At 41.4% G+C, this 143,039-nt stretch overlaps 3 protein-coding genes and 2 long non-coding RNA genes across 6 annotated transcripts; 3 read left to right on the top strand and 2 right to left on the bottom strand.

Moving 5' to 3' along the window:
* Positions 1 to 11,864: 11,864 nt before the first annotated feature.
* LOC148215431 (uncharacterized) lies at positions 11,865 to 31,755 on the bottom strand. Of its 2 annotated transcripts, none has more exons than XR_015796597.1 (3): positions 30,647 to 31,755; positions 17,014 to 17,157; positions 11,865 to 12,438 (listed from the first exon to the last, which is right to left on the bottom strand). It is a non-coding gene; the product is annotated as an uncharacterized LOC148215431 (long non-coding RNA). The 2 variants fall into 2 exon arrangements; XR_015796598.1 differs by having other exon boundaries at positions 17,035 to 17,157.
* Positions 17,715 to 25,299, top strand: LOC148215432 (uncharacterized). The gene is made up of 3 exons (XM_088143323.1): positions 17,715 to 20,240; positions 21,110 to 21,150; positions 24,759 to 25,299. The coding sequence occupies exons 1-3, from the start codon at positions 18,222 to 18,224 to the stop codon at positions 24,877 to 24,879; spliced, it is 2,181 nt and encodes a 726-aa protein (XP_087999449.1). The 5' UTR covers positions 17,715 to 18,221; the 3' UTR covers positions 24,880 to 25,299.
* Positions 31,756 to 40,856: 9,101 nt separating the features above from the next.
* Positions 40,857 to 55,963, top strand: LOC112540285 (uncharacterized). The gene is made up of 3 exons (XR_003084344.2): positions 40,857 to 44,701; positions 53,772 to 54,042; positions 55,830 to 55,963. It is a non-coding gene; the product is annotated as an uncharacterized LOC112540285 (long non-coding RNA).
* A 162-nt stretch (positions 55,964 to 56,125) lies between these two features.
* On the bottom strand, positions 56,126 to 83,797 carry RND2 (Rho family GTPase 2). Its single transcript, XM_007425028.3, has 5 exons — positions 83,385 to 83,797; positions 82,191 to 82,278; positions 60,903 to 61,012; positions 58,816 to 58,950; positions 56,126 to 57,074 (listed from the first exon to the last, which is right to left on the bottom strand). Exons 1-5 carry the CDS (start codon positions 83,484 to 83,486, stop codon positions 56,826 to 56,828), a joined length of 684 nt encoding a protein of 227 aa, XP_007425090.1. The 5' UTR covers positions 83,487 to 83,797; the 3' UTR covers positions 56,126 to 56,825.
* A 19,267-nt stretch (positions 83,798 to 103,064) lies between these two features.
* Positions 103,065 to 128,376, top strand: VAT1 (vesicle amine transport 1). The gene is made up of 6 exons (XM_088143322.1): positions 103,065 to 103,742; positions 115,058 to 115,265; positions 117,232 to 117,402; positions 118,944 to 119,033; positions 121,315 to 121,556; positions 122,283 to 128,376. The coding sequence occupies exons 1-6, from the start codon at positions 103,293 to 103,295 to the stop codon at positions 122,385 to 122,387; spliced, it is 1,266 nt and encodes a 421-aa protein (XP_087999448.1). The 5' UTR covers positions 103,065 to 103,292; the 3' UTR covers positions 122,388 to 128,376.
* Positions 128,377 to 143,039: the final 14,663 nt, after the last annotated feature.

Raw genomic sequence — 143,039 nt, 5'->3', positions numbered from 1 at the left:
TTGGGAGCTCAGGAAGAACTTCTCCCATTTCCTGCATCCAGAACTTTACTTTGCTTCTGGACATTGTTTTCATTTGGTTTGTGACTGTTGTGGTATGTAAGAGAAAAAAAAAGTTTAGATCTAAAGACTCCTTGGCAGTATTAATATATTATGTAAGGATAAATACTGAAGTAACAATCATTAACTTCTACTTAAATAATCAAATTCTTATAAATATATAAGAAATATAATGGTAACCTTAATATGAAGAAACCAATAAAATCCCTTAAGAATATCATGTACGTATAACTAAAGTCTGGGAAGATTGACTGATTCCTTAGTTTTACTGATCATTTCTAAAGGACCCAATGAAATCAGTAAAGCTTTGGTTCCTGTAATAAAAGATTGCTGGCTGCTGTAATGGAAATAGGAAAAGTGAATTAATTACAATATACAGATATGGTCTAAGTGACTTTATAGAGTTGAATGCATTGTGTATTTTGATTGTCATGTATAACATGCAAAATACAAAGTATTTTTAATTTTTTAATTTAAAAAAAAGTGTTGATGATTCATGTAAAAAATATAGGGCGGCTAATTTCACTCTGGACTTGATATTTTACAGAAACATCAGGATGATTTCAAATCATTCACACATGATTCTCCAACAAAATGTAGAGAGTCACCAATTCTCTACAGAAAACCACCGTTTTGAACTGAGGTGAGAAAGCCATAGCAAAAGAGCAGAAGTGAGCCCTGGGTCCCGGATGGGTATCAGACATCATGAATCTCTCCACACAGAATATTCATGGCCAAATTATCTATAATTCAGGAGATCCATGGTTGCATCTCCCACTACTACTCTGCTGTTCATTGACCTCAGCTCTGTTCTTTATTTCAACCCAGACAAACTCAGTCTCCTCCATCTTTCTGTTCACATCAGAAGAGAAGTGATGAAAATTGTACTCTTCTGCTAAAGCTTTGACAAAAAAGCTGGGAATAGCAATGATTGAGTTTGTATTTTAAATGAAGCCTCAGATGATGATTGCCAATTTTATTTTTCCAGTTATGATCTCATACTACCTCACAAACAAGGTACTGCATAAATCACTGAGAAAGCAACTTGTTGGGCTACAGTAACCACTTGGCATTTGGGAGCTCAGGGAGAACTTTTCCCATGTATAACACTGAAAATACAAAGTATTTTAATTTTTTTTTAATTTTAAAACATTTTTGATGATTGAGGTAAAAAATTGAGGCAACTAATTTCACTCTGATTTTGATATTTTACAGAAACGTTGACATGATTTGCAATCTTAGAGACATGATTTTCCGACTTGAGGAAGAGAATAAGCAACTCCGTGAGGAAAATCAGTATTTTCAGGATGGACTGAGGAGGTGAGAAATTTTTACAGTTTGGCATTTGGGAACTCAGGGAAAACTTTTCCCATACGCTACATCCAGAACTTTACTTTGCTTCTGGACATTGTTTTTAGTTGGATTGTGCGAGTTGTGGTATGCAAAGAGAAAAAAAGTGTTTAGATCTAAAGACTCCTTGGCAGTATTAATATATTATATAATCATTCACTTCTATTTAAATAATCAAACTCTACTGAAGATACTAATAAAATCCCTTAAGAATATCATGTATGTATAACTAAAGTCTGGGAAGATTGACTGAGAGCATTTCTAAAGGACCCAATGAAATCAGTAAAGCTTTGGTTCCTGTAATAAAAGATTGCTGGCTGCTGTAATGGAAATAGGAAAAGTGAATTAATTACAATGTACAGATATGGTCTTAGTGACTTTATAGAGCTGAATGCACTTTGTATTTTGATTGTCATGTATAACACTCAAAATACAAATTATTTTTAATTTTTTTTAATTTAAAATTTTTTTTGATGATTCAAGTAAAAAATTGAGGCAGCTAATTTCACTCTGGACTTGATATTTTACAGAAATGTCAAGATGATTTACAAACTTAGAGACATGATTTTCCAACTTGAGGAGGAGAATAAGAAACTCTGTGAGGAAAATCAATATCTTCAGGAAGGACTGAGGAGGTGAGAAATTTTTAGATAGCAATTCCGACTTTCTCTTTCAGAATTTTATATTACATTCTCAAAGAGTTTAGCACCCTCCCCTAGACACACATTTTACAATGTTCTGGTTTGTGAAAGTGCAAGAGAGGCACGGTGAGGGTTGGGGAGGGTACGTGGGGGTGCACGAATGATCTGTGTGCCATGAGCACAGAGGGGCTGGGGGAAAGTGCATGGGTAGGGAAACTCCCCACTAACTTTCTGGAAAAGTGGCAGGGAAGGTTGCAAATGGTGATCACGTGATCGCAGGGCGTTTGGCAACCTTTCAGAAGTGTGTTTGGCAACTGTTCAGAAGTGTGAACGGGTTGCCAAGTGCCCTGATAGTGATCACATGGCTGGGAGGGTGCTGGGAGGGCTGGAACACCGAGGATTGGTCGTAATCACCATTCCTTCAGCACCGCTGTAACTTCGAACTGTTGCTGAACAGTCATATGTCAAGTACTACCTGTAATTCAATGTATATTACTACAACAGTATAACTGTAAATATACATCAACATTGGTGGGTCTAAGGATTCTAATCATAGAATGTTCTTTGGAGGTACAGTAGATAACTCAGTGGAAATGATCCAGAGGCATCTGCTGTGAAATGGGCTAATTCTATGAAGGCGATCAATGAAAAAAAAAAAGCAAATCTGCCAATGTCAAATGGTTTTGTGCACATCTATAGGGCAAACTTATTTGGAATATTAGGTGCTGCTCTGGATACTGCCTCTCAAAACTTATATTCTGATTTTCCTAAAAAATTTTTAATGCTATTCTGCATTCTCACCTATTAATTTATTTTCTAACCTCCAATACTCATAACACTAGGACAAGAACATTGGCAATGGAAGAGAAAAAGGCAACAAATCATCAACAAGAGGTATGAGAAAACACTTTGTTCACGGGCCACATAAAATGCTGTTGTCTTAGGATGTCAGGTGACTGTCTTCTCTGACCCTACAGAGAAGCATGCAATATTTGGTGCAAAGACAATTCATCCATCAACACTCACAGTGGTGATAATATGTTGATGAAAAGAGCTGTTGCAATGGTTAGTGTTGGAACCAGTAGTTACCTAACGTCAGTATTGCCTAAAGTTTTTTTCTGAACCAGAAACAAGCAGAATATTTGTAGAGACAGGTTCCATACCCCAGATGTTTGATGGACCCCACTGGGTTGCAGAAGGAGCTTGGGGTTGTTCCTGAAAATCTGGTGCATGGTCTGACCAAAGTCGCCGCTTGGAATGAGAGGGCAGCTGGACCTCTGGATTGGATCTCACCTATGCAGCTTCTCTTCTCCCACAGATCCCAGGGCTCCTTTTGTTACAGAGGGGCTGAGGGAGATGAAATGGGAGAATATGTGCCTAGAGTGTCACTGGAAGACAATGAGGGATGAATCTGACCAAGCACAAGCTAGAGCTGCTATTAAGACCTACCTTGTATTTGCAAAACACCAGTATTTCTCTGCTCTTGTTGTGCCCTCAGATAGCTACCCAGCAGCCCTGTTTAGAGTGGCCTGGTCCCTTCTAAGGAAGGTAAAGCTGGGGGTGGGAGTGTCCTTTGTAGGACCACTGTGAGGAATATGCTATGCAGCTACCAGATAAAGTCACTAGGATTTGCTCCAAGTTGGGCTCTGGCTTTGACGCAGGTCCCATGGAGATTACTGAGGTTCAGTCCTGCTTGGTTATCTGGGGTGAGTTTGATCTGGTTGGCCCCAATGAAGAGGACAGGGTTCTTGGAACTGTTAGCTCAGCCACTTATGTGTTAGATCCCTCCTGGTTAGTTAGCCAAGGCTTCCTGGGAGACAACATGTGGTTGGGTCTTAGTGGTAGTTAATTCATTCTTGAGAGAAGGGTTGGTCCTGCAGCACTTAAGGAGGCAGTGGTTTACCTCTTCCTCAAGAAGCCATCACTGGATCCAACTATATTGGACAATTTTTGTCCTATTTCCAACCTCCCCTTTTTAGGGAATGTTGTTGAGACAAGGTAAGGCAAGACAAGAGACTTTATTACAGTTGTAGACCAGCTCAAAAACAGAAAGAAAATGAAGTGTGGGCAGCAAATTAAACCATAATAAAAAAAAAAAAACTGGTGAGCTCAAGTTGTGACATATTTTACAAAGAGTAAAACAAAACTAGTCACATTAAGAGAAATAAGATTACATTGATTGGATAACAGCAGCTGTAATAAAATGGATCCAGGTGGCTTGGAAATCTGACTAGATGTTGTATTGCTTGCAACTAGGCATCTTAGTAATAAGAGCAACATGAAAGAACATGGGTCAGTACTTCAGGAGCTCCTTCACCACAGGGGCCAAATATTTGTTCATATGGAATGCCCTGTAGTTTCCTCTTGAGCCATTGGGAAGGCATTAAATCTTGTCAGAGTAAGGGCTCTTCTGAATTTGGGAATAATTATTTGGCTGAGATATCTAGCTGAGCTGAAAAAAGATGAATCACTGTCTAAGAACACATCTTTGGGTATGACAGCCAGGTCTGACTGGGCTTCCAAATCCTTGGCCTGCTGATTAAGGGCTGCCTCTGTACATTCATACCCCATCTTCAGGCTTGCATTAAGTGAGAAACCATAGCCCTTCAGTTTCTCACGCAATGTCTCACACCAAGTTGGAACAAAGACATCACTTAAAATTAGAGGTGTTAAGCCCACAGGAAAAAGATCATTGTTGAGAAGGTGGTTGAGCAGTAGCTTCAGAGAACTCTGGAGGAAGTGAATTATCTGGACCTCTTCCAACTGGGTTTTAGTCCTGGGCACAGAACTGAAACAGCATTCATCGTGATGGTGGATGATCTCTGGAGGGAGCAGGATGTGTGGGGGTGGTACATCCATCCTAGTTCTCCATGATCTGTCAGTGGTTTTCAATACCATTGATTATGGCATCTTTCTAGACTTGCTTTGGGTCTTGGGAGTGTGAGGTACAGTGATGCACTGGTTCTTCTTCCTCCGGGGTTGGTTCCAGTCAGTGTAGATAGGGGAGAGAGATCTAGCCCATGGATCCTTTTTTGTGGGGTCCCTCACGGCTTGGTGCTCTCCCCACTCCAATTTATCATCTATCTGAAGCCGCTGGGGAAGATAAAAATCAGCGCAGGGTGAAGTATTGTCAGTATGCTGATGATATATTGGCATGCTGATCTGATCTGATCTGATCTGAACTGATATGATATGATATATGTCAGTATGCTGATGATTGGTCGGCCTGGGACTGGTTTATGTCTCTGTCCCAGGCCGACCAAGGGATGCTGTAGAGATTCTGTCTCAGTGTGCAATTTGGGGTCCTCCTGGGCTCACAGCTCAGATGTTCACAGTTTGAGGAACATGTGACAGCTGTGACCAAGGGAGCCTTTGCACAACTTTGTCTAGTGCATCAATTGTGTGTTTCTTGGAATGGGAGGCACTGCTTAGTCACTCATGCTTGGTCACCACCCAAATGGATGACTGCAATATGTTCTATATGGGGCTGTCCTTGAAGAACATCCAGAAGCTGCAACAAGTCCAATGGCACAGGCAGTTACGGGTACACCTCAATATGCCCATATTACACCTCTGTTACGTAAGCTGCACTGGCTTCCCGTGTGCTTCCAGGTGCAATTAAAGGCACTGCTGGTCACCTATAAAGCTCTTCATGACATGCGCTGGATTATTTTCAGGACTGTCTCTTTCTTATTGTTTCTACCTGTCCCACTGGATCTGACAGGAGAGGCATGCTTCGGGTCCCTTCAGTTAAAGGGTGTCACCTAGTGGGACCCAGAAGAAGAGCCTTTTCTGTCACAGTGCCTGCCCTGTGGAACACCATACTCCATGAGCTTAGATTGGCTCCAATTCTGTTGGCTTCTGAAAAGTTTTGAAGACCTGGATGTGTTCCGGGGCATGGTTAGTGAGAGCCTGTGAGATGTTATTTCATTGTTCTGTGTTTGTCCTCAGTTGCCATTATAGGTTTTTATAGATGTATTGTGATTTATTTTTGTATTATGTTTTAGTTGATATTAGCTACCCAGAGTTTCTATGGCAAGTTGGGCAGACATATAAATTGGATGAATGAATCAATGAATTTGCAGCCCTAGCTTACATCATTGTAAATATTGACTTAACATATATAGTAGGCCAGAATTACTAACGGAGATTTTACATGATTGTAGCATGAGCACTGTTCATCTTTTCTGGACTTTCCACTTAAAATAAGAGGGTGGAGTAATCCTTCGTTCTTTAGGACATTCCAATATAATCAAGCCCTGATTAACTAGCATAAATGAAGAAGGGAGAAAAAAATGAATCTATTTTCTTGAAATGCTTTAAAACACGCACACAGATATACACTGTGTGCACAATTATTAGGCAAGTGAGTATTTTGACCATATCATTTTTATGCATATTTTCCACCTCCAAGCTGTATAAACCTAAATGCTTATTGGATATAAGCATATCAGGTGATGTGTATTTGTGTAATGAGGGAGGGTGTGGTCTAAGGAGATTAACACCCTATATCAAGGTGTGCATAATTATTAGGCAGCTGCTTTTCCTCAAGCAAAATGGGCCAAAAGAGAGATTTAACTGACTCTGAAATGTCAAAAATTGTAAAAAGTCTTTCAGAGGGATGCAGCACTCTTGAAATTGCTAAGATATTAGGGGGTGACCAGAGAACCATCAAACGTTTTGTTGCAAATAGTCAACAGGGTCACAAGAAACGTGATGAGAAAAAAAGACACAAATTAACTGCCAAAGATTTGAGAAGAATCAAATATGAAGCTACCAGGAACCCATTATCCTCCAGTGCTGTCATATTCCAGAACTGTAACCTACCTGGAGTGCCCAAAGTACAAGGTGTTCAGTGCTCAGAGACACGGCCAAGGTAAGGAAGGCTGAAACTCGACCACCACTGAACAAGACACATAAGTTGAAATGGCAAGACTGGGCCAAGAAATATCTGAAGACAGATTTTTCAAAGGTTTTATGGACTGATGAGATGAGAGTGACTCTTGACGGACCAGATGGATGGGCCCATGGCTGGATCAGTAATGGGCACAGAGCTCCACTTCGACTCAGATGCCAGCAAGGTGGAGGTGGGGTACTGGTATGGGCTGGTATTATTACAGATGAGCTAGCTGGATCTTTTTGGGTTGAATATGGACTTAAAATCAACTTCCAAACCTACTGCCAGTTTTTAGAAGACACTTTCTTCAAGCAGTGGTACAGGAAAAAGTCTGCATCCTTCAAGAAGACCATGTTGTTTATGCAGGACAATGCTCCATCGCATGCATCGAAGTACTCCACTGCGTGACTAGCCAGTAAAGTCCTCAAAGATGAAGGAATAATAACATGGCCCCCTTCCTCACCTGACCTAAACCCTATCGAGAACTTATGGGCCCTTCTCAAACGGGAGATTTACGGTGAAGGAAAACAGTGCACCTCTCTGAACAGTGTCTGGGAGGCTGTGGTTGCTGCTGCACAAAAAGTTGATCATCAACAGATCAAGAAAGTGACAGACTCCATGAATGGAAGGCTTATGACTGTTATTGCAAAGAAGGGTGGCTATATTGGTCACTGATTTTTTGTTTGAAATGTCAGAAATGTTTATTTGTAAATTTTGAGTTGTTTATTAGTCTCACTTTAACAGATGAAAATAAATGAATGAGATGGGGGAATTTTCGTTTTTCATTTAGTTGCATAATAATTCTGCACGCTAATAGTTGCCCAATAATTGTGCACACATAGATATGTTCCTAAGAAAGCCAAAACCTCACTTTTACTTTCTTAAATATTCAGGTTTGAGGTTTATTAACATTTGGGATTGACCGAGAGCACTGTAGTTGTTCAATAATGAAATTCATCCTCAAAAATATAACTTGCCTAATAATTGTGCACGCAGTGTACACACAGAGGAGGAATATAATAAGAATAGCTGAAGGACATCCACATTTTTGCTGTTTGGGGATATAGTAGGACTTTCTATCTGTTCCATTCCTACTTACCCCACACTGTACCCCCTTTAATCCTTTTTACTTCAGGAACTTCCAGTATTTAAAGAGAACACTGTGAAAACCAGAGTGGCCGTCCAATGTTAGATTTTCCCTTTCAACATTGAGTTCTTCATCCAATCTTAGAGAGAAAAACAATATATTCTCGGATCTTTGGGGAATGCTCCAGGGGCCACATGACTGGTACCTCAATAATTGCAAACTGAGAATGCTGAAAGAAAAGCATCCATGTTCTGTTTTAAAAAAAAAAGTGATTTTTTAATAATATTATTTTTTAAAATTTCCATCTATTCTAACTACATAATGTTTTCACATTAAGAGAAATTTAAACCCCACGATTTAAAGGAAGCTTGGGCCAGTGATCTTGGTAACCCATACAAGAAACAAATTGGCAGGAATTATGGAAATTGGGTGGATTCAGCTCAGCTTCAGTGCAAGAAGTGCAGTGGAAAATTATACATTGCTAGCCTTTGATTCCAGCTAGTCTGGCACATGAATATCAGGATTATTCTTCCAAATGTTGGAGTGGTTGTCAAAACAAGGGTCTTTCTTTCATTTGTGGTGGTCATGTAATAAAGCTATATCCTTTGGGGAAGATAAGTATCATTACTAAACAAAGTATTAAATGCTCCCCAGACTGCATTTATTTATAGGACTAGATCTCAAGCTTAAAAATAAGGGGCTTATTGTCTACTTAACTTTAGCAGGTAAAATAATAATTACTCAACACTGGATAATAAAACAGTTGAGAACTGGATTAATAAGGCCTCTTCAATTGCTATATCAGAAATAAAATTACAGAATTAAAATATGGAACATCAGAGGCAGGAGACACAATTCTATCAACTTTGGATGGATTTTATAGTTAATAGCAAAAGATTATAATATGGTAATATTTTAGATAGATGGTAAATTTGTATGTGTATAATACCTGTCTCTTTACTTACTTTTTAGTATATCTTTTTTCTCTATGCATTGTGGATGTATGTTATTTAGGTACTTGATATTGATTATTAATCATACTTCAATTTTTAAAAAATATATATCAAGAGAAATTTAGTAATTAGTCCAGTGAAAGATTCTTTGTGATTTTCAGATAAAAACTATAAAAATGGGGGAAAAATCCCTATTATCGTACCATGATATTGGGGTAGGAAAAATACTATTGTGGAGAAATTCAAAATGGAGCATAACTGAAAAAAGTCAAGGATTAGAAAAAAGGATTAAATTAGAAAACAGAAAGCCAAATTCAAAGGGAGAAATAAAATATAATACATATGTCTGAATGGAAGAAACAAATGACAAAATTAGAAACTACATAAACAAGAAGAAAATAAAATAATATCTCCTCTGCAATTGAGAATAGCCAATGTTTAAATCCAAAATATGAGACAGAAGAAAATGGACCTGAGAATGCCAAAAGAAAACAGCACCCTTGTTGTCTCTTCTCTGTTGGGCTTTTCCCTGAAAAATTAGAGTTTGCAGTTTGATTATTCATTGGCTATTATTTCTTCAATCCAAATCAAACACTTTGTAACTAATTGTGTCTGCAATCTCATTTCCAATTGAAACAACTGAAGAGCAGGGTAGCATTATCAAAAGAAGACTCCAGATTTGTAGCTATAGATTTCATACTTGAAGATCACTTAGAGTATGATTATGAGAAAAATACAGAGAAACTGAAAATAAACACTTTGTTCAAAATTGCTAATTGTTATTACTGCATATGCAATCTATGCATACTATTTTATACAGTAGATATATTCACTTTCTATTATGTATATAAGATCCATGGACACACATCTACACAATACAAACTATATTTCATAATTTTATCTGTAGTTTCCATTTTAATTAAAAGGTACTGGAACAAATAGCAATTATCAGTAAAAATACGAGTTCATGCTAGTTCGAGGTTGGTTTCTTCTTTGCCGCATTAGCTAGGTTCCTTAGCCACACAACATATCTCAAGAGGATTGAAGTAAAATTTAGATGGTTCACATTTTTGTGTGAACCACCATGTTTTGCATTTTCTAAACAAATCCATTAACTAAAATGTTATCAACCTTAATATTTTGCACTTTTCTGAATTTTTTTCTGTTCAAACTTTTAATAGAAAACGTATTTATAAACTTTATAATTGCCTCACTACAGCTTTTCCCCAGGATCTTCTTACACCATGGCTCCAAAATATATGGTTAATAATCCAGTTTGGAGTTGGGGTGATATGTGGATTCACATTCCAGTTTAACCATGGATTTATTGTATGGCCTTAAACAAGCTATTTTCACTTTCAATAACAATTTCTTATTGGTAATATGATGGAAATAATGCAACCTATTTCATGGGATCATGATAGATAGATGATAGATATGTTAAAATGTGGTATAACTGATAAATGAATGCATTATTAGTTGAGAAAATATTTCAAATGTATAAAGAATGTAGGCTGCAATCCTGCATCCCGTTATTAATGCATAATTTCCTTTGAAATCAGTTGGGCTCTAGATCCTGGTTGATTTATTCATTTCCAGAAACCGAATCTAAAAGAAGGAAAATTATGATCTAATACTGATATGCAGATAACATTTGGAGTAAGACTTACAATAAACCTCAGTGCATTTTAATATTGCAAATGAACTTACTAAGATAAGAGTAAGATTTTCTCCCCTCCACTTCTGTACTTGTAGGAGAAAAAGACTTTAATGATTACAGTGATTATTTAAGGAGTGACTAACTTTATTGACATGAATGAAATGCCACAAAATAGTGAGTATGCTGTGGAATACTCCAGCCCATCAGGCTGTAAAAAGTAGGAGATGAAAAACACAAATTATGCCAACAGAGACTGCAGCTATACAGTTTGTATTAAGTGCCAGCGTCAGTACAGACAGAGCAATATAAAAATAAATCTTCTTTTATTCAACGGTGTTTACTTCCAGGCAAGTGTGCATAGTTTCGGTAGCATGGGTATCAGGTGGCATCTAAGATTTGAGGATGCAGAAACAATGGTTAACATCGCACCCCCCCCCCGATAAAACTGTTGTTAGAAAAATTAAGTGTCTTTATTTGTTGGCAGTTTGTCTTTTTAAAACAGTGTAGTTTGTCAAAGTTACAAGAAGTTATAACAAGAACTACAAAGTTAGAAGAAGAACTGTCTGCAACAAGGAGAGCTTTGAAAGAGGAAAGGAAGCATTCTGAGGTATATCACATTTAGTTGTACTCAGTATACAAGACATTAACAATGAAAATAAATATGACTACTTTTGGTTAGATTATCTTTATTTCCTTGCCAATCAAATCAGAGTCCATTCTTAAGGTGCTAAAATGGAAAGTATATATTTTTTAAATGTGTGATCCCCTTCCCCCCTTATTTTTGTTGGGGGTGGGGGTGAGGAAACCCTGGAAATCAGTCCCTCTATATCAGAGCTATGCAGCTTTTTGTGTTCAGGGTGGGATGTGGCTTTTAAGTGGCCTGCTGGGCAAACTGAGTGAGGCACTGAATTAAAATGGCAATTACAACTACATTATATGATTTACTTCCTAGGCATTTAATTATTCACACCTAAAATTTGCAGGAGTTTTGAGGGCTGTATTCAAGCTTTGAGCTCTATAATTGCATCCTGCCCCCACTCTGTGAAATACAAGTGTTCTTGAAAGGGGGTAACTTTTATTTCATGATCACGCTCCACAAAAGCAGAAAGAAAGAAAGAAAGAAAGAAAGAAAGAAAGAAAGAAAGAAAGAAAGAAAGAAAGAAAGAAAGAAAGAAAGAAAGGAAGGGAAGGGAAGGGAAGGGAAGGGAAGGAAGGAAGGGAAGGGAAGGAAAGGAAAGGAATGGAAAGGAAAGGAAAGGAAAGGAAAGGAAAGGAAAGGAAAGGAAAGGAAAGGAAAGGAAAGGAAAGGAAAGGAAAGGAAAGGAAAGGAAAGGAAAGGAAAGGAAAGATTTTTTTGTGAATCCTAGGCCGTGCTCAATATTTTACATGGGGTGGTATAGTCATAAATAAATAGCATATACTATAAGTTATATTCACTGTCTCAGTCCCAAGGGCAGTCATACACCAAAAGGCATCTTCTTCTGAACGTCATTCCAAAATGGATGTGGATCACGTTCTTGCAATTCCCTTTTTCCTGAATGAACTGGTCATGGATGGCAATATTCAGGTCTTCCACCCTTGCTTCAGGGTTCATTGCCAAAATTTGAACTTTTCTGACCTTCCCTTTTCCTATCCCCGGTTAACGATAAGGTTTATGAGCAGGCAATGGGAAGGAGAAGGTGGCATGTGCTGTATTGAGCAAAAGGCATTCCTCTACCTGAAGACATTCTCAGTTTGAAGGGTTGCTTAATTGAAGGGCTGCTTAATTCAATCCCAGCTGAAAGATAAAGAACCTTAAAAAAGAGAACAGGGAGTACAGACGTGGGTTATACACTTCTCCACAGCTGTGAAATTATTGCATTTTTACTGAGATGATGATAATAACATCTAACTATGCATACATACAAATTACTACCTGTAGATGTTATCCAGACTGTGTCCTTTTTTGGTCAAGAGTTTCCTTTTTTGGCAAAGCATACTGGCTATTTAGGGGAGGGTTTGAGTCTGATCACCACAGACTGCAGCAGTAATACTTTTGCTTGAAGGAGTTAACAACTCAATCTATACAGAATCCAGAGTTCTAATAGTTTCCAAGTAATTTCAATAGGATCTGCCTCCCTACCCCTAACATATGCTGTTACATTCATGCGGCCAATTATTCTTTGATAACCTGATTCAAGTCCCAGTTTGAGTTCCTAATGCGGGCTATAGATTATATAATGTTACTTATACAGTTAATGTCCACATTATCATTTTCACATGTGAATGAATCAGGCTGAGGGATCAGTTCTCTCACACAACAAATTCCCTTGCGAAAAAGCCATTTATATTTAAATCACGAGAGATTATAGCCTGAAAAATATTTCATTTCATAATAACAAGAGGTGAAGAACCCCAGTGTGAGTAGTGGGAGTGGGCAGGCTGATATATAAATGTATTTCTCACTTGTAATGTATTTTGGCTTTTCCAGACTCTTCAGATAAAATTAACCTGCTTGGAAGAGGAGCTCAAAAATGATAAGTTACAGGTTTCTTTGTAAGTTTTGGCATAGTTGAAAATACCTTTATATGGTGCACTTTCATACTGGAAAGATGTACTTTCAGTTGCCCAGAGTTCTCGCTTTTTTGTGTCGCATTGCTTACATCCATCAAGTACCAAAGTTTACCTTATGGCAGTCATTTATAGCATGATAACTAGATGAAATCCAACCCAAACGGAATTATTTCATGTCCCTGGAGTTTTAAGGGAAGACTTAATTTCTCAAATAATTCATACTGAAATCAATTAGATTAAAAAGAAATTTCCTTCATGTTAATACTGTGTTTCTTCACTGTTTATATCTGAGTAATGTAGAGGATACTTGAAGTTACATAATCTATTACAAGTGATTAAAACTGTACATTACAAAATAATATATAATTATGGTAAATAATTGTATATTAAAATGTAGGACATAAATATTCTAAATGTAATAATATTATACACACCACACAAACGTTTTTAGATACCCTCTCCAGAAAGATTTCTGAAAAGTATTTGGTAATAATTTGCTGTTTATAATCTTGATTATGTGCCATCAAGTTAGTGTTGATTCTTAGTGATCACATGGATAGATTTTCTCCATGACACTCTCTCCCCAACCTGGTCCTTCAAGTCTTATATCCATGTGGTTTTCCTGGTAAAAATACAGGAGTGGTTTACCGTTCCCTTCTCCCATGCAGTATGAATTGATGCATCTTCATTATCACTAAAGTGATCATCCATTTCCAGCATATTCCTATATCATTGCTGCCCAATATAAGTGCCTGCTTTCTTTAGTTGAGCAGCTGGGATGACCTTCAAAACCTTGGGTACCCTGTTGGGAATACGTATTCTTGGCATACATTCTCGATGTCTTTTGCTCATTCTCCCAAGAACACCACCATCACCCCCCAGCCATGATAAGGCAGCACAGCAGGACTGGGGGGGCGGGGGAGGGATTATTATCTAGCCAGGCCCATTTTTGCCATTCTTAAAGGAACATTATATATTTGTTCTTACAAGAAGGCAGAAATGTATTCTGAGTCCCATTAAAGTTTTGGGACTTTGTTTTAGTTTAAATTCTGACAATTTGTTCTATGCACATTTGAGTTGGATTTTCCTCTTATGGTGTATTTTATTTTGCCTTTCCTTAATGGACATATTTTAACGTAAAGTTCTTCCATATTTTATGATAAACAATGGCTTTACTAAGGCTATGTGTATCACTCAGGACTGATTTTGATTTGGCGATTCAAAAAGGGCGTGATTCAACTTGAGTTTGTAGTCTGAGATTTGAGGGCAACCCAACTTGCTTTTGAGCTATTTTGAGATTCAGGAGTCGCTTCAGAACGAGATTCATCCATAGGTTATAATGGGAAATTTCAAAATGCTTGAAGCTGCTTCATTTTTGGTTGAACAGGATGACAATAACAGGGGTGGTAAATCCTTTAGAGTACCTTATACCTCATTTAGAGCAGTGATACAACACAACAGTCTCTAAACTGTCTAGCAATGAACCGATAGAGAAGCTAGCTGGACCAATGCAGCAAGTGTCCTATGCCAATTTACAAAGGCAAGCATTCAGAATTAGTTTCTAAAAATGAGCTCTGAGTTTTTCACTTGCATTAAAGACTCTATTACCCTTGTGGAGTGGTATAGCTTTGCTGCCTCTGATCACTTGGTTAGCAAGCTTTGTCCCTCCTAGAAAAGGCCTCCTTTCACCAGCAGGTCTCAGTTGTGTCATGGATGTAGCTGGAGGAATATTCTCTACGTTCATTAGCTAGCTGGCAGAGGCAGAAGAAGCAGAATGGCACAATGAGATATAGCACCACCGAGACTGGCAAGCCACAGAGGAAGAGGCTGGCACACCACATGTGGCATTGGTAGCTTTGAACACTCCCTCCCACCCACTCCCATTTGTATTTTTAAAGCAGGGACATTTGGGGCCAGTGCCTTAAGTATTAGCCTGGTGCCCATTCACTTCTTGTCAAGAGACTTAAAGCTGTCCCAGTCATGCTGAATTTAAAAATAAGGGTAGTACTGGACAGGAACAAAATATCAGTGTAATGTTCCCTTAGCACAAGCCTTGTCAATCCCAAAGAGCTCTGACATGGAAAGGTTTAATAAAGCATTAAAATGATTGACTTCCCATGTCAATTTCAGAGAACCCACTACACATCCAACTCCCCTCAGCATCTTGGAACCGCAGAAGCGACTTTGTAGATTGACTGAAACAACCCCAGGAGCAGTAAAAAAGCCATCACACCTGCCAAGCATTTACTTATAAATCATCTGATTGAGTCTGCTGCTTCAAAACAAATCCCTGGTTTATTCCGTGAAGATGTTATAATGAGATGATCAAAGCTTCATCAAGCTGAAGCACTCCTTCAAATCTTTGTATAATCCTATTAAGTAACTATACTTTGAACAGAATATTCATAATTTCAACATTTACAATGGTACTGGCCATTGTATTTGAAAAAACCCCATCAGCAATGGAGTTTGAGATAGTTTGGTATTTCTAACAATGCAACCTGGTACTTGAGTACTAATAACACCACTGCATTCAGTGTGATTGTCACAGTAGAGAATTTACTCCAGTGCCGAAGTGCTGAATTTTTTCAGCAGAGATAAGGAGGAACAAAAGAGCAAAAGGCATAGTATGGAGGCAATTGTTCCACAACTGAAAACAACTGGAGGAGCATCTATGCTGGCTGCAGACTGGGGTAACTGTGAATCAAGCTACTCCTGGAATAATGAAATGGTCTTGGATATAGCATAGGGAGAGAGTGCTTTTAATATTGAAGACCACTTTGGTTACCAACTGAAATTAATCTGAGGACAGATGCACCCATTTCCTGATCTATATTTAAATTCAGATCTTTACTTCTGTCATCAACCAGCGTAAAATAACATTAGAGCTATAAACATATATGATTCCAGTATGAGCAATCTATCCTATAAGCTATGGAAAAATAACTAAAAATTAGAATGACAGAAACAAAACTAGGAAATCCCTATATCACTAAAATCCTTGTATAAATATTACTAATAAAAAGACTAAGTAAACTTTAGTTTGATATACAGTAATGCAATATAAAATAGTGGGATATAAATGTTAATACATAAAACACAATAGCAATAAAAACTAAAAAGCTAAATAACTAGAGATAATCAACAATAATACGTATTGATTTGCACAAGTTCATTCTTATCCTTCCCTCATTTCTCTCCATCCCAATGATCTTGAGCAATTTGCCCCACGTCACCAGTGGCATCCATAGCAGTGACAAGGAGAAATTAGTCAATTTGAATAGATTCACTGGAAGTATAAGGAAATAAATGAAGCTTCTCCGTCACTCCCAATAATCTTGCTACAGATCACCGGTGGGGAAAGCAAGCAGGATTCCCAGTGGACCTGCAGGCTGCAAAAAAATGTAGGAGAACTCTGCATGTGGTCCGGAGATTGCCAACCCCGATACAGACTCCAAGTTGGCTCCGGTTTCCTTCCCCATGGCTATTCTCCCTTTAGGGACCTTCACCTTAGGACCACTGGCCAGAACACTACAGTAACTTCCTACTTGCAAAGCACTTCATTGGTGAAGTAGGAGCCTTTGCAGCAGCAGCAGCAGCAGCAGCAGCAGCAGCAGCAGCAGCAGCAGCAGCAGCAGCTTCACTCTACTGCAGAGGCAGACAAGGGGGCACCTCTGCTAATCCTGACTTCTCTTAGAAATCTAGACCTGTAGATCAAGATGGCATAAATTATTTCCTTCTGGGTTTCTTTGCACTATATCTAGAGCTGGGTTGCTGTTGCTTCACCTTAGACATTCTGATTGACCTGATGCTACCTGATCGTCCCAGTTCCACACCTCTGCAGCTGACAGAGCAATGGGCAATTCACTTTCTTCTGTTCTAGTTCTTGTTCTCTTCTGTCCTCTTTTGAAACATTTCCCATCCTGGCTGGGTTAAGTAGAGCTCCAACTGAATTGGGCCTGGAAAACAATAAGCAACCAGGGCAGATTTTTTAATATGGGTGTAGTACATGAAGACAATCATGCACAATAAGTAAAAAAGAATAGAGAAGAACTTGTATCATTATTGGTTTCCTTTTGGTAGCTTAGACTCTATTGTTGTGTTTATAAGACCATTCTTACTGTATCATTGAAAAAGGTTTTTTAAAAATTTTATGTGTGAGATTCATCTTAAATTTCCTTTGCATTGTAGAAAATCAGGATATAAATGATATAAACAAATAAATAAAATGAAACTTGACATCCAGAGTTTATCACCACCTAATAGAAAAATTAACTGTTTGTCTTCTTTCATATTCCTGCACACTAGTCACAAGTTGATTACTGCAGTAGGTTAAACATCAGTTCTCATAACCCAGAGCTTTAACACTCAACACTTCTGGAGGTCACATTCGAACAGACAGTTACTACTAAATGTTATTGTACTATAATTATCCAGAACTCTGTAAAAATGTTCCAAAAGAACAAAAAGAATCTTGGTTTCTATAATGATATTGTTACTTTTGTTGTTCCTAGACACAAACATGTATTACTAAATATAAATCACATCTTATAAATATTTAGATAAATTACAATGGATTTTTAAGAACAATGGAACTTATTATTATTATTAGCTGAATGTTACATATAACATTCTTCAATAATTGACCAAATATTGAAAATAATATTCTCCCTCTCCCCACAGAAAAGGAAAGAAATTAATGTATTATGGCTCACTACAGTTGCAATCCTGCATATACAAATCTAGGAGTAAGTCTCATGGAAGTGAATGGGACTTTTCAATAGATATGTATAGGATAGGTCTTTTGAACAACCCCCAACCACACTCCCCAAAAAAGTTTATATGCTTTTGGAATGAGAGTTTCTTGACATCAAAGCAGTTCTCATTATAGTTAACTACACATCCATACACATCCATACATCCATACCTCATTATATATAACTATATAAGAATATTTTGTTCAACTTATTCTTCCAGATTCATATCTAACCTTCTGATTTTTATACTGATATATAGGTCATGGATGCATGGAATATGTAAAGAGCGCTTAGGATCACATGTGAATACAGAGGGCAAAAGAAGCTTTGTGTATGTATGGCAAACAAGTACAGATGTTAAAAAGTCAGAAGATAAGGCAGAAAGTCTTGAAAAGATGAAAACTCAATTGCTGGCAAATGACCTAAAGAAGGGATGGCTTAAAGCTTCTATAGACAAGCTCAAAACCAATAATTCCAAAGAATCCAGACAAAATATACTGGGATGGCTTCAGGAATCTCTGAAAAGATTGAAAGAGGATTCTTCTAAAGCATCAAAACACACCCTGGCACAATGGCTTAAAGGATCTGTGATAAATCTTCAAAAGGAAGGTCCTGAAGCATCCAGGCAAGATGTGAATGAGTGGCTGGATGTATCCATAAATCACCTCCGAGAGGAAGGGCCAGAAACATCCCATCTAAATGTGCAGGAATGGCTTGAAGCATCTATTAAAAGCATTCAGGATCTACAGAAGTCTGAGGCAGAGTTGCGAGATAGCTTAAGAATTGGATGGCTTGAAGAATCAATAGATAACCTCAAGAAGCAATGTTCTGAAGGACCTGTGGAGAATACATTACAGTGGCTTCAGGGATCCCTAGAAAGCCTCTTATCTTCTGAAGCACCCAGACCAGTTCTGGAAAAATGGCTTAAAGATACCTTTCAAAACCTTGAGGAGGAAAGTCCTGAAGCATCCAAACCAGATGCAAAAAAATGGCTCGAAATATCTATTAATAACCTTGTAAAGGAAGAACCTGAAGCACCCCATTTAAGTACCCAGAGATGGCTTGAAGCATCTATTAAAGGCATCCAGGATTTCAAAGAACAATACTCTAAAGCATCAAAAGCAAACATGGAAAAGACCAGGGAGACAGTGATTATTGTAGAACCTGCTTCCTCTGAAAGTTGCTTAAGACCTGAATGGCTTCAAGCATCTGTAGCAAATCTCCAAAAGCATGGTTCTAAAGCATCCAGAATGAATGTGCAACAATGGCTACAAGCATCTCTGAAAAGTTTCAGACAAGAATCCCCTGAAGAACCCAGAAAGAACCTGGAGGACTGGCTTAAAGAATCCATAAAACATCTTCAGAAGGAATGTCCTGAAGCATCCAGGCAAGATGTGAATGAGTGGCTGGATGTATCCATAAATCACCTCCGAGAGGAAGGGCCAGAAACATCCCATCTAAATGTGCAGGAATGGCTTGAAGCATCTATTAAAAGCATTCAGTATCTACAGAAGTCTGAGGCAGAGTTGCGAGATAGCTTAAGAATTGGATGGCTTGAAGAATCAATAGATAACCTCAAGAAGCAATGTTCTGAAGGACCTGTGGAGAATACATTACAGTGGCTTCAAGGATCCCTAGAAAGCCTCTTATCTTCTGAAGCACCCAGACCAATTCTGGAAAAATGGCTTAAAGATACCTTTCAAAACCTTGAGGAGAAAAGTCCTGAAGCATCCAAACCAGATGCAAAAAAATGGCTCGAAATATCTATTAATAACCTTGTAAAGGAAGAAGCTGAAGCACCCCATCTAGATACTCAGAGATGGCTTGAAGCATCTATTAGAGGCATCCAGGATTTCAAAGAACAATACTCTAAAGCATCAAAAGCAAACATGGAAAAGACCAGGGAAAGAGTGATTATTGTAGAACCTGCTTCCTCTGAAAGTTGCTTAAGACCTGAATGGCTTCAAGCATCTGTAGCAAATCTCCAAAAGCGTGGTTCTAAAGCATCCAGAATGAATGTGCAACAATGGCTACAAGCATCTCTGAAAAGTTTCAGACAAGAATCCCCTGAAGAACCCAGAAAGAACCTGGAGGACTGGCTTAAAGAATCCATAAAACATCTTCAGAAGGAATGTCCTGAAGCATCCAGGCAAGATGTGAATGAGTGGCTGGATGTATCCATAAATCACCTCCGAGAAGAAGGGCCAGAAACATCCCATCTAAATGTGCAGGAATGGCTTGAAGCATCTATGAAAGGTCTGCAGGAGGAAACACTAAAAGAGAAGGTGAAACAATTGTCTAAAGCATCTGTGAAAATATAGAGCAGCCTTTCTCAAACAGGGTTCTATAAGAGGTCGCTAGGGTTTTTATGAGATCGTGAAAAATACATATTTTTTTAACTTTGGGCACCATGCAATGCTAGCTGTAGATATAATAATTTTATGCAGGGGTTCCCTGAGATTTGAAGATTATTTCAAGGGTTCTTCCAGGTAAAAGGGTTGAGAAAGACTGATTTAGAGAGAGAAAGAAAGGTGGAGAGAAATTCAACAACTAGTGGTTGATCATAAGATAAAAACAGTTTGAATGTAGAGACTCAAGAATACAAAAGCCGTATCTGAGGAATTAGAAGTAAAAAATGATCTTAAGATTGTCGCAGGGCCTATTGCAAATATGTGAAATCAAGGATTTCTTTTTTTAAGTCTTGCATTTCAGAGAATAGTACTGTGTACTGTGTACTGTTAATAGTACTAATCTACATATTACTTTTCCTTGGGAAGATTCAGAAGAGTTGCAAAAAAGTATCTGACATTATAGAAGGACAGCTGTGTTAGTCAGGAGGAGTCTGGAGTCTGGTCTTTTCTGACTAACAAATTTAATAAAATTTGCCTTTTAATAACATTTGCTAGTCAGAAAAGGGGCTACCAGATTCCTTCTAAAAGAAGTATCAGAATTTATCTGAAAGAGATGGAGTTGGGTGGGAGGCAACCATATGACTTAGAGGCTGTTTGGTAATCAAAACCTGAATCCTCAAATTATTTGCTATTATCATGTAATTTATACAATGACTCCACAATCAAGATAGTTATTAATGAAAATGTGCCTGAAAATCTATATTCACTTGTTGTTTTCTTTATTTTCCCCTCATTGCTTTCAGATTTTAGTGAATATTCTACACAATATCATTTTGTGCTGCAGGTACGTCTTACTGGTATAAATAGAGGCTGTATGTGTCGATTTATTCCATTTGTCTGACTTGAATATACTCAGGGTTGACTTAAAATCCTCTGAGAAAAAGTTTCCTAATGTTTCACCACAAAGTTTATGTTAAAATGAGGCAACTGTTCTTGAAAATAAACAAATTAAAGTCCAAAGGTCCCAATAGATAGTGTGATTGGTTGCTGGTAACATTGCTAAAGTAGGCAGGACTAAAATTTCAGAGATATGCATGATTGTTTTCTGAGTGTGAGTAGGTATTTCTGTATTGTATTTTAGGAAGGGATAAGCCTATGGGTTTCTAAGTTATTTTCTGCTAAATAACGAGAAGTTGTGCCTCCAATTCTCAGTTACTTGCTGTGGTCAATTTCTGGACGGGCTACAAAAAAGACTTTAGGACTTACACACTGCCCACCTCTGCCTTAAACCCTAGTTTTTTTAATACTGTAAGCCATTGGTCAATTGCCTATACATGTTTCCCCATCAGCTTCATACTTCACACTTCTTCCACTTTTCTTTCCCCGATGTAACTGGCATCCAAAGCCACCTCTCTGAACTTTTGTTCTTTCTGTATTATCTGATTCCCAGAATACTATTCCCTTTTTCCAGTGAGTTTAGTTCAGTCAAGGCTGGCAAGTGATTTCTACATACTGCCGAATTCTAACAGACTTGCCAATTTAAATCACAGCCAAGCAATGTTTCTCCTAAGATTCTTGTGTAATCTTTTTGGGACAGGGGAACGTGTGTGGTCCAAAGCAGGAGAATCAAGAATGATGAAAGAGGACCACCAAGATAATGAATTGTTTTGACTGTACATTCCTGTTCCCTGAGTTTTTGGAGGACTTTTGTGTAGAGATTTGGGGCCTGTGTAAATAATTTATCCTACAGAAGGGCTCTCCTGCTCCCATAGTCAGACTGGCAGAATTAATTGTCTCTTAACCCTAATTGAAACCATATAAATAAATTATACAACTAGGCATAAAAAAATAAGCACAGAACACCTATGTCCCCACTTGCAGTAGCAATAATCTCCCCAGTCAGTTTCCTAGCAGTAGTTTTGAAGGATGGAAAGGAAACCCTCCAAGAATACACATTTATGGTGTAGACATCACACACACATACAGACACAGACACAGACCTCTCTCTCTCTTAGAAGACATACATCATCTTAACTTTCCAAAACAATCAGAACAGAAACAGGCTGTTAGAATGCAAACTTAATGAGGTTTGTCTCCCAGCTGGGAATAAACACACAAGGTTGCTTGAAGGAGAGAGAGAGACTTTATTTTCCAGGGCCAGATGGAATCCCCTGGAAATCCCCAGGCTTCCCAGGAATCCCCTTTTAGAAGGAAGATCCTTAAAAGGTGCCAAGGGAAACCTGCCCTCTAGGATTTCTTAGAAAATTAGCCAGGATTCCAGGAGAGAGCACTCACCATGAAACTGACTAGGGAGCAATTTCTAAGGACCTTAGAGTCAGGCACCTTACTGAGCTGGGGTTTCCTGTAGGCTGGTGTGGGTCTTCCGGGCTGTGTGGCCATGTTCTGGAAGTTTTGTTTCCTAACATTTCGCCAGCATCTGTGACCGGCATCTTCAGAGTGCAGGAGCACAGACAGGAGCAGTTCTCTCTGTGCCCAGGATGATGTGACCCTTTTGTGGGTATTTATAGAGATCTGAAGGGCGGGGGATTGGGGGGATTCGGGGGGTGGGGAGTTGGGTTAACGAGTGGCTGCTTGGTGTCAGAATATGTGTGTATCTTCCTGGGGGTTAGGCAGGGTTTTTTCTTCTACTGAGTTGTTAATGAGTGGCTGCTGGGGGTTAGCATGTTCATTGTGTGAACTGTTCACACGTCCTGGTGGTTGAGCTGAGTTCATTGACCTTTTGCAGACTGTATTTTTCAGGATTGGTAGCCAGGTTTTGTTGATTTTTAGACTCTCCTCTTTTTTATTGAAGCTATGCTGGTGTTTGTGAATCTCAATGGCTTCCCGGTATAGCCTGGTATAGTGGCTGTTGGTGTTGTCCAGTATCTCTGTGAGTCAGGAAACAAAACTTCCAGAACACGGCCACACAGCCCGGAAGACCCACACCAGCCTTCGTATGCCGGCCGTGAAAGCCTTCGACAATACATTGGGGTTTCCTGTGTTTGCCTTATCTGATATTGTCTAATTGGAATGTAGATCTCTTAGGGAAGAAATCTCTTATGATTCCATTTTTGGGATTTAAGGAATGTTGGCTCTTCCTGCCAGGTCTTTAGGTATTTAATTTGGGACTAGGGTGGAGGATTCAATTCTTTCTGTTACGCCTTAATCTTTTTCGGTGAGCCTATTCTTTCTATAATTTAGTCATATGCCTTGATTGCTGTCAAGATAAACAATGGTAGGGTGAGACAAATGGGAGGCTTTGACTTCCTGCTGACATGGGGGGAAGAATTTGATTTCCTTCTCACAAGGCCAACCTTAAAAACCTATAAAATACAAAACAGCACTAGGTTCCTCCTCTCTATTCCTGGACTATTCTTGAAAAACAAGAAAATAGGAGAAAAGGAACACTTCAGATGGTGATGAAGATCTCTATAACTCTCCTGTTTAGACCTAAACCTTCCTCTCCTCTCCTCTCCTCTCCTCTCCTCTCCTCTCCTCTCCTCTCCTCCCCTTCTTTTGTTTTGTAAGAGGAGAGTAAAATGGAAATCTAGATTACCTACAGCCTTTGACAATCTGGCATTCTTAAACTGTATTTGAACTGACAGAATGGCCAAACTAGCTAGGAATTCTACAAGCTTTAGTCCCAAAACAACTGGAGATTATCAAATGTATTTATTTATTTGTCACATATATGACTCTGGGCAGCTAACACAGTTAAAATAACAACAACAACAACAACCCCCTCCCACACAAATACAGTAAATAATCAAAACAATAACTAAAACAGTTAAAACAATCTGCAGGAGAGTGCAATCCATATCTCACAAACAGTACAACCATTTTGTAGGTTCCATACCTCCAACAGATCCCCAAGCACAATGGCAAAGCCATGTCTTCAGGGCCTTCCAAAAGGCCAGAAGGGTCAGGGACAAATTGAGGAAAGCCACCCAATTGTCTCCGTAGGAACATGACCCAGTGTTCCCACTCTAAATATATGGAAATGGCCTGATCCCTTAAAAAGTCTGGATTGGAAATGAAAGTGTTCCCCGCTAACACTTTCCTGAGAGTGGTGCTCCTCTATGCTTGATGCAAAATTTGTGCTAACTGCCCTTTTGTAAGGTGGTCTGATTATTGCTCTTGAGACCACTTTAGACCTAATAGCAGCCTAATGCTTAACACCCCACCACAGCGGGCCTAAAAATATATCCAGAATGAGCCCTTTCCCTATGCTGCCCTGTATGATGGGAGGAATTTGGGAAGCACTTGGTCAGGCTATATCTGATGCTCTCCAGATATGTTGGGCTACAATTCTAAGTATTCCTAACCAACATGGCTTTGCTGAGTACAAATGATATAGTTTAGAAAGCTGAGAAGGCTGGCCTAATGAAAGGTTAGTGGGCATAGTGAATTAGCAAAGCTTTTCCTAATGAGCTGTTCTCTTCCTTTTTTCAGAAAACACCCATGGCAATTTTTGATGATTCTCCTGGTCATCCTTCCCACAGGATTCCTTTTTCTTATGTATAGACGGTTCAGAAAGTACTGCACAGCTCACAGTGCCCTTAGACCTGTGTAACTTTACCTACCAGGGTAGAAAAGCTCTAGTTGTGGAGTCCTTGGGGTTCTCTGAGCTTGGTTGTTTTCTTGCAAATGTTTCATTACCTAGCTGGGTAACATCTTCAGTGCTAAAATGGAATGGAGTTTGCTCTCTGTTTATATACTGTGGCATGCCCTGCCAGTGTTGGTGGGGGTGTGGGTTTTGTTTTGTTCTATTATTTCCTCTGGTAGTTCCTTGATTAAGGTATTGTTTACTGCTTGTATGTCTGGTGGTAATCTTGGTGTTAATCTCTGTTTATCTGGGTGATGCTTGCTGGTGAGATGTTCTGGTCTTTTGTTTTGTTGTCTCTTTTGAATAGTGTGTAGATGTTGTTTATCTCTATGTGCCTGTTGATGGCTGCCTTGTTGAGTCTGTCCATGTGTTCTGAGATTGAGGAGTTTTCATCATGTCTTCTGACTGCTAGTTGGTGTTCATGGATGCGCTCTGCAAGCCTTCTGCCCATCTGTCCTACATAGTGGTTGTTACAGTCCTTACACTGTATGTTGTAGAACCATAGTTTCAACTGGGAAACTGTCAGGATCTTAGAGCAAGCTAAATCCAAAAATGTAAGGGAATTCCTGGAAGCTTAGCATTCAGACAAATTAGCCATCAATAGACTCAAGAGATAAATCACATCTGAGTAGTGTGTAAGAGACACAACAAAAGCTAAGGAAACAAAAGACCAGAACAGTCCTCTCCAGCAGCCTACACCCAGATAAGCAGGGATTAACATCAGACAAACAATCAAGCAGAAAATAATACCCCAATCAAGGTACTTCCAAGGAGAAAACCATACTACCAACACTGCCAGGGCAAGCTACTGTATATAAATAGGGAGCATTCCCCCCCCACACATACATTAGCAGTGATGATGTTACCTAGTCAGGTACTGAAACATCTGCAAGGAAACCAATCAAGCTCAGAGAGCACCAAGGACTCCACAGTTCAAACCTGAGCTACATATATTCTCTTCGGTTGGAACTGATTCTGGAAATAGAGAAATTAAAAAAAATAGTATTTTCCACAATGTTTCCTAGGTGGCAAGTTGGTGGTGTTTTTATTTTTTTTCAACAACTGTAATAATTAGATATTGTATTGTAATAATTAGATAAAATTTTCCCAGTACTGCTTTGGTGTAGAAACTTTCTGCCGCTTCTAGTGTTACTAGCATCAAATCAAGCTCAGCAAATAAATAATCTGGACACATATCAGCAAGTATTTTCTGTTGTGGTTTTCCAGAACTTCTTGCACCATTTTGGAATGAGTGATATACTGCTTTCCAATGGTGATTATCTGGAAGCAGCCTTAGGTTTGTAGGAATGGGAAGGAAGGAAGGAAGGAAGGAAGGAAGGAAGGAAGGAAGGAAGGAAGGAAGGAAGGAAGGAAGGAAGGAAGGAAGGAAGGAAGGATTCAAAACAGAATCAAGGAAGAGCCAAACAACAGCATGATTTATCCCAAAATGCCAAGTATGAATAGATGAATGGCTATGTAGGTCCAAGACTGGATATGAGACACATTTTGTGAGGGAGAAGTAATCATCTGTAATAGCCTAGAGAGCACAACTCACTAGGAACAAAGAGATGGTGGTTAACCAGGAATTATGCCAATGAGAACTGGCTGACTGAGTATAGAAAGGTAACAGTTAAAGCTACATAGTAGTCAATGTTAGCCTATCAAGAAATCTAAAGTCAAGTGAGATGTTAGAAAAGCTGCCACCAAGCATCTGGTTGAAGGCTGTGGATTTACCATTAGTTTAGAAATTAGATCAGTAAACAATGACAAAATTAGATTTTTAGATGCACATCTGTTTCTATGTCTTATCAAGAGGAAACACTTTTTTCATAAAGAATACATACCAGTATGACACTGTTCAATGTGAATTTATCCTATATAGGCATAATCCAAATGAGATATAATTCTGTAACTAAGAGATTGGGCTATGGATCAGAAAATCCATAAATGGCCTCCCTATGAACTCAACAGATATCTTAACAAGCCATGATCTCTTAGCTCAGCACATTTACAAAAGGAACAACACAGGTTTATGATATGGCTATGGTAAGGATATCAGAATAAAGTTTATGAAAAGCACTGCAAATACTGTATAATCATGGGTGGAGAATCTGTAGGCCTCCAATATTGTTGGAGTACAAATTTCCAGCTATTTGGCATGCTCTCTGGGGCTGGATCCAGGAACATCTGCTTGCCTGCCCTTGATATACATGATGTGTATTCATATTATTGTTGCAGAAGCCTTGTTCAATATCAGCTAAGTTTGGGCAGGATTGTACTACAATATTTTTAACAATTTTAAACAGATCTTCACTGTTGATTCTTTTGTTTTGAATAAATTGAATTGCATGTATAAAATTATATACATATAGATATGCAACTGGCACCGAAAAGCCAAGGTCGAAATCTGGAACCTTTAAAGGTTAAAAGGAATAAACAAAAGTCAACAACTCTCCCCCTTACTGCAGCATTACTATCATAACACCACCATTTGCAGGAAATCAAATTAGAATTTCTCCTATTTAAAAGCTATGGCTAGCTTTAAGTAAGCTATGTGTTGGTGAAGATGCCATTCCTTGGCAACCAGGCTTTTTATTACTTTTTACACAGAGGGTCCTTAACAGAAGGAGCTCGGGCACAGGAGCCACTTTGCTGTAAGTCATTAATGTCTAGTTTGCTTAAATATACAAGCCGGATTCATCCATTTGCACAGTGATGTCATCATACAGATGCAGATTACATAATTCACATAATTTGAGTGATGATGTCATGATGCATCATACTCAGATATAACTCATATACTTGTCGAGAGGGCTTCTTTTTTCAGGGAGAGTTTAGGTGCTCATACGCTAGAATAGTAGCAGTGATAGATTTTCAAAAACTTCAGCTAAGGAGAAACAGGTCCCTACAATATCGTGAAACATAAAGTGGCATTTGTTCCAAACAAGTGTAACGCAGTCCATGCAATAAATCATTCAAGGCACTCTGTATTTTGCCACTCCAAAACTAAAATAAAACTAAAATAAAATCCTGCCCAGTGGAATGAAATATATCTAATTTTATTTTTCAAAATGGTTTTCTTTCGTCACAGATATGTTCTTGTGATTGGGGATAATAGTCCTTAACAAAATGGAAAATAATAATAGTTTATAAAGAATATTGTGCCCTGCAATTTTTCATAAAAGCTTCTGAAATTTCCTTTTGAGAGAAAGGCCTATTGTGTTCTGAAGACTCCTCCAGCTAGGAATCTAAAACCAGCGAGCAGACAAGGAATTACTAGTTTGTTTTAAGAGATGGAACAGCTTCTGAGCAGTGCTCCCACCCTCTTAACCTCCCTCAATTTCCTTCCAGTGTCTGCATCTTTTCCATCTCTTTGCTTTTTCCATTTTTCATTTCTTTCTCCCATATCTCTTTTTCTTTCCATTCCCTTGGTCCTTTTCCTTTGCCAACCTTGTCCTCTTTGCATTCTCACTCTTCTCTATATTGCAACTTCAGCTCAACCCGGGATCTGGCTCTTTTCATTTCCTGCCCTCAAACCTTAGTCTTGAGCTTTTTCCCTCTCCAGGAGATCGTTCTTCTCTTCCTTTCCTGGCCCCCTACCCCACCCAAAGTAGATTTCAGTCTTTCCCAATCCAGTGTAGCCTTTGATATACGACATAAGGACTGGTGTAGCTCTCAAGACATGTTCTGCACTCCTCCTTTAGAGCCCAAAATGGCTTCAGATCAAGCATGAAGAGAGGGAGAGAGATGTGTGTGCGCACACACGCACAATCAGGTGCACACTCTCAATCCTTACTGTCCAGAGCTAGCTCAAATCAGTGTTCTCCCTGAGGTGAAAGACTAATGCTGCCTCCTTTCCACGTAAAGAAGCCAAATAAACTGACACCTGAATGGAGCTTCAGTAGAGGCCATCAGAGCCACACAGATTTGTCTTCCAACCCCTCATTGCTTCTTCTATCATTTGTCACAGGAAACAGTTTTTCTATTCTCTTTAATAAGCTGGGTCTGCTTTCTTTGCTGCTCCTGTTCTCAGTGTCTCTGCCAATTAAAGCAGGCAATGCCATGGGAGAGGGTTTACTTGGTACGACGATCATTTAACTATTATTTTGTGGGAATGGTTTTGAGTTTTGGTTTTTTGTTTTGGCAATTCATGCAGTCTAGGCTTTTCCATTTTACAATCCCTATTTTTTTATATAGTAAATATAACTACTGAAAACAAAACTGAACAGAGATTGAATTCAGTTTTGTTTTCAGTAGTTATATTTATGCTGTTTTGATGCTCTGCCTTATTTTTTATGTGTATTTATTGTAAACCCGGGGGAGAAAAAACTCTCTTTACACTAAGGGTAGGCATAGTTTCAGTCACAATAATTTTCTTGAAGCCATTCCCAATCTCTTCCTCAGATGTCAGCCTGTTCTTCAAATATAAAATTGCAGTGGAATGTATGTAGTAAAGAAATTAAGTGGCTATCTTGACTGGGCACTGGCAACTCTTCTTGTAGGGACAATAGGTAGTCATCCTGTAGCCAAACTCCTATTCCCAGAACTTGTGACTGAGGATGTGCTACTATAATAACTGAAGTACAAGAATGTTAATGCTTGTAAGGTATGCATGCTCAGCTCCCCAGCATGATCCTCCGTAAGAGCGGAGGGAACTATTCTGCCACTGGATCATTAAGATTAGCTGATATCATCCATTCCTCTGAATGGTGTAAACCAGAGAGGACAAGGATGAGCCTACAGCTACTTGACTTACAAATGAAAAGCAGATTTGGTACACCTGATAACATAACTTCAAAAGTAGCAGTTCAGTGATATCTATGATGTTCACACAGCTTAATCACTGGAGTACTCTGGGAATCAACAGAAACCTGAGTTATAGAGCAATACTGCCACCAGATGACAAAAGTGTAAACAAAAGGTCAACACTCAGAATACTGTACTACTGAACTGGATATGTCCATTACTGGTAATAAAGCAATATCCTGGAGCTTTCTATGATAATCTCAGATTTTTTTAAAAAATGTGTCTAACTCCATGTTCCCATTATTACTTCTTTTATGTATGGCAGCCAAGAAAAACCTGCTTAGAAAATTTAAAGTATGAGTCATTTTGAATTTTCTACAAGGAAAAATATTATTGCAAATATTCTTTTGAATACATTGTTGCTTTTCATGATATTTTAATGGGCATTCATTAAAGCTATTAAACTGCTTTAAAAAAATGGAAAATCCTTATCAATTATTTGGCTCCTCAGGACACACTATTTCTATACCAAGTAACTACATAGACTGTGAAAACACCAGAATTTTAGACTAAAATGTAGCTGATTAGTCTCTGCTTTAGTGTATTAAAACTCCACTAAGTTCAACTAGGCTCCTAAATATACATGTTGCAATCCTAGCATAACATGCAGGTTTTATATTCAGTCCATAATGAAAATGGATGTAGTATCCTCAAGGAAAATACCTATTTATTTAGCATTATCTTACCTAATTGTATTGAATTTTATATTGATGTTTGTCTTGTCTATTGAATACATTTGAGCATTACTAAGCTAATTAAAACTGAATTTTTGCAAAGTAAAAGGATAAATTGATATTAAATAAACACTATGACATAAAAATCCATTTAATTTTTGAACAATTTGCTTGACTGACAGAATGCTTAGTGAAAAAGCAACACTCAAATACCTATGAAGACTCGTATTTATATCAGGTGCAATTATCATTACCTTATAATTACTAGAGTTAACCCATCCTGTTAATTCATCAATCATTTTATCAAGGTGCTGCTGATCCTGCTCAAGATCAGTAGAAATGCTGGGATCATTCAAATATTCCAGAAATTCCTGGCCAACTTGCAACCCACATCCTTTTGTTGTACTTGGCCACATAAATAATCCATCTTGCCACGCTCCATTGTTTATTAGACCCAAACTTTACCCAACCTGATAGAACTTTAATCTGTGTCTCTGATGTACGGTGAAAGGGGACCACAAACTTCCCAATAAACTGTAATGAGGGGGATTCAGCAAAGTTCTCTGCCCATCAGAAGGGAGGGGGAGAATTTCTTGCCTTCCTTCCGTCGGAAAAGATAAATTCCAGAGGGTAAAACACCACTCTTTGAGGAAGCATAACATTAAGTCACCATGAGCCCAAACGTACATATTCCGAGTAAAGTATCCGGGGACTGCTGTTGCAGTGCAAGCTCGGGGGGGGGGGGAGAGAAAGTACCCTACAGCTACCGAAGGTTTAGTCGGAGGAATTTAAGAGAGGGTTGGAGAGGTCCTCTCGGCTCCCGCTTTTCCAGAATCCCTCTCCCAAACTCCCCGAGGCACGGGGGGCGAGGCAGGGACGGCGAGGCACTTCAGCAGATGCAAGGCTAGGAGCGCTCCCTCAGGGCCGGGCAAAAAAAGGCCGCACATACCGCCGGCACTTCTCCGACTTTGGGTGCCGCCGGCCACCCCACCGCAGTGAGCAACGGCAGCCACTCCTCCTGACCGGGGCAAGCAGAAAGCGGCTGGAGCCGCTGGATCGGGGCTGCGGCGAAGGCGGAACTTCCATGCTGTCCATGCCGACCCCGGGCGCGGCAAGAAGGCTGAATCTGAGAAGGGCTCGAACGGAATCAACGAGCTGGCTGCCGGTCCTCCTCCTCCTCCTCAAGGCACCGGCGGCTGCCCTCCTGCGGAAGCTGCATCCACTTCGAGCCACCGCCGCCAGAAGTTCATTCACCCTACGGAGACCCCGCCTTTTCCTTCTCTTTTCGGCACGCTCAACCCACTAGCGTCGCTTCTTTTGAGCAACTCGCCCTTTGAAGAACCCCCAGCGCTACTCCTGCACACGCGCGAAACTGAGGCCCGCCCCTTTTCCAAATCCACCCTTTCGTTCTCACGCTCACTCTAGGTCTATGCCTGAGCATCTGCGCGCGCGCGCACATTGAAAGTCCATCCCTGCGACGCCCCGCCTGCCGGGCTTCCCTTCAACGAGGTGGGTGCGCATGCGTCCTCGCTCTCTTGCTCTTTTTATTTCAGAAGCTGGCGCTCGACTAATGGCATCGCAACCCTTAGGGAAGATGCGATCTATTTAGTAGTCTATCATTGTGCTGGTATTTGTCTTTGTAAAGATAATGTAAGAACAGCAGAACAACTATTTAAAAGGACAGAGCTACGAAATAACTGATTTCAGCCTTTGTTACAAGATGTTTAAATGAATTCCTGCTCTCAGGAATAAATAGTTTCCTTCCTGGGAAGGCAGTGCACCGAGGCGCCCGCTGACGAGGTTGCTCCGTGTTCCCGTTGGTGCTCAGAGTTTGTAGCAGTGATTGCAGTTTGTGGGGGAAATCCTGAGAGAGAGAAAGGGTTTAAGGGGTCTGTGTACAGTACTGTTTTAACCAAGTTTACGTCATCATTTTTTCTCACTTCGGAAATGTACAGTGCGGGGATATGCGGAAGGATTCAGAACTCATGCACTGTACAATAATACTGTACTTCACAAGTTCCACTTTCAGTGGGATTTACTTGCAAACAAATTTATCACTTTTTGTGTCCATACTCTGAAAAGACTCCTGGCAGTTTATAACATCAAAATCAAAATATTCATAAGGAAAAAAATGTGTATAACTCATAAATACTAACGAAGCCATCAGCCCACCTCTATGGCCCCAGCCCAAGCAATAGTCCCTTCAGGCTGCAAACTCATTAACTGCTTTCATGAACATAGGCAGAGAAGGTGCTGTTCAAATCTCCAGGGACAGTGGCAGATGTCAGGGAAATCTTCATCTATACTCCAAGAGTGGACTGGATAAATGTATTTTGTTAGACTTATATCCCATCTTTATTCAAGAGCTCAAGGTGGCATATATATAATTCCCTTCTCCCATTTTTCCCCAGATAACCTTGTAAGGTAGGTTTGGGTGAAAGAGTGATTACCCAGTGAGCTTCTATGGCTGAGGGTGGACCAGAACCTGGGCCTTCCCCATGCTAGTCCAAAACTTGTTCTTCCACTTTTTTTGTGTGTGTGCCTTTGAGTCAGTTTTGACTCCTGGTGACTGCCTAGACAAGTCCCTACAGTTTTCTTGGCAAGGTTTTTTTGGAAGTAGTTTGCCGTTGCTTCCTTCTTAGGGTGAGAGAGAGTGACTGGTCTGAGGGCACCCAGCTGATTTTAGGCCTAAGGCAGGACTAGAACTTACGGTCTCCTGTTTTCTAGCCCAGTGCCTTAACCACTACACCAAACTGGCTCTCTTTCTTGCACTTTAATTCTATAGAATTAAAAATAACATTCTAGCCTTAATCTGTCAGAGACATTAAATTATAACATTTATGTTAAGCCTTTTATTAAGTGTATGTCTTTAATGTGAAAAAGACATTGCTGTGAGATTTTTGTAAAATAAACTAGCAGACAATATATAACCTGATTACCTAAATAAAGAATCTCAACATCCTTCCTACCAGCCTGTAAGACTAGCTAATAATGTTCATACCAGGAGGTGGGAATGGATCAAGAACATGACAGCTTAAAATGAAGTACTATGTATGCTTAGTCAGAACTAGCTCTGTTGAGATCAGGGTGACATTCTAACTCTAGGTGTACAGGATTACAGCTCTAGTGATAAATTATTTGAGATATGAAGCATTTGTTATGAAAGTAAGATTTTAATCTTGTCCTTGGCACAAGGTGAAAAAAAAGGGGGGTGGATATAACATTGAAAAAGCTTTACCACAGCTCCTAGATACTGAGGTAAGGTCTCGTATCCCATTAGAAAATCAAGTTCTATACTATGAAAATAAAGTTTTGTTTCAGAATATTTAAAAAATGTGTCCCTATGCTATTGGTAATGGGGCATGGAATGTAAAGGTTGGAAGGTACCTTAGAGATAATCTAATCCAATAGAAGAGAATATATGTAGCTCAGGGTTGAACTGTGGGGTCCTTGGGGTCCTCTGAGCTTGGTTGTTTTCTTGCAGACGTTTCGTTATACCTGACTAGGTAACATCTTCAGTGCTAGAAGGGAACGGGGTTTGCTCTCTGTTTATATACAGTAGCTTGCCCTGTCATTTTCTGAATTGATTTGAAATTCTGAATTGATTTGTTCTATGAACTTGTTGAATTTGTTGCCCTAGATAAAAGTTCTGGGATTACAGGAAATTATTGAACCATGAACTGATTGTGTGGGTTGCATCTGCACCCTACACTAGGCTAAAGTGTAAGTGGTTGGTTACTTTGTAGTTCAATATAATGTGCAAACAGGATGGCAGTTTAGCCTCACTTCGATGGGGAATTTGTGAAACCTGAGCGGCTTCATCATTATACATGTGAACTGAGAGCAAGCTCTGTAGCCTCTGGGTCTACAATCCAGACTCTTTTCTGAGCAAGATCATTGCAACATTCTCTGGACCAGACCCAGATTCAGAAGTTTGGCTCTGACTCCAAATTTAGCATATCACTGCTATGCCCATTGAAGTGGACTTGTGCAAAACTATGCGGGCTGCTGCATTTTGAACCAACTAAAGCTTCCAGATACACTTCAAGAGGAGCCCTATGCAGAGTGTGTTACAATAGTCCAAACAGGAGGTGACTAGTGTGTGGATGACTGTGAGAAAGACACAATGGTCCAGAAATGGGCACAACTGGAACACAACACACAGTTGTGCAAAGGCCCTCCTGGCCACAACTGCCACCTGCTCCTCAAGCAAGAATCGTGAGCCCAGAAGAACCCCCAGATTACCCACCAGGTCCAACTTGGGCAGTGCAACCCCATCCACAACCAAAGATGGTAATTCTCCAAAAACCAAGGAGCTCTGCACCCAAAGCCACTCCACTGTGCCAGGGTTTAGTTTCAGCCTGCTGCTCCCCATTCAGATCTCAACAGCCTCCAGGCACCAAAAAAGGGCAGTTGCGGCATTGTTTAACTCACCATGAGCAGAGATGCACAACTAAGTATCATCAGCATACGGATGATATCTCACCCCATGGTGACAGATGATCTCACCCAGTGGCTTCATGTAGATGTTAGAGGAGCGGAGAAAGCACTGGCCCTTGTGGAACCCCACAAAGCAGGGGCTGCAGGTTGGACCTCTCGCTCCTGATCGACTGAAAACAGCCTCAGAGGAAGGAAATGAATCAGGACAACACAGTACCCCCCACTCCCAACCCTTGGAGCCATTCCAGAAGGCTACCATGGTCGATGGTATCGAAGGCCGTGGAGAGGTCAAGTAGAGCAAGGATGGACGTACTACTCCCATCCCACTCCTGCCAGAGATCATCAAAAGGTGTGACCTATGCCGTTTCCATCCCATATCCAGGCCTGAATCCCGACAGAAAGGGGTCCAGATAATCCGTTTCATCCAGATCCTCTGGAGCTGGAGCGCAACCACCTCAACAACCTTCCCCAAAAAGGAAAGGTTAGAGACAGGACAAAAATTGTCCATCAAGGTGGGATGTAGCAATGGCTTCTTAAAAAGGGGTGAACCACAGCCTCCTTAAAGGGCTGGGGCACCACCCCCTCATCCAAAGATGCATTAGCCACCACCAGTAATCCCCCCGTGCATCATCTCCCAAGAGGTTTTTACCAGCCAAGCGGGACATGGATCTAAAACACAGGTGGCCGAGCTCACATTCCCTGAGCTCACATTCCCCAGGATCCTGTCCACTTCCTCAGGAGCAACAGGGTCAAACTGTTCCCAGATAACTTGGCAAGAACCTACCCCAGGCATCTCCACTGGACCAATATGCATGCTGACATCCAACTGGGAATGAATCTGAGTGACTTTATCTGCCAGAAAATCAGTAAATTCCTCAGCGTGCTCCTGCAAGTACATCTCCAAGTCCTCCCTACCCAGAAGGAATGGGGATGCCTTAAAGAGGGCCGCCAGGCGATTTTCTACAGATGCAATTAATGTGGAGAAGTATTTCTGCTCTGCCGCACGAATCACCACAAGGTAGGCTTTAATAGCAGCTCTTATCCATGTTTGAGCAAGTCCATTCTTTGCCTTCTGCCAGCAATGCTCTAGATGTCTCTTGATCCGTTTCATCCTTCTCAGTTCCTCCATATACCACATGGCATGACAAGGTCCACAGATCAGGAGAGGTCGTTTGGGCGCAAACCTATCTAAAGCCTCAGTTGCCCCCCTATTCCAGGCGGCAACCAGGGTCTTAGCAGGACTATGCAGCAGATCCTCAGTTATAACCCCCAGCTCCCTCTGAAACCTGACAGGGTCCATCAGTCACCGGGGGTGGATTGATCTAATAGGTCCTGCTTCCCTGCAAACGGGTGCAGCCTTAGAGAAGCTCATAGCCACTAGGTTGTGATCTACCCATAACAAGGGGACCAAAGATAAGCCTACCAGTTCCAGATCACAAAGGCACTGCTCCGACAAGAAGACCAAATCACATGTGTGATCACTATTTCTAGTCAGGCCCTGGATGACTTGGGACAGGCCCACAGAAGTCATGGTTTCCATGAACTCACGAGCTACCTTCAACCCCACTCCCAGGAAGGGCAGATTGAAGTCCCCCAGAAGCATAAGCCTGGGAAACTTCACTGCCACCCCCGCAGTGAGGTCTAGTAGCTCAGGCAGGGAGGCTGGTATGGTAGCAGCAATCCCAACTGATCCCTAGAGCCCAGTCTTAAAAAAAGTGTCTCACAACTGGGTACTTGCAGAGTGATGCCCCTGCTAACTGCCAGAGACTCTCCTATAACAACAGCCATACCTCGCCTGCCCTGAGTCTAGGCTGGTGCCACACTCGGTACCTGGCTAGGCATATTTCAGAGAGAGGAACCCCTCCCTCTGGCCCCAGCCAAGTCTCGGTGACACATGCCAGATCAGCCTTCTTTGTGATGATCAAGTCATTAATAAGGGGGGCCTTATTATAGACTGATCTGGCATTTGAAAGCAGCAGCCTAAAACCCAAGCCTCTGTTGATCTGCTGACCAGGTAAATGGGTTGAGCTCAGGGGGCCAGAACGCGAAACCAGTATAAGACACTGAGGTCACGTTCCCCACGAGCAGCCTGCCCTGTCTCCCACCATATTTCCCCATCTCCAACAACACCGAAATACAGTGCCCCATCCAATTCAACCCACCAATCTCTCCATCCCCCATCATCGACCTCTCCTCTCACTCTAAGGGAACCCCCCTCCAATCAACAAACACCAGGGATAGAGGTAAAACCCAACAGGTGCTATAGCAGCAGCTCTCAGCACCTTCAAGTCACCGCCCCACACACATATTTCCATCTAACAAGCACCCCCCTACCCGGTTGCGCTCACCCACCCATCAGAGAGCCATTTTACCAGCTCTTCTCCCTGGCTCTCACCCTGGGGAGAGGGTCTAAACACACTTTCCTCACTCTTCCACCACCCCCAGATCCCCATAAAACCTCTTCACAAAACAAGATCACATTATTTAAAACAAAGCAGTCTGGAGTAGCTTCATGTATGAATGACAAAATGATGTAGTCATGCAGTATCTTCAGCAGCTGAGAAAGCAAAATGTATCTCACAAATGCTGTTGCAACTACCAGCCAACCACCATGTGGCACAAATTCACACAGATGCTGCCTCCGCTGCCTCCGCCACCTCCAAAAGTCTGGGGTTCCCAATGTCCAAAAATCAGATGGAAAGTCCAGCCGGAAACCTACCATCCTCCACACCAATAGGTCCAGCTGCCACCCTTGGTGAAGGCCAGGAGAGCTCTTCTTCCCCACCACCTCCATTGTCTCTATCGCCATCTTAATAAAGCTGCGGCTTCACTCCAGCTCCTGGACTCAACTGCTCTCAACAGCTAATCCCCCGGTATGTGCTAATTTAATCCCTGGGGGTTTGGGAGGTCGGGCACAGATCCAACTCTCCACTCGCCCTCATGACCCTCCACTCAGCTACCACAACACTTTCTACCTCTCTGCCTCTTTATCTCTGTCTCTCCGTCACTCAAACTGTCTGCTTTAATTTGAACTTTAGCTCCACAGCTCTTCTCAACTCTCTCAACCCTCAGCTCACACAACTTCACAAAACCCTTCGCAAAACCTTTCAAAACCTCCAAAAAAGCTTCACCACCAACCACCTCTCAAAATCACACCAGAGCTCCTCAAGACACATCACACACTGCTGCCGCCATTTTCATCACATTATGAAGTTGGTGTTAGTCTCCAACCTGAATCTACTTCTTTGTAATTTAAACCTATTTTTTATCCTGCCTGCTGGAACAACCCTGAACAATTCTGTCCTATCTTCTATACGATGGTCCTTTAGATATTTGAAAACAGCTATTATGTCTCCACACGGTCTTCTCCTGACTAAATGTACCCAGCGCTTCCAACTGTTCCTATGCTTTTTCTTTCAGGCCCTTTATTATCTTGTTTGCACTCCTCTGGACATTTTACCAAATAGCTTTCCTTAAATGTAGTGCCTTGAACTGGATGCAATATTTTAAGTGTGATCTGACCAACACAAAATAGAGAGGAATGATGACTTTTCTTGATTTTGATATGATACTTGTTTATGCAGCCTAGGATTTGCTTTTTTTTTTTTTTTGTAAAGTACATCACATTCAGCCTGTAATCCAGGGTTTCTCAACCTCAGCAACTTTAAGATGTTTGGATTTCGGCTCCCAGAATTCCCCGAAGCCCATACATCTTAAAGTTGCCGAGGTTGAGAAACCCTGCTGTAATCCATGAAAACATCCAGATCCCTTTTGCACATACCGCTGCCTAGTATGGTCCCCTCTATCCTATACTCATGTCTTAACCAATAGTTAAGATTTTGCATTTGTCCCTACTGACATTCACCTTGCTGGCTTTGGCCCAATATTCCAGCTTGTTGGGATTCTTCTGAATTTTGATATTGTCCTCTAAGGTGATTGTTACCTCCCCATTTGTGTACCATCTGAAAATTTGATAAGCATATATTTTAACCCCTAATCCAATCTAAGTCATTTATAAAAATGTCGAATAGCCCAAAGCCTAGAACGGAGACTTCTGGTATGGGCCCTTGACACCCTCTTCCAATTAGATTCAGAGCCATTGACATAATCTCATTGGATACAACTGTTCAACCAGCATGATATTTATCTAATGGTAGCATAGCTCAGTCTATATTTTACCTTTTGGGAATCTCATGTGAGAGTTCATCAAATACTTTGCTAAAATCAAGGTATGCTGTGTGCGTCACATTCCTGGCAACCACTAAACTGGTCCCTCTGTCAAAAAAGAAGATCAAATTGGATTGGCATGATTTATTATTGATAAACCACATGCTGGCCCTTGCCAAGCAATGCATTTTTTTCTAAATGTTCACATCCAACTGTTGCGGAATTTTGCCTGGTATTGACATCAAGTTAATTGGTGTTCCCTGTGTCTTCTTTTTTCCCTTTTCTGACAGAAGAAACAACAAGTATCCTTCCCCAGTCTTCTGGCCCATTTTTGTGAACTTGTAAAGATCACAGAAAGGGGCTCTGAAATGACATATGCAAGCTCCTTCAAGGCTTTCGGGTATAATTGTTCTGGTCCTGGAGAATTAAACGTCTTCATGATAACCAGGTGCCCCCTAATAATCTTTTTTCTTACCTTAAATTGGCATTCCCTCCTTCTGTCAATTGTTCCATTTAGTTCTATTGGAACATGTGGGGAGAAGACAGTAGCAAAATAGGAGCTGAGGAACTCTGATCTCTCCCTGTTGCCTAAAATTATCTTACTATCTTCTCCTAGCAGTGGGCTTACCTCTTACTACTGAAAAAAACAGGGTTTTTTTCATTGCTTTTAGTTTCCTTTGCAGGCCTAAGTTTCTTTCATCTTTAGGTTAATTCTCTTTCCACAGATTTTAGCTACTTGCTGTTACACTTCCTGGTGATTACACCCATCTTCCATTTTCTGTACAAATTCCTTATAACTATTAGCTGAGTCAAAACCTTCGCAAGCATCCAAAATGATTTCTTAACCTATCCATTATTATTTTTTGACTGTAATTGCATGTGATTATACTTCCAGTATTTATTTTTGAGAATTTCTCAACCTTCCTGCACTCCCTTTGACTGGAGGGTTTCCATCTTTTGAATAATTCAATTTCATAGCTTTATTGACATCTTCATATTATTTAGCCTTGTTCTGCTACCTTGTTGTCCCAGATAAATGTTTGTTCTTATGGCCTGCTTTGCATGTTTGAAAGTGTGAAAGTTCTTCAGGTTCAGTTTACAAAGAACTCTTCATCATGCAGAATCCTGCAAAACCTGAACACATATTCCTAAGCCTTCATAAATTAGCCTATTACATAACACCAACAATTGTGTTTACTTTTTCTTCGGACAAATAGCAATCAGAACTACGTGAACCACCTTTTGAAATGGCAGTGGGGTCAAAGCTACCCTTGGATATGGTATTACAGGTAGTCCTCACTTAGCAACCGCAGTTAGGACTGGCAACTCAATTGCGGTCACTAAGCGAAAAATCACATGACCACGACTTAAGGTTTTACTTCCGCCTTCTATATTGACTCTGCTTGTCACAAGCCAGTTGTGAAGCAGGCGAATGACAATATGTGACTGTGGGACACTGCAACAGTCATAAATGCAAGTATTGATCATGTGCTTTCAAGAGATTCATAAGAAAGCCAGTGTAGCTTCATCTTTGTTGTCATTTTTATTGGCAAGCAAAAATTGTAAACAGAGATTAAAGACACAGTTTATGATGGCCAGGTGAATCACTAGAGCAGGAACAGCCAACATAATCTACAGTTAAGACAATTCCTGTAATTCTTTGCTATCGGCTATGCTGACAAGGGCTCACGAGAGTTGATTTTAAAAAAACCCTAAAACCTGGGAGCACCAAGTTGCCTATTCCTGCATCTGAGATTTTGGCTCTTAAAATGAGATTCCTTTTTTAAAAATATTTTTTTTATTAAAAGTTTTACAAAGCACGTAAAAACTAACACAAACTAATGAAGAGTAGAAACAGTACAGAAGAAAGGAAAGAAGAAAGAGAGAAAGCAAAAGTGCAGAAAAAATTTAAAAAATGAAAACAGAAAGCAGCTTCTGATTTCCTTTGCAGCAAATATAAGTACAATTGCAAAGTTATCTCTTACTCTATGATTACAGAAAAAGCTCATTTTTTATATTATCCTTTTTTTTTTTCTAATCATCAAAATCATGTGCATTTTTCCTGTTTCATGCAAAAAAGTCTATAAGAGGTTTCCAGTCAACCATAAATGTAGATATTGCTTTTTCTCTTATCAAAGAGATTAACTTAGCCATCTCTGCAAGTTCCATCATCTTTACCAACTTAAACTGAGTTTCGAAGGTAAGAATCCGGGTTGCATATTTAATATGGAAAAAGATACAATTTGTTCAAACATCAAAAACTTTATTTTAATGGGAAGACAAGGGTAGGGAATCCACACAGTTTAAGAGGGGGAAAAACCTTCCAAATGTCAGTTTGGCTATCAGTGTAAGGTCCAATGGTCAACTGAAAAAAATATAAGGAACTGGATCATAAAGAATTTTTAGAATAAGCAGAGCATGGGATTTTATCATGCTAAAGATTTCCTTTCCCTGATATATGCAGATTTGTTCTTTGGCATAGTACCACTTTTAAATTTAGGTTACAGTTACACTGTAAAAATACAGTGGGGTATTTTTTTAGAATTTGATGGAAGTAACTATTTTCTATGACTGCAGGATAAACTGCAATCCAAGGACGTATGCAACCCTAGAATTCTTCTCATTTTCTTCTTGCAGCTGTCCTCCTGAATTCTGGTTTCTTGCCATTTTGAAGTGGAAAGTCATACAAATTGAAAGTTTAAAATAATTGTTTTAAAGCCCCTCTGCCAAAAGAGAAAAATAAAATCTTTGCCCTGCCCATGTGTATGATATGACTCCATCTACTTTGCAACATTACTACATCCTTGGCAATTGTAGTTCCTGCTAACAGTACTAAATACAGCCCATTCTGATCAAAATGTTGCCCATCCTGCTTTGGAGAGAGCCACCAAACCCTCTGGCTTTAATTTGGCCTTTTGCTATTCTGACTGCAAATTGGAACTTGGACAGTTTTGCCTCCTCACCCCCCTCTTGCGCAAAAGCAGTGAAAGATTTTTGGACTCTTTATGCAAATTCTGTGAGATTGCAGCCTAGAATAACTCTTGGTGGGGGGTGGGAGAGGGTAGTGTCTGGGTCTTGGCTAGCTTACACCATAAGCAGAGCCAAGTAGGCAGACCACACCACACCACCACCACCGGGCGTGGAGGTATAGCAATGGTAAGACTTCACCTTATGGTTCCTGCCTGTTATTTTAAGAGAATGTTCCTTTGAAAAATGGAAACACGATAACCTGAATTGCTAGGGAGAAGTTCCTTTTATGTTTTGCAAAAGGTTGATAGCGTACCAGTGAGCTTCTTTAACTTCACTAGTATACCAGTTGCTCACTTCCCCACCCTGTGACACCTGCTTCTTTATTTGCTGAACATAAAACACAATGATACATTTCTTTGCCAAGTGCCAGAAGGGCCTGAAGCAAAGACAATTGCAGCGGGGTGGATCATGCTAGGAAGGAAAGGGTTTTTTTAACCATCCATTGGAGATGACAAGATAGTGATTTTCTGGAGGGGGAAACCTAGCCCTACAAAAACATTAGCCAAGGCCAATTCATCTGAAAGTTGGGTGTTGGCCAGGGTCAGGGCAAGGTATGTTTCTTCTGGAGCAGGGGAAGATCAATGTTACTTCTGAATTCCATTTACAAGTACCTAATTTAATATTTGAAATTGAGAGACAATTCAGTGATGATTATTAATGTGGCTGAATGCAAGAATTATTACACACACATATTAAGATACACATCCTCACATACATATTTACAGTATTTAAATTTTGTTAAAAGTACATTCACATACATTACATTAATTTAAGTTTTTTTCCTTGCCCTGCCCAGGTTTTTTTTTTCTTTTTCTTTTTCCCCTAGCCCCACTCAAAAGCTAAGTATAGGCCTTGGCCTGAAAAGATGTTTTGCCCTTGATGCAGCCCAACTGAGAGTAGCTCTCCAAAGCTTCCAATGATCTTTCTAGCTATGCTGTCTGTGGTCCTTTTTCATCAGATACCAGATTGAAGTTCTAAGATTCTGCATCAACAGTGCATATACCCTACAGTGAAAATACCTATCTTGGCCATGTGCTGTGTGTATGGTTCTTGTTGCACCTAGACACTCTTGGATGAGACTGATTTAATTGGATATATTTCAAGCCAGAGCTTAGCCCAGAACAGCTCTGGCCAGCCTGATGAAGAATCTATGTGGGAGAATGATCCTCTTTTGTCATGGAGATCTCAGTAGTGCTTGGTCCCATTAACGATGACCTCTTGAAAGACTGTGTGTTCTTGTAATGTAATGCTGGGGAACTTAAAGGGGAGATGCAATGTGATGTGCTGCCAGGCTCTGTTTGGGCCCCCGCCATACTATTTGGTCACATATGAAACCATGGAATGAGGTCATCCATGACTATGTTTGTCTGGTACAGGTAGACCCCAGTTTAAGAACGAGTTCCATTCCCAAAGTCTGTCGTTAAATCAAATTTGTATATAAGCCAGAACAGTATTATTATATAATACTATATAAATAGTATTGTGTAATTAACTCAAACCATTGTGTATTTAACTTGAATCATTGTGTATTTAACTCAAATTTTGCTACAGTAGGCTCCATTCTTAACTATGGGTCATCTATAAACTGTTAACCTGGGGGCCTACCTGTATTCACAGTAACCATCCTTTTTTCTCTATTTTTCCTCATATTCTGGTGATGCACTAAACCTGCTCTCTAGTGAATAAGTGTTGCTTTATAGGTGTAATATTTAAACATTTTTGTTTAATGTATATTATTAAAACATAAATTATTAGTAGATGCAACCCCCTCAGAAAGCTTTTCTGAGGCAAAGTCAGAGTGACATTTCCACTTGCATAAATAAAAAAGCCACAGACACTTTTATCCCATCTTCAAAAATACGTCAATAGCAGAAAATGCAGAACTCTCTTTTATACCTTCTCTACTCTGTCAAAAATGATACAAAAGCTATCATAAGGCCACACATTTGGCCAGTTGGAATTATCTAGTTTATTTATTTATTTCTCACAGCCCCCACCTAGCGCTAGCCTAGCAGTGGGGATCCAGCCTGAGTATTTGAAAATGTGCCTTTTTTGCACCTGAAAGGGGATCAATGCCTATTTTGTGCCTCCTCCCTTGAGTATGTGTAAGCCATCCAGCCCAGCAGTCACTGGAATAGGGAGAAAGGGTACCAATGCAGTCCTCTTACCCAGAAAGCCTTTAGTCCAGATTAAATTTAAAGGTCCAGGCCCCTTGAAGCATATTGTGCTCCAAAATGATAAGGCAAAATGTTCTGTGGGGAGCTGGGGCGAGACAAGCAGCAGATCAGAGTGAAATCACTGGGTGTCTATAAGCAGGTGCTGCTTGGAACTTCCTGTGTTCTCAGCCACAGCTGTTCAAGAACCTGGCACACTAAATAAATGTGCTGGTGTGCCCCCTCCCTGGGAGAACCTTTGGCTTGCAGCAGAGAGAGCTGGGAAACAGCGCAATGCAGGCAGCCGTTGTAGGCAAGGCCCGCTTGGCTGTGCTTATTCCACATTACGTCACCCTTTGCTCAGCAACAGAAGTCTGCTCTATGCTGGGGTGGGAGGAGCTGCGTGCATGTGAGCTTAGTCCCAGCAACTGCAGAAGGGTTGGGCTGAGCTCGACTGAATTACGTCCACTCAAAAAGTTGCAGCAGTTAAATCCTCTAACTCTTATTCTGGGAGTGGTGGTGAGTTAATCTTTCTGTAACCTCACCATTTTTTATTATGGCACAGCCACAGTGATGCTTTGGGGGCAGGTCTGTTGGCTTTATCATGCACCCATTCAAGGCACAGAAATATAGGGCAGTGTGAGAGGTGCGATTTTGTACCTCTGAAGGAGAAAAACGATAGCTTATATACCCAGTCCCTTACAACTTGCCAATATTTATACTTCAGCACAAAGCAAAAGGAAACGTTCACTTTCCAAGCTTATGTGCATGGAAGGGAGGCTTGGAAGCAGCTAAGGTCGGCCAAAGTGCCTCTAAATTTGGTAGATGAACAGATAAAGTTGCCTTATATTCAAATCAGGGGCCTGATAGTCTGAACCTATCCTGTTCAGAACAGAGAGGGACTCTTTGTAACTTTTTTTCTATTCATGCAAACTTGGAAATCTGTAAATTTGGAATGGAAATCTTGGGGAGATAGATATAGCCATCGCAGGACTCCCATGTCTTCTCCTTCTTCCCAGTTCCCCCCTCCCTCTGCCGCCCTTCCCCATCTAGGCTCTTGTTGGGTTCTGAGTTGCCTGCAGAGAGAGACTCAGTTTCTGAGTTAGCAGTTTGTTACAACTGCAGGATTTGATCTGGACTGGGACTCCAGAACAAAAGTGGGGGTTGTGGAGTGGGAAGAGGTCTAAAGCTGGCCATTCCTGCTGCTGACTAAGGTAGACTTCCACTGGGAAAGAACCCCCCTTTAGATCAGGGATTGACAACTGGAGCTTCCAGAGTCTCATGAATCTCCTTTGTCTCCTTTGAGATCTAAATGCAACTGCTGAAAAGCAGTGGTCCTCTTTGTCTACCATTTTCAAATGATCATTTCAAAAAAACAAAACAAAACAGAGCATATGTAAATGCTCTTATTTGCAGTCCCTATCTTCAGGTAGGGTTAAGTGGCTAAAATCCTGCTCAGCTGCTGCTTCCTGCTGCTGGTTATGTTTGTACAGCCCACTGATGCACAAACTGGCCAACCACGTTTTATTCTATAACCCAGCCCTGTGATCAGTTTATTATTCAGTGTGTTGTGCAAATTAAACACAAATGGTTTAGTTTAATTATAGCTCCATTGATCATAGGTATGCACATTGTGTAAACACTGCAGGGACCCTCGCTGTGGAGTTTAATTTGCCCCAGAGCTCACTGGGAAATTCCTCAGACACCTTCGTGATGGGCTGTCTGATTGCTATAAATGCCAGGTTTCCTCTCTGGTGCACGTGAAGGATAACCAGAGTGATCAAATATATGCCACATCGTTAACCAGATAACCTGCAAGCAGGATCAGAACACAGATCTTTAGAATGTGACATCCAAGCTGCCATTAAGCTTGCCTGCATTTGTTCGTTTGCAGATTACTTGTACAGCAACCTGCAATTGTTACACTAAATTTTAAAAGTAATCTGCAATATTCTTGTACAGACTTGAATGCATTTTTATGTGTGGTAATTTAGCATTTGAGTGTTTCCTTGTGTTTATACATGCATAAGTGGGGAAATGTGGATGTTTCGTGCCCCCAAGACATTGTTTGCAGCAACTTATTCCTTTCAATCTCAGCCAACATCCATGAGACCAACTCAGAGTTACATTTTGCTGTGGGGGTGTATGCCCTGAAACCCTGACTGGAATAAACGATCCCCATTGCCACCATTTTGGCAGGGAGGCTGAAGGAGGGTGGAGTTCATTTCAGCCCATATGTTTGCTGTATGTGTTTATTGGATATGGTGGTATGATTTCTGAATTTGTCACATAAAAGTGTCTTGAGACTGAAAAAGCCTACAAATAAAGAGAAAGGTAGACAGCATATCCTTACAAGGAAATGGTTCGGGTTGTTTTTCCATTAAGCTGCTCAGGAAGATTGTGCGCTTGACACAAAAACTGGCAATCTGTATTTCTAGCCTTAGGTGGTCACGCAAAGTCCTAACTTCACTAATTCTTTTTCCTAATCTAGGTTAATAAAGAAAAATTGAAGCATAGCTTCAGCCTCAAATCATCCAGGAAAAAAAAATGTAGAGATCAAAATGAGAAATAGAATCTGATCTGGAGGATATATTACATAAACTAACAATCTATGCAAAATTACACTAGGCTTCCACAGTGAAATACCTTTTCATAAGAAAAACTAGGCTGCTCAGCTCAAAACAAGCCAAGAGAAATGCCATTGAAGGATTGACTGTCTGGGCAGGTTCCAGAGGCAGTTTATAAAATATACAGATGGTTTCTACAGCTGTCAGGTTCAGCTGCTATTCCTCCCCTTTGCCTGTTTTGAAATTATGCCAGCAAGAATACCTGGTTACTTTGTTCAAGATCTTTGCTCCCCACCTAGGAAGTGGAGATCAGCGTAACTGGAACTCGATCCAGGAAGCTTTTCATCCTAATACTAAATATTGTAGTGTAGAAGTGTGATTTATCAACCAGGAATATGTACAGTATAGTCTCTTTAAGATTTAGGTGTCCATAATCCTTCCATTGTGCCTAGAAATTTCCTTCATGGAACTTAAATCATGTTGCTGGAAGCTCAAATGGTACTGGGATAGGGATTCATATGGGTCCTTACATTTCAACCAGATGGGAAGCACACGTGTTCTTCCCCACCAAGATACCACCCCTAAGTTCTCCATATCAAACCTGTGGGATGGTTTGCCTCTTCCCAAATCCTGTCCCCAGTTGCAAACTTCTTGTTTATGTGCAGGACAAAATGGAAGATAGTCGCTTCCCACAGTATCTTGCAGAGAAGGGCAGTAAGGACAGAGGTTGGGTCAGTCTCCTTTCCCAAGCTTTACCTACTGGCATTGTTTGGCCTAGCACAGATGGGGATAGATTATCTGGGGCTTGGATCAAATTCTTCATATTCCTGAAACTATTTTTTGGCTATTCTGGCCAGATGTACTGCTCAGCAAAAAGTAGCATTCTGATTCACAGTTGTGTGTCTTCACCAGGATTAAATGATATTTTTATACTGACCTGGCTTTTATCTCCAAAGCGAACACAAGCTTTCATAAGAAAACACCCACTGTTGTCTTCAAACCTGGGATGTCTGCAAAGAGATGTTGACAGAAGCTTGACCTATATTTTATTTAGATAGGGCAGCTTCAGTTAGGATTCAGGAAGTTTGAAGCCTTGATTCCTAGCATGATAGTAATTGCAAGGGGAGGGAGATACAATTTCACAATAGCAGAATACATATTTCTTTAAGATACCTGATTTGGGCATTATTAACACATTCTGGCATGCTTTCAGAGAATACATTAATTGAACAAATGTTTGGTTCAGCAATATTCTCTTCCCAACATTCACTGACTCTTATCAAAGTGATGTGCTCTCATTTGCTGGGAGAGTTTGGAAGTGATTTCATATTTCCTAATTTTGTCTGATTAGAGGCCAACCTTCATGTGTTGTTTTTATCCAACCCAAATATTCTAGCCCCAGGGAAAAGCATGAGATCTTTCTTATATTCTCTTATTGATTTATGGTCATATGCCAAAGAAATATGTCTCCAAAAGGTCCTTGTGCCCAGTTTTGTGTATTCCAGAAGACCTAGAATTCATCAGGCCTATAGCTTGTCAAACATATAGGCAAGGATTTATTTGTCCAGTCTAGTTAATTGTAGTTTTAACCTTTTCAGAAGTCATATTTATTAGTAGGGTTAAGGTTAAGGGTTTCCATTTCCTCTTCTAGTTTAATCTCAGACAACATGAGAAATCTCTGCTCAGCATCTTTATGAATGTCTTGCACTTTCGAAAATAAGCTTGTTGGCTGGGGATTCTGGGAGTTAACACTTCAAATCCATCCAGAGGGTGCCAGGTTGGGGAATACCGTTATTCAGTACTCTCTGAGAGGCCCAGCATATCAAAATTTTCCTTTCCCAGTGATATCTTTGAAATGGATGAATTTCCAAGGCTGATTTAAACTAACTAGTTAAAATCTCAGACTGCACATTTCACAGGCAATTTCTTAAAGATTCTTATAAATAAGCAATCTCTGCCATAATTGTAAATTGTGCTTCATAAAAAAACCTTTTGAAATGTTTGCATTGTTGGAACTATGTTTCTGTAAAAACTAGAAAGGAAATTATTACCAAAAAAAGAAAAGATGAACAAAAATGAGAGCCAGTGTTGGACTATCACTAGGGAGATTCTAGCCCACTCTGAGCTTTGGAACTTCACTGGGTGACTTTGGGCCAGTCAATTTCAGATCAACCTACTTCACAGAGTTATGGGGGAAATGGGAGGAAGAAATGCTCAAGCTCCTGAGCAAAAGGTGGGATAGAAATCGAATAAATACAGACAAACAGTGATTCCTAAGACAGCTTCTAGTTGCATGGAACTCTAGAGGGTTCCATTTTTCAGTTTGTAGCACTTGGTGGCAGGCTTCTATGTACCTATCATAGGTATCAAGGACATTCTTGTCTCATAACAAAGGAGCAGAATACTCAGCCCTTCAGGACCTTCCTGCTTCCAAGCTGCAAACTTAACCCTCAAGCACTTCTCTATTGCAGGTTGTGGAGCTGAGCTAAACCACATCATTTGATCACAGCAAGTTCCTTTTTACAACTCACAACAATGACTAGCAACAACAGGCTGATGAACGGTCTGGAATGTATTAGTCAGGTGGCAACCAAGAAGTAACTTTCAACTCTCATACTTTGTGCTATGCAAGGGTTTCTATTCCTTGAGCAGGTTCAACCCTGGAGCTTCTGATGTCACTTGAAGGAACTACCCTTCACCAGCAGAGATGAAAGAGTAGGGCTGTAGAGCTAGCAGATGCATTTTTGCGAGAATGTTAAGCTCTGCATCTTTTCTTTAGAACACAAGTTCATTGACTTCTGAAGTGGAAGCAAGTTTTTCTGGCCCAGAGCTTTTCATCGACTCTTTTCTCCATATTAAAAACAGAGAAATGGAGTCCTGAGCTAAAGTACCAGTAGTTCTAACAAATGAGACTTCGCACATTTGACAAAATCTCCCATAATATCCTTATCAGCAAAATGTTACAAAGAAGAGCTAGGCCCAGTGCTCAGTCTGTTTGTTAATGATTGTTAATGTCATCCTGGAAGGAAGATTTGAGACCCATAGGGCTGTCCCAAGTCCTGTGGGGTTTATGTCCTGTCTGTTCTGAGAACTCAAGGTGCTATATATGAGGGTGTCTCCTAATTTTATCCCCACATCAATCCTGAGAGGTAGGTTGTTTTGAGAAGGATTAGTTGGCTTGAAGTTACACACTGAGCTCTGTGGTGATGTTGAGATTTACACCTAAGTCCCTGTGATCCAAATCCAACATTTAAAAAACTTTATAACACTGACATTTATAAATTATTTAGGTAAGAATGTAAAGTGAACCTTACTGTCTGAGGCAGGGGGAAACTAATATCATAGAAGCAGTGAAAAAATTCAAAATATTCTCAACAGGCTGAAATATTGAGGCAGCCCCTCAACATGATGGCATTCAAGAGATAAATGCAAAGTCTTAGGTTCAAACAGAAAGATTATGTATGTATGTAATGGGGGATTCCAGCTTTGGAAATGGTACCTTTATGAAGAGTCTGGGAGTTCGAGTTGATCACATACTTGAATATGAGCTGTACTTAAAAAAAAAAAAAAAAAGTAATTTAATCTTAAGGCATTGCTAGATGAAGTGTTTGGGCTGCCCTGGGATTGGTTGTGCCCCCCTTCAGCAGCTGAACCAATTCTACTTCCTGCTCTACTGCAGCACAAGAGGAATTGCTCTGAAGCTGGTTTTTAACTGGAAACACTTGAGTATTGTGAAATTTGTGAGTAGGCCATTTCCCCATTGAGGGATTCTTGACTTACCCCAGCCTCCCAACTCCTGAGCTTCAGTACTTTAGCAGGTCCTGTAAGGGGAATGCTGGCTTGACAGCTCCCCATCAATAGTCCAGGCAAGTAACTCTGTAGTGAAACTGACAAGTTCTCAGTTTCCTTCTTCCCTTCTACAATAGGCCAGCCATTCAGAAAGCTCCAGGTTACCCTGGTTTTTAATATTTCTCTTTTGTGTAGAGTGACCATGCAGGGATTTTCATGCTGCCATACATGCAGCGACTTGGGCAGTGATTTTTCACTCCTTGTTAGTATTTCTGAACAGGAAATTGTTTGCATTTTTCTGAAACAGAAAAATGTTTGCAGATCATTATCAAATGCTTTTGAGGGAGCGACATATGAAAGTGCATTTAGAAGGCATTTAACAGGATGCATTCCCAGGGCAGAAGGCAAAGCATTCAGGGCTCCACACAAGGACAGGCTACACAAAGGCAGGTGCTGGCCCCCAGAACTGCACCTCCTCTGCATGTTGAATGGGGAAGCCTGTAAGGCAGTGTTGTCCAAACTTGGCCACTTTAAGATGAGTGGACTTCAACTCCCAGAATTCCCCAGCCAGCCATTCAATTCTGGGAATTGAAGTCCACTCATCTTAAAGTGGCCAAGTTTGGACAACACTGCTGTAAGGCTTCACATATGCATGAATGTGAAAATAATTTTGATCGAGAGTCCTGAAAAGACCCATTTCCAGCTCGTTCCAAATCCTTTTATTCAACGGGGGAATGGAAGATAGATTGGAAGCAAAGCTGCGCATCTCTTTTCTCTCTTATTGACATTTCTAAATAAGGCTACAGTTCCCCCGTAATCTGCACTGGGTAAGTCAGGCTACACCTATATCTAGTTCAAGGCATTAGATTTTAAAGCAGATGGTGACAAATTGGAATGTTCTGAAACAACAAAGAATGGGATGGTGAGAGATGTGGAAGCTTATATGAGAAATGCCTGAAAGAGATGGCATGCTTATTCTTTTATTAGATTTATATGGTACCTTTTGTATTCCTGTAGTATGAAATACATACATACTGTTCCCTTTTCCTTGTTTTCCCCATAACAACCACCATATGAGGTAGGTTGGGCTAAGAAAGAGTGACTGGCCAAAAGTCATCCAATGAGCTTCCACTGCTGAGAACTAGAACCTGGGTCACCCTGCTCCTAGTCCTATACCTGAACCACTATACCCTGGTTAAGGGAAAACAAGGTAATCCACTATTAGAAGGGCTGCTGCCACAATGGAGACAATTTCTAGAATTTAGGACTAGAAACAAGTGGTAGGAACTGTAGAAAGTAGATTTCAGTTAAACAATAGAAGAAACTTCATGAAGGCAAGAGCCATCTGGCAATGCGGTGGAGAACCTACCACCTCCTGAGTTTTTCTTCCTTATTGGCACTAAAGCCAGAAAACCATCTGGCAAGGATACTGTAATAGTCTCCCAGGCAGAGGGTGGTTTTTTGATGTTAAGTGTCAAATACTTAAGGGCAACGTCTGGAGACTATCATGTACCACCCACTATCTGGGGAAGCATCAAAGGTGTCCAATCTCATAGGTTACATACACTCTGCTTGAAGAAGCCTTTGTAAACATGGAAGCAAGGTGATTTGGGATAAGGGAGGTCAAAAAGAACCTCCAATACATTTTTTCCTACTGGTAGTTAGCTTTGGAATTTATGAAGTTGTATAAAAGCATTGCACAGGGAGAATACCATTAATGATTAATGAAGATGTTGTAAAATCTGCACTATTATGTTAAGAATAGGGTTAATAAATAATGATGGCTCTCATCTCCACAGGAAAAAAAAATCATGGCAGCTTGTTCTTATCTCACAACTGGCCTGTCACACAGCTCACGCAGCTGTCATCAACAGCATCCTCCAAATGCAACCCCAGCTCAAGATCTGGCAGGTGAAGGGAAGAGAGGTTCCTATTGCTCGCCCCCCCCCCAATTCCATCACTCAGTCATGCAGATACTCCTCCATACTCAGAGGCACCTGTTATTATTTAGGACTAGCATGAACAATCTGTGGGCCTTGTTCTTTCCATTAGTGCTTTGTAAGCAATTAGTTCAGACTTCCAGCAAGAACAGAATTGTTTCTTTTCCACCATGCTGCAGGTCAGGAAGGGAGGCTGTCAACCTTTGCCTTTGGCTTGGTGCTACCCATCATTGCCCCCCTTTGGAAAATGAAATCTTTGGCAGAAAAGAGAAAAAAAGGTTCCTAAACCCTAATTTTAAATGATACTGTTGAAAAGCTGCTGTCCCAAAATTGTGGGAATCTTCTTTTCTTAGAAAATAAGGAGACAGCAAATAATTGAGAAGCAAACATGGTTTGGCAAACTTGTAACCACTTCAGAGTGGACCCTCAATATGTTATGGTTACAGTCAAGTGAAGGAAAACAATTCTATAAGGAAGAACTGCCCCTTAATAAGATTTTGGGGGGGGGGGTATTTAGGGAAGGCAGTCTGTATAGTAAAAGGGTAAATGATGATGACTGGATACCTAAACTCAACAGAATTATTCATCCTGTTCCTTCCTCATATTCTATAGAACTTGGTAACTGACATTATCCCATCAAATTAGGATTAAAACTGGCACTGCTGCTACATGAGGGGAAATCTCACCTCTCCTTCCCTCCCATTACAGTAGTCAGGTCCTTTACATGAATGTTGAAGTTTCTTCTCTCAAAAGCCTTTTCTTCATTGAGTGAGAAATGTTTCCATGTCTGAGGACATCACTCCCAGGCTCTACTCATTTTGGCAAATAAAGACTTTGCTGGGGGCCAAATTTTTGCACAATTGTACTGTGATTCACTGTGACCTGAGATAACCTATGTCAAAATCCCAAACCACACTGAGCCTTTAAAAAGAGGAATGCCAGAACACCAGCTGCTGCTCAGCTTTGGCATATAAGGCCAGGACAATGGAGCTGCTGTATTCAAGCCCAGCATATAAACAATTGAGTCTTTTTTTTTTTTTTTTTGGCAGACAGGAAGCACAGACAGTCCCTATTAATCCTGTATGTGAATCATTCCCCTAGGCCAGAGGAACAGTGGCAGCAAGCCTGCCATTCCAGATGAAGAAAGTCATCCATAACAGTTCATGGCACAAGGAAGTTGCAAGAATTCTGATTTTTTTTGAGCCTTCAGTCCAGATGTGTGGGGCAGCCTTTCATTTCGTGGGAGATCAGGAGAAAGGTTCAATGGCTCTTCTTTTTTTAATCATGTTCCAGGCAATACAAGAGACCAGGTGCAAATGATGATCTACAGCAGTGTTCTTCAAACTTGGCAACTTTAAGGTGTGTGGACTCCCAGAATTCCCCAGCCAGCATGATCGACAGGATCCACAGGAACTAACTTGCCTGGTTGGGTTAGGATTATAACTCTCAGAATTCTCAGCCTCTATTCCATTCCATTCATGGAAATTCTGGTGGTCATGGCCCCAACATATCTGGAGAAGACCAGTTCAAAGGCAGTTTATCTGCAGCAGCACTCATACAAAACGTATGTCCCATTTGTCTGCTTCAAGAACTTGCATCACTAAAGCTTTAGGGTCTTTCACTTGCTCAAAAGAAGTCTTGAAAAGAAATATTTTTTGTAATATTTGATGACAGGGTCCTGACTTTTGGGGGCTAATGGTACTACTAGAATTTTGAAAGCATGTTATAGGTGCTTTTGCAAAATGGCTACTGTGGTTGGCATGGCTAGTTGCAAAATACTGAATATTAGAAAGTAAACTGGCAACATTGCTCACTGCCACCTCCTACAGTTCTAGTGGATGCTACCTACTACTCCAACTCACATCCCCCCCAAAAGCCCCAAGTTGCAGCCATCTATCCAGTGGCATCTGCACATGGAGAAAAACTAAAGCGGCATTGTGGTGTTGTAACCTAAGTCCTGGCCTCTGTGTATATGTGTTGTTGCTGCACACATGTGCAGAAGGGATGAAACTTCTGGTGTACTGCCATGATCCTACTTTCATCGTATTGATGAAAGCAGCAAATTCCAGTGGACACCCATGAATCCATTTTGTCTTTTCTTCATTTAGTTTTTGTTTTTGTTTTTTATTGTTAGTGTGCTTGTTGTTGTTCTAGTTGTATGGGACCCTGGGGTTATGAGGGCCAAGGACTAAAATTTTAAATTATTACTTTCTTAACATAGTTACTATATTTGAGTATTCCCTAAGGATGTTTTTAATTGCATTTTATTTTATGGTAAGCTGCCATGAGTTAGAATTATTTGGTGGCATCTAAATTTGACAGATAATACACTATTGTTATTTTATCTTCTAAGAATGTCTTTAGGACCCAAAAGTATTCTTGGGAATAATGACGGTGCTAGCTGTTACCATTTTGCTCCATGCCATTTATTGTTAATTCAAGAATCTTTTAAAAATTAGATTCAGGGGGAACCAAAAGTTCACGGAGCACCAAGAAAGGAGCCATTAAAGTATTGGAATAATTATGAAAGCCTGCAGCTTGAATTTTCCCCACTCCCATGGATCAAAAGCAGTCTAAAAATCCCTGCTCCAGGTACACCAGGCCCTCAGATGCACATGCTTCACCAGAGTCCTTAGGACCAGCTGGATAATTACAAAAATAGCTGTAGTACAGAAAGCTACCAGGTTCTGACTGAGCAAGAGTACATTTAGTCTAGAAAATGGTCATCCTCACCCCCAGTTTTGCCTTTGTAGATACATTAGGAGACAGGATCAAGCTCCCTATAATAAATCTTTCTAATTGCATGAAAATGTATTTCATGCAATGTTCATTAAATGTCTGTCTTGCCTTTTAGTAAAGGAGTTCAAGGTGGCATACATAGCTGTCCCATTTTCCCCCAGAACTATAACCCTGTGGGGTGAGCTGAGCTCATTCCATTTCTTTCCTTCTGGGCTGACAGTCAGCAGCTCTTATTTTGCTCCACTGATTTGGCCCAACTGATCTGCCAGGCTCCTTAATGAAGTCTAATGTACTTTGTTTTGTTCTCTCACACAGAGACACCACCGCCACACCCCCTGCCACATTCAAACCCATTTCCCCAAGGAATTCCTATGGCTCCACTCCCAAACCTCCTAATACTTATGTTTTGTTTCTTGATGTCCCAAAGCAGCATACAGGAGACTTCAGTTGCCAACAACTTCAGGTAAAGTTATCCCTCTGCAGTTACAACACACATCCCCAAAGAAATGAAACCTAAATCAAAAGATGGAACAGCAATGCATTCCCAATATTTGTTTTACAACATTAGAGGAACATACTACCTGTCAACTATCCTTTTCTTCTCCTCTCCAGGGGGAAAAAAAGCCAAAAGCATTCCTTCGGCCCTACCCTTCTGCACCATCACTGCATGAAAGGAGATGAAGAAACATGAATGGGGACTAGGAAGAAGTGGTCCTTGCCTATGATGCAGACATGGTCATTACAGGCTACCTGGTCTCCTGTACTTTCAGGAGACAAAAAAGACTTGTAGGTGTCATATGAGACAAATGAAGATAATGGCACTTATTATTGAAAACAAAAGCTCCAGCAGACACAACTTTTGAGCTTTCCAGCTTTCACCCTTGGTAGAGATAATAAAAACCATCACTTTCCAAAAGAGAATCAAGCCACTTTCATGGCAATCATCTCTGATGGTGGTGTCTCTTCCACAGCATCTGCCAAGTAGTGGAATGACCTCGTCAATGACTTCAGAGTGTCCAGTGCCCTGGGAGCTACTCAGTTGCCCAAAACTATCAGCCCCCCCTTCTCAATTGATCACATTTTTCATCTCAAATGACCACCGTTTCCTCTGACCCTTCTGTAACTCTTTTATTCCATGACTGTCCTCAAGCATGAGCACAAACATACACATGCACACATGCTGTAGGCATGGTCTGATTGCCACACACCACAGCTTCAAAAATGCCAGACACTTGGGTTGCCTGGACACCTACACATTTGAAACTAGCTCCGAAATAATAACTCTTAAGAGGGTTTGAAGTATTGTTGCCCCTAGTGCTACTCATAGGGATGTGTTCCTTTCTTTGGAGGATGTCTGCTACCTGAGCATTTCTGTGTCTTGTGCAACACTGGGCCATCTAGGCGCTTTCACACAGTGCTGAGCATTTGCAGGTTCAGGCAGATCCCTCCCTGCCCAACTCAGCAGCTTCTAGAGAGGCCTTAGTTTGCTCTGACCTACATCCTGGGGAACGTGGCCCTCGGTGCACAGACCTTCCATTCCCAGTTACTACACAAAGCGATATGGACAGGCAGTGCTATACTTCAGCCCCTCTGCAGTTGCGTCCACTCTCACATCACCGAGCAGCTCTTGGCCCGGTCTTTGCGGATCTCAGAGTCAGTCAACAAGTCCGTCCGTCCAGGCATCTGCGTGACCCGCTTCAGCCCTCGCTTTGAGTTGCTGCGCTTGAGGTGCTTGTGAATTCGATTGACTGAGGCCAGTGTGGTCACATGGAAAACGTCCCGGACGCTGTTCTCCGACACCTTGGAAGAGCATTCTACATATGCCACAGCACCCAACTGGCGGGCCAGCATGCTGCCCTGTATGGGGAAAGCACATTATTGCATTATGCCAGAATTCACCAACCTCCTTTTGCTTTCTTCCCCCTTAGTCTGGTAATTGCTTATTATGTTGCAATCAACTCCCATCTCCTCCCCCACATTCTGACAAAACACCTATCACCTTCTCAGACACTGTTACTCCGTGTGTTTCTTTCACATCACAGCTATTAGTTAATTTTAGTACTTTTCCTAGAAGGAGGGGATACAAGAGAGTCTTTTAAAAAATGGAGTGAGAGGCACTATGTCTAAAAGAGGGAGGGTGTGAAAAATGCTAGCATCTGAGGGTGCCAAGGTGGGAAAGAAGGTAAAAACAGGCTAGCATAGCTTTCCCGGCGGAAGGGCTGGGAATGCAACTGGGGTGTGGAGCAGAAGATTCCGCTGGTGGAATTAGCAGCAAAGGAGCCTTCAGCCCAAGAGCTTCATCTGTTTGGGCTCATATTGGGGTGGGTGGTGGTGGTGGCGGCATTCCTCCTCTTTCCCCTCTGCATCAGTTATCTGAGGGGGCTTTTGAACACACAGGGCTTTGCGAATCTAGGCTTAGCTTCCACACGCATAGGACAAGGGAGATTGCAGCACAGTTTTAAAAGGCATCAAGAGAAATCCAGGGAACATACCAGCTCAGGTAAATAAATTCATGTAAAATTAAAGCCGTCTCAGCTGGGAAGGGCACTTTCTCTTTATTAGCAGTTCTGAGCCTGCACTCTCTCATTTGCTTCAGTCACAGAGTGGCTCAGTCCTTTAGCCTACCCTGCAGAGAAGCACTTCTGCGTGTACGTATAAAAGGGAGAGGGAAAAAATCGGCAGAACATACACGTGCACGGCCATCTGTGGAGAGGTCCAAGGAGAGCAGGATGTCATGCAAACATCACGACTAATGTCATGTGGCCTTTGTCAGATGTCACGATGCTAATACGTAATCTGGTTTGTTCCAGATGCTGTTGCACGTACACATGTATGTGTAACATTAAGATAGAATAGGACATGTTCTTTTCCTCTACATATACCGGTGGCTGATGTACCTTGGCCTCTGCGATCAATTCTAGCAAAATAAGTGTGTGAGAGGATCAGGGGCAGCTCCTTGAGTCTCTTCAAAAGACAGCGCTGGGGCTCAACCCTGCCTGCTTCCAATGGAGGGACTTCCCTTCATTCTAAGGTTTATTTACTATAGCTCAGTTAATAGCGCTTCTAGAAGTTAAAAAAGACCCTCAAGGCAGTTTACTAAAAGGAAAATAAAGAAAAGCAACAGTGGGGACACACCATTACAATGGAAGCATTAAAATATCACTGCAGTAGAAATCAAAAGCCAAAATAGAGTTAGAACTCTAAAACGTAAAATATGGACTAAAACCCAGCATCAATTAAAATCAGATAAACATCCATGGCTTGAAGGCAAAGTTAGGCTGCCCAAATTACTGTTTAGCTAAGGGAAAGTTACATTAATACTTGGCAATACATCCTCTCATGAAAAGGCTGTTCCATAAGGACACAGTAACCACCATGAAAATGGCCTTGGCTCTTGGGCCAGTCTGATCAATCTCATCATCTGATTTCCATGGCTGTCAGAACTGGCCCAGGTCAAGCTCCAAACGTGCTGCCACGTGTGTGTGCAGGGATGTGTATCAGTTCTCTGCAACTGTGAGAACCCTATTCCCCCCCCCCGGCAGCAAGTTGAGGCTTAACCCAGGCTAATCCAGGCTTTGATTAAAGGCAAAATAAACACCTGCTCATGTGTAACAGGGATAAGGCGCTGTTTGGAGAGTTCCCGTAAAGTGTTCAAGTCTGTGCGCATGTCTAGTTTGCAGCCCACCAAAACCACTTTGGCACCAGGACAAAATTCTTGTGTCTCTCCCTGCCACTGTATGAAAAAGAATCAAAGAAGAATTAAATTAAAAATGGATTAATATAATTGGGCAAGGTCATTGGCTCAATAATCCCAGCCCATGCCCACATCACACCTTTTTTTATCCCACACCCATTTTTCATAAAACTGAGACACTAATGATTAGGAACCTGAGCTTTTTACAAGGAGCAACAAAATGCAACTTCTATGATTCAGATTCTCTATATCTGGTGTAGGCAACCAGCATTCCAGGCACAAAAATTGCCAATATGTGCAAAAAGGAAGACTAAGCTTTCCAAAATTAGATTACAAGTTTGAGGTAGAGACATGTTCCCTTTTCCTTGTTTTAAAGGAAAATGTATATAGCAATATTAGTTTAGGGAGTTAAATAAATTGATGGTTGGTTTCTTTTCTCACTTATGATAGCTCAATTTCCATATACTCCATATATTCTGAGAAACATTAATTTCTTATTTTTACTACATGTAATGCACAACACAACTACCGCTTAAGAAGAGAACTTCTGATACCAGTCAACATAATTCAGTACCCTCAAAGTCTCTGTTTCAGTTTTGTCTTCATGCCTTTAAAGCAAGAAACACCTCAATGTGTAGGAAAACTTTCAGAATCAGAAGTCAGCTGACCCAAAGGACAACTTCAAAGGTTTACCCTTGACTTGCAGAAACAGAAAAAAGCATGAAAATAAGCCAGTACTGACAAAGCTTATTAGCTATATTATTTCTACAGATTTCAGAATTCACTTTCTTGGCCTCAAATCTTTGTTGCTTTAATAGTTCCAGTCAGCCCTAGTTCAATAGAAATCAAGTTTATGTAAAACTGTTTACTCAAAATTCCAAATAACTTATTGTCTCTTCTGACCTTACAAGCTATGTGAAGCCAGAATTCTGTAAAAATTGAAAGCTGGTTCCTATTTTGCATTTGATAGGCTGCAATTATGAGAACTGTACATCCCAATTTATTTGCATCTTAAGCTGGGGGCAGTCTCCCATCTTTGTTTCAGTATTAAACAAAACAAAACAAAACCCTAAACTCTGCTTTTGGCATCCCAGAGCTGGAGGATCACTCCTATCCAAAATGTGCACTGGGAAACAGGAGCGTGCTCAGTGGAGAAACCCACAGAGACTCCCATCTGTTTCAAGCGCTGCATCAAAACTCCACACATTTCCATAAAAGCCCCTGGGATGGCTGCAGCAGAGACAAACTGGAGGTGAGCAGCAAAGACGATGACAAAAATCATTTGCTGAAATAAACGGAGAAAGCATACAGATTTTAGAACACTCTTTAGATTTCTAGAAATCTATGCCAGGTCACTGAATGTACTCTAGATATATATTTATGGGTTCCAGGCTCAAAAGCATCACTTCTAGGCAAGTTCACAATCCAGCATCATATTCTTTTCCTTTCCTTTTTTAAACAAAGTAAGCATTTCTTACATAGTTAAGTAACAGGATTGTGGCAGATGGGAAAAAAAATAGACAGCTAAATCTCCTGTCTTGCTAAGCACATTGGGGTTTTTGACAACCCTGGCACCAAATATTCCACAAGCAAATAGGCAAAGGACAAGGACGAGGCCTGTGATTCCTGCCATGCAACAAACACAAGCATGTTAATGCTGTGTAGGCAATTGCCTGTTTGATCCTGGGATCCTGGGATCTTCTGGATAATCACACTTGCTACAAATTGTCAAGCACGTACCAAAAAACATATGGATTGTGAGTTGCCTTTAAAAAGGCTAAGCATTGCCAAAAACACAAATTCTGTAAGGACACCCTATCAGAAACCAAAGCCTACAGTGATACGATTGTGATCTTGAAGTAGAGTTCCTCTTTGCTCTGCAAGGCAACAGGAAAACCTATTTTCCCATCCATTTTCCAAAAACGAAAGAGGCCCTCCTTAGCTTTAACATCATCACATTCCACCTCAGTAGCACCTTTTAGCAAGCTCACCTTTTTAAGGACACTGTCCAGAGTTTCAGGTCGACTAATGTCAAAACAGATGAGAACAGCATCTGAATCTGGATAGGCAAGGGGGCGGACATTGTCATAGTATGTTGAGCCTGCATGAGAAAGACATAAATTTTAACTTAATTATATGGCTAAACATGGTCTTTGTATATTGTACAGAGGACAGAGTGGTAATTTTTTTTCAGCCTGAGCATCACATTCCCATCTTAGAAGTTCCATGAGTCACATGCCAGCAAGGGCATGATTAGAAGTGTCACACCCTCTCTTTCACCATCCCTGTTTATGCTCATTCATATTCTGGTCCCCTTGCCTTCCTTCTTCCCTATTCCCTTCTCTCCCCTTTTTTCCAATTTTCTCTACATTTCATTTTATTCTACCTTCAGCTCCACCTATTTCTCTCTTCTTCCAGGCTGCTTAGTCGGGAGCAGCCAGGATTAAAAAAAACCCCACGAAACACCTTTGCGGGCATCACTTAGTCCCAGGCATCAACATATGAGTTTGCAGTTGAGAGTTCCATATTCAGGAATATGAATGCTTAGCAACCTTAGCACCACTGTGTATGTGTGTGGCCTTCAAGTCAGTTTTTGACTCCTGACAACTGCCTGGACTAGTCCCTGCAGTTTTATTGGCAAGATTTCAGAAATAGTTTGCCATTGCCTCCTTCCCAGGGCCAAGAGAGAGTGACTGGCCCAAGGTCACCCAGCTGGCTTCGTGCCTAAGGTGGGACTAGAACTCACCATCTCCTGGTTTCTAGCCTGGTGCCTTCACCACTACACCAAACTGATTCCAGCACCACTTAGTACTAGCCCTTTAAAATATTAGCAGTCTAGTTGGTAGCACATGATTGCTAAAACACCCCAGAAATAAGGCAAAAAACAGATTTTTACATACCCATCAGAATGAAAGGTAGCCCTTTTCACTTCCTGCCTACATTCTGAAGGAGGATATGAAGGAAGAAAAGGAAACTATAGAAACTGGCTTTTCTTGTCATTGAGAACCGCCAGGCTTACGACTGGGAATGAAGCTGGGGAAGCCTCTCAAAGCCTAATTTTTGCAAGACTATTTTGTACTTCTGCCTAGCTTCTCATTTCCCTTTCTACAATCAACATACTAGGAGCTTAGATAAGAGTAATTTTGTCTCTGTAAAATGGGAACAGTCAGTTTGATGGGGTTGTGAGGGTAATGATAGCAAACATTCTTAAATGCTCTGTAAATTCCAAGTGCCATGTAAGTAATTTATAATGCCTACAGACTGGATGACAGGGAAAAAGCAGCCTGTCTGTTTAGAACAGAGGGCAGATAGCCCAAAGTGGATTCACCACTTTCTTCTCAGCATACAGAAGAAGTGCTAACACATACAGCAGGGGCCATAAATTAACCAGCTGCAATTATGTATTCCACTGAGATGGGACCCAGCAACAATACACACTGTATGCTCCTCTCAGATGCAGCCTGGAGCATTAAGTGCTTTGACCTGTAAACATTTTTAATTGAGGCAAATCAAAAATGCCTCAGAAAACAGCAACGGAGTCACGATCTGGCATTGCTGCAACTTTCATCTGGGCCGACTGAACACAGTTGTGGTTCCTGGAGGGATGAAGGGAAAGATACTTGCCTACCAGTGAAGACAGGCTGGCAGGCGACCTCTTGTGGAGCAGGCTGGATGCCCCCTCCCTCGGCAGGAAGTGCCCTCTTCCATTCAGCATCTTAGCTTCCCATGTTGAGTCTCCTGGCACCTCCACTATAAACAGTGATCAGCCCTTCCTTTCTGAAGAAAGAAATCTGAGGGCCTGAGCTTGCTAAACAAATACAAACTCTGCTGTACAGTCTCAGCTACATAGGGACCCCCCTCTGCATCCCTGACTGCCATTAGCACCATGAGAATATAGGTCAGAAGGACTGGACATTACAAATTGGGCAGGGGGAGATCTCAAGGTGTCTCCTGTTTGAGGAACAGTCATGAGCTGCTCATAATAGAGCTGGTTTTGCTCTCATCACACAACCTGTCATGAAGGTCAGGCCAAGGATTTCAACTGCCAGACTCCATTTACTCCTTGACTCAATCCAATCTCTTCTTGTTTCAGGAGTTAGCTATTGTTTCTGAGCTCACGCCTCAGGGAGAAGAGCTGGATGCCACCAGCCCTCTTGGTCTTTCATAGCAACAAGCTATGCCAAGGCCTGAAGCAGCCAGAGTGCCAGAAAATGCAAAACACGCCCTGCGTCCCACCATGAAAGCTCTGACAAGTAAGGAATGAGAGGAGAGACTAAGGGTTGAGAAGGCATTTGTTCAGATTCTCCTGCTGCTTGGCAGGATTAGGCTCGCAGAGATACATCCTGACCTCAGGAAATCACTTGTGAGAGGGATGGGGTCTCTACAGATGTGCCTCTCAAGACATAGCCAGGTCCATGGTTTGATTTTTAATCCCCAAGTTCTGGAAATGTGTGGATGGGGAAAGGATACATGATTCTGTAACAGGGACAAGTAAGTGATGCAAATGTGTTGAGAACAGGTCCAATAATCACAGGGAGAGACTTAGTACAAAAACAGGCACCAAAAGAGAGTCCCAATTGCTTTTGCAGAATATAGCAAGACAAACACACCCCACTAAGAAATACCTGTTTCATGGCCTCGTTTGTCTCCCTCGTCCCTGAGGAATGTTACAAACGGATTGGGATTCAAAAGGCTATCCCCTGCCTGCAGGATGGCCCTGCAGCCTCTTTATGAAAGGGTGAGCTTAACGCACCCTTTGCAAGATGCAGGAAATGCTGGTGTGAAAGCATGACTGTTGGACTGGGAAAGTGCTGTGTCTAACAGCCTTCCACAGAACAGCCAGCACATGCTTTCTTCCTGTAGCAGTTTCAAATTGGACTTCAACCGAAGTTTTAAACAAAAGAAAATGGAAAATGAAGGAAAGCTCATATGGCAGTGGGAAGCCATTAAAGCAAAACTGAGGAGCTGGATCTGACCAAAAACTAAGCTGCTGTAGCATAATTTGATTCCTTCAAGAAAAAAGCCATATAAAGCTTAGTCAAACATAGTGTTTCTCAACCTTAGCAACTTTAAGATGTATGGACTTCAACTCCCAGAACCCCCCTGGCTGGGAAACCTGGGAGCTGAAATCCACCCAACTTAAATTTGCCAAGGTTGAGAAACACTGGCCTAAAAGATAGATGGGCCTCAAATCCTTTTCCTGTGGCACCAAGAGGCCTTGCTAGCTATAACTGCTGAATATTTATGGCACAAGGTTTTGCCATTTTGAGGCAAGAAACACACAAAAACTAGTGGAGTCAACAAAATCCCAGTGTCCAACAAAATCCCAGTCTCACAGACATTTTTCATATGGCTGTGTCCATTTTCCATCATCATTCTCCCTGCTATGATTCTTGATAACCTCAAAATTGTTAAATGAATCTTTCAGCTACTAAAAACATACCTACCTCTGGTCTAAATCAAGACAACATGCTGATTGACGCTTAGGTCTGAGTACCTAAAGGATTTTAAAGAGCAGGACTTGTTCCCTACCTTATCCCCAGTTCTGCTGTTTACAAGGACCAAGTGTTCTCATTTCAGTGTAACATGGTAATTTGAAGTAGGCCAACAGAGTCTGGCTTTCAGAAGAGTCCCTGGTGCTACCAATTAAGATCTATCTTTCTTACCCTAATGGATTTTGGGGATAGGGATGGATCAATTACAAATGGAAAAAAAGTAGTCAATGAGTTAAGAGGGGATGGATGACAAGTACCTAGAGAATAGCTTTTTTTTTTTCCAGCCAGTTCACATGAGCTCAATATAAGCTGAGCTCAATTCCGGGTGACTTCACGGACACGGACATGTAATTTTCCTGACAACATGGAAGGGCTTTATCACTGCCTTCTTCCAGAATGCTTTCTGATAAGCCCAAAGCTCTGGCCTTCCCTGTTGATGTCCCATCCAGGTATTAACCAGGTCCAACTTCCATAGCTTTTGAAGTTAGATGAAGTTGGGCAGGTTTAACCTGAAAGCAAAGTCCACCGTACATATTCAGTTGCATTCTTACTGTTTTGAATTTTTAGGAGGAGAAATGTACTCCTGAAAACAAATTTAAGGAGTTGAGGCCCTTTCCCTATGAACATTCACAATTAAATGAAGTGGTAAAACCACTCTATTTTACTGCACCGCTTGATTACTGTCACCCAGGTCCTTCTTCAGCCCCTCTAAACCTTTAATCCCAATTCCCAAATGAAGGGACTCCAGCCTATCTTCTACTCAACCCCACCCCCCTGGGAAAAAAAAACACTACAGGAAGAACCAATTTATCCTGCCAAGGAGAAAGCAAATGCAGGAGGCTTTTAAAAGTTTTTGTAAGACTCCCTGAAAAGCCATTAGTGAATGAAAAGGATGGATATGGCTGCTTTCCCAAAGAACTGTGGTCAATAGAGTTTGGCCTGATCCCCACCAGAAGCCTGAGAAAGAGTCCCCCATTATCTGAGAAATATAGCCAGTCTGGCTTTTGCTGAAGCAGTCAGGTAAGGGGGGGGGGAATGACACCCCCTAAATCTAATTAAAAGGTCTAGCAAATTCACCATGTATAATTCCACCAGCGCAATCTGCTTGTGAGGAATGTGGTTAGGAAGACCAGAGCACAGTAGGGAATGAGTGATTTCAGAGAAAAAGAGAGTTCCACAAATGTTTGCAGGCCCTACGTATTCAGACTCAGATGTAATCACTGCCATGCACCAAGATCAGTATTTAGAGACAGTCATAAAGCTTTATTCAAGCGGGTCTCTATTGGCTGCAGATGAGACCAGTCAGTGATGGCAGATGTCCAACAGCACTGATGGGGCACAGCAGCTAATGGCAGGTGGAACCAGATGTCATAACAGATGGAGCCAAATATTTGGCAAAGCCAAGAATCACGACAGATGGAACAGCTTCAAAACCTGGAATGCAAATGAGAGTTCGGGTGATACTCTTGACCTATACAACCTCGGATGCACTTGTTTTTATGCTTGACCTGCAATCCCCATTGTACAGAGATCGTGAAGGTGACCAAGATAAAGATAAAAGCAATATTCTCAGCCTACTTGTATTTTCTCCAATAGCGACCAATTGTACCAAAAAGCAAATGAGGCGATTAGTTTTTTTTTCCAAAGAATTATAACCTTAAAAACTAATAATATGGGATAGGGTAAGGATTAAGGACATTCTCCTCAGAATGTTCAGTTAAAAGGTAATAAATGTTTTAAAATTAAATAATTTTAATGGTAGATGGTGCTCAGATTATAATCTTTTCCATGACAAGACTTCCTGTTTGTCCTGATATCCAATAAAAGTTATATTATTTGTATAATCTTTTGCTCCAATTTATTCTTTCATGGCTACAATAGATTTCTTAAAATCTGCGTCTTTCTGAAACAACTGTTGTTTTTGCTATATACCATCCACAGGCAAAAAAGGATGCTGCTGCATAAAATAGATTACAAGAAACAAATTGTTTTTAAGGCCCTTCTTTTCACACTGCAACAGCAAGAAATGAGAATACACAAATTACATCAAATGGTCCATAGCAACGCTTTTAAAGATCAGGGTGTTAAAAATGGAATTTCGTACAAAATATAAATTTGGTAGGGGTGGAAAGTTAGAATTAGATAGAATGATCTAATACTGGTTTTTGCTCCACACAGCCCCATCCATCCATTCAAAAACAAAACCAGTATTAGCCCTTCCTCCTACCAGGTCTAGTTTTCACCAACTGTGAAACAGAAAAGCTAATAATCCCATCACAACACCCACAGAAAGGAAGCTTAGAATTTGTTCTGACTTGAAATGGATCCTTAGATTTTTTGAGAATGAGACTGCAAGATTTCTAAAGAACCAAAGAACTCTGAACATCTCCATAATTTCTATTCAGCCTTTCCCCACTAAGGCACTTGTGCCTTCTGCTCTGACCAAGTTCCCAGCCAGAATGTTAAGTGTTTGATAAAGTGATATGAAGAATGAAGCAGTCAAAATGTCCTCCAAAAATAGGATGTTAACAGCTCGTTAAATCTGAATTATTAATTCCCAATTACTATGATATTAAACATAGTTCCTTACTAGTCACAAATCTGCATGAGCAGTCCTGAAAATAAAAACAACTGGTATTTATACACTTTGCTCTCCAACATAAATGTTTAGATCAAGGCTGTATCACACGCCTTCATAAACAGGACATTGTTCCCTTCAAGAGAAACAAACATGTCTTTGGCTAAGCTGCAACTGCAAATAAGAAACAGAACTTTTCACCTAAAAAAAGGATCAGTGCTTGTTTTTTAGAAAACTCAGGGCCAAATGTGTTCCTCTTTTACGTGCTTGAGCATTACAATTAAACAAGGAATAGGACTGTGCATCTCCCATTCAGTTTAAACCACATATCCTGGGTCCCCAGTGCGGTTACAGAAGACAATAATGTGCCTGCCAACACAGTCCTTCGTATCTGCCATGCTCTGACCTGCTCAAGATCATTTTCATTTAAAACTTAAAACAGAGTTGCTATGTGAGACAGGCGGCTATATAAATGTGATTTATAAGTAAATGAACAAACAAATATGAATAGGAAGCCAGCTAACTGAAAAACAAAATCTCAGCCTCAGATATAACCTGTACTTCCTCACAACAATGCATTTGGGTCCTGTGTAGAAGATTTGTGAGAAATAAAATAGCGGGTGGCTAGTGCTTTGTTTACCTTCTGGTATAGGACTGGCCACACCCATCATGGCACTCATCTTAACACGGCCTTAAATTGCCAGATAAGCTACTGGTCTGTTGGGCGTGTGCCCATACAGGGGCTTCTGTGGGGGCCCGAGGGGTGTGTGCAAAAAAGTCAAGACAGAGGGCTGACCGAAGACACACCCCTTTTTACATGGATGCAAAAGGCACCCCCATAAAAAAAAGCAGGACTTCAGTTGTGTGGGTGTGACTGCCATCTTGACTTCTTCTATGCCCTCCTGCAGTTGCCCTTGCATGCATACTAAATATAGACATACGGTTAAGAGGCAGCCTGGCAGGGCATATCTCATCCTTTTACGGTATCATGTTCAGAAGAATCTCACTTCAACATCAGACAGAAGTTGGACTTACCAGGAAAAAAGGTTCTCTAGTTTCTCATACAGGCTGCAATATATTTAATGCTAAACAAAACCGAGTAAGTTCTGATCCATGAAAACCCAGTTCTGATCCATGAAAACCCAGTCCCCAGCCTTATGACAATATTCAAATTAAGAATATATTTGGTATAGTGTAATCTGCTAGTTTAATGAGTGCTATCATCCTCCTCTTCCTCCTGGACCACTTAGTCTGTCTCACTGTCCCTGCCCCTCTTTTTCTCCAACCAGCGTCCATAATCTTCTACGTAGCATAAAGAATAAAAAATTAATTTCTCAAACAGCAAGTTTCCAGGATGCTAAATTTCACATCTGCTACTTCATGAAGTCTAGTTATGGAAGCAAAGAATTACATAGTGTTAAAAGGCAGCTCTTGGAAAACTGCCTATTAGCATGATGGTGAAAAAAAGAGAAATTTGCAAAGAATCAGCCAGTGACTGAACAGCTACACAAAGGGAACTTCAACTGGCAAAGGAGCATCCAAAGGGCGGACAAAGGCCTGGGAGGAGAAAATTTCACTTCTCTTCCTATATTTCAACAAGCATTTTATCACTAAGTGTCTTGGCAGGCAGGCGAGAGAGATGTGTGTTTAGAAGTGTCCTTCCTTCCTTCCTTCCTTCCTTCCTTCCTTCCTTCCTTCCTTCCTTCCATCCATCCATCCATCCATCCATCCATCCATCCATCCATCCATCCATCCATCATTAAAAAGTGGGAAGAGAGAGAGCCATAGACATCAAGCTATTTTTAAGGGTCCTACTCCCTACTCCAAAATCCTTCACTTTAAAAAAGTGAAGTCTTTGCGTCAAGGTGGAGTCCAAACAATTTCTTGGCCTGCCACTGCCTGTTTTTTGACTTCCCAGGGCGCTCAAACAGACAGAAATCAACAGGCAAGTTTTTCCCTGCACAGATATGTAATCATGGAAAACTTCACTTGTTTGTATCTACTAGTAAGGCAGCTGTGGAGAGGATAAAGCCCAGCTTAGTTCAGAGACGGCAACTTTAGCAGACGTTGTCCCTATAGCCATTTAAAAATCACAAGAGAAAGAGAGAATGCATCTAGGCCTACAGAGACTCCACGGAAAATGCATTGTATCAGGATCAATCACAGCCAGTTGGTTGGGCTTCAAAAACCATTCTGAGGTTCCCCTAGTGGTGTCATGGCAACCCCACATGCAAGAAGACTTCCATTTATATCCAGAGCAAAACAACCAGGAAGAGGCCCTACTAATATACCGGCAAGCTCTGCACAGCCAACAGTGCTTTAGGCTGCAGATTCTCCAGAAGTGGGTCCCAAGCCAACGTCTTCCTCCCAGAAACATGTCTGGCTGTACTATATCGTCACTGTTCACTTGCACTTTGTTTTTATGGCCTGTCTCAATACAGGGCTGCCACTAGCAAGATTAGCTTCCACAAAGTGAACTGAGAGTTGATTTGTCATATCAGCTTTTAGCTGCAGGAGACAAAGTCAAAGATAGGAAAAGGATCAAGAAATAGATGGGATGTGCACGCCTGGTGTCCAACTCTTTTCCTTCACCTTTTTTATTCAGCCAAATGGCATATACTCTGTACTTTCTTTTCAGTTAATAGTAGAGCTTTTTCCTATTTCTCCTTCTCAGAATGCCAGCCTCCAGGCCGTCTCTCTGAAGACTGGGGAATAAGCAAGATCAGGCTTCCTCCTCCCCTAGAAATGCCTGTGTGGCTCCTTAATCTGCACAGCATTCTTCCACCGTTCTTGATGCCCTCTCCATCCTAAATGCAGTGGATCTTTTATCAGACGCTGCAGATTCCCACGCTCTAAGCTAAATGCTTGTGGCCCAAGAGAGGCAGAACAGTGAGGAAGAATTCCAGTGTCAAAGCTTTTCTCCATCTTTGGAGGTTTTTTTAAAGGATCCAAGATGCCTTTCTAAATAAAGATGCTTTAGCGGGTGCTTAAGTTCTTCTGAGACACATCCTGCCTGGGAACTAAGATTCTAACTAAGATTCCACTTTCTCATGTAATAGTTGAGTGTGATTATTTGATGGCAAGGAAGAAAAACAGGGCACCTTCTCTACAGAAGTCTTCTATTACTATTTCACACAGAGTGAGTCTGAAGCATCGCATTAACCCCCACCCCACAAACAGGATCCAAAGCAGACAGACTCAGATTAAACCATCTCTGCCCAATAGTTTTCAAAACGGAAAGACAGCTATTAATCTGTATCTAGGGAGGGCCTCACTGCTTGTGCTTCCTCATTTTACTGATTCTCAGGAAAAAGCAGCACTTTAGCCCCAAGTTAAGAGCTCAACTCCAACCAGTTTTCAAGGCCTTAATCATAGGAAGTTGCATGGTGCAGTGGAAAAACAGATTAATGTCACTCCTCACCACTGAAGCTCCGGCTCAGCCTATCCTATGCACATAGCCCCAAGTCACTGGAGAAAAGGTGCCATAAAGACTTAGTAATAATGACTGACATCATGATGTGCTGTTCTGATAACAAAGAAAGCAGGTTTCTGGCCCATGCAAATCCGATCCAACACAAATAAGAGCCCACATTCAGGACTGCATTGTGACAATAAGGGCAGTAAAATGCTATTTCTCCACCCTTATCACATCCGTTGGTAGCTGTCTGGTGGCTTTTGTGAGGATGACTTGTTCCTTGCTGGGGAGGGATGGCCTCAGGAATATCTTCAGGGCTGCTGTGAGGAACATTCATGCTATCTGGCAGATATAATTGCTCAGATCTGCTCAGAGTTGGACTCTGACTGGACAGGCCCATTTGAGATGCCTGGGGCATTTTCTTGTGGGGATTATCTGAACTGAGTTTGAATCTGCAATTCCCAATGAAATGGATAAGGTACTCCAGTGTGTGAGTTCAGCCATCTGTCTCTTGGATCCAGATCCCTCCTGCTCAGTAAGTGACCTATAGTTGCGTCCATGGAATGGTTTTGGGGGTGGTTCCTCCTGCCTTGAAGGAGGCAGTGATATGCCCCCTCCTCAAGAAGCCATCACTAGACTCAAAAATTCTGGACATCTATCATCCAGTCTCCAATCTTCCCTTTTAGGGAAAGTTGTTGAGAAGGTGGTTAGTTGCAGAGGATCTTGCAGGAAGCGGATTATCTAGACCCATTTCAGGCAGGTTTCAGACTGTAGTACAGCACAGAGACAGCACTGCTTGCACTTGTTGATGATCTTTGATGGAGCCGGGATGGGGGAGTAGTGTATCCATCTTTATGCTCCTTGATCTCTCAATGACTTTCAATACCATCAACCATGGTATCCTTCTGCACCAGCTGTGAAGGTGGGGGGGCACTGTATTGTGGTGATTCTCCTCCTTCGTCTGTGCTTATTCCATTCAATGTTGATACGGAGATAGGTCATATCCACAGCCCCTCATTTGTGGGATGCCTCAGGGCTTGATGCTCTCCCCCTTCCTGTTTAACATCTACATGAAACTGCTGGATGAGGTCATCCATTGGTTTGGCGTCCAGAATCATCAGTATGCAGATGATACCCAATAATATATCTTGACCCAAGGCCATCAGGTGATACTGTCAATGACCTGATACAGTGTCTGGAGGCTGTTTGGGTCTGGATGGGAAGGAACAGACTCAGGCTCAATCCTGGCAAGACTGAATGGCTGTGGTTATTTGGGCCCCCTGGATCTGGGAATTCTTCATCTTTGGTCTTAAATGGGGTTGCACTTCCTCATTTGAGCCAGTATACAATCTGGGAATCATCCAGGACTCACAGCTCCTGCTCAAAGAACAGGTGGAAGCTGTGGCCAGGAGGGCCTTTGCACAGGTCCATCAAGTGTCCCAGTTGTGCCCATTCCTAGAGAGGGAGGCCCTTCAGACAATGACTTACGTCCTAGTCAACTTAGAATGGACTACTGCAATGTGTTGAACGTGGGCCTGCCCTTGAAGGCCACTCAAAATCTATGGCTGGTCCAGAATGTAGCAGTGCTGATAGTGATGGTTGTAACACAAAATGCCCATGTGTCTTCATTGCTTTTTGAGCTGCACTAGTTGCCCGTTAGGCTACAGGTGCAAGCCATCTATAAACCTTTTCATGGCAGAGGGCCTGGTAATTTGAGAGACCACCTATCTCCTGTGGTGTCTGCTCACCCAATAAGATGAGGCAGAGTGGGCGTGCTCAGGTCCCTTCAGCCAAACAATGTCATCTTTGGGATTTAAGAAGTACACCTTCACAGTCATGGCACCTGCTCTCTGGAGTAGCACCCCCTCCCACAGTTCTGTACAGCTCTCATTCCCACCCTGCAGTTGTTCAGAAGGTCTTTGAAAGCCTGGCTTTGCTCCCAGGCCTGGAGCTAAGGTGGCGGTGGAGCCTCTGTTATTGTTCTTTTGATATATTAGGTTTGTTTTCTCTAGTTGTGCATATCCTTTTTCTTCACTTTACAGTACTGCTTATTTTTAAAATGTAAACTGCCCAGGGCCATCAGGGAGTCAGGAGGGCCCTAAATCCAGTCAGACAAACTACGATGCACTCCCTGGGCCCCTTCACAGCCCTGTGATCCTCAGAAGCACAATCCCCCAAAATAGATGAGATTGTTGTAATGTTTGCTGACAATTTTATCCCACCGCTTAAAATCTGCACTTCTTTTAGTTTTTCTACTGAGCAGCCCTTAATTTCTAAAACATGAAGAATTAAAACTGTACACTTGAAAGTAAGATTTTCCAACCTGACAGGTTTCATATCCAAGTATCTCTAAAACTTAGCTTTGGTCTTCAGAAATGAGAGAGTAACACATTTATTGCATTTTTATTTACAGTTTATATTGACTGTAAGCTGAGGGGAGGATTGTTATCCTGAAAAGTGGGCTATAAATCATTGCAATAAATAAATAATATTCTACACCTCCAGATAACTCTCCTCTAGCCATGCTTGACTAACTCCCTATCTCAGAGTAAGCGCTGTGTTTAGACTTTTGGCTGAAAAATAGCATTGGAACATTTGCTTTGTTTTTAGGATATTCCCTTTCTTGGCCAGATCCCAATAAAATCCTTTTCAGAATCACTGCTCCTTTTGAGAAAAACAGCATTCTTCCCCTCTGCTTTCATATCCCCTTGATTTGTATCCTTCCATCAGTACCAAACTTATCCAAACAACTTCAGCAGCCACATACATTCTCTAGGGAGAAAAAAAAAAGGGGGGGGGTCGATAAATTGTTTCCTCTGCCTAGGATTTTTCACCAATCTCTGAAGGGCACAAAGAAAAACAGAGTCCAGCATTTTTTTAATCTCCTACCCGGTCAGCAGCTTGCTGAGTGCTTCACATAAAACCGAAGACAGATCAGTCAGGCACACAACAATATCAGCCCAGTGATTTGGTACTGAAATAGGGCGAATGTGACCATCACAGTCTTAACAGAATTGCAAACTATTAGCCCGGGAAAAGATGCAAATATCAGCTCACTTTTCTTCTGCGCTCTCCCCAAAGTGGTAAAAAAAAAAAAAAAATCTGAGAGCAGAGGAAATAGCATTATCAATTCATGCCAGAGGAAACGTTCCACGGTACTTCAAAGTTTGCATAATCATATACCAAATAAAAGACGTGTTTACCTTCTTTCTTTATCCTCTGAGACAAAGACAACCACCTCCAGCAGCTCAGATGTGCACCTCTCTGGACCAAACTAAGACTTTCAAGGCCTGATCGCATTTAACATGCCTGTTTTTTCCCCTTCTAAAAAAGACCCAGGGAATGGGGATGAGGAAGCAAGATCACCTCCGCTGTGCAGGAAAAGGCATTCTCTGCTCCCATCACCACCACTAAGTTCCCTTCCAGGGCTAATAAGTAGTGAGATAATTTTCATTAAGGAAAGATTAAAAAATCTTTTCCAGTACACCAATTCTCTGAGCACCTAGTGGCTGCTCATTAGAAATACCTGCCCACACCAAAGTAAGTAGAGTCAGGTGGACAAAAAATAATGTATTTGGTTTAAAAAACATAGAAATATAGAAACTATCCATTTAACCTTGTGTCTAGTTCATCACTACCACCCCCAGCATACAAAACCTTCTTGAAGATTCATTTCTGTTATATCTAACTTAAACTATTGGTTTCCAACCCAACCTTACTTGAAACAAAGTCCCACTGTATTTTCTCACTTCTAAGTCTCTGCCTTTCCTGTTCCCAGTCTATCTGGCTGCCAGATTTGTGTAAGTTCCTTGGGGTAGTTTATTTTACATTGGTTGAGTTCGCACATCATAGTAAATTAGAACAGGCACATGAAGGTCTGCATGCATCAGCTGATATATATATTTGGTGCCCTCCAAAGCCTGTTTTTGCATCACCAAAATTTGGTGGCACGATTCTCCACTGCGTTTAGGTAGGAAACAGATTAAAATTGGCATAGATTCATTTATTACATTTTGTAAACCTGTTATGAAACTTAACACTGCCCTCTTTCCCCCTCCCCTCAAGAAATCCAGAAATTCTAAAAAATCTTGACCCTCCTGTTCACAGGGTACACCCGACTACGTCACATCATTGTCCTTTCCGCTCTATTCCTTCGCTGTGGCCCCCAGACTGAAAAAGCTTTCTTCTTGTGCTCTAAACCATAGCTTGTTTTAACCATGATTTATTGAACAAACCCAAGTTAATCTTGTATATGAGCAAAATCGCTCCTAAATGGAAAATTCCTTATTATATTCCCATCCTTCTTAAACAAGATAGGAATAAACAATGAAACCACATACAAATTATGCTTCCTCCTTTTTTCATCACACTAAACCACAGTACCAAGAAACCAAGCTTCATACAATGGTTTAGTGCTCTAACATAAATTATTCATCAACTTCATGCATATATTACATTTAGACCAACAGAATAAACCACTTTATACCTTAGCATGCTCGCTGAGGAATTCTGGGAGTTGAAGTCCACAGATCTTAAAGTTACCAAGGTTGAGAAATACTGCCATAGCACAATGTGTGAATCTAATCACTGTGAGGCATCAAGTCTCATAGTTTATATATGCAAAAATGCAAAATACAATCTTCCCTCTATAGTCAAGATTTGGAGGGAAGAATCAATTTATTTTTGACTCCCATCCAAACCACCCCTTTTGGTTTCTATCAGGACCATTGTGTTTGTAGCTATTTGTATTTTCAATGTAGATTAACCTGACATTGGTTCTTATCTCCTGAGGTGACCCTCTAGCATGAATTGAGCCCCAAATAAATGTTGAATTATTTGTTATTTCTCGGTGATCAGAAGACAGTTTTCTGAGATTCACCAGCAGTCACCCTGGGTGAAGGATATATTTCATGCAACACATTTAAACTCTTAATGCTTCTGGTAACAATCAGTGATAAGGAACCAACAGTTTTGGATGCTGAAGAAAACATGGGAATCAACATAAATAACACCCCCCTGGGAGATTGCCAAATGGTATTTCCTATGGTACTGAGGTCCCCAACATGGCACTGTGAGGTGGCTTAATGTGCCTGAAGACACCCCCTGTACTGACCACCCTTCTTTTGAAAGCATACTTAAAAAAAAAAGCTAATTTTTTAAAATAGGAAGCTGGCATTCTGCAACGCAAAGTGCCAGCTAACAGCATTTTCTTTATTTCCAAGGATACGTCTGGGCCCCAAAATTCTTAGGAAATCGAAACAAATGCTATAGCCCAGGACTATATTTTGGAGGTATGTCCCCTGCCCAGAAAAAGGGCAAAAGAAACCAGGATTAATAGGGAGCAACTGATTGGGGAGCAGGATAAGGAATAGCAGATAGAATTGGTTAAATTGATACTTCACAATCAGTTATGTTCCACATGGCAATCATTTTGTAAAAACTCAAATTCTCCCACCAGCTTTTTGCTAGAGAACTTACAACATATTCTCAGAATTCTAAATGGATCCACCACTCAGAAGGTCCAGAGACTTCTACCATACTATATCATACTTTCCTTTTTTATTTCAAAATCAGATTAGAAATTAAAACATGCACTAAGCTCAGGCGAGAACCATTTCCATCTTCTGAGGGTGTTGTGCATATTTTCTAAGCCACGCTCAGCTTGAGAGAATATTTCAGGAGATGAGATGGATGGCACTATAATCCTAGCTCAAGCCAAAAAAGTATTAAACTCTGTACCCTTTCAGCAGCTAGATTAATATTTAAAGGACATGATTCGGAATATAATTATTGTGGCATGCAAGCTCCAGTTTTTTAATGCATACAGTAGAGCAAGTATGAGAAAGCACAACAGGATGCAAGACAAATCAATATTCATTTGTTAAAGGTAAACCATGGATGCTGCTCAATACTTTGGCTCTCAAGAGTCAACCAACACTCAAGAGCATATAGATCCTCAATATATTTCTGCAGAGGCCAAGAGAAACATACCTAACATCACTCATCATGCCTTCTTTCAACTTTCAGCATTCCCAAAGCAGCTTGCATATGAAATAACAGAACTGCGATCAGGAGGGCCCTTCAGGGGTGGGGTGTCAAAAAAGTTAAGGTGGTTGTGACTGTGCAGACTAAGCCCCACCCTTTTCTTCATGCACATCTCTGAAAATGCTAAGGCATTTATAGCCATCTGTCTTGGCTGGCAGATGAGAACCTCTCTTGTGTACACAGACTGACTTGGGAAGGAAATAGATGCAAGTCAGCTGGCTCCAATTTGGGGCCCTCCATCCCCCCCTCCCAAATCTCCAGCCTGCACTGGCATTGGCTGCCGATTGGCCAGAGCATTTCATTGGGATATTCCATTTATATTCTGTGGGTAGGCGAGTCCCTTTTAAAACTAAATGGAATTAGCTTTGTATTCCAGGCCTTGAGGCACAGGCTCACACCTCTGCTTGGTTGCGCCATTCATAGGTAGGGGATGGGGGGAGGGATCACAGCTATTTCAGGGTGGGCAGCCAAACAATCAGACGGTTTTTGAAGGAAGGGGTGGGAAATTTACCTAGACAGCTCCCCCCCCCCCCCCGGCCCCACACTTTAAAAGGTATTGCCTGCTGCGGCAGCAGCAACTTTTCCCTCATGGAAGAAGCCACTGCCTGTGGTGCTGGTGGTGCAGCTGGAGGACAGCATCATTCCAGGAGAGCTGGATTTGTTGGTGCGTTTGCATGGAAAGAAAATGCCTGGCATCCCAGTCACACCATCCAAAGACCTGCACACCCATCAATTTTCTGTTAATTCATATGTGACTTTCATTGTGCTCGAAAGTGATTTGTACAAAACCAAAGCATTCATCTGGACATACTAGAGAGTCTTGCAAGATGCAATGGCTGAAAGTGCATACGTATGTGTGTGTAGGTGTGTTGAGTGGGCAAGGCTTATTTCAAGGTGCAAAATCTCCAGATAAAGGGCACCACATGTTAAAGCAGTACCTTAGGCCAAAGCATATTTATTTATTCACTGTCTGTATATATACAACAGGGCAGACTCTCAGTCACGCAGCTGCATGCTACACGAGAATTTAAAAGTTATTAGAGGCTACATGGCCCTGGGATGGTCATGGTCATAAACAATAAACATGGAGCCCACTTGAGCCTCACATGTGCAGCAGATAAAATCTAACCTGACCAGTCTGCAGAGTCAGAAAAACATAGCTGGAGACAGAGAAAAGCTAGTGGGAATGCAAAATTCAGTGGCATAAGAAGGGCATTTGGATGTGGCAAGCCTTTGCAGCAACACTCAGTGTAGTCAACAGCCATTATGAAATGCCTTGTTGTCCCTCAATTTCAGCTTATCAATGTCTCTAGAGAAAGATGGCTGTGAAAGCATTGCCAGAAAACCAACAGTAGTGCATCCTGCCATTCCTCATGAAGAAGAAGCTCCAGGAAAAAAAAAACATGCTCCATACACTGGAGGTTAGGAGTGCTGCAGCCCAATACTCTGGAGGACTAACACTTCTGGATGACACTAAGTTGGGGAAGATTCATCTAATGGAAGTGGGATGTGAGACGGAAGAAAAACAACTACATGTTTCACCAAAGAGCCAGCCTAGAAGTTAAAAGCTACAAGAAGCTGGAGGAAGTTAGTAAGAGTCATTGTTTCCTAGTTCAGCCTGCAATATACTGCAATATAGTCATATAAAAGCCATGGGCCAGGGCTGCATGCTGCCAGGAAAGGGCAGAGGTCATTCAAACTCCTTTACCAGAACAACAAAGTTTTTATAGAAGAAGAAGAGCTCCAACTGTGATGTTAAGGCTCTGCTCTGAAGCTGTTTCTTCATGCTATCTCCTTAAGCATGTGAAGGGAGGTGAGCTTGAGATGGTTGACTACAATTGTCAGGAAGATGAGAAACATGCGAAAGATTGAGTTTGGACAGAAAGCCTTTCCCTTGTCACTGTAGGAGACCCACGTTAGTCAACGGTAGCCAAAAATCAGGAGGAGTCTGGTAGCACCTTTTCTAACACATTTTATCAAGAGGCAGATGCTTTCATGAGCTGCAGCTCACTTCATCAGATGCATGGAGTGGCTAGGCTCATGTAGGATTTAAATAGGGATGGTGCAGGGGAGGGGAAAACAGGTTGCTTATGCAGATGCAGGTTACACATGAGACAGATTACAAATACCTTATCAATATCATCTTATTACCACCCCCCAATTTAAATCCTAAGTCACAAAAATCTTTTGATTTTTCCCTTGCCAAGTAAGAGAAGCCAACATTAACAGGGGTGACAGACTCAAGAAAAAAAGTTGTAGTTTAAGGTAGACAATAGATCCAGCACATTTCATTTAGAAATGAAAATGTAGAATGTTCCTGGAAAAGGCCACTTGTATAGAGAGCTTTCAAACTGACTCTAAATTATACTGGATTTATTATTATATTTCTTTTGACCTTGAAGACAGTTATATATCCAAGACCCTTTTAAAACAGTAAAGAATTGAATAGCTAATATACATTCAAACACTGGATTTCTTAACATTGCTGAAGTATTGGACAAACATATCTCATGTTGGAAATCATGTCCAACACATCTGGAGAGCACCAGGTTCGGGAAGGCTGAGTTAGCCAGTAGCAGCAGTAACCTCTACAGTACTGTTCTTGGTAGTTTCTGACATCAGACATGTATCTGGTCTGAAGCAGAGTTGAAGACTATCCGGCTTAAAACTCCAGGCAGAATTGGGGCGCTGGATGATTTTAGCATCGCTTTTGTTGTCAGCAGACCCTTCTGGGCTGATGACAAATTGCGTCCCAAATGAAGGATCAATTCAAAAGCTGTTCGTGGCAGGAATAGATGGCGTGCCTGCACATGGGCACCTCAGTGTTCAAGCTGCCAGTGCCACAGGACCAGCACAAGCCCCTTGCAGGAGATCAAGCAGCTTTTTGTGCTAGCCAAATGCTCCAGTGACTCTTGCCACAGGGCCTGATACGGTCCTGCTTCTTACTCATCTGTAACATCTGGTAACCAGCTCTTATTGCTAGGCATAGCTATCTGTGGTCAGCTTTCCTGGATAATAAATGCATTAGATCCACCCTCCACAAATCTCTGGCGAGTCTAGCTGGATCCACTATGATTACTAAGCATTCTGATAGCTTTTTACTTCACCAGGCTGCCAAAACTGAGGCTGCAGTTCACTAGCTGAGCTCCGTTGTTAGCCTTGAATGTTTCTCAGCTTTGGACAATGCTTGCATTTCTGTTCATTAGGAGATGCTGAAGCATTGTTATCGTTTTGTGTATCGCTCTGGCCTCCCACAGCAGGGGAATTGTTTGCTTGCTTCCTCTGCCCACAGCTAAAGGAAGAGACGTCCTTTTCACTCCTCAGACAGAAGAGGCTTTCTACAGCCTCCCAAGAAGCCACCAGCAATTTTGCCACAGCTGCATCACACACAACAGAGCCCTTCACACAAGCCAACAAAGCTGGTGAGAGACCCTGTGCCAAGGGAAGGGTCTGGCCGTGCCAATCATGAGGCTGTAAAGTTAATCAATGCAAAGCGGAGCCAAGACAGAACAAGGGAGCCCCAATGAGTCAGATTATCCTCCTCCCACCCGCCAACCTGCCCCCGGCAATATTTATCCCACACCTCATCGTGATCAGAGTACCACACCTGCTGTTTGCAACATGAGCCAAAGCGGGGGAGCGGGGGGCGTTTCCTGACGTACGAGGAATCATGCAGAAAGCCTGACAAGGAGGGGTGTTCAAAATAAAAAGCAACATTTGAAAAGGCAGCCAGAATGAACCCAGGAACAGCTTTGGGAGAGCTGCTCCTGAAACAGTGGCCAAAGGAAGCCTTCCCTTTCTGCAGACAAGAGAAGATGACACTGGGTCTTCCTCCCAGGAGAGAGGACTGCTCACGGATCCAAGCAGCTATTCACCTTTCTTCTGTTGTGGCCTCACCCTGAACCTCTCTTCAATCTCCCTGATCTTCAGATGCTGGCAGAAGGTGACACAAAGAGAAAGACGCAGGGGCTGGGGCTATCATGGCAGCTTTTGAATTACTCTGTGTGGGGGAGAAGCACATAATCATATTGGCAAATTCTCCCCCTCCTCCCATCCCGCAATCAAATCTGGTTCCTAATAGCCTTGTGAAACTGAGAACTAGGAGAACCGGCAAAAATTAGTAGAATGTGTGTGCCTATATTTCAAATCCTGTTTTTTTAAGGAAGTGTGTATGTGAAAAAAGCCAAGTTGATAGATGCCACATTGACTTTTTTTTGACAACTCTCCCTCCCCACAGATGCCCTTGTATACAAGCAGAACTTTAAAAAAATAAAGACAATTTAATATATAAGCCATATTCAAGGTAGGAACTTCTCTTTAACATCAAGACTCAGCTATGGAAAAAGTAAGCTCTGTATATACACACATTGTGTTCCCCTTGCCAACCAGCCACCAGAACAGGGTCTGAATGGTACACCATAGTTAAACTCCAGAATCTAAGCACCAGGGCTTAAGCCCAAAACAAGTGAAGTAATAAGAAAGTGTCTTTTCAAAGCCCGTTGCAAAAAGCTTTTCCTTTAGTGCACCTGAGCATAGCGGGACTGTTCCTGAAGTAAGAACATGATTTCTGGACATGCCTGAAGTGGAAAAAAACTGAAATATTGATGCAAAAAAGAAGAAAAAGATTGGAAAAAGTAGTGAAAGTGCAAATTTAAATGTCTGGGACTAAGGGAAAAAGCAACTCTGTGAACCAGTTGTGGCACTGGAAATGAAGAAGGAGAAATAAAAAATCTGGCAAAGTTGAACTGATGCTTTGTTTGTAACCATAGGAGGAGAGTAACACACACAAAGCACCCGTCTTCTTCACCAATTAACCTTAACTAGGGAGCAAGAGTTTTATTTATGGTTTCCAAATATGGTAATTATCTATTTAACAGTGTTATTGCTGGGGGGGGGGAATGTTAAGATTCCTTGCCCAAATTCACACCAAGCCATAATCTGGTTTGTTTGGTTTTGACTTAGTGTGCCAAGTAAACCCAGCCACTTTGGTTTATTCAACAAGCTATGGTTATATAAGGCTCGGTGTAATGTATGAATCAGAATCATTCCCCGCTCCACTTCCTGTCCTATAAGTGAGAATGCATATATTTAAATAGTCAGAAACAGATAATAATAATAATAGTAATATTATTACTATTGGTAATAATAGTGGTAAAAGAAAGCAAAGATAGTACCAATAGTAATAGGCGCCTTGTGTGCAATACCAAAACATCTGGAGCACCACTTGAAGACCATCAGCATTGATAAAATCACCATCAGTCAATTGCAAAAGGCAGCTTTACTTGGAACACCTTACACCCTATGACAATACCTTTAACACCATCGAACAACAACATCTGCCTATCCCAGGTCCTTGGGAAGGACTCGACAGGTGGATAAAAATGCTGAATTAAGTCTAAACATCTGGCCGATTGTCTGACCAACAATAATAGCAAAGTACATTACAGAGATTGGCACTGGCGGACCCAGATTCAAGTCTACCATTAGCCAGTCGCCCTCTCTCTGCCCAGTCTACCTCACAGGATTGTTGTGTTGGGGAAAAAAAACTATGAGGGAGCTCTGTTGAGCTTCTGAATGAAAAGATGGATGGATGGATGGATGGAAGGAAGGAAGATAGATAGATAGATTTGGGCAGGTAGAATCCTCTTATGTATATTTTCCAAGTCCCCAACTTCTAATGGCCACCGCAGCTAGAGTTTAAACCCCAGCCTTTCCAAAGGCAACCCCCTCCTTACTCCTCACTTACCTGAAGTGTCCCACATGTTAAGCTCAATGCGCTGCTTCTCAATCTCAAAACTGGCAGTGTAGTTCTCAAATACAGTGGGGACATAATTCTGCAGGGAAGGGACAGGAAGGAGGGAACAGAATGCATGATCGAGCATCAGATACAGCACTGGCAGAAATGGGAGCCTACTTCCATCAGACTCCCCCACTCTATTTTTGAGACCCCTCAGCAGGAACCCCTCTTGAAAGTAGCCATTCTGGCGCCCTTACTCTACTCGACGTGACACAAACAGGCTCTGGCTGGGAGGACTAAATGCAGGCGTAAGCAACACCATGCCCTCCAGATGTGTGGGGCTAACATTCCCAAGGCTCCTTTGCTGGAGAAAGCTGATGGGAGCAGTAATCCAAACTACCTGGAGGCAGCAGTTTGCTTACTCATGAGTTACCTGAGGATGAAAGCGACTGCTCACAGGCAGTGCTCTAGAAGGGCTGGGAACTGATACTAGATTCCAGAGCTTCCTGAAGAGACCAAGGCTTTTTTTTTTCAGTCCTCAGCATTATCCACAGAACAGTGCCCCATTACTGCATGACCTAATGCTCCCTTTCCACTCCTAGAGTTTCCTTCTAATTTTCCCAGAGCAGACCTGGTTCCTGTCCTTCACCCCCCTCCACCAGAAAGCACCTTTGAACCTCTCCCCTTCATCAAGAAATCCCACCCAGCCCCTGCTTTCCCTCCTGCACCAGGGTCCATACACTTCACCCACCACTTCCCCTCTCTCTTTTGCCTTGGCTCCCCAGTCCACCTTGAAACCGGGTCTTCAACCGCTGCCTCCTTCCTCAGCTCCAACCCCGCAGCTTGCGAGTCCTCCCTAAAGTAGTCCACGATCATGGGGCTCGCTTATGCTCAGCCCCACCGCTGGACCTCCCGGCTGGGACCCAGGTTCCGTGCCCACCGCAGCCCGCGCCAAGAGCACTTTCCACGCGCCGCCTGCACACCCAGACAGTCGCCCTCACCCACTTCCATCGCTGCTTCCCTCCGAATCCACTTCTCCGGTCCACAATGTGACCTCCGCAGCGCGGTCTCTTTGGACCGAGCCCTCCCCGCCCCATCCTTTCGGACGGCCTCCGTCCGCTCCTCTCGCTCTTCTTCGAGCTCCCCTCCGGTTCCCCCACCCCGGGCCGCCTGCACCCCTCCCGCCTTGCCCCGCTGCCCTACCTCGGGGTAGGCGTCCTTGGCGAAAACGTGCAGCAGCGCCGTCTTGCCGCACTGGCTGTCGCCAACCACCACGATCTTGCAGCGCGCCAGCTGGTTCTCCATGACGGCCGGCGCCCTCGCTGCTGAGTGAGTGACCGACCGACCCGCACACAACGCGCTGCCTGCTAGCCCGGCCGGCCCCAAAGCATCGCAGCCCGCCCGCTCCCTCGCTCGCTCTCCTGCCTTCCCAGTCCCAGCGCCCGGCTACCGCCGCTGCTTTCCGGCTCCTTATGCCGCACCCCCGGCTCCGCCCTCCCGGGCCCCCGCGCTCGCGGTCCTGGTGCGGCCGGCGGTTCGTTCATCGGCTCCGTCGCCAGGGGGCGCTCCTCGGCCCTGCCACCAGCGGGGAGGAAAAGGCTCGGCGGAGCGCAGGAGACGGTTCAAGGTTTGCGCAGTTAATCCGCGCGGAGGCTTCCAGCCAGGTCCAAAGCGTCGCTCCCAAACGTCAGGAGTAATTTTCATGTCGGAAGGATTAATGATTTTGCATGCTGTTTTTTAACTGCATTTAAATTGTTGTATAATTTGGGTGGGGGACTTTTTCCGTTTTGTTTGCTAACCATGTCGAACTTTACTATAGGAGGACTACAAATTTAAATGCCCTTGTAATACTGTCTTATTTGGAGAGATTACAGGGCAACGAGGAGTGAAAAGATACTCTTTTTACTTTTTTGACCGGGGCGGGAAGGATAACTATTTTCTTTATGTTTCGCCTGTTCTTTATTTTTGCATCCCCCCCATTTTCTTCCTGCAGGATTTTCCACATTTAACAAAAAGCTCCACGTGGAAAAAAAACCCCCAATCATAGATGCAAAATATTACACGAATGAATTGGACACTCAGAATAAATTCCTGCTAAAAATTGCATATTACTTTCTTTATACAGTGTGTGTGTATGTGTATAAATTTTTCATCAAGAATTTTGATTATAGCAGTAAAATCTAATACAAAGTGAAGAGAAAAAAGAGTAAAAAGTGCAAGGAAAAAGGAAAAAAGAGAGAAGAAAGAGAAAAATGATATAATAAAGAGAAAAGAAATATGTAAAGAAGTAACTTCCAACCTTCATCACAAGTATAAACAAATTTAGTGACTATTCACTCCCTCTAAGGGTACAAAAATTATCTCTTCATCTCATATCCCATCCCTTATCTATAGGCAAATCCATAAAACAATCTTTTCAGTCCTGGTGTCAGCTGAAAGTCTATAAAGGGTTGCCAGAAGTAACAACTTATCTTATTTTAACCTTGATCAAATAAACTAACTTTATATTCCTTCCTTTTACTTCTAGCAGCCTTAATCTTTAGCTCCCTCAAATATTGTCATAGGATTTGATTTCTCTTCATTTCTTCTTTATCCCATCGCAAAGAGTTCTTCAGGTTTTTAACAAACCTCTTTAGTAAATCCAATAAGAAAAAATTATCAGGTCACTTTTTTGGTTTATCATTTGTATTTCTCTTTTGATTTTTAAAACATAACCCAGTTTATTTTATATATTCAGTGAGACATCCTTTTCCAAGTCATTCTTTTGGCCTCTCATATGTAAATCTATTTTCGGTACCATCTCTATCTTGTCAGATAAAATTTGTTCCACATCTGTCATTTCTTCAATAACATCTTTTGGACATAGTCTATCCATAGAGGCAGACATCATGACTAACACTGTTGATATTGTGGCTACTAATTTCTGGCTCCATTCTTCAAAAGTTTCTTTTAATACTTTCAATGTTATAACATTTTGTACCATTTTGTAGGTCCCAGTTAATTAGCACAAAATGTAGTCCGTTTATAACTTTCTAAGATCAAAATCTTATTTAGCTTTTTGCTGTTTATTTCAAATTCTTTAAATCCTTAAGGTTATGATTAAAATTTTCTTTCATTCAGGAGTGAGGGCAAACTCACCCAGCATTTTCAAACTTGTTGTTCCAAAGGTCTCTAATAGCTTAAAAGTAGTTAATAAGCAATTTCTGAAAGTGATTAGAAAGTGAGGTTAGTGTCCTTTAAAAGGCACTGACTGTGGTTGTGAGCAAGATGGCTATTCCCGTTGTCTCCCAGCACTCACATCCATGGAGGACTGCTGTCCTGAGGTCTCCTCGCAGGGGACAGCCGTCCAGAGACAAATGGGCGATCTTCCATCTGCTCCTATCCAGAGATGTTCCAAGGAACTGGTCTACTCACTGGTTCCTTGGTCTTTGCCACGATTGTCGGCTCCACTTTCACAGAGACATCTTCAATCCACCATTCCTCCCCCAGAAGCCAAAAATTGCATATTACTTCTGGTCGCACTCTTAAACGTTAACAAGATTTAAAATAATTTTTCTCATTCTTTCCCAAAGAGGTAGCTGCCTGTTAGATCATTGTAGTAGAGTTCCCTAACACCTTAAAGACTCATGAACTTACTATGGCAGAAACTTCCGTCTGTGAGAAATGAATACACCAGCACCGATCCAGGACTTGCCTTTTTTCTCCCCTCCATTTCTCTTTTCTGGCTCCAGATTTGGTGTGGGCATTTGTTACAAGATGTCAGATGTTATTCTTGAGGTATTGACAATGGGATGCTCCAAAGTTGATCTTCAAACAGGGCATTTTAATTTATTTATTTGTCACCCTGTCTTTTTTTCATGTTGCGCGAACGGAGACTATTTTTTCCTTTGGCCACACGGGGGAGCACAACGATTCATCTCTCAAGATTTTGGAAAGGTTACAGAAGGGAAGAGGAAAACGCTGCTGTGACTATAACAAAGCTCTCAGATAAAGACGCCCTTGAGTCCGGGGTTGACCTGGTGACTGCATGGACATTTTGTGACATGACTATAACAAGGACTGTTTCATTCAATGGCATCGTAAAAGTGGGTATAGGATTGTAGACTTACAGCACACAGCAGCTTTTCCCTGCTGACTGCCTTCCTCATGCGCTGGACTATAACACCCAACATCCTTGGACAGCATAGTCATACCCACACGCATGACATATAAGTGCATCCATATCATTATTTATATACAATTCAAACATCCCTAGGAAAGAAAGGGAGGTTAAAGCTGCTTTGCTTTGCTTCTCTCTGACAATGTCCCTGTTTAAAATGGCCCCTGACCTGTAACTGCAGACCACAGAATACAAAACCAGAATAAGGCAAACATCTCAGACCGTGCCTCTCTCTGCATCTGCTCTGACAACAAGCGATCCAATACTGTCGATCACACCCAAAGTTTTGCTTTCCAGCTTATCTTCCAGAGTCTTCTGCATTCTGAGCAGATCTCCACACAAAAGCATCAGTGGATGTCGGAATGGCCGTATCCTGAAATGTAGAACGCGGTCATCTGCCAGGACAGCTTAATGCAACTAGCCTCGAATACTGAATGTGAAACTCTGGCTTGAAAGTGCTGAGTTATATCAGGAAGCTGTATCTGCCACTTGGGCCCTGAACTGAATTCACTTGCTTTTTTTATGTAGTCATTAACACTGCCCTGTTCAGGGGCCTTTGCAGGTGTAACTTTTGGTGGAATAAAGTACACCATACAAGATGGCAAGAGCCAGTTTGGTGGTTAAAGGCCCATGCTAGAAAGCAGGAGATGGTGAGTTCTAGTCCTGCCTTAGGCACGAAGCCAGCTGGGTGACTTTGGCGGGTCTCTCTCTCTCTCTCTCTCTCTCTCTCTCTCTCTCTCTTGTTTGTTTTATAGAATGTATTTTTATTGGTCGATGACTGAAATAAAGCTGCTTTCTCTCTTTCTCCCTCTCCCTCTCCCTCTCCCCCCCCCCCTCTCTCTCAGCCCTCAGAAGGAGGCAATGGCAAATCACTTGCAAAAATTTGCCAAGAAAATTGCATGGGCTTGTCTGCATATTTGCCAGGAGTCGGAACTGGCTCAAAGGCGCAGGAAAAGAAATGGCAGGCCCATATGGCTGCAAGAGGTAGGGAGAGGAAAATGAGAGGACTGAGGTCAGGGAAAGTGAATTGCAAAAGAGAAAAAGCAGTTACAGTTGTATAAAAACAAAAGCGTTGCAGAAGCCATTAACAGTGCCAGGAGTGTCCATGGGGGGCTCAAAACAGTTAAATGGTGGCCACATGATTGAAGCCCTGTCCTTTTTAATGTGTATTTCATGGGCTTCGATCATACAGTCACAGCCACCATCTTGGCTTTTTTGAGCCTCCTTGGGCATTCCTGGCCCTGTTAATGGCCACTGTAACTCTTTTGTGTTTGTACAACTGCCATTGCTTTTTTCCCAGCCATTCACTCTCCTTGACTTCTCCTTATCCTTTTGCGGCCATAAGTGCCTAGCATCTTGGATAATGTACTTTACTCCAGCAAAATTCAAAAGTGTGAGTCTGTAAGCAATCTGTTACCCCAAGCTTGTAAGTGGACCTCAGCCTCATTTCAAAACTCTCTACACTACAAGATTGCTCAGCTTTGCTTTAAAATGCCACAAGACCCTTTGCTGTTGTTTCTAGCAGTAAGTGAAAATCAAGAGAAAATCCTGTAAGAGGCTCTTAGTTCCCTAAATGATTGACTTTAATACAGAAATACAAAAAAATAAGATTATTTGGTGAGTAGGTCGGTTTTTCTAAATTCCTGTTTATCCAGCAGGAAGCAGCCGGTGACTGTTGCAGAGGTAATGGCTTGGACTAGGCTATTCACACAGTCACAGAAACTGGTAGAACCATGCTCAAACTCATTCCAATTTATTTTAAGTTAACCAATTCTCCCTACAGATATTGACTACATTTACACATAAGGCTATGCAAGGATTTTTAAACCTTGGTTTGCTGAACAAGCAATAGTGGCCTGATTCACACATAATACTAAGCCACAGTAGGTACATTTGTATATCATGGTAACAAAAAGGCATACAGTAGATTATTGCCAGAGTTCCCGGCAAGTGCCAGGTGCTAATATTCTTCTAGAAACTTTTCTTAAAGTCTGGTAGCTGCCCCACTCCACCTTATAAACTGAAAAAAATTGTTGAAATTTTAAACAAAATGAGAAAGGAAGTTAGCCTGTTACAAAGAAAGCACCAGAATGATCTTTATTTCCAAGGATGACTTTAGATTCTTCAGAGGCCTTACAGGCATCCTAAAAAAATAAAAACTGTGAGCAGTGCAGCTCAGGACTTTGCTTACCAGTGAAGCAGACCACTTAAAAAAAGAGGTGGTGTGGGATTGGATTGTAAGAGGAGTGGGGAACAGTCTCACCAATTGGTGTTTTCTGCAAGGACATCCAAGGTGGGGTGGGGTGGGGTGGGCTCAGGAAAGTAGAGATGATGGCCATGCATGCATGATTGAAGCCCTGCCCTTTTATGGGTTTCATACATGTGATGCATGTAAAAAAGGCTAGGACGGCCCCCATCTGGTTTTTTTTTTTTTTTTGGATTAACACATCCACTGTAGGAGCCATTTGTGAATGGACATTCATGTTATTTTAGGGCCTACAACCTGTGTCAGATGCGTCCACTGATTCCTGGTGAAATCTGACATGTATATCAAGCCTGCCAGTAGGTCTCTGAATGCTTTAGGAAATGGCCATTATTTTTGTTGCCTCTGACTTTATTGCCCAAACCACTCATCTTAATTTTGCCTTTATCTAGAAACCAAAAGGGGAGTTGAGCCTGAATATCTGCCAGGATTGGTCCTTTGTTAGTATTCTGTGACAATGTTTATTAAGGAAGTGCAATATGTATTGCTAGTCACGCGCCTTAAAAGCATTTTGAGTGCAGACTGGATGCATTATGAATCCTAAGAATTGGCTTTTTATCTGCTGCAAATAGCATCTCCCACTGGAATATGTGGAGGAAGAGCAAACAAGTGTTCCTCTTATTATAAGGTCTTTAATTTATCCTAGATTTTAAATCTGCATTGTGTTTCACGTTCCTTGTAATTCTTGCTCCTGTAACAGCCATGCAGCAGGAGGCTGCTATTATTCCATTTATTTATTCCTGTTATTAGTGCATTTATGCCCCACCTATCTTTCAGCAAGGAAGGCAGTTTACATGCAGTTCACAGGCTGTGCTAATTCTGAGCACTGAGCAATCCAGACCTGGTTAGCTTCGGCAAGCAGTAATCATCTGAAGGACGTTCAGATAGTTACTTTGGGACACATCGTTCCTTATTTCTAGCAAGAGGTAAAGTCCTCTCGTCTCATTCTTCCACACTGAGCAAATAATTCATGTAACATTTGCTCAGGCTTCCCTTGCCTACTGGCGTCCAAACCTGTTTGTAGTGTAGGCTCTTACTACAGGTAGGTTGCGATTAGTGCCAGTTTGAATAGTGTGATATTCGATTTAGTGCAAATTATAAATTGATATCAGGTCGCATTTAATGCAAGCCAAGATTCAGTTAGTGTGATTCTGTAAGTAATTATATAAGGTCTTATCCACCCTACATTAAACCATCATACAATCTCTCCAAGCTGGGATCAGGGAGAAATGCCATCTACTCAGAAGACCGTTTACAACACTAGGGGTGCTGGTGGCTTCAAGTGGAAGTCACAAACATACATTCAAGGCCTGCTCTGTATTCCCAAGTTGTGTCCACCTGCCATGGCCAGAAGTACTCTCAGCCCCAGAAATATTCCAAATTTAAAATACATCTAAATCTGGTGGATTGATATTAAGAAAGCTGTATTCTTCGTAAACAAATCCAAATTTACAGCCCCAAATCAAGCTCTTTCCTCCTTCTCAAGTTCTCTTAAACAAAGAAGCAGCACCTTCTCTGAAGAGAATGAAAGAGAATGAAGAGAAATGCTTCACATTGCTCCAGAATAATGCTGGGTCTACTGCTCAAATGTTTATAAACGACATGTCACCATGTTAATTGCTAGTGTTATTTATTTGTTGAAAAAAAGGACGGGAGGGTCATCTCTGAGCTAATATATGGGAGAATGAATCATACAGCAAAAGGCGGAGGACTCCAGAGATTTACCATAATGGAAAAATATTAATTTGCCAAGACTAGTCAACATCGAAAGAGAGTGAGAGCAAGAAAACACACTGTTGACAGAGCAGAGAATAAAATTTTTTGGGCAGCAACACTGGGACAGTTATTAATAGATGAATTGATGGATGGATGCAGTTCTTTACTTCTCAAAGCAGGTTTATCTTTTATGAATAAATGGTTGTGGTTTTTTTGTCTGGAAGAAAATACAGCTAGGGGAACCGCCTTTTTTTACCTTAAACTAAAGGTAAAAATTTGCAGCAGGGATAAAAAGACATGCACTAATGTTGGATTTAATTATTTATTATTGGATAAAACTCTGAATACTGTAAATGGACTAGGTCAAGTTCAAAATGGAAGGCCAGTTCCATTCTGTACTCCGTACTCTCCTGGCTGTCCATATTATGATTTTCCATGTTGCATAGCTGATCCTTCAGGGAAAGTGCAATGCCATTTAGTTTTGGTCACACCCCTCCATCCAGCTCAACTGATCTCTTCCATCTTATCTAAATTAAGCTTCAGTTTATTCACCTCCATCCATCCCAGAACTGCCTCTACATCAATGTTTCTCAACCTTGGCAACTTGAAGTTGTGTGGACTTCTGGGAGTTAAAGTTCACACATCTTCAACCTGCCAAGGTTGAGAAATACTGCTCTAGATGCTTACTGGAGGCCTCCACGGAGCTGTGACATCAGCATATTTATAGCACTTCAGTAGGAGCAGCAGCAGCAACAGCAACAGCAAAACCACTGGATAATTACTTCCAATGTGGACCTTAGCCTGAAGAACGGGATTGGCTCCTACCATGGTACCTTTTTGATCTAACCAGATTTATTTACATATATTCTTTTAATTAAAGCAGATTAAACAGGAAGCTGGCATGCTGCATAGCACTGCCATCTCCCAGCTTAATTTTGATTTCCAAGATGTTTTGGGCCCCACATCAGTTCTCAATAGCATTTAGAAAACTAAAATGGTGGGGCTCTCTGAGTTAGTGTTCACTTTGGAAAACTGTCCACCTCTCCAGGAAAAAAAAGATGATTGAGAAGAAAGTGAGGGTCAAATGTGGTGGCAAAGACCGACCTCATCAGTTTGCCTTCTGTACATGGGTATGATGTGACTAGCCATGCCAACTGTGGCAGCCATGTTGGGAAAGTTCCAGCAGGCTTTCAAAAGTCCAGAGGTGCCTGGCAGGCCAAAAAGTTTGCCAGCCCCTGAGACAGACACCTGAAAGGATGGGAACATGGTAGAATGCTGAGACTCCCTGAAAGTCAATGGCGAAGGGTAGAGTTGGAGTTTTCTAGCACCACTTTCTGAGCCTTTCCCACCAGAAAGGACTGGAGCACCTATAAAACCATCCCTGCTTTCCCCCCACTCCTGGCTTATGAGACCCAATGAGATCGTTTTGGTAGCAGAAGCAGAAATCATAAAAGTACCCTTTTTCCTCTCCAACTATCATAGGAATAAATTTAAGACATGAAGTCTCCTTCAGGTAGGCTCACCTCCTGGTGATTTCTGAACATATCCATGTTGGTTTCTTGGGAACAATATAAATAGGATTTGCCACTGCCTTCTTTCAGATCGGCCTATAACCCTGGGATTTTTTGATGGCCTCCTATCCGAGTAGAAAAATAACCAATGTTTTGTTGTCCTTTTGTGACATAAGCTTCATCTACCTCGCAGAAATGTTGTGGATAAAAATAGGAGGAGGGAATGCTGTGCGTGCTGCCTAGAGGCCCAGAATTAAAAGTGGGATATAAATCTAATAAGTATATATTCAAAATCAGCAGCTTCAAGGAAACAGGCATTTCATTCTGCCTCGTGCAGAGCTGCTCTTTATGAATTCATAATTATTTTTTGGATATTAGTAGCTTCTGTATGCTTTTTAATAAGTTGAATTAATCATTATTGAACAGCACTTTGGAAAGACTCCTCCGGTTCCTTGTAAACCCTGGGAGGGCAGGCAATTCCGAAGGCTTTGAGAAAACAAATACCAGGCACAGCCACAAGGGGGCTAGATCAAAGCGTCAGTCAAGGTTCTTTCATGCAAAGTGTACATAGTTATAGTCTACTTAAAAAAAACCCCAACAACTGTTGTGCATTTTTAAAACAGTACGTAAACTGCTACAACCAAAGGGGAATATAAATACACACACACACACACACACTCTATAATAAGATTAAGAACAAAAGTTAAAGCTAAAAAGGAAAGTAGATTTCAGCACAGTATCATATTTTCCCTATTTCCTTGCGGTTACTGTTCAATCCCCTTAGTTCAAGTGTATCTTGTATAATTAATATTTAATATTTCATCTTTGGCCGTTTTTAGACGTACTAATTTTTCCTTTACCTCCATTTCAGAGCTAATTCAGCATTCCACTAAAAAGCTGGTTTTGGATGTCTTTCATTATTATGCCACTGATGACGGTCTATCTCCCCTTCTGCCTCCTGCTGCTGTGCTCTCTCCGTAATGCAGCTGTCAGAAGCAGACAAGCAGTGACCTTTTCCTTTCAGAATTTACTGAGTTCCTGCTGCTACTTAATAAATACCTCTAATGTTAACAAATAGGTTTTCTGGTTGTTTAGGAGCTGCAGAAATGGATCCCACAAACTTTTGGCCCTGTTGGCTGGGAATTTTGAAATTTACAGTCTCATTACATCTGGAGGGTTCTGGTTTGTGTGTGTGTCAGTGTAAGTGTGTGCTACCAGATAAATGGTGCATGTGCTTGTCATTCAGTCAGGCTCTACGGTGTGGAGGGGGCAGGCCACTCAGGTCAGGCAAGTAGATGATTTACCAGCAGTGGGGAAGGGGAAGATGGATGGATGAGGTTGACAAATAAGGTGCTCTCCATCATATTGTCCTGTCAACCAAATAGGGGTGGGAGCTGGACATAGTGACTAATAGGAGAGGGCCAGAAGTGCTGGCTGATTTGTAGAGGGGACAGATCAACAGCTCATAAAGCCTTTTCCCTGTCTGGATTAGATGACACACTTGGGTGTGCTGAGATGGGGACTCTTCCCAGGAGGCCATAATATTCTGGATGGGAGCCTGGAATTCTTCTGTCGTGCAAGATCTAAACTCTTCCATCGGAAATTATATGGGTTTTGGGGGGAGAGGGGCTAAAAGGTTGGAAGGTTTACTTAATCATCAGTTTGGGTGACATGCATTGTTCCCACTTATTGGCTCTGGTGTCACCATCAAACATGCCTTTGGAGACACACACACACACACACACACACACAAATGGAGGTTATAATATCCTGGATTGCAACTTAGGCTTCCTTCTTTATGTGGGCTCTTCCAGTCAACAGTCACCACATCAGCTAATGACAGGGAGCCTTTTCCCCCCTTCCTCCATAGGATGTTTGGGAGTACAGGATAGGGAGATGAGACATCTTTAAAATTAAATACAGTACCCTTTGAAAGAATTAATTCAGGTTATACTATATTTTCTGACCCTTGGCTATTAGGTGGATGAGAAAACTGGAAATATTTCTAAGCAACTCCATGCTTCTGCCTTGTTGTTCCTTAGTCCTCTGGATCATATAGTGCATTTTTTGACTGCAGACTGCACTAACCTTCATATTCCTGAACGGGGAAAAATGTCTTGGTTTGCATATTCTCAGCTCAAAACTCTGGGGATTGCAGATCCTTAATTCTTGCTACAGTGAACAGAGTGGGCCAACACAGTTCTTTTGCAGAGCAGTGCCACTCTGGTGCAATCCCTTTGGGCATGTGTTCTGTTCCACAACCTTGGAGGTCACCAGTCCTCTAATCATATAGGAGGAACACAGGCTGCAGGCAGCAAATCCCCAGCTGCAGGTCCAGAGACTCTTCCATGGCAAGTATCCAAGATCTTGGAATGTGTTCCAGCCATCTTTTAGATTCAGCAGGACACTTCGTTTGATCCTCTCCTGCAGCTGGAATTTACTCAGCAGAGGAGAAATTAAAAGGCAATGCTGTCATGGAGAAATTGATTTTTTTTTTTAACCATGGAAACAGCATATCAAAATGGTCAAGGCTATTTCTACAGTTTGGCAGAGTCACAGCCAGAACAAATACAAAAGATCTCCTTCACTGGGTTAAGTGTATGGGTGGGGATGTGTGCATGCACATACATTTGGGTGCAAATGCACAGGCATGCACATTCAGAAATAGATGCAGAGAGGTGGTTGAAATTCTGCACAGAATGGAGCTGCTTAAATATCACTGAAGTATCTGTGAGTTTGCCCAGTTTTGTTCAGGAAAGCGTTGGTCTCTCAATACACAAAACATCAATGATAAAACTACCTTTCAGACAGAAGGTTCATCCAACCTATTATTTATTAGATGTCATTCTCATAGGATGGGCCCCACTATATACAAGCCCTTCCTTTGGGTCACTAATTAGCAAGTTGCAGTATCAAGAGCAGCACCTCCCTGAAGATGGTTTGCAGCCATTCTTCAAGGTAATGGGATCCTGAGTTGTTCAGAGCTTTGTATATACAAGAATAAGAATTGTTTAGCATGATTATTGTGGAGGTTTCCATGGTCTAAACTCCACTTCATCTGATTCATGAAATGGCATCCTCAATAGATTGACATGAGTATGGAAAAGGAGCTTTTGGTGATTTTTGCTGATACTGAGTCGCTGCCGACACGAGAGTCCTGCACTTCCAACTCCAAGGAAAAAAAGAACCCATCTGTTACACTGGAATGTGTGGGCAATTGGCTACAGCATCTGACGCCCCATTGATTGCCAGGGTTGATTCAGCTGATTGGCAGCAATTACAGTTTTTTTTAAGGCAGGCACAATCAGCATGCAGATTGCTAAATCATACTTTGTGGTTGTTGAATAACCCGCACGTGACTGGGTTTACACATCACCTAAGTCATACAACAATAGCTGTGTTCAGAAGTACCAAATTAAACAGTTTTCTAGGTTAGCATGATATATGAATCAGGTTGTCTTGCTAAATGCTAACAAACTGAACAATGGAGAAGAATACTGTAGTACATTTCCAGTCATATAGTTGAAAGTGATCAGAACAAAGCTATGTGTTTGAAGATCAAATTTCATTCTGTATGGAGGGAGGAGGACTTAAACCCAGGCATTTCCTGCTCAGTGAGTTGTTGCCAGGTCTATAGTCAGCTCTTGGCATCACATTTGTTCCCTGCAGTCTAGTCCTTTATATCTCCAGCATAATACAGCAGGAGTTGTCAACAATAAAGGTAAATTGCAGAAGAACAACAGCTTCAGTCTGTTGCTACAAGAAGCACAGCTTTTTTTTTTTTGTCTCATTGAACCAGCAAATTTCTTACTGCATAAACTTTGGATGTAAAATATTGTCTTCATCTGACAGGAGAATGCAGAAGAAAACTACAGTATTGGCAACTTGTAAAGACAAAGGTATAAGATGATTGAAGTTCAGGAGGCCTTAGTATTTAAGTATTAAATACTAGTATTAAATATTTAGTATTAAAGTAGCTTAATAAGTAGGTTGGGCCTGGTTAGTATTTGGAAATACCAGGATTGTAGGCTAGATTGGGAAGTCATGAAAACATCCTCAAGGCAGCAATAGCAAGCCACTTCTGTACTGTTGATAAAAAGAGTCCATGGTGTCTTTAAATCACCTGGAGTCAAGTTCACTCAAAGGAGAATTTAACCATTCAAAATAGTAGAAATAGATGGTCAGGTTATTACTTCTGTATTGATGCTACACGTGTGCCTGGAATGTTGAAGGTGAAGGGTAATGGGGAAAATTTTATTCCTTTGATTCTTGCATGTAGGGTTGCTATTAAATACATAGGAACATGGGCAATTTATAAGGCTGCAAGTTTAGTTAATAGCTAGCTCATCCAGATGGCTAAGGAGCAAAAGGCCTCAGATTTTTTGGGACCCAGCTGCTCAGCCACAGGGCAAAGAAAGTGGAAAGCAATAAATAAGAAAATAGCTGGTTCCTTTCTTCCTGCTTCTCACATTGATGCTCCAGGGAGACAAGGAGTAATTGAACCAGCCTTTCAAAACTGATGCCCTCAAGAAGTGTTGGGACCATTCTGCCTGGTAGCAAACCCAACACACTGGAAGGGCACCAGCTTGGAGAAGAATGGACTACATATCTTACATACCAGCCACTTCACCTACTCACAGGCTCCCCCCGCTCAAAAAAACACACCTCTCAATAGAGCTCTTTAGATCCAGTAAGCAGGAGTACTTTTGTGTGGAAATTATCATCCATTAATACAAAGAATGCCATCATAGTAGCCCTGAATGATGAGTCCCTTTCTATCTCACAAAGATGGGCTATAGTTCCCAGGAATCTCATTCCAGATGAGCTTACAACATATTGAGCTATCAATGCTGCTTTTTTTACCTACTCTGTTTATTCAGATCAATCGTGCTGGAAAAAAATCCACATTTTTTAAATAAATGCTGATTTAATATTACATGTGAATGCTGCCAGTTATAATTCCCGCTCAGCATCTGCCTCAGCAAGATATCTCACAGCTTCAACATGGAAAAGCACCTTATGTTGCTTTGCCTTGAAAGGGGGACCAACCAGGGGCATCTGTGGAAGGTCAAAAAAGTCAAGGTGGAATAGCAGCCATGTAATTGAAGCCTTGTCCTTTTATATGTGTTGCATGCAAGATGCGCATAACAGACAAGTGGGGCTTTGTTTGCACAATGGTAGTAATAACCTTAAGGACCAAGAGGAAGAGCCACAACCAAGACAACAGTCAGTTAAAAGAAATCTGAGTCTGGGGCAGAAATGTAATTTGAGAAAGTGTCTCAGACTTGACCCTCCCTAGTTCTTACAAAGATAAAGGGAGGGCGAGGGGAAACATTTTCAGACTTCTGAAAATTCTGAAGATTCTGTTACTGCCATATAATAAAAATAGCACTAGCATTCATAACTTTGGTTTTCTAGTCTGGTCTACCTTGAAGGGCTGACAACTACCCTGAGTTTTTTGTCCCTCCCCATGGATGCTTCTGGGACCAACCTGCCTGCATTGTGCTTTGTTTTGATGTTTTTGGGCTTCCAGGCTTGCATTGGTTGTGTAGCAAAGTGTGCAGCAGGACCATTCTGTGGTTTCAAAGGGAGGTGACACATTGTGTTTTGTTCAAACCTTTGATAAAGCAAAGTGCTCCTTTAAAAATCCACACAACTCTAATATGTTGGGTAATAGGCCTATGCTTGTTTAAGCCCTAAACAGTTACCAAGGAGCACTGACAGGCCCCATAAGAAGAATATAGGTAGGCCTTGGGTTACAACGGCAATTGGGACTGGACACAGTCATAAAGCAAAATGTCATGTGACCGTGTTGCTTAGTGATGGCAGTTCCAGCAGTCCCAGTTGCCATTATTAAGTGAGGACTGCACAAGTCATTAAGTGAGGACTTCATGTGACCGCAACTTCCAACTTCCTGCTGGCTTCCTCACTGACTTTACTTGTGGGAAGCCAGCAAGTAGCACTGGAAATCACAATCACATGACCACAGGGACACTGCAACAGCCAGAATTTTGAGGACCGGTTGTAAGTCCCCCTTGTTCAGCACTGTCACAAGTTTGAATTGTTGCTGAACAAGTGGTCATAACCCAAGGACCACCTATATAGAGCTTGTAAGAAACTTAGGTGCCAATTCTGCCCCCACTGCTCAGATGGACCCAATAAAACCCATCACACCATTAAGTTTACTCACCTACGTATCTTCCAGTAAGATATGTGCCATCACCTGCCAGCATAGTTTCTCTGTATTGGCAAATAGCAGAACAAAATAATCTGAATCTGACCTAAAATGGCAACTCTCAAAAACTAGAAAGGAACAATTCAGTATCCTAGAACAATCCCTTAGTTACTTCCACAGTGGATATTCTAAGAATTAAGAAATACCAAAAGGAGATTCGGACAAGAGACTGTCACAAATTAATCAATATGTTCAGCTGTTTCCTCACCAGTGATTTATAGTGTCACCCAGACATCTCTAGGGCGATATAAATATTGTCTTTATTACTCTTAGATCAGCACAGCAATGGTTGGGTGATATTATGCATTGGGATAAATCACTAATATGGAAATGGCCACTTTTAGTGTACCACAAGAATCTTCAGTGTACTAGTTGCTGTAGCTGTTCTGGTTGCCTGCATGAGATTTTCTTGCCTCTGCTTGCCTGTTAGGATTTTGTCTCGTGGTAGCCCATGGCCCTTCTTTTTTTCACTTTTTATAGAAGTGATAAAGGTATCAAGAAAGGCTGTTCCAGAAAGTTAATTCCAGAGATGTTGCTGCAAAAATGACAGGCGCTTGTGACATCATGAAGACTATAAAATACATAATGGTTTAAGATTTCACATATCAAGTTTTTTCCTGAGTGTGGCACAGGTACTCTTGTATCAGTGAACGAATTTACACGTGGAGTTGGGTACTGTGAGGTTGTTCAGTGCACAAGAAATGATATTAAATCTGCTAATGCAGTTATTTTTGCAAAAAAGACTTTGTTATTCCTTTGTTCAAGAATGGCTGCTTTGAGGATCGTTGACTGAATATCCTGAAGATTTTACTTTATTTTATTTTTGTTAGAATGTTAGCATTTCTGATATCAAACTTGCCTCCACTCACTCTTTCGCACAGCCAATGTGCCTCATATAAAATACAGGGGCCAGGTCTGTGCATGTCTTCATGCTCTGTGGCTCAGACAAAGCACCTCTGGAGCAAAACTATGACCTGACAAAGCATGCCAAAAGCCAAGCAGCTGTGCCCACCAGCTAATAGGATGATCTGCACTCATGCAACCTGCATGCAGAAGTCCCTGCAAGGTCATCTGAAATGATGATGATGATCATGATGATGATGATGATGATGATGAACCATCAAGTTGTTTTTGACTCCTAGCGACCACGTAGCTAAGGTTTTCTCCAAGACAATCTATCCTTAGCCTGGTCTTTCAAGTCTCCCAATGGTGCACTCATCACCACTTTAACTGAGTCCATCCCCCTTGCTGCTGGTTATCCTCTTCTTCTTTTTCCTTCTACCTTTCCCAGCGTTAGATCCTTTTTCAGAGACCTAGATCTTCACGTAATGTGTCCAGAGTAGGATAATTTGAGCCTGAAAGGGGGAGGTCATAAAAATCAAGATGGTGGCCATGGCCATGGGATTGAAGCCCTGCCCCTTTCTATACTGTACGTGTGAGCCCCTGACATTGAAGCAAAGTACCTTAAGAAGGCATATTGGCCCCAGGTCAGCCTTTGTAGAGCTGCAGTGATACATCCCTGGGAGGATTTCACTTCTTCAGATAGAATTGTGTCTCACTGAGACAGATCCCAGCCAGTCCACTTAAGCTTACCAGTACTACTACTGCTACTACCACCGTTATATTGGAAATGAGGAAGTCTTTGTTTTCCTGATACAGTGGGTAAGATTATTAAGTCCAGTAGATATGGAGGCTGAAATAGAGAGACAGAAATTATCTCTGCTGTAAGGTTTATTCCTGTTTCTGTACAATCATTAGGCACTTTATGATTGCTCTGTAGTGTAGCTGTTGAAGATCCAGTGTCTGTAAGAGCCACAACATTGCACTTTGTTGTAACTGTTTTATCTGTGCAAGTCATCTCACTGACCCTGTTTGGAAATCCTTAAAAAGGGTTTGAGCTAGGTAAAACATTAGACTGGAAAGTGCAGGAAACAAGATGCTATTAATATATTCAGATGTATATCTAGCTTCTCATTTATGGTGACTTATGACAAATCTTTCAAAAAGTTTGGGTCACAGTTAGGTCATGTGACCGGGCCCCTGGGAAACTCAAGGCGCAGCCAAACTCGGTAGCACCACTGGGCCAGTCCAGGTGGATCATCTGTGCAAAGAGCATCTCCTCAAGGCCTCCCTTGGTCCAGCTCATAATTCCCTGTGGAACAGGCCTTACATTTTGCAAGTCTGGTTTATCACCACAGATGTCTCCATCGGCACCCTGAGGGAAGTATTTAGTAAATTAACCCATAAAATCTGCAAGCTCCACATGGCGATAGTACACAGCGTTTGCAAACAAATCTCTCTCTCTTTCTCTCTCTCTCTGTGACACTCCTCTATTTTAGAAAGCTGTTCAGAAAAAAGCCAGTTTTGTGCATCACTGGGAGGAAAGCTGTGCTGTATCCTCACAGACATGCAGAATCTTAAAGAGCCTCAAGCTGCTTACTAGGATGAAGCACCTGGAAACCCAAAAGAGCAAAGTTGAAACAACATTATGGGTCCCCTATTTAGAACCCCCCTATTTATGTTATACATGTCTGGGTTTTATTTCCCTTATTAGCAAATTGCATGGATGGGTATGAGGAAGGAGACATTACATTGGCTTGGAGGTCCAGAGAGCCAACCTGAGGTGCAAACCCAATACTGTATAAGGAAACACAATTCATGAAGATGTTTGTCCAAATGCATTTCTGAGTATTTATATAGCTGTTGTTGGTTTTTTTGTTAGCTTCCCTCTGTTCTTTAAAACAGAGACCCAAAGTGTTTGTACAGGAATTCCTAGAAATTATAGTTTGACAATCCTATGTGACAAATGGCCCTATGAATTGTAAGATTTTCTTGCTTGCTAATGGCATGTTCTCTGTATAAAGAACAAATAGGGTGTGGTGGAAGATGGGAGGACAAGTACCATTCGGGTTTCAAGGACAGTAAAGCCAGTGCTAATCTTCAGATATAGACTGGCTTCACACATCTTGCACTAAATCATAATGTGGTTTGTCTGGTTTTAGCTTAGTAAATTGTGCAAACCCAGCTAATTGTGATAAACAATCCATGCCTTTGTACATTGCTTGCATGAATCCAGTCGTGTTTGTGATAAACTTAGGCTGGCTCTTCATTATCAGCTCTAGATACTCACCAATTAATTGCTTAATAATAGGGCACCTCGGGGGTGTGAACATAATACTTGTCTGCAAGTCTTTAATGCAGTTGCCTAATCTTAGTAAAACTCGCAGTTGCTCTGAGGATTTTGTACCTCTGCATAAATAGAATCTGAAGCACCATACAGCCCTACTTAATACTGTAATTTAGACCTGCCAAGTACTGATGTGAAGGTTACAAAATTCACAATGTTTCCCTGTTTTTATTCTTCTGGCACTTTACCTGTTCTCCAAGAATGTTTGAAGAATTCAGACATTCTAAAATCTGTGATCTCCTTGAATATCTTGGTATATAATCTAGCTGGGTTAGAGATGTTAATTCTTTTGCAATAAGACTGCTAAATCCAGATTGTATAAATCTAGATGATACCAATAAAAGTGAATATGTGTAGCTCAGGGTTGAACTGTGGAGTCCTTGAGGTTCTCTGAGCTTGGTTGTTTTCTTACAAATGTTTCGTTACCCGGCTAGGTAACATCTTCAGTGCTAGCTCAGAGAACCCCAAGGACTCCACAAATCGAGATGAGCACTAGATGGCAGGAAAGAGATAGAGGTATATTTAAAGTATGATCTGGATTTCTGCAACCCAGATTTGTAGCCCTAGTTAAAATATTGCATTGTCTTATTCTTAACTATTTTACTACACGACCATCTCTGTGGAAAGTTTTATCCTCTGCTTCAGGACACCATTATCCATGTCTTTTTATCTGCAGTGTATTCTGTAGGATATTGTCACAACAAAATCACTTTAATTTTTCCTAAATTTCAACCAGCTCTACTGTCTACATTTTGATTGAAGGATTTTGATCAAATCCTCTGGACACTTCTGGGAAGGACGTTACAGTGACGAGATTAGAAGTGTTCAGGAAGGGCAATTGTACAGCCTTTCTCTGCATGCAGAAAGCTCTAGTGGCAATTCTTAGTGTTTTCAGGTGAGGCTGGGAATACTCAGTCCTAAGTACCTGAAAAGGTACGAGTTGACCTGGTAGTGGTAGACGGACTAGTGGCCTGACTCAGCGGCTGATTGGTTATGGCATAATGTTATGTGTGAACTCAGACAAGTATGGCCTCATGTAGCTTTGCATGTCATAGTTAGCTGCAGTTTGTCATACCAAGTAAACCATTGTTTATGACTTCGTTTTCATGTATGAACCACATTTCTATGGCTTGCTGAACAAATCATGATTATAATAAACCATATGATTCATGAACTCAGCCACTACAAGGTTCATGCTTTTTATGTAGCCGCAGATTCAAGCTGGGCTGGTAAAACTTGTATCTGAACCCCTGGACAGCAACAATACTAGTTTACACGTATCAGACCCAGTATAAAACACAGCTTGCTGTGCTCCTGATCTGTTCTGAAAAAATAAGAAAGAAAACTTATGAAGTAATGATGGTGGTCTTAGAGTGATGTAATCAGAGAAAAAGAGCAAGAAGGAAAGCATGTGTGAATAGTGATAAATTACTACCATAACAGAGAAGATGCTGGAAGATGAGAGAGCGAGTGCGAGGCTTAATATTCTATGCATGCTTCCTTGGGAGAATAAACTCGCTGAGCTCAGGAGACGCGCATAATGGCGGGTTGCCATTTTATGCGTATTTGCTAGGAAGTTAGACCCGTTCAACACAGAGGGTTTCGTTCTAAAAACACACGCATTAAATCGGGTTGTACATCTGCGATGCTACGTGCGATTTTACTTGAGAATGAGCCTTGTTGAGATCAGGGGGACTTTCGAGAAAACAAGCATGCGCTTTACTTTGTCTCTGCCGGGCACACCCAGCCGTATTCCAGTCTCCGCCTCGCTTCCTGAACAAGGAGAGGGTGGGCGTATTGGATCCACTGACGAAAAGTCAGGCGGGCAGGTCTCGCTAGCTGGAGCCACGGGCTCCGCTTTCCATTCCGCGTTTTCCACCCCAGCATAGGAGGTCGGATCCAGCCAGCGCTAAATTCCAACTCCAGTTTTTGCAGGCAGCCTCCTCCAGCTGTTTAGCGCATCTGGTCCGCCGCGCCTTCTTCTCCTTCTCCTCTTCCTCGTGTAGACACACCACAGCTGCTAGCGCCGAAGAAGCTGCCATGTCCGGGGAAGAAGCTGCCGGGGAAGATGCGGGCGCGCCTCAAACGGGCACTGCCGCTCCACCCGCAGAGCAGCAGCGGAACGAAGAAGCGGCGGCGGCGGCCGCAACAGCGGCTTGCGGGGAAGAAAAGGCTGCCGGAGGGACGTCGGAAGAGGCACCCGCCGTTCCTGCCAGTACCGCTGCTGCTGGGCGCCAGTATAGGGCACTGGTGCTCACCGGCTTTGGTGGTTACGAGAAGGTGAAGGTGCAGACCCGGCAGCTGCCTCAAGCGGAGCCCAGCCCGGGCGCTGGCCAAGTCAGCGTGCAGGTCCGGGCCTGCGGGCTCAACTTCGCCGACCTGCTGGCTCGCCAGGGGCTCTACGAGAGGCTTCCCGCGCCGCCCGTCAGCCCTGGCATGGAGGCGGCGGGAATCGTCCTGGCCGTGGGCGAGGGCGTCTCCAGCCCCAAGGTGGGTAAGGAGCTCTCGGCGGCGCAGAACGGGCGGAGGCTGCCACACCGTGGCCAGCCCGTCCGGAGGGTTCAGATGCGGGGAGTGGGGGGCAGCAGCTTCTGGTTTGCGGCGGAGAATAACAGGCTGCCCACCCTAATCGGAGGTGATTGGGCGCAGAAAGATGGATGATGGGCGTAGCCCCTATCCTGATATTTGGGTGCAAGAAAATGGGTGGGGTGCCTCGAGGTGGTCGAGAAACGATCTGGAGCGTTGGGGAGATCCAGACTTGAGGATCTAACGGTGGGGGGGGGGACGCGGGGAGCCGGAATCCTAAATGTGAGTTGAGGAGAAAGAAAAGGGGTGAAGCTGGCTAAGGGTCCCACACTATGGGCCAAGTGGTGGAGCAAGGAGTAGCAGATGGGTTCCATCCTCTCCCTGTAACTGAATCTGGCAGAAAAGTGGGTGTGGACCTGCTGCTTTTTCTCCGTTAAGACAATGAGAGACTCCCCAGCCAGCCAGCCAGCCAGCCAACTCGTGCTCTCAGCCTCCCCTGCTAAGCTGGTGTCAGCCAGAAGTGAGGGAACAGATTCAGAGAGAAGAGTGAGTTCCAGGACCTCTCTCCTTGAAGGGTGGGAAGTGGGCGATGGCTGCTAAAAGATTGCTGTGGGAGGCAGGGCTTTAGACATTTTGGCTAGCCTTGGGAACTGGCCAATCGTTGGTGATCGCCAGGACACTTCCCTCCCTCAAGGGGTGGGGTTTTGTCCCTGGCTTCCCTTGGCCTCAAGCGAGGGCCTGTCCTTTGGAGATGCCTGGGGCCCCTTGAGGGCGCTGTGTAGAAGAGACCTGCCTCATTCCTCCTCTCAGCCATTGAACTGAAGGCGGGTGGAGCCTCATCCTAGAAACGGGATTCAGAAGCCTTTTGGAATACAAATCCAGCTTGCTGCAACAGTGACCTTTTGCCCACCCCACTCCCAGGCCTGGAGCTCTCAGCCTTGCCCAAAAGGGTGGGCTGGACTGGGCGGAGTTGTGGACCCTTGACTAGAGGGAGTCCTTCCCAGCCCTGGCAGGGAACAGGAAGCTGCCTGCCAGTGGGGCCAGGGTGCAGGTTTTTACATTCCTTATTTCTAGAACTTTGTATTTCTGGCATTCGCAGTAAATATCCATTCCGGTCTTCTCATAAGCTACAGTACAGTGATACTTTTTTCCCAAGTGTTTATTCTCTGAATTGCTTTTCAGTGCCTCTGTTCAACCTTGAAACACATGGAAATATTTAATCTCTCTCTCTCTCTCTCTCTCACTCACACACACACACACACACACACACACACAGAGCTGCTGGAATTTGCAGAGAGTATTGCACTCTGGAAGGCTTTCCCCCTGCCCCCATGTTCACCTTTGGAGGAGTTCAAGGGTTACAGCTATGTCTGAGCACCAGCACCTTCTACAGCTGCTTCCCCCCTTTCTTTTGGGGCATCCCCAGTCATTAAGCTAAAGCCAATTAAGTGCTTTCACTGTACCCGTTATCTGAGTTCATAAATCATGTGTTAAAAAACAAGCTTGAAGCATATCTAATCTGTGCCTTGAAATGGGGGAGGGTGGAATAAAGGAAACTGGACTTGGCTCCTGTTTCTGCTTTAACCCAAGGACAATTCCAAAGGCTCTAATTTTTTTTAAGCCATTCATTAATTAAAATAGAACAGGGATGGGGGGAGATCTGTGCTCTCCTGCCTCTGTTCTTAGCTGTGCATCCATCAAGCTTAATAGTGGCCCCTGCCTGTATGCTGGTGTATGTATGTTGAACTCATCCATATAAAGCTGGATCACAATTGCCTCCAGATAATTTATTATGAGCTGGGGTGTTGTATGCCTTCCCTGTAAGGAGCTAAAGGCAGTTTATATAGGGACCATTTCTCATTTTTTCCTCCTAACAACCATGCAGTGAGGCAGGATAGGCTGAGAAATTTTTTGGCAGATGCCTGGCCAAAAGTCACCCTGATAGGTACATGGCCAACTGGGACTTGAATCTGGCTTCCCTGGTTCTTGCCTAATTGCTGTATTTTCATACTGGACAAATGTGGAACAGGCCTTGGGGGTTTCACAACCCTACTATCTTCTCCCTGCCAATGTGTGAAATTTATTTCCTGAATGCCTCTTTGGTGTATAATAAACAAAAGTCTATTTCCTTTCATTAACTTTTGTAGCCTGATTTTCTAAAGAGCTTGACTTAAGTGTAACAATACGGCAATGCGTGCACTCATTGGTGTAGATTTGTTCCCAGACAGAGTCAAATAAGGGGTAATGCAAACTAAAAGGAGCCCTAGTTCTGAAGAATCAGGCCTGCTTTTCTTCGCAAATCAGTGTTAGTAAAATTTAATGTCTGCTTTACATGGATGATATACAGGATGATCAACAGGCAACATTTTAAGAAGGACTGAATCTCATGAGTTTTTTTGTCACCTGCAGGAAGACATTTCATGAGCAGCCATTTTCTCCATTTTCCTTTGCAGTTGTTAACTAAGACCTGTCATCAATCTTGTCCTTGAAACAGGAAAAGTTGGGTGGTTTCTGCTTCAGAATTTGAAAAGGGCAGGATTTGGAGCTTCCCGAATCCCATGGATGTTTAATCCATTTCAAATTTGTTTAACTGGCAGGAATTCTACACAGTCCTCAGACAGTACTGTCTCATGCTATTGTTCTACATTGAACAGGATATTAAGGGAGACTTGTAAGAAGAAGATGCGGCATCTCAACCTATTTGGTAGAGCAAGTTTGACAAAGAGCAAAGGTTTGGGAGTACCAGTATGACATTCCTGGATATATTTGTTTTCAGTTCTCTAATCCTCTGCTAATGGTAATGCTGACTGGTAAGGCTAGGAGTTGTAATTGGATTAATATGGAAGTGCCAAGTTGGGGAAGATCTAAAGTTTGATCTGTACATTTAAGAAATGGCAAGGTTTTAAAATTTTGTTTCACTTACAAGAGAAGGGAAAGGTCTCATGGAATATTCCAGTCAAGATATGTTGGACCAGAACATTAAAATGCTAGTGAAACTGACTTGATTGGGGTGGGCAACTTGTAAAGGCGTGAAGGGCACAACTCAACCTAACAACCTGTTGAAGGGCTTTAGGGAACTTTCTGGTAATGTGATGACATTGCACTGAAAAGAGTTCAGATTATTTTTTATGGCCTTGGGGATAGGTAGGAATAGTAGCAGGAAAACGGCTCTCATTTCTGCCCTTAATCGCCTCCATACTCCCAAAAATGGTCTAAAGTATATTACCAAAATTTATCCATTTTGCTGCTGAAATTTGGCAGTGTGATTTTGGTGTTTTTTTAAAATTAGAGCTGGGGGTGTGATTAAGGGTGGGGAAGGGAATATTTTGCCTTCCAGAGGCCGCACACTCCCATTCCTACTCTTTTCAGGGGGAAAAAAAGAGGAAAATGTCCTGATGATTTTGCTGCCAAATTTCTTATAGTATGTGATCTTCAGGGGGTTTTGTGTGGGAGGTAGTGGAAATGGTAGTGGTTGGCTTGCCATTTCTGTCCTCATTTTTAGAAAAAAAGGTGAAAATTTCACAGTGAAATTTCAGCCATATTGCCACCAAATTTCAGCAGCATGATCCTAGGGTGTTTGGAAGCTGCATCTGGCCTGTTAGTTACCCACCATGCATTTTGAAACCTTTGGCAACCTAATTCATTTCCTAGACATATGTGTATTTGTATGTATGTAAAGATCAAGAAATAAAGATAACTAGAAGCCTTTCAGTCAAAGCATTAGTTGGTTAGTTCAAGTTAAACACAAGATGCAGTCTCTATCTTGCTGCCTCTTTGCTGTCTGGGATTTGAGGTTTACAGCCCTCCGAACCAAGCCTCCCTGCTAGGCTGTGGAGCACTGTAGATTCAAAGGCAAACAGATTATTTGGGATATGTGGGCACACTCACGTAGTACCTATCATCAGTCTTTGAAAGCAATTGTATGTTATTCTGAAATACAACCACCTCCCCAGCCCCTGGTTGCACATGGTCGCAGAAGGAAATTGTGGCAAGTTTAAGCAGGTGCCCACAGGTGGTATATGTACTATATGTGCTTTGAAGCACTTGTCCCCCTTTAGATCTAAAGTGCTGCACAACCCTAATATTAACCTTATTCTCACAGACAACCTAGAAAACAGTCTTGTATGTTTGGATAGATTGTCCAATGAAGACACTCCTCAGAAAGCTATGAGCTTAACTGGAGTTTCAGGGGATTGCTTTTATGGATCTCCTTCTTTATGTGCCTAATTTTTGCCAGGCATTGTCCTTACTAGGTATATGGTAAATAACACCTAGGGCTGGTTTAGATTTAACCTAATCTAGATCATCATTTGACTCTGGAAATGAACATGAGTGCAACAGATTTGGGCTTATGTGTTCCTCCTTTCCTTCTTCCCTGGCATGATTGCAAAGAGGAATTTAGAAGCTCTCATTACTAATTTAGATTGGTGATATTTGGGGGCCTGAATATAGCAAATGTAACTACACTTGGTGAAAACAAATTGAACCATAATTCACCAAATTGGAAGTTTCTAATTGTTAGCAGAAGTTATTTTTATAAAGGGGTAAGGGCTACTCCTCAAAACTATGTTAACATGCAGTCCTCTAGTCTTTATGGTTTTGATGTGGGACAAGTTAAGCACAAGTGATTAATGGAGTCTCCTGGCTGTGATCTCCCTCCCACAGCATCACTAGCCTGCAGGAAAAACAATCGTAACATGTAGTTGGGTGTTCTTGGGTGACTGTAGTTGAGTGCCTGGAAAGGAGGCTGTAGCCACCTTTCAGGTTGCCCAGGTGACAGGACATCAGCACTGTTACATTCTGCACCAATGACTCAGGTTATTTCTGAACACGGCTCTGGCAGTCTTCCGGAAGAACATTGCACCTGTCCAAAACTTGCCTTGTTGACAGGCTGGTGGGATGAAGGAGAGGCATAGGATGAAACAGAAGGGGGCTTACGCAGCACATCTTGAGAACTCCCTCCCACTTCATCTCACGCCTGACCTATCAGCTGTAAAGGAGATCACCAGACCATTGCTTCAGATTAAGCAAGTAACACCTCAGAGGCATGGTTGAGGGGCTGAGATGTTTATCTGGGTTATTCATGCTTCACCCTATGTCCTGTCACCCAGGCTAAAAAAAGAAACAGGTGATCATTTTTACTCCAGCTGCCACATATCCCAAATCATCTGGCAGCATCTGGAAGTAGCTCACAAAATGGCATTGGGGTGGGTGCCCTTCCCATGTAAAGAAAACAGTTGAAGTACAATCATACAGACCAATTGTCAGCAGAAGCTATATATATCAAGAGTCACTGTAATGTATTGTCAAAGGCTTTCACGGCCGGAACACGATGGCTGGTGTGGGTCTTCCGGGCTACCCAGCCCGGAAGACCCACACCAGCCACAGTCACTGTAATGCCTGAACAGCACTTTTTGAAGCATGTCAGGCATTACACCAACAGATACTTTTGTGGACACTGAGCAAAATAGGTACCAAGGACCATGTGCAGCAATCAGCGGGTAGAAGGCATGTTCACAGCATCTTGAAGTGGCCCAAGCAGGAGCTGGATAGACCCGGCCCCTGACTATGTCATCACCACAGGGGGTCGAGGATCATTTATATGGGAAGTCTTGTGTCAGGAGAAGGAGAAGGTGCCCCTGTGTTGAAGTGGGAACGAGACAAAATCAATGCCACATAGACATATTCTTTAAAAATGCTTGGCAGGGGGATCTTCGTGCTGCAGTTAGAGGAATGTGAGGATAAGCCCACAGTGCAGAACTGCCATGTGTGGGCTGCAAACCTCTGGATGACTGGTAGGTGGCAGCAAAGAGGTTCAGAAAACTCCAGTTCCGCCATTCAGGGGTCACCTGCATCCCAGGTAACTTAGCCCTAGTATTGCATAAATACTAAACTTTGTGTTTTAGTATTTAAAAGATGAGAGTGAAAGAACCCATCTAAAAATACAATAGAGAACTGTAATGGGGCAGAGACAGAACTTTTTGTAAATGGTAAGCCGAACCATATACTTTTGAGGTTCGGTTTAATTAATTTTTCCCTTAGAGAAACTAGATAATTCACCACTGAGATTGATCTGACATTCTTGGTAAATATATCACAGAAATAATAGTTTCTGATATTCCTCCAGCACTGATCTGCTTCTTACTGTAGTGATGGAGGAGGTTAGAAAAGGGGAAGCCCAGGAGCCTAAGGGTTGCCTAAATGCCTCTTTTGTAGCAGTAAGTGTTATTTGAGTGTAGCAAAGTGTTTTGAGAATTAAATTAATGTACTGTACTTGTCTGTTGTTATAGGACAATGTTTCTCAACCTTGGCGACTTTCAGATGGGTGGACTTCAACTCCCAGAATTCCCTAGCCAGCCATACTAGCTGGGGAATTCTGGGAGTTGAAGTCCACCCATCTGAAAGTCATCAAGTTTGAGAAACATGGTTATAGGATGTAGAGAGAGAAAAGGGAATGCTAAACTGCATGTAGTGTTAACGGTGAGTAATGCAGGTTTGCCATAGCCTGCAATTGCAGAACAAGTTTATGTTAACAATGGTTAATCATTGTTTTCCCAAGTAACCAGGTTTTATGGATTTGCGCAATGCACATAACCGTAAACTAATCAGACCAATTGGATTTGCACAACCCGGTATGGATTGGCTACATTGTGGCTTGATGTTGTGCAGGAAAAGTATGTGTCCCAGATGGTGCATCAAAACACTGCCAGCAATGATGTGCAACTCCTCCTTTCTGGTGACATTTGGAGTGGCTGGCCAGATCTTATTTTCAGTTTTGTTTTTCTGTTTATGGGGCAAAAGTACACTTGTCCACGGCCTGATTCATGTGGGGGCCACTATCCACAAGGAAAGGCTAATCCTTTTATTGACATCTTATTTTCCAAGTCTCCCTGCCCCACCAACTGCACCTTGTGACAAAGAAGCCAGATTAGCAAGCACACTTTACCACTGTTTTTACCATGCAGCTTTATTTCTGGAGGCCAGAAGGAGAATTAATTATTGGTTAATTTCAGTAGCCATCACATATCATGGGTACAAGCAGTCAAGGTTTCAGACTGTGATGAAGGCTCTACAGTTTAACGACAATTTCTGCTGTCTCTCAGATTTGCCTGATGCAATAAGGCAAACCATAAACTGGCTTAGCATATTGTAAGAATGTACCTAGATCATGCTTCCAGATAAAGGATTCCTAGTGCTACCAATCTATGGGTATTTGAAATGGATTTTACATGACAACGTTAGGTATTCTAAATTATGTTTCTGCAATTAGAAGAAAGATGGAATAAATGATGGTCAAATGTAAGAAAGCAACAAGTATAAGGCAATGTTGTCTAGACCTCTTATAAAATGTCATGAATGAGGCGAGGCAATTGGATAATGAAATCCTCATCTGGAAATATGCAACAGCATCTGCCTAACTGGGAGTTCAATCCAGTTCAATACGTGTGTTATATTTTGGATTTTGGATTCTTGCAGAAGGAAGGAAAAATCTGGGCTGAACTGCTAGGAGTATTAATAAGCTTGGCAACCATCATTTCTACAATAGACAACATCTAGTTTTTTGCTACATAGAATAAATGGGCATCATGCTGGGGAAACAGACAGGCAGCAGATCTCAGACACTGTTCCCTGGTGTTTAGTAATTATTTCTGCCTCTTTACCTTTTAAAGAGAATAGGGCATTGTCTTAATCTGGCCTTCAGAAGAAGAGCAATGGAAAGATTAATTTTGGTTTATGTTTTGTTGTCTTCTCCTTGCTTGCAGTCACTAATCACATTGCAAGCAGGCCCTGTAACAAAACACTGCAATATAGAAATGGCTTGTTCACATTTTCAACCACTTTGTTTCATTCCCCAACCCTTGATTTTCCATTTTTCTCTTATCCTAATTAGTCCTTGCCACTGAATTTTTATATTCATTCATTCATTCATTCATTCATTCATTCATTCATTCATTCATTCATTCATTCATTCATTCATTCATTCAGCAATGTGTTCTCCCAGAACTACTGATTCCTCCTTTTCATGTAAATGTATTATCTGGCTGTCAAGACCAGTCCTAAGAAACTGATATTGTTTTATTATATTAAAGGTAGGCTGGAAATATTTTGAAAAAAATCTAGTGAATTTGGGAATTCTTAAAGAATAAATTCTTAGAGGTATTGAACCCATTTTTGGAATCTGCTAACTGACTTTTATGGCTTATAAATCTTTAAAATGTAGGGGGCAGGAGGCAAACGGTTAAGAGAAAAAAGCCACAAGACTACTAGTGTACTTACAGGAAATAAGTCAGATGCTACCCTCACAATAATTATATTAAAACTAAAGATAGTAAAGGAGATACTGGGTATGTTTCTCTAGGAAGTGCTTTCCACAAGTTGTATTCTTCCTGGAAAAAAAAATCATGTCAAGAATGTTTGGAATTCTCACTAAAACGAATGCAGAATTTTAAAAGGAATAGAAGAACAGGAAAGGAAATCTTGGCATTGTTCTTCTGCATACTTCGGCTATCAGGAGCTGTAGAACAATGCGGAAGGAATTCAACCGGAAGGAAACACAACTGAATAATGATCAAGTGCTGCTTTTGCTAATACGTTGTCTTTGACTGCCGTGTTTCATAAATCAAGCTCATGACTTGGTGCTTGAACAATAGCCTTGTAACTAATGTTTGTCATTTCAAGATAGGATTACCATTTGAACTGTGTTTTCTTTCCATTTCAGCAGTGCTCTGTAGCTTGAGGAAAAACCATATCTGTAGTAATAGTTCATGCTGCTGCCTTCCAGATACATTGGGACTTTAATTCCTGAATGACCAGCCTAGTTGAAAATTCTGGAAACTGTAATTCCAATTTATCTGGAGATAAATTGACATAATATGACTTAAGCATAGATTTTCCTTTCGTAACTGTGGCAGGCACAACCGTTTTTTTTCCGCACCCAGCTGAAAGCAAAGTAATGTCTACACCATCCGTGGGAAGGTGAATTACACCTCCTGACAGCTCTAGGGAGGGATGGTGGGAGCTGTAATTCACCTGAACATGGAAGGGCAGTTTCCCGAACCTTCACCTGCACTGAACAACTAGCAGACCCAGCACCTGGAACTGCTCCTGGTAACCAGTGCAGCTCTTGAAGTAGAGATGTTGCATGGGTGTACTGAGGCTGTCATTTCTAAATGCTCTTCAACAGCAGGCCAGTGCGGAGTGCACTGCAGTAAACCCATTGAGAGGTGACAAAAGGGCATTAGGAAATGCAGCCTTACAACATCAACAGTTTCACTCTGTCTCCAAACTCCAAACACTTATAACTTTCATAAATATGCATAGCCAGCTACTAAACAGAGTGTATGTAGCTCTGGAAATAAACATTTCTTAATTTGGTGAAGGGTGAAATTTGCTCTTTGATCTTAAACCCGTGTCCAGAGTATTTATGAGTCTACTGGAGACGGCAGTTCATGCAGAAGGTGAAGGATGCAGGCCTCAATCATACTCTTTTCCTGATACCAGAGCCAGATAAACACAGGATTTCCTCTTTGCAGAGGAAATGGTGGTGTTTTCTTTCAAAAGGAGAGTTTCATGGTGAGCTGGCGGAAATCTGGAGGCGCTGCCAGAAGAATGTATTGTTTGCACAGTCACCTCCAGAAGCCCTTGCACCCTGCCACTGTAATGTAGCATGAGTCCAAGAAGCAAAGAACTTATCCATGCTAGGTGCTTGATTGGTTTTAAGCATGCTGGCTGGGGAATTCTGGGAGTTGAAGTCCACACATCTTAAAGTTACCAAGTTTGAAAAACACTGTTTTAAAGTTTTCTGAATTGACTTATCCCTTGAAACCCTTGTGCATCTACACAAATTTACAAGTTGCAAATGAATCTGAGAAATACGCTGGAAGAAACATGTACGTATGTGAGACCCCACCACTGCATTGTCTACATGGAGAAGGTTACTGAGAATACATTGAGTCATGTCCTCCTTTGCAGGGAATGCTTGGGGATGATGAATGACTTCTCTTTCTTTGCTTGTTCCTTCTTCTGAGAAACTCATTGTGGCGAATTCTTAGGAGCAGCTTCAAAAAAGATTAGTTTGCCTGAATGGTTGTTCTTTTGACATGAAGCCTTCCTCCAACCCAGTACCTACTATAAATGTTGTACCATGAATCGTATCATCCCATGAGGAAAGGAGATGGTGGCGTTTGTAGTCTGACATATTTGAAAGATTGCCAGTTTGGGTAAAAGTGTAGTTGGGTTAAAATCAACTGTTTTTATGATGGAGATATGTTTGGCTCTTGAGACTGACTGGACATTAATAGACTGCCCCCCCCCAAATATTCATCTCATCCACTGCTTGAATAAATTAATCCAGAAAACATCTCAACACTACGGATTCCATAAATGAGGCATGTATTGTGCTAAGGCATCATGTATTCATTTGTAAATGAATCAAGCTCCTGGGGTAGTGATGGGCAATTTCCATCATGTATCTACGGAAGTGTTTCTCAACCATGGCAACTTTAAGATGTCTGGACTTCAACTCCCAGAATTCTCCAGTCACCAAGGCTGGCTAGGGGATTCTGGGAGTTGAAGTCCACACATCTTAAAATTGCCAAGGATGAGAAACACTGTTTCTATGAGAAACACTGTTTCTATCTATCTAAACATGCAGACTTCTTTTCAAATATACATTATTAGCTGATCACATAGTTCTAGTCTGAAATCCAGTAGGACCGTTAATGGAAGAGCTGCCTGTCAGTTAATGTTGATGATGCCTATTTAGGTAGCACAACATCCAAGAGGGCACAGTTGCCTCTTGAGGCAATACACAAGGATTCAAACCTTTCCCCCTTGTCAACTGAACCGTCAAGGAGTCTTCAGGGAAAAAGTGAATTTCCTGAATTAAAGCCATTCTGGAAAAAGTTTCCACTGAGAAGCCTCAGCTCAAAGGCTCTTGCTTGAGCTTTATATGCCTTTTCTTAATATTCAGCAGTGTTAACACAGTATAGATCTAGCAAAGAATTGTTCCCAAGTTTGCCTTGTAGTGTACAAGCATATGTCTATTGTAAGCATATGCCTTTTCTGCTGACTTGGAAATGGGATGGCACCTTGATATTCATGGATAAATCTCACTGGAAGAGTGTAAAAGACATGGGGCCAACTCGGCATTTATAAAGGTTGCCTGGAGCTGTGCAGTGAGTGGCTTGAAATCTATTTTCAAGTTTAGCCTTTCATACTCCTGAATTTGTGTTTGGGTGTCTCAGTTCTGACAATGACCTTTCTTCTTCTTTTGCTAGGTAGGTGATAAGGTGATGGTGATGGCCCGGTCAGGTCTCTGGCAAGAAATTGTAACAGTCCAAGCCAATCAGACTTTTCTCATGCCGGAAGGGATGAGTTTTGAGGAAGCAGCTGCCTTTCTGGTCAATTACATCACAGCCTACATGGTCCTCTTTGACTTTGGCAATTTGCGCCCCAACCAGAGTGTCCTTGTCCACATGGCAGCAGGTAACAAAAACGTGTCCTACTGTGCTCGCAAGGTATTGCTAATCTGCTTGAGGCAAAAGTCACTTCCAAAGTGCACCTTGAATTCTTCTTCTGTTCTATTAATATATTTGCATTCACGTATTACATTTATATCCCACCTTTCTTCTAAGGAGCTCAGAGTGCTCGTGTGGTGACATTTTTTGCCTCTGCTACTTTTAACTGATTGTTCTATTGTGGCATTGATTCACAAGCATTTTACTTGGGTTTTTTTGTCCATTGCCTTGAGAGATTTTTAGCTACAAGGTATTAACATGTCTTAGATAGATGTAAGATAGCTTAGGTTATGAAAGAGCATCTGGCACAAGCTCATATAAGTTGGGTTTATGCATTGTGCTAAACTGAATGTGGTTTCTTTATTTTTGACTTACGAGAATTCAATTGTTATGGTTTTTAAATTGTGTTTATGTCTTAGCATTCTGTGTAAACCAGCCACTTGTGGTTTATTCACTAAGCCATGGTTTAAAAATCAAGGCTGTACATAATTTATAAAGCCAGCTATAGTGAATTTCATGGGGAAGGGGGATTGGAATCTTATTTTTCCCCGTTCATAAATTGGGTTCACAATGCTGCTAAGTTGTGGGTGGGCAATCTTGAGTCCTCACAGCAATATGCCCCGAACTCTCTCTGTGTGTGATTATGATTGCTAAAAACTGATGGCAAAGTTTCACCTCATTTTGAGATGGAAAATATGTATAAACTCTGATGTCAACCCTAAAAAGGGCATTTAATAGCTTAAAAACAAACTTCAAAAACATACTCTGTAAACCTACACCACTCTTATGTGTAATATGACCTCGGCCTGTCAAGGAATGTGACTCATGGCCTTTGGTCACAGAAAAGTGGCCACCCCATTCTAAGCTATAGTTTCTTTTAATTTTGGCTTGCTGGACATGCCATAGTGGCCTGTTTCTACATAGTGTTAAGGGGAAAAAAAGGTTCATAAGCCACAATGGTTAAGATATTGCATGACATGAAATTAATATATGGTTGGATAGTTTGTGGACAGTGTGTAACCATTGTGGTTAGTTTACAATTCAGTGTATTGTGAGAACCTGGCTATTGAGTAAATTAAGCAAATCTTGGTGTAGAGATAGGCAGTGTGGTGCCTTCCCTTGGTATGCATTAGGCCTCCTGATTCTGACTTTTTAAAATAAAAAATACTCCTTTGTTATTTTTAATGGAATCTGATATACTGCAAAGAAAAACACCAGCCTCAAGCTTTATATTTATGTGGCAGAATAGCTTTAAGTTTTGTGATTGGCTGAACCTACCATAAGTAGCTGTTTATGAGCGTACCCACCATGTGCACTCAAAAGTTCCAAGTATCTTCCCAGCCCACAAAGGTTGCTTCCCCTTGCTTTAGTTTATTGTGCAAATACAGCCACTGTCTGACACTCTGTTCACTGTATGTTATATAAGAATGTGACATTCAATCCATGTGATACATGTTAATTTTTCTCTGCTCCCAAACTCTGAATTATAATGCTGTAAAGCTGAGATGGGGAAATTATGAACCTAAACCTATTTAGGTTTAGTCCAACCTATTGTTGGACTCCATCAATTGATATGGAATGATGTGGGGTTGATCCAATAGCAGCTGGAGGTTTACAGATCCCTCTCCTTATTCCAAAAAGTTCTAATCATTCACAGTCTATCCAGCTCTCAGAGATAGTGGTGGGAAGGTAGTCAGGATCATTAAACAGTGTCAAATACATTTCTGTTTGTTAACGCTGTCTTCATACTTTGCCCATTTTATTGTGCTGATGAGAATATCTTGCACTGATTTAACTTTGGTTAGAACAGAAACATTTAAGTTTAGTGGTGATAATCCATGTTGATTTTTTTTTTTAATAAATGGAAAAGTTGGCATTCTTTGGCTTGTGGGCCTTTTTCCTTGCTCACTTGATACACTTTCCGTTTTCTCCAGGTGGTGTGGGAACTGCAGCAGTCCAACTGTGCAAAACTGTGGAAAATGTCACCATTTTTGGCACAGCATCTGCCTCCAAACATGAGGCCCTCAGAGAGAACGGGGTGACTCACCCTATTGATTACCGGGCAGCTGATTATGTGGCTGAAGTCCGGAAGATCTCTCCCAAAGGTACCCAAAGAGATGGAAGAAAGGGAAGGAGTAGAGCAAGATGATCTGAAATTCCCTTCGTTTTTTGTGCTTCTGCTTGTGACATTCTGGTATCAGAGCTGAAAAGAAAGTAGATGAAGAATTCACCAATGAAGTTATTTATTGTTTAGATTTTAATTTGCAGAGCATGACAAATCATATGAGTTTAAATGAAACAAATCTGAAGAAATGTGCAGAAATAATGTAGACAGAAAGCGTGGTCAGGGGTAGTGGTGGTGATGGGATTTATGTTTCAAAATACAGGATGGGCACTGAATCAGGGGAAAAAATGATGTTAGATAGGAACAAATTATGCTGATTGGTGCAGGTTCATTAGAAGAGACATTTTCTCCTAGGGGAAGGGAAATGTTGGTTTCCAAAGTTGGCAGCCCACATGTTATTTTTATGTACTTCTATTATAACTGCAGTCCAGCTTAAATCAGGGTCACCTTTTTAATCAGTTTAAATAAATAACTGAGTTGGTGGTGCTGTTATATTGCTATTAATTTATGTTAATCTTTCAAAGATGGAGATTATTGGATTCCTACCAAAACCTGCTCAGACCATATCTTTATTAGGACTAACCAAAATATACCAAACTGGGAGCAAACTTTAAGAGCCAAGTGTTACTTAGATTTGTCCCCTCTGTGAAAGAATGGTTAACTAAGATGTGGGAATATGGTTCAATGTCTAGAACAACTTCATATCTAAAAAATAAATCTGATTTACCATTCAATCTTATTTGGAAACCGTTTTTGGACTGCAATTCTACACATGACATTGTGCCACATTTCAAATCTGGGTTACAGAGTTTATATTTCAATCTGGAATATAGCCTGCCCTACACATTGCTTACAGTATTTTTTTAATGTATTATTTATTTATAGCTTTTCTTTTTCTTCTTAGTGATTTCAATTGTGCCCACTAAATATTTTTACATTTCAGTAGGGTCATGTTTTGACTAGAAATGGGATATGAAACGTCTTATATTACTTTAAATTGTTAATGGTGTATTGGAATATATCAGCCATAAGAATTAGTTATTCAAATTTTCTTAGTTATCCACCTGTATTTTAAGGCTTATACTGTTTTTCCCCTCCCTTACAATAATTCCTATACTCTTTTAAATGGGCATTTGTATCAGCATTATTGTTTTTCTTTTTTCTTAAAATTCTTATAATAATAAAAGAAATAAAAAAGGGAAAATTGTTTGAAATCATAGGCAGCACCCACAGATTTATTGGTAGATGGAAAGTAAAAATAGAATGTGAGAGAACACTATTGACTGCTTACAGATTTATGGCTGGCTGAATCATACATTTGAATAAATGGTCAGTTTATACTGGAGGCTGATTCATTTCTTTTACCAAGACTTAACAGTAAAATTAAAGTAATTGAAATTAAAATGGTTGAAACTTGGCTAAACTAAAAATGCCACATAGGGGATTTTGTTTCCTTTCGATTGAAATTTCCCATTAAATAATTTCTGACTGTTTCCCCCGCTCTCCTCTCTTCCTTTTTAGGTGTAGATGTTGTTTTGGACCCCTTGGGTGGTTCAGATACCACAAAAGGATTTCACCTCCTGAAACCAATGGGTAAACTAGTCACCTATGGTGAGTAAGGAAGCATCCCATCGAAGGGTGGCTGAAATTCATCAGGAGTTCAGTCTTAAAATCTTCTAAGTCCCAAAGCTTGGATCTGGAATTTGAGAATCAGCGTGCCTAAATGAGGTCACTTTGCAGAGTCAAGATTTATCCTCTGGAGTTCAAACAATAAGTAATGATGTAAGAGGACTGGTTGTCTGAATCAGGCCATAGCTCTAATAGTGGTCAGCTGGATGCTCTAGTGAAATTTACAAGATGGTAGATTTGTGTAACAATGCTGTTTACTCATACCTTACATTGGGAACTTCAGGGGTCTGAACTGGATAACCACAATCAAATATCAAGGATTCCCAGAGCAGATAGACTGGCTACTATGTGGATCTGTGCTATTAGCAGCTGTAGAATAGGGGTCAACAACCCAGCATCTGTGGGTCCCATAGGGCTACAGCCTTCAGAAATAAAATTATTTTATGAAATGAAAAATTGCTGAGATCTCACAAGAATGCCAGATCTAATGAAACTGCAGCATTCTTGCATACGATCTTACAAGATTTGGATGTGAAGGACACCTGAGGCCTGAAAAAGTTTCTAGCTGCTGACCGTGAACCTGGTTTCAATGACTTGATGTGGTCAAGGAGGGAACTTACCAAGCAGCAAAACAGTTTTTAAAACCAATTGAACCATAACTGGAATTGAAGGGTATGTTCTGCAAGCTGAACATCTGCTCTGAGGATGACTCATTCCTGGGGCTGGCTATGTAGTAGATGCCACAAAGAGGTGCTTTCCCTGCAATTTTATATTGCGTTCCAGTCGCTCCCCTGTGTGACTATACGCTCTTCCTATCCACACATTCTTGAGATTCGCTGATGGGTATCCCTTTTTGTGAATGAACTGAATATTCTGCAGCTGTAATGGAAAATTGTGGCAGGTGGGAGTCAAGTTCCAAAGCTGTCAAATACTTTTTCCCCTTTTTCTCTGCAGTGAACACAGTTTAATTCTGCACCCACAGGCAAAACCCTTTCACCATCATATAGAATGCAGAGGCTGACATCTGAGAGAGAGAGAGGGATAACTTTTAAACCCTGAAAAGCCCAAGAGGCTACTTTTTGCTGCTGCAGAGTGAAGCTATCCACTATTCTCATGTTCTGTCTGTATACTCCAGACTAGTGATTAGTTTGTAGGTACTCTGCAAGACAGGATGAATTTCAAACTGGTTTCAGGCAATGTTTAATCTATCTAAAAGCAAGCTAAATATTCAGGCACTTAAAATTCAAAAGTAATGTATCAGCATCTCAGGGTCTAAAATATTTGGGACAGAAACTGCTTTAGTTACCCTGACAGACAGCCTATGCCAGGAGAAAGATGAAGGAGATGATCTCGCTCACTTCTGGGCCTCTCAGTAGCTTTCCATGCCATCAAACGTCACATCTTTCTGTATAATATACTGTGTGGAAATTGAACCTCTCATGTTCTGATGATTCCAAATCCGTCTGTGTGGTCAAGGCCAGAAAGTATTGATGAGGATGTGGTGATCAGCCTTCCAGCATTTCCACCATAGTATTTCCCATTCCAATAAACTAAAAAGGTAACAGTAATGTTAGTGAATAGTTTGCACTATCACCTTTAATCCTTAATATCATCCAACCCATGGCCTAATAGAGAAGTTTATTTTAAAGGGCTTGCCATTTCCAAATTCTGGAAAGCAAAGAGAAGCCTTGAAGGAAAGGAATTGTATCCTCCCATCAATTTTCTCTTTGGTTGCTGGGAAGGACCATCTGTGAGTGTAGATTTCTTTTGAATTGTAACAGTGAACCGAAGTATTTGTGTTTGTTTCAGTGGCTTTGGAATATGCCTGAGCATACCTACAGGAACCAGGAACTGAATATGTCCACAGGCCAGGTTTCAGAAAAAGGGACTTTGGAAAAGGGAAATTCTTCCCCAAACCCCACCCTTGGTAGCTATTCTTCTGCTGTTGAGGTAGAAGTAGACTTTCCTCTGCTTATATAGAACCCCAGGCAGGGGCAGGGGCAGGCTGGGCTGGGCTGGGCTGGGCTGGGCTGACAGACGTTAGTTCAGCCCAGAATGTCCCCATCTTCTTGCAGAGTACTTTATTAAGTGATGAGGAGCATAACTGCCTGGTGTGAGAGTACAGCTTTGGAACAAGAACTGTGGGCTGCTTCTACGCTGCAGCACCTTGCCTTTGATGAAAGAAGCATCTTGATCTTCCAGGCATAGTTGCGAGGGTTATTACAATGATGGGTGCTAAACTGGGTATTTTTCAATTTTGTAGGTGTAGCCAACTTGCTAACAGGGCAGAGGAAGAACCTGATGGCTATGGCAAAGACCTGGTGGAACCAGTTTAGCATCAATGCCCTGCAGCTGCTTCATCTCAACAAAGCAGTTTGTGGCTACCACCTGGGCTACCTAGATGAGGAAGTAGAGCTCTTAACTGCCGTGGTGACCAAGCTAATTGCTCTCTACAATCAGGGCAAAATCAAACCAAAGGTGGACTCTGTTTGGCCCTTTGAGCAGGTGAGAATGCTTGGCAGCCCAATGAGTTCTTCTCATATCCCGTGTCCCACCAAAAAAAAAAAAAAATGTATTGCTTTTAGCCTAGTTTATCCCTCCAAAGAACTGACGTCATTATAGGCTGCAACCGCAGCACTTCTCTTTTTAGAAAATTAGCACCAAAACCTTTAAGGAATGATTCCAAAATGCTAGATGTCTGCTGGCCATCTGCCATACTCTTCTAGCAGTGTCAGTTGAATGTCCAAGGCAGCAGTATATAGATCACATTCATTTTGTTTGGTCTTTTAAATGCTGGGGGGAGGCAGCTTTACCCAAACTGTCAGGCAGACTTTTCAAGGGCAAAGGCCATAAAAAGAAAGGGTAAAGGGCAAAGTGGTGTTGAAGGTTGTATAAAGCCTTTTTTGGCTGACTTTGTGTTTGGCCTTCTGATGACAGGAAGTATGAAGAAAGTGAGTAAACAAGCGGCTAAGTCACTTGATCAACACTCCCTCTCCCGCGTGCATTTGCTTCTTTTTCAAGGCAGTTATGGCTAAAAAAAATACCCAAGCCATGTGTGGCTTTAGTGAGCAGGGAGTATATGTTAAATAGGGAATGATGAGTATTGCTAGTCCATCACACCTAGAATGCACCAATTTGGGCAAGGCTGATATATATCTTTCAAAGTATTCTCCTTAGTCATATTTCTTGAGGCCTGAAGAATGAAATGGTCTGGTCCTATTTCTGATGCAGGTGGTGGATGCCATGAAGCAGATGCAAGAGAAGAAGAATGTTGGGAAAGTCGTCTTGATTCCTGAAGCTCCACCGAAGGATGAAAGCAAGAAAACAGAGAATTAAAGCAAAGGGCATGGGTGGACTGTTTGACCTCAGGTTGATTTTGGGGGACTTTTTTTTTACTGCCTCCCCTCCCCCCACATCTGACCCTTGAGGGAAGTAGGAATGGACAGGTCTCTCACTGCTGTTAATGGAATAAGTGACATGAGGATTGAAGAGAAAAATGTCTTGTCTTGTGGTTAATTGACTGTTTAAAGATGAGGCAAGCTTCTAAGTTTCATAAAATCTTTACAGAGTGGAACTTAAAAGATTGTCCCATCTCTATGAAAATATTGGTTGGCCTAGTTTAAAAAACAAAAGATTATCATGTAAATCCAGCACTTCTTCTTTTGCAATCTTGATACTTTATTCTTAAAGGAACCATAGGGCATCATCTGAAGAGGTGAAAGATGTACAAGGCAGGTGTATCCATTGACATTTTCTCTGATTTTTTGATCTTAATTCATTCACTGTTCATAAATTCCTAGCCATGTTGTTTGTCTCTATGGCCTCTTCTCTCCTTAGCCATCCTTATCTTGCCTCTGAATACTCAGTGACTAATAAGTTTAGAGCATGTAAAACACCCATTGTTCTAGCAGCTATTGACAGTTGACAGTTTCCATAGAAATAAATCTTCAGACCTGCCACTTTGGAAGGGCACATTTAATAAGCAGAACACACTAGACATCTTTGCAGCTAGGTGGGGGAGGAAGGGAATTTTGTTTCCGGTGGTGGTCCTATAACTTGGTGCAACAAAGCCACCACTGCTTCCTGCAATATGGAAGTACCCTGTGCTATCTAGGCAAACCCAGCTTATCAAGTCTTTTTCAAAATCTATTAGGCAGATTGCAAGCATGGGGAAATCAAGGAATTGCCAGTGAAGGAAGCCCCAAGACTCCAAACCATGGCTTCTTTTGGAGAGAAATATTGATTTTTTTCCATGTAAATGTGTTCAAACAGACATATATTTAACAGTGCTAAACAGCTGACTACTCTGTAATCTCAAAATAGTGATATCATGTTTGTCATCTCAGTGGCTTGTGACTTGATATGGGGCTGATCTGATGTTTAACTATAAAAACAACGGACGTGTTCTCAGTCAAAGATATGAGAAATGCTTTGATCACAGCATCTGTGCCAGTCATTTGCAAGTTATATCCAACATGAACCTAGTTTATGTTTAAGACTCACTGCAGGTGAAATATTCTCTTTATATTTTCATTTTGTGGAGGAAGGGCAAAATGACCAATTCTCTGCAAGAAACAGATTGGGCAGGAGGTAGAAACAGATTCTTTGATTAGTTTGTAAGCATTCTGTATTGGCTTGAAAAAATCAGTTGGTCACTTTGAGAGTGTACACATAAACTATTTTTGCTGAAGACATTTTATGTTGAGTAGGTTAAGTCTGCTCCTGTTTCATTCACCACCATTTCTGAAAGCTCTTCCTTGAAAATCCAAAGTTCTTTTTTTTATGTCAGTAAATATTTTTACTCTTTTAGAGATTGGATCCTGAGAGTATTTCTCTGCACTTTGAATTATCCATTTCTGACGCTCCTCCTTTTTCCAAGAGTGCTGCCAGTCTACTTTGGGTGAGGCTGATATCCTTCTTCCCGTTTCAGTAAGCAACATAGGTCCCAGAAAAGGTCAAGGGACTTCTGAGGTTATTTCTTTAGTCTTTTCCTTTGATTCTCACAGTTAGTAATGGCAGAAAAACCCTAAGTCCGGTATTCTGTCTTTTATTGGCCTAGGGGAAAAAAAAGAAGAAAGAAATACTTTCAGTAGATTGTATCAACTAAGCATTTTTCTTTCTGGCAAGTATTTTTGCTTTTCCCATCAGAAAGCCGTCTATGAAAATGTTGAGGCCAACCCTCAGCTGTTAGCAAAATATATGTATGTGAGAATGGAAACCATTTTTGGAGTGTTTTTGGTTCATCAGGCCTTGATTGCTCATATTATTTAGGGGATCCTCAGCTTATAATCTTTTGCAGGACTGTGTTTGTCTAGCATGCCTGTTTTGGGAACAGAACATTCTCACAACTCTTGCACAATGCTATAGCTTTTCAATCTTTAGTACTGCATCTAATTCCTGATACTTTATTAGGGGCAGGGGAAAGAGAGATTCATTTTTTATTTAAAAAAACCGAAATGGAAAATCACACCTTCAATGTAATATTTATAAATATTTTCTCTTCCTTCTCAAACATCCAGTTGCTGAAACAGTTGCCAGTCTGTCCTTCCCTAATCTAGCGATTATGGAAACAGTAAGACAATATATTTGCAAGACTCCAACTTGGGAAGGCTGTTCTAAAACACCTTGGCTGTCACCTTTATAATAAACAACCGCATTAGACATTTTGGTGAGTAACACAGGGAAGGAGCATCTAGTGCAGTCAATGTAGAGAAAAACTAGGTTTGAATGCCAAACATCCAGTGGATTTCATCTAAGCAAAAGATGAAAGTTCTGGAAGTGATTATTCTTGCTGTGGATCATTCCTTTAATTATTCTGTATATCTTGATGTTTTGAGATTGGTGAGTACATCATTTCTAGAGGCTCAAACAAAGGCCACTAAGCACTTTTTAACATTGTTTAACCTGCCATATTCTTATTGAAAGGTATTACAGAATCCAGATTAATTGATGGGATCCTAGATCAGGGAGGAACCAAAAGGCCAGTTGCTTCAAGGAGCCGATGTTCAGTGCTAGAGCATGTGATTTTTATGAGGTAATTCCAAATCCAAGCTGGTTAGGAGAGCTGGAAAAAATGTTGGCCTGAGAACTTTCAGTGGCCCTTAATGGTTTAATGTAGTGTAAGGCAGATTCCTAGAAGCTCATATATTATGGAAGGACAGCTGGCTGGTCAGCCAGCCACTCATTCACAGTCAAATGCAACCTTTTCCAGCTTCAAGCCCTTCAGAGATATTGAACTTCAATTCTCAGCATTTCCAGCAGAGGGAATTTCCAGGTTCCATATATGGAGGGCATCAGGAGCGGAAGAGGCAGAGATCTGATCTGATGTATGAGAGACTCAATAGATCTTGGAGACCAACCTAGAACATGAGGCTATGGTCCTGATTATCTGATGTGGCATTTCTTCTGCCACTTACTTTGTACATATCCTCATACCTCTTGGTATTTTTACCATCCAGGTCCAATTTTTTACCTTCCGATCTTTAAGATTATAGGCCAATAGGAGTTTACAGATCCCAACTGTAAGGTCAAAAAGAAAACTGGAATTCCCAACTTTCTCTTATTTTAAGCACAACAGGGAATTAAAATCAGTCTTGCATGATCAGCTGTGTTCTCCCAAGCTCTTACAAAGGGGAGGGGTGGGGGAGGGAAAGAATCTATTGTAAAACTTCATGGGTTTTTGATGTTTTTTTTTTCTCATGCCTTTCTTCTTGCTGCTGCCTGGTGCCTTATTCTGGATGGCATTCCAAAACATTTCTAACCTCATCATTGTAAAATTGCAAGGAATAGCCTTGCCTTTAAAAGAACTTATATGCTGCATTGTTACTCCCAATTTATTGTGCCTTGTTCCAAACAGTGAGTAAGGTCTAATTCAAGAAGCCTTTGCCAATGTTGACTTGTTTAAAAAGAGTGCCCCACTCCAAGAAAATAGTATGAAATATATTTATGGCTTCTGTTCTTTAATCAATGAGGACACCTACATAAGAGGATGAATTGTTGCAGAAATGCATAAATTCTGATTCTATTAATGGACACAGAGTTCTCCTAGATAGCCTCATCCTTCCTTACTTGAGCCATGGGACATTTTCTGCATGGTACTGTGAAAATGTTGTTTAAGTCTCCTGACCATTGTTTCTGAATCTTAATGGCTGAAAACTACTTTTTAAATTGAGTAGATGTCTGGCTTAATGAACCTCTGTCAAATGATAAATATGGAGAATCTGAATTCTGTTCTTGGTATAATTTGTGGAACTGCCCATTGGTGAGAGATAACCAGCCCCTTCCTGTAGTGTGCTCCAGTGCCTTTGGGAAGAGATGGGGCAAATATAGCTTTTCATGTATTTGCAAACACACCCCAAAAGAAAAACAGTTCTTAACCCAAAGCAGCAGCAAGAGATATCCTGTTCCCTTCCTGCAACCTTGCTTTCTCATGCTGGAATCTGACAGTTTTCCAATGTTCCTCCTGAACAGAAGAGATCTTTGCCTTTGTGCTGGAGTTAAAGCTGATTTGTCTTACTACTACTCAGTAAGCTGTAGTTCTTTTATACAGAAAACATCAAATTTTAAAGCACTATAACTATGCTCTTTGTTGCCTTGCTGATTAATACTGTAACCTTGAACTTTGTATCATCCCTTTTATTTTGCAACTTGACTGTGTGTGTCTGTATGCATGCATGCGTGTGTTTCAGACAATGGTTTTATGGGCCATTTGTAATAATAAAGCCCCTTGACCATCACTCCCCATCCTTTTAAAATTAAAATAAGTGGTCTTAACCGATTAAAACAATGTGCTTAACTTCAAGGACAAAAATGTGTGGGGTGGGGGGAGAAATAAGGTGTTTTCTTGAACTGTCCATAAAACAAAATACAAGGACAATATTTATCACAAGAAGCCTTTCTTGATGGATTTTGTTGCAGAGTTCAAGGTAGCTGATACAACTCCAAAATGATGCTGCATAGACTGCCATACGTATGGGTGACACGAAGGGCCAAAGATGGAGCACTTTAATTGAAAAAGTGCCATATGTCCTGCTCAGTGAGCTTTTAAGCAACGTGTACCCTGAACATTACTGAAGGCCCAAAGAGCATTTTTTGCAAAACCTGTTTCATAGGGCTGAAGTGGGCCCTCGGTGGCATGAACTAATAGCGGCCCTCTTACACAGCAGCTACAGCAACTTGATCTGGCAGTTAATACCAGCTCCCCTTCTTTAGGGACCCCCTCAAATAAAGAAGTGAAAGGGATGAAGGCAAAGCTCCCTCAGGGAAATGATTTGCAATGTGCCAAAATTAACATCAGAGTTGGGCTTCATTTGTTTTTCTGTTGGAGATGAAATACCTGTAGAGAGATTTTTTTTAAAAAAACTTCCTATATGAATGAAATCTCTCATTTTTTAATAACATTCCCAATTATAGAGAGCATAGAATTTAGGGGGGAAGGTCACAGAGAGAGTGAAATAACTCCCTTTACACTCCTTTTATAGACCCGCTCTTATCTTTGATTGTCAGGATGACTTAGTTCAACTGTCCCTCATATTTCAACATTTCAGAATTCTGAGTCCAGAGGTAAACATTTCATAGTGTCTGCTATTTCTTTAAGATTTGCTTTGTTTTGTTTTTTTTAACCTAAGTCTGTAAAATAAAAATCTCATTTGAAATATTTTCTCTCCATTATCATCAGTTAGCTTTTCTTTTTGTTTTAAAGTCCCATTTGGCATTGTGTTAGGCTTGGCTCACCAAACCCCAAAAGGAGTATTACTCACCACTGGGAGAAATGTTAGCAAAGAAAGCTAAAGTCAAGGTAATTGTGGGTGTTTCAGAGGCAGGAAAAGCTCTCCCTTTGTCAAGGCAGGCTGTTTTATTTGCATGATCGTTTTAGTGTGATGTAGGCTTGAATGCCAAGCCATGGATATCCTGGCCCTGCAGCTAGAGCCAGCTGTGGAACCACAACTGTTGCCAAATAGATTCCCCCTCCCCATGCTAGGGTGATGCTGATGAGGAGAAGGCAGCTGGCAGTGAGGGCAGGCTGCACAGCCCCCTCGCAGCTGGTGGCGGCACTTGTCCCACTGCCTCTCCTTCAGGTGGTTCACAAGCAGCTTGTGTGTCTTTATGGTTCAAGATGCTTTCTCAAGTCTCTCTATGGTGTTTGAAAAGAAGTCCTCTTCTGCTTGCGCCTGCATGTGTGCGTGCGTGTACGTGTGTGTCAACAAAGCAAATGTGCCAATGCTGTTTACAGATTCAGACATGAAATTGCTAGTCTGCCTACTGTTACCATATGCCTTATGTGTTTTCTGGGTGTTCCATTAAAAGCATAACAAAAATGATAAAATTTGTCTTGTGATTCTCATCTCCCTATTCTTTCATAGGTTTGTGTGTGCTGACTTTGCCAGCTGATGGCAAAGTTGTTATTTGTTTTCTGAGAACTTCCCAGAGACCCAGGAGGAATGGAGGAATTGATACAACTGCCTGGAATATATCTTGTCTGCCAACCAAGTTTAAACAAGAGGGTAATCAAAATGACAAGTGCTGTACAACAACTGTATGTGAAGAAAGGCCCACAGGAGTAGAGGAACTTGGCTTCTAGAGTCCTTCACTATTGGTCATGCTGTTGGTAGCTGCTAGACATTGTAGTTTAGCAACACTTGAGGGGCCGCAAATTTCCTGCACGTGACTTTGGGTTATTTGGTGTATATAACAGTTTCCTGAAAAGGTAAAAAAAAAAAAAAAAAGTTATAGAGTTATGGGTTTGGAGGAGAAAAGGACATTTTTATATGCCTTTGCATTCTGAACATATTACAATCCAACTTGGAACTTTCTAAAGGCCTTCTTCTTTAAACCATGCTGCAGTAGGAGGTTAAGATCATGTTAAAACAAAATCTCTGCAAGATTTGTTACCTGAAGCCTGGTCCTTGCAGAAAGTGGGAGAGGCTCTGAATAAAGCAGCAAGTTTTGCACAGAAGCAGAAACTCATTTATTTGCAACTCTCCTGGAAACTCAGAGTTACTAGCAGGGATAACTGGGGAGAGGAATGAAGAATGCTTGTGTTTCTTCTTTCTTCTCTTTCTGGAGTCAGTGTCTCAACATGTAAAAGCCTGAAAAGCGTCCCTAATTCTGCTTGCATCAGCTGCTGTTCCAATGTCACAGTGTGATTTCAAGCATGATACTAGATCAGATGCACAGATGCTTCCTATATCATCTTCTTGTACTTTCAAAGTAATTTCTGCACTGGGGCATCATGCTCTTCACTCAGAAGAGCAACTTCTTTCCTCTTTTGCATAATTGCTTATATCTACCCCTTTCAGCACAATATCCAAAGGCAACTATAGACATACATTTTAATTAAACAAAAAAAAAAGTGGGGGAAATTCCCTTAGACTCTGATGAATATTATGAGGAATATAATGATCCAGATAACTAAAGCATCACAAGATGCTAGCAAAGCAACTTTAACCATGTGTTACAATCCTCTCATGTGACTCTTTGAAACCCAAACACTGTCTGTGTGCACTTGGCTACTTCTCTGGAAGAGCAGTCATGTCAAAAATTCTTTTGTCTGAAAAGTTGTCTTTCTGATAGATGAATTATTTGCAGAGAGGGAGATCTTTGGAAAGGAAGGCACGCCAGTGCCTGTAGATGCTGTTAAGGTGGTAGAAAGCAAGGGGAAGCCACAGAAATGCTGGACATACAGGAAGAAAGATAGCCCTGAAAGCTGGGAAATTGAGTAGCCTGGTCCCATCTGTAGATATCACCAATTGTTAAGTTAAAATTAAGGCTTGGGTAAATAGATCAGTTTTTTGTCAATTTTGCATGGGTTACACTCTCACTTTGCCTTGCCAAATGTGGTCTGTGTACCATGCCTCCATGGTTGGAAAAAAAAGATCCTTGAGACATTGGTTGTGCCAATCAGGGATGATGATTCCTGGCTTCGGAAGCTTAGGAGTTCTCTGCATTTGACAGTGTTTGTAGGCACATGTTTCTTCATCCAACATTCACTTCTTTTAGCTTCAGGCTCAAGCGCTGGAGATTCTGAGCATCCAGGTAGCCATTTCTGCAAAGCAAAAGGGGGTGGGTGGGACTTACTTTATCCTGACGCAACTTAATTAGTTGGCACAATAATGCTCAGTTTATAGTGTTATATCAAAGTCTTGTTGGATATCCAATAAAGGATTAAAGGGTAAGAAATTTTATATCCACAGCTAACAATGATCAACTTTCCACAAGTTTCTAGATGAGAGCCTGGAATTGAAAATGAGGCACAGGTAACCATGAAGGGCAGCTGTTTCTCTACAGTAAAATTAAGGACTCCTTGCTATAAAAAATGTTGATTTTTGTGCAAGAAGTATTAGAATGTCTGCCCCCCCCTTTTATTCCATGAATAAAAAGATAAGTATTCATTTTCTCCAGGTACGATGAAATTATGAGAGTAGAAATAATCACATCTGGAAAGTCCAGATTGCAGAAATCTGAACTACATTTACAGAACAAGATTGGGTGCACATCAAATCCACATAAATTAGAAATAAAAAGCCTTCACACATGGGCAGGCCCAAGCTTTCAGACCTCTTTGCGTTATGCAAATCAAGCGCATTGCTAGTGACTATTAAACTCTGTTCATCGTCTTCTCTGGCTTGTAAGATTCTAGCAGGTTTTACCTACATCAAGGATAGGAGTCTCTGGTCCTCCAAATATTGCAGATTATAACTCCCAGTGGTCTGTCACCATTTTGGCAAGCAACTGCTGAGAACTGGTTAATCAACTGTAGAACCAGTTTCCCCAGCTCAAGCATAAAGAATCATATGTAATCATCATTTTTATTCAATGCATTTCATTATTTCTATTCAATAGCAAAGAATTCTTGGAACAAGTTCAAGATGAAAGAATGAAAGGACACTACAGTACAACATAAAGGCCCACAAAAGCTAGAATTTTTTATCCTCATGAAAGCCCAGTTCTTTCTCACACATCCCTTTTTGTGTTTTTTCCTGCATTTTCACAGAACTGAGGTGCACACATAGTTTGGCTATGGGCAACGATGTGAGTTTCTTTCAAATCAAAGTGTGAAAATTAATAGCACTGTGAAATATCTTGTCCTTTCTTCTGATTAAAGGCACAACACCTTCTATCTTTCCAGAATCTTGTGGCTAGCAGTTCAATTCCAATCATTTTTGCTATCTTTTTCTGCCAACATGAAAGAGTTGCTTCTTTTGAAATGTTTCTGAGGGTACAGTAGGCCCTGTTTGTTCAACAAGCTTAATTGGGTTGGGGTGCGTATAAGAAGCTTAATTGGATTGGGGTGCAGATGGGAGTGGTTGAATTTGGCATGTTATGCAAACAACTCAATTTAATCTGTCCTGGGGTTAGAAGTGGCTGGCTTTAGCTAGAAATCACTCTGGAGGAGTTGGAGCAAAATTAATTTCTCCTTGTCTGCTATATTGTGTGAAAGGGTTCCCACTTTTGACACAGAGAAGAAATCTTAGAAAAGCCTCCTTTTATTTTTTCACTCCTTAGAAGAGAAAAGAAGCAGAATTATGACATCTATAAAGACATACAAGATGAAAGCAGACACTGGAAAAACTAGGAAAGTTTTTTGAAGGATCTCAGAAGGTGGTTCCAACCTCAAACTGGTTTGCTAAAGAATGCCAATGGACTATAACTGATTCAGAGAGTAAAGTAGCAACTGATTCAAAGTTACTGATTCAGAAAAGATCAAACAAAGAAATATACTGAAATTCTGTATAGTAGAGATGACAATACCCAAGACACTTAAGAAAATATTCCCTGCTCACAAGAACCTCTAACACTAGAAAATGAAGATAGATCAGCATTCCAATCATTACCAAGTCATAAGGCTACAGGAGCTGATGTAGTATCTACAGAAATATGGCAAGCAACAGAAGAAAAATCAGTAAAGGTACTAACCAAACTATATCAACAAATCTGGAGAATGACAAGTGGCCAACAGACTGAAAGAGGTCAATCTACATGCCAATACAAACAAAGGAATCTTAACAGACAGTGCAAATTATTGCATATTATTCTTAATTTAATCTGCTAGCAAATAATGCTTAATATCATTCAACACTGATTAGAGCTCTACATGGACAAGAAGATGCCAGATGTTCAAGTTGGTTTTAGAAAAGGCTAAGGAACAACAGATCTTATCGCTGATGCATGCTGGATAATTGAGAAAGCCAAAGAATACCAAAAATAAGTGAATATGTGCTTCACTGATTATAGAAAGGCTTTTGATTGTATTAACCATGTCAAGCTATGGAGGGTACCTAGGAAAATGGGAATCCCAGAACATGTCATTGTCCTAATGCAAAATCTATACACAGGTCAAGAAGCTACAGTCTGGATGGAACATGGTGAAACAGACTGGTTCCAGGTCAGCAAAGGCTGACAAGACAAGGCTGTACACTCTCTACTTATTCAAACTATATGCTGATTATATATCGAGGAAGCTGGATTGGAAGGATTGTGGTTTTAACACTGGAGAAAGAAACATCAATAACCTGTGCTACACTGATGACACAACTCTGATAGCCAAAAATGCAAATGATCTGCAAGTTCTAGTAAAGTTAAGAGGTACAGTGAAAAATGGGACTAAAAGTAAGTATAAAAAGACCAAATTAACCACAAAAATTGCAGCAACCAGTCATAAAATTAACAATGAAGTTATTGAAGTGATGAATGAACTTTTAGGATCAACTACCAACAGTAAAGGAACCAGCAGTCAAGAAATATGCTGCAGACTTGGTACAGTCTGCAGCATATTGGTACAGTAGCAATGAAAGCCTTGGAAAAGATATTCTGATACTGTAAATGTCTACACAAAGATCAGAATGATGCAGGCAAGGGTTTCCCCTGTACAGTAACTTCATGGAAGCAAAAGTCAGGCTTTGAAGAAGCAGGATAGAAAGAATATTGACACTTTTGAAGACCTCTGAGAATACCATGGACAGCCAAGAAAACAAACAAATGGATCATAGAACAAATCAATCAGAATATTCACTTAAGGCACAAGTTATCAGGCTCCAATTATCATATTTTGGACACATTATGTAAAAACCTAGCTCTCTGGAAAAGTCTATAATGCTGGGAAAGGTGGAAGGAAAAAGAAAAAGGGGATGATCCGCAGATGGAGGGCCTCAAATATAGCGGTGATGGGTGCACCAGTGGAAAGCCTGGAGGACAAGTTCAAGGACAGACCATCCTGGAGAAATCTAAGTGGTTGTTAAGAGTCGGCACCAACTTTACGTTACATCATCATCATCCTTTAACCATCGTAATTAGCCATAAACATTCATTGCTAACCATAATGACTCTAGAATAACAAAATGTGTCTCATGACATAACAATGCAAGTTTGCCCTTTTGTAGTTATGTTGCGATGTCGCCATGTTGCACACTAGTACATAAAGAGGTAAGTTTTCTCACTGCCCCTGAACAACTATGTCCAAGAGTGTTCATGGGGGGAAGTGATGAAATGTGCATCATCATATCACAATGCAAATACCACCCTTTGCACACCTGTGTGCAATATAAAAGGAAGTTCAGTACATCACAATGCATATTTCCTCATTTTGGTGTCATCTTGGCTACCTGATGATGATTCTGGACATAATCCTTTTTACTTTCACTTCAGTTTCCTTTGCCTTGGCTACAGTCCTGTACCAGCAATTACAAGTGCAAGAGATCAAACTTAGATAAAGGTATTTATAGCAGTTATAAATCTCATTGCAGTACAGGAATGTGAGAGCTCAGGAACAAAGTTACTTTGGAAGCTGAAGTTCCATCCACACAAGCCCAAGATCTAGGAATTAGAGCTGAGTGTGGTCTTGTAACACCCCAGAGGTCATCCAGAGAATCAGCAACATTCAGAAAGTCAGATCCAAAGTTGGAAAGTTGTTTACTAGGAGAAGTTTGACTCCCAAGCCCTTCTTTTAGAGTCCTGACCCAAGCATGCCTTTTTTTCCTGAGTCATTCCTTTTTCTTTCAAGAATTTCTTTAACATCTCTGTTCTAGTCACTTAATCTTCCTGTATATGCAAAGGGTGAGGATCTTTTCCTGTCTAATCCCGGAGTCATCTGGCTCAGCCTGCTGTTGTGGTTCTGCGACAGGTGGCTTATTATCTGACTGTTCATCCTTCAACAGGTCCTACCTTTTCTGAGCCTCCTATGCAGATACCTGAAAGTCTACTGACTCCTGTGTTGCAAGGTCAGAACCTAGCATGACCTGCTCTTTTAATTCAAAGTTTGACTGGTAACAGGTAGGTGCACAACAAGTAAGGCAACTAGTACTGTATGTGCAAATAACAATTGCAAGGATCTGAAAAGAGGCAGATCCTGATTGCACTTGAAAGGGGAATTAGCAGATTGATTAACATTTGCCAAGGCACAGGCAAAATAAACCAGAGAAGTTGCTATGAAGCTATCAAGCCAAGTTTCCCATTTAAGAATTTGTGTAAAGGACGTTTCGTTATTGCAAATGAAAAGTTTATTTTTGTTACAATTTCAAATACACTGCAGCTGACCTAGAAATTAATTAGCTCAGCTGATGACACCAAGCAACATAAGAGCACACAGCTCTGGATAGATTCTGGAGCAGTGCAATGTGGAAGTGGCTATGTACATCAAGCACCAAAATCTCCAGGTAACAAAATGCATCCTACTAAACACACAAAAACTTCCAGTTCATCTAAAAGTGTTGGAAATTCCTACACCCCTTTTCCCTGCCTTTCTTCCTTGCATCCTTGTGCCATAATGTAACCCTATCTGCCTTGCTATCAGAGCCATGTTTCTTTGAAATTATAATGTGTGGAAAAAGGAAAAAGCTACAGATTAATCCAGCGTTTTTCAACCTTGGCAACTTGAAGATGTGTGGACTTCAACTCCCAGAATTCCCCAGCCAGCCACCAAGGTTGACAAACACTGGATTAAGAGGTGGTAGGTCACATCAAGAATCCTTACTGTTTAAAAGCCACCATCTTATTATTTTAACATAGCTACTTAAGATTATTTATTTATCTTCTAATTTATCAGACATGGGTTCTTTAAAAACTTGGGACAACTACCTTAAAGACTCAGTCTTGGCTCATAGTCCACAAAAGGGACTCAGTTTTACTGCCAATAAGTCCACTGAGGTAGGCCAGCTACTAACAACAAAACTAAGAATAGAAGCCTTGGAAATATAGCTCCATTTTTGCCAGGTTTACAAAAAGTGACCTATATAACTCCATAAATCAAGTTTCCTTTGACAGAGTACAACCCAGGTCAGAACTCCTGATATAAGGAATATATTGCTTTAAAATCTTCTGAAGTTCTGAACGGGAATTCTAGAAAAGACCTGTTAGACAAATAGAGAGAGAAAAAAGAACAATTGAGGTAGAACACACAGACCATAATTAGAATTCAAGGCATCCTATTGGTATTAAAATAAATGCTTCTCTCTTCTAGACAGGTAGCTGAAGGGCTTTAACGTCAAGTGGTATTTCCCAGAAAAGAAGCAAAGTGCTGCAGCAGATAACAACAAAACCACACCAGCCTGTGATTGCGGAAATTGTGTCCAAGGAGGGTCCCCCCTGCAAAAAGAGGGGTATGCACTAACACTACATGGAAGACACCAGAACACAAAGCACTTTATTTTATATATTTATTTATACTGTATTTCAAATTTGTCACCGCCCATCTCACTGCAGAGCGACACTTGTCTCTGAAGCAATGACAGCTTTCACTGGCCTGCAAAATTTCCAGTTTCTTGACAAACCAACATACTGTAGTGGACATGGCACTAGATTGGGACCAGGGGAACTGAAGTTCACCTTCAGCCATGGAAGCTATTGAGTGGTTTTGGATAAGTCACTTTGTCTCCATAATCTACTCTATAAAATAAGTGTTGTGGGAAAAAATGGAATCTGTATAATCTAAATTTCCATCACCCAGATCATGTTCAGAATGCATTTCCAACTCCTTTCCATACAGTTTCATGGTTTTGCTTATTAAACTGGATGCATAATCTAAGGCTAAATCTCAGTTCTTTAGCTTGCAGGACATACAAATATAGAATCTTCCTTTTAGAGCTACTGAAGTATTCTTGTTTCTTAAAATATATCTTCTGCCTTAGAAACATTTCTGCGTATCTTTACCAGATGTGCAGATCCAGTTGCTACTCAGTAGCTTTGGAAATGATCTCTAGTGTGCTTAGATATATTCCCAATGACAATATTTTCAGTAATTAAGATAGTATTCTTTTGAAGTGAAGTTCTGTTGCCACTTGGTGGCTGTAGCTGCTTACAACAATTTCACTGCTGCTCCAGACAGACCACATTCCAGAGATTCCTAAAAATTAATTCAGTATTATCTCAGTATGAAAGTTGGAGGGTTCATAATTTAGAATTTAGAGTTCAGTTCTCACCACCATCAAGGTAGAAACATCACTCAGGCTGTTCACCTACCTCACTGAGGTTCAGTTCAGTTGAATGTGCTATTACTGTACTTCCAAAGAAAAGTTTTTCTCGCTGACTGACTAACTATGTTCTTGGACTTTCAGTACCTACTGAGCTTCTGAATGAGAAAAAAACAGGGAACAAGGAGTCAACAGGAAGCCCTAAGCTCATCATTGCAGTAGAACAAAACCTCTCTGCTTGCTTCTTTTTGCTTTCCCCCATCACCGCCAGTGATACTCACACAATCCTCAGAATGGTTCTCAAAATCCTCAACTCAAAATCTACTTTCCAACATTTTAAAATTCAAAATCTTGAAAGTAAAATGTAATCTCCGGTAAAAAGCAGATTTGCACAGATTGCTCATTACTGGAGTAGACTTTAATTTGGGCCCCCCATCCCCCCAAATAATAAATGTCCAAACCAGTATCAACTTTCTCTGTATTCAGGACCAAATATTCACTGTATCAATGTCACCTTTCAATCTCAGTTTTTGTCAAAATCATGCAACAATTCGAAGGTGTGAGTTTCCCAAAACTGCCAGCAATCCTCCAGCAAGAAGCTTCCATTTTGAAGGGGGGGAAATATACAATAAACTCTCTAAACCAGGATTGTTTGCCTGATTTCAAAGGTATGTAAACTTTAATGAGGCATACATCACAGGGCAGAGGTGGAGAACGTTTGGCCTAGGAGTTGTATGTAGTCAACCAGCATCTCTTGGTGGTGCCCAGGGACCTTTATTGGGGGGGGGCAAAATTTGGGCCTTTTTTTACATTTTGGAATGGTTGGGGGAAATTTAAGGAGCAACCTGGGAGCTTTATGTCCCGCATAAACTCCTTAAAATTCCTAGGAACCTACCTCCTCCTGCCGAAACAGGCCATAGGCCTGCTTCCTTCTGCAGTGTGGCCTTTGACAAGGCCACACAGTGCCTGGTGTGGCCCTCAAGCTGTCAGAAATAAGACATCCCTGCCATAGGGAAGATTAATGTTTACTCCAATCCCCAAATGAAAGAGCCGCATCATTAACAACTATCAATAAAAGGACACACACACACCGTTTTTCTTCAGCCATAAATTATTCCTTCCCTCACATACATGCCAGCATGACACCATATAATCGCTCTGCTTAACTAGTGACCTTTCGCATCCTCAAAGGTGATCATAGCACAGTCGGGGGACTCTGGTACAAATTCAGTGTTGACAGTTTTTCCACCACCATTGCATGCTTGTAGCAATTGGACTGTCAACTTGTCAGCTGGAGGTAAGTCACTGGGATATCTACGGACACAAACAGTACATACAGCAGGTGGATGTTTTGTCTAATCTGGAAGAGAAACTTCCATGTAAACAGGCCCAACGAGCTTATGGCAGACTCACAAATGATCGGCTTTTTGCTATAGGAAGCATTTCCAACACTGCTGCAGTTGTGAATCATTCAGCCCCAACTGCAGTAACTCCCGCCCAGTGAATTCTGCTGCCATTTAGGGAAAAAGGCATCTTGACACTGAACTGGAGGTACGGTAGAGGCAACTCATAATCCCCTCCAGTGGTACAGAGTGTTCAAGAAGACCAGCATTTTCAGTTTCACACAGCTGATCTATGGACTTGGGTGTCACAGGTACTTTAAGTCCCTATCATCAGGAAGGGATGACCTATACATTTTCCTCTGGAGGAAGAAGCAAACAGTTTGGAAAAGGTACATCTTTCTGGACCACACCTACCCAAACGTTCAATATCTTTTGGGTTCAAATACAATACGTAAGCATTCTCCTACTCACCTAATCATTTTGTTCTAGAAAGCCCTGACTTTTGCATAATGTAGGTATCATCTGCTTGCCATTCTATTTTGTGTTGTGTGCAGAATGCAAATCTTTCCATAAGCCACATCTAAAGTTGGTAAACATTTGCATCCTGCACACAAAGGAGTTTATCTAAATCTGATCTTGCTTAACCTAGACAGCATCTGTACCTGATAATTGTATAAACTAATGAATATATTAATTACATAGATTACCACATCAGTGTAATAGGCAGTAAGATCTGGAAAAAGCCAAAGCTGGAACATTAACATATTTACATCTGTAAGATATATTTATTTTTAGAGCAAATTGGTCTTTCTGAAGATGAATGTTTTCATTTTGACAGACCAAGCTGTGAGCAACCAGTTCATTCCCTTTCCTCTCCCTCCAAGCCCACAATGTCTCCTCTGACAAGACCTTTTCAGCCTTAGCACAGCCCAGAGGCTGCAAAGAAATGAGCCCATTAGGTCGCTGGGCCCTCCAGCCTACCTGGTTTGTCTTGCTGACTCCCACATGAATAATGCAGCAAAGGAAGGTCCTGCCCTACTTATGGTGGGTGAGGAGCTAGCTTGTCACTTCTCTCAAAAGCCTTGTTGCTCCAGCACAGGTGCTTGGGCTGACTCTCTGCTCTTGAATTATTCACCAGAGATCAAATTAATATGCAAAGAAGTATTCCCGCATAGTATAAATATTCATGAAGTTTCAGGGCTTTTTCTTCTTTTTCCAAATCTACTCATTAAGCCTGAGTAAAATGCAGTGAAAAGGGTAGGGGAAGATGTATATGCATGTGTGTGTGCGTGCATGTGCAAAATGCTGGTCTAGAAAAGGCCCAGGGCATTGGATCTCTGTGTATATCTATGTGCGTGAAGAGAGAGAGAGACAGATGAACAAAGAGGGAGAGAGACAAAGCAGGGAATAGTGCAAAAAGCAGGCAAGGAAAAGTTATTTTTATCAAAGAATAAGATGTTTCAGTCCTCACCTTCGGCTTGGGTCTTCAGATTCTCTTTCTAAATAAGACTTCAGGAATATCGCTCCTTAGAGGCGCATTCCCGGGATAGAATTTTAAAAACAGGCCAAATGAAAGTTGATGGAAGCATCCTTGCAGGATGGAGCCATAGAGGTTTCATCTGTAACGGTTTCATTTTGGCTGTATGTGCACCACACAAGATTTAAAGGGAACTACTGTCATAACAGAAATCTCATAAAATGAGCACCTCTAAAGCAAATTGCTCACATCACTATATATATATATATATATATATATATATATATATATATATATTTAATAGTATTTTATTGAGATTTTAAAATTACAAAGTTAAAAGTTAGAAATGAAAAAGAAAATTGAAAATACAAATTATAAAGAAAAGGAAAAGAAAAAGAAAAAAAGACATGAAAAATAGATAGCTTCCAATCTATCTCTGGTCTTAAGAATAATAAGAGTGTCATAAGTGCTAGTTTTTAATGCATTAAGTAGGAATAATTCTTTGTCAGAACATATCCCATTACATTTATAATCTAATCTTCAAATCCCCATGTAAGCTTCGCCCCGCCTGCATTTTGCAAATAGTCCATCAATGGTTTCCATTCTTTAAGCTAATAATTATTTGAATTTTCGTTTAATAAACAAGTCAGTTTATCGTTTTCTGCCATTTCCATCAGTTTTAACAACCATTCTTGTATTGTTGGTAGTGTCTGGGTTTTCCAAAATTGTGCATACAGAAGTCTTGCTGCAGCAAATTGCTCACATAACTATATTGAAGTGAAACTGACCACCTATTTCTTTTCATATACAGGTAGTCCCCAGTTTAAGAATGAGTTCTGTTCCCAAGGTCTGCCCTTACATCGAATTTGTATATAAGCCAGAACAGTATTATTGTATAATACTGTATAAGTAGTGATGTGTAATTAACTCAAACCATTGTGTATTTAACTCAAATCATTGTGTAATGAACTCGAACCATAGTGTATGTAACTTGAATTTTGCTGCAATAGGCTCCGTTCTTAATTATGGGTCATCCTTAAACCAGGCGTTCTTAACCTGAGGACTACCTGTACTCAATCCTTATATAATTAAAAATAACAACTGAGCATCTAAAACATCACATTCCTTTTTGAAAGCTCCAGCTGATACTAGTGGGCTCCTTTTCAATTGTTCTATCAGCTGACTTGCTATAATGTTATGAAATCTTCATGAAGATTTTAACTTCCGACAGGAGGGAGTTATGATCCATAAAGCATTCTCAAACAATACTGACATTTCAGATTTCAGTATTATATTCATGAAGCATGGAGATAGAGTTTGACCCAGTTTGTTAACCACCCAGTCTATTCTTTTTGAACGTCATTATCCTTTTGTACCTTTGCAGCATTCGTAACTTTCAGATGCACACTCATAGGAAAGGACATTTTATGTCCTTGTGAAATGATCTCAAGAAGCCCTGTCTGAATAACAGTAATGGTCGAAGTAGAGAAGTCTTGCTCAGAAAGTACAGCTTTTCAGGAATGATAAATCCACTCATGGAATTCTCTCCCTGTGAGATGCAATGCAAGAGGAAAATGACAAAGACAAAAATAGTCAATCTAGACTCCTATAATCACTTTATAGAAACTCTTAACTTTTTGTGATAATCCTGTTTACTTCCTTTTAAATGTGTAGTTTCTGTTTGTGCAACTATGTATTTTAGTATTTTAAATACATTGTTAAATTGTTGCCCTGAGGGCTTTTTACATTACCGGCAGAGTACAAATTAAAAATAACATTAACCAGTTCTAAACTTGTAATTACTGAACAATATTTCTATAGCTTTCCACAATTGTTCAAAGCACTTCACATGTATAATCTAACTATAGACCTTAGAAGAACGCTGTAAGTAGATATTATCCTAATAAAACAGAAGGAAGTGAGAACTAGGATGGAGATGATATGGCTTGCTTAATGTTACCCGGTTAGTTCATGGCTGGGGCAAGTTCTGAACCATTTTTTTCAATCTGGTACCCTTCAAATGTTTCAGACTACAACTCCCATCACCCACCACCACCATTGGCCTACCAGGTGGGGCTGAAAGGAATTGTAATCCAAATCCATTGGATTAGAAATAGCATTTCTGATTAATTTTGATCAGCCTTCCTGAACCTGCTGGAAGCTGTGTTGTAGTCCAGATAGGTTGCATTATACAGTCATTCTCATCTGCTTTAGCTAGAAGGGGGGCTGGGAACAACGAGACTTACAGTCCAGTACGTATATCCGTAGAGCACCATATTGGAGAAATAAGGTAAGGTTGAAGATTTGGGTGTAGGAATACAAGCTACGTAGTGTCCCCTAACAGTTAAGAAGTTGCAGTGTCTTCAAGTAATATCCCACAAAAACTGTCCTTCCTAAATATCTGTTGCAGTGCAAAGATGGGGAAAGTTTCTCAAATATCACTATTTTTCTTGACCTGATGCCTGCTGAAAAGTGTTGGGACTGTATTCCTAGAATTTGGTCATGCTGGCTGAGCAGTCAGGGAGTTGCACACCCAGGCTATCTACAGAGCACAAAGTTAGAGAAGCATGCCTTAGTGCACTGTCTCTCAACCTTGGCAACTTTAAGATGTGTGGACTTCAATTCCCAGAATGCCCTAACTGGGGAATTCTGGGAGTTGAAGTCCATACATCTTAAAATTGCCAAGGTTGAGAAACACTGCCTTATTGGTTTGCAAATGCCACTCCCTCTGCATTGGGCTTCTCGTGGGCCGGTGGGGATGGCAGGAAAGGCATTCATCCAAACGGCAGAAAAACTCTTGTTTGCCAGAATCAAACGCGTGGCTTCGCCCGGCACCGTCCTCTTCGCTGGGGTGCAGGAAGTAGCAGCGAGCGGAGAATGAAATGAAATCCACGGACGAAGGGCGCTGACCATGGGGATAAGGCCGGACTCGCGATGTGAGATGCAACGCGGGGTTCAAAGAAACGGGGGGAGACAAGTCATTTTAGGAGGAAAAAGAAATCCGTGCAGCGCGGTACACTTACGTACGTGGATACCGAGCTTGGCAGGAACAACTGTAAAGACGAAACGAAAGCGAAAGCCCAGCCTGGGTGAGAACCGCCTTCTTTGACCAAGGAGAGGCCGGAAAGAAGCGGTCGATTTAAGCAGATACGCCGCTTGCCGAACCATGAACTGCACGCGCGCAGTATTTGCATTTGCACGAAACGCGGCACACGTGCTTGGGAGCCACGGAACTGCAGCCTCGTCAATTATTTCCAGCTCGATGCGACGCTGGAGGGTATTGCTGCTGTGTCGCCGCCCGTTGAGAACGCCGAGCACCACTCCATCGCTGATTTTCAGCAATTAACTGTATTAACCCGTGCCGAAGTTGTTTATCCCAGCAGCAATTTCTGCAGAAGGGGCAGTATTCGCCTGCTGGTACCTTTCCCAGGTGTAATCGTCCAAACAACGCTAGGCGGGATAGCTTTTCCGTGTAATCCAGGAGCGGTATTTAATCTTAAAATGAACCAAAGATTCATACTGTTTTTGGTCCTTCTTTTATATGTATTCATGTTTAAAATGTATTTTGCCTGTGCTCACTTAAGTCTGTGTCCGAGATGTTACATCTTTTTCATCGTTTTACTAAGAGATCCTCAAATCAACTTGGGAAAGGAACAAAAAAAATAGGTAGACCTCTCCTCCTGCACTGGGTTTCCCCATGATACCCGTTTGCCCAATGCCTTCCCCATTTGTATTTGCTGAAGCCTTCTTATGTCAGGATTCAACA

Source organism: Python bivittatus, unplaced genomic scaffold (assembly GCF_059951505.1).
Source record: "Python bivittatus isolate LINGU-HERP-01145 unplaced genomic scaffold, Pbiv_v1 ctg000410_np1212, whole genome shotgun sequence".
In the NCBI taxonomy this organism is placed as follows: Eukaryota; Metazoa; Chordata; class Lepidosauria; order Squamata; family Pythonidae; genus Python; species Python bivittatus.
This window is presented reverse-complemented; position numbering and strand designations above follow the sequence as displayed.

Excerpts from the sequence above, each read along its gene's own strand:
- LOC148215432 (XM_088143323.1), top strand. The coding sequence starts at position 18,222 with ATGCATGGAATATGTAAAGAGCGCTTAGGATCACATGTGAATACAGAG. Across the intron at positions 20,241-21,109 it reads AGGAAACACTAAAAGAGAAG|ATTTTAGTGAATATTCTACA; the intron begins GTGAAACAATTG and ends CATTGCTTTCAG. Across the intron at positions 21,151-24,758 it reads AATATCATTTTGTGCTGCAG|AAAACACCCATGGCAATTTT; the intron begins GTACGTCTTACT and ends TCCTTTTTTCAG.
- RND2 (XM_007425028.3), bottom strand. The coding sequence starts at position 83,486 with ATGGAGAACCAGCTGGCGCGCTGCAAGATCGTGGTGGTTGGCGACAGC. Across the intron at positions 58,951-60,902 it reads TGGACAGTGTCCTTAAAAAG|TGGCAGGGAGAGACACAAGA; the intron begins GTGAGCTTGCTA and ends TTTTTCATACAG. Across the intron at positions 57,075-58,815 it reads TCCCTGTTACACATGAGCAG|GGCAGCATGCTGGCCCGCCA; the intron begins GTGTTTATTTTG and ends TTCCCCATACAG.
- VAT1 (XM_088143322.1), top strand. The coding sequence starts at position 103,293 with ATGTCCGGGGAAGAAGCTGCCGGGGAAGATGCGGGCGCGCCTCAAACG. Across the intron at positions 117,403-118,943 it reads CCGGAAGATCTCTCCCAAAG|GTGTAGATGTTGTTTTGGAC; the intron begins GTACCCAAAGAG and ends CTTCCTTTTTAG. Across the intron at positions 121,557-122,282 it reads CTGTTTGGCCCTTTGAGCAG|GTGGTGGATGCCATGAAGCA; the intron begins GTGAGAATGCTT and ends TTTCTGATGCAG.